Raw genomic sequence first — 144,179 nt, forward strand, 5'->3', positions numbered from 1 at the left:
ATCTATTGCTTAGAAAACCATTACTACGTTTATACTATTCACCATATCCTGACATCAAAAATTCAATCCTCCAGTAACAGGCTGATAGTTAATGCCTCTGCATTGTGAAACTGTAGTACTAAGCTTCAGTAGCTCATAAATGGCAATGGGAAATGAACTCAAATTCTTCATTATCTATCAAGTAAAACCAATCCATTAAAAGAATTTACAAGTAATGTGTGCGTGAAATTAGTTGTAGTATGCTCTTAAAATGTCTCATGATTTTTATCTTGCCTTTTTCTTCCAAAAGGTTGACCAATAAAGTGCACAATTGATAGTATTTGCAATCGGAATGAATGGAGCACCAAGATTATCACCTTTGCAGCTATTCTTTTTGAAATTGTGCTCAAAAATATTTGTTATAAAAGAGAAAGGTCCATTTTTTTTGGATCAATTAACCCTGGATTCTGTCCACCATCTGAATTCACTGCCGTTGTGCCTGTCCAGTTGCACTGCCCACTTGATGGTGGAAGGTGTGGCTGGGCCAAGATGACCCAATGTACCTGTGAGGAGCAGTCAGCTGTCAGTTGTGACCAAGACCCAGGTTGCACATTCGGGGACAGGCTTTTGATAGTTTCTTGCTGTAATAGGCATTGGAGCAATTTAAATAGAAGAGGTATTAAAACAAAGCTATTTAATAGACTTTAAAATATTGTACTAAAATAATTTTGAAAAACAAAATTGGTTAAAATACCTTAAAGTACAAGAGATTAAAATTCAATGTTTTAAAGACAGAGTTAAATAGGTTATTGCATAGTAGGGGAATTAAGGGCTGTGGAGAAAAGGCAGGGAGGCGGAGTTGAGTCCACAGTCAGATCAGCCATGATCTATTGAATGGCAGAGCAGGTTCGACAGGCCAAATGGCCATCTCTTGCTCCTATTTATTAAATTCCTCTAGAGAAGAGTGGAAGAATAAGCAGAGGATAATCAGAATCAGGTTTATTGTCATGAATGTGTTACAAAATTTGTTGTTTTGCAGTAGTAGTATTGTGTATTACAGATGCAAAAATGGCTATAAATTACAATTCCATAAATACAGTATTTAAAATAAATAAATTAGTGCTAAAGAAGAGAAAAAAAAACAGGTTGTGTCTCTGGTTCATCGTCCATTCAGGAATCTGATGGTGGAGGGGAAGAAGCTGTTTTTGTTGTGTTGGGTGTTGTCTTCAAGCTCCTGTACCTCCTTCATGATGGTGGCATTGAGAAGAGGGCTTGTCTGCTGTGGAAGTATTGGTAAATACAATTACAATTCAAACCATTCCCGGGAAGTTGGTGTTGCTGGAAGGGCCAACATTTATTGCCTATCCTTAATTGTGCTTAGAAGATCGATGTCCATTGACGTTCAGTTTTAAAAGAGATCCTCGATGTTACACTCAGTGGAATGCTGCATGATGTGAACAACAGTAACTCTTGTCTCGCATCTGGAATTCAATTGTTTGGACCAAAGCTGCTTTAAGCCTGGAAATAAATCGTCCAGGTAAAATCAAAATTGGTCTTCAGTGAGCAGGTTATTTGTTAGTAAGTATCACTTGATAGCACTGTAAATGACAATGCTTCCGATTGAGTGGTGACTGACTGTACATCTCTGGTGGGCTGCCTTTCTGAGGAAACAGGGGGGATGCAGGGATTGACATAAAGGAGCCTTTTGTATTGACACTAATGCAGATCCTTTGATGAGAGATATGCCAGGAGTTGGTTACCTGGGCTTTGGGACAGCTGTCCTAATTTACACAACAGTCTCAAAATATTTACAGAGAGGAAATTTTCAAAATCGACTGGGATGGGAGTGATTTTACCCAGTGTGGATTTGCTACCTCAGTTAAATCTGGTTTTTCAGTCTAGTTGTATTCTTTCTGATTTATTGCAGCAGTTAAGATATGGTTGAGAGGCTTTCAGATGGTATTCAAGTTAGGGAAATATAGAGGGTAAGGATAATATCCCTTCCCATCTCAGACCCTCCCCCATCACCTCATCTATTTTTTCTTCTACCCTCTCACCTGTATCCATCCATCACATTTACCTGTTAGCTGTGCTCCTTCCCCAGGCCCTTCCTCCCTCTTCTCCTCCTCTCCTCTCCCCCTTACTGCCACCTTTTTATTCAGGCCCAAAACATTAGTTACCTTTTACTTCCACATGATGCTGCATAACCTGTTGATTTTCTCCAGCACGTTTGTCTAAGGTATCGTGAGCAGCCCTTTTGCACTTTTCCCCAGAGTGAAGGGAGCTGAAATGTTTAGAGCCTGCTGGCTCTAAACACCTCCCTCTGTAATTGGATTCTTGACTTCCTGTCGGGGAGACATCAGACAGTCTGGATCAGTAATAGCATTTCCAAGACCATCACAGTGAGCACAGGGGATACCCAGGGCTGTATGCTGAATCCACTGCTGTTCACTCTGCTAACCCATGACTGTGCAGCTAAACACTGCTTGAACCACATCATCTAGTTCACTGACAACATGACCGTGGTGAGCCTGATCAGTAAGAATGATAAGCCAATAAAGAGATGAAGTGCAGTCTGGTGCACATCCAACAACCTGTATCTGAATGCCAAAAAAACAAAACAATTTAGATGGTTGTTGACTTCAGGAAGTCCTGGGGGGAACATGCTCCACTGACGATTGAGTTCTCAGAGTATCAAGTGCACTTGGCGGAAAACTTCACATGGTCCCTTAACACCAGCTCCATAGCCAAGAAAGGCTATCAGTGCCTCAACTTCGTGTGAAAGCTGAGGAACGTTCATCTCCCACCCTCCATCCTCACTACATTGTACAAAGGATGTATCAAGAGCATTCTATGCAACTGCATCACCACCTGGTTTGGAAGCTGTACCACCTCTGACCGCAAGACCTTGCAGAGGATAGTGGTCATTGGTGGCGCTCTTCCTACCATGAAGAACATCTACAACACTACAAAAACAGCTTCTTCCCCTCCACCATCAGATTCCTGAATGGACGATGAACCAGAGACACAACCTATTTTTTTTTCTCTTCTTTAGCACTAATTTATTTATTTTAAATACTGTATTTATGGAATTGTAATTTATAGCCATTTTTGCATCTGTAATACACAATACTACTACTGCAAAACAACAAATTTTGTAACACATTCATGACAATAAACCTGATTCTGATTATCCTCTGCTTATTCTTCCACTCTTCCCTAGAAGAATTTAATAAATAGGAGCAAGAGATGGCCATTTGGCCTGACGAACCTGCTCTGCCATTCAATAGATCATGGCTGATCTGACTGTGGACTCAACTCCGCCTCCCTGCCTTTTCTCCACAGCCCTTAATTCCCCTACTATGCAATAACATATTTAACTCTGTCTTTAAAACATTGAATTTTAAATGCAGGCGAAAGGCATTAAAAAATGTGAAGGACTCCACACACCCCTCATGTAAACTGTTCTCCCTTCTGCCATCTGGTAGGAGGCACTGCAGCACTCGGCCCTTATGTCCAGATTGGACAACAGTATTTTTCCCCCAAGCCATCAGACTCCTGACCTCCCAGAACATTTAGGGATTGGGTATTGTGGATTGTTAACGTATAAGTCTTAATATTTTAAATGGAGAAAGGCTATTTTGTCTTGAATGATAAATAAAGGTGACTTGACTTGATGATTTGACTTGAAAGGTAATATGATCGAGAATTAAAAGATAATAAGATGCACAGGCAGGGTAGGTAGTCAGAAACTTTCCCATGGTAGTGCCATCAAAAACATGCATATAAGATGAAAGGAAAAAGTTTTAAAGGTGATTTGATGAGTATTTTTTTGAGAGTGGTTGGAACAGAGGAGGTGGTGGAATCAAATTCATTCACAATGTTGATGAATCATTTAGGCAGACACTTGAATGAAGTTCAAAATTAAAAGTTCAAATTGATTGTCAGAGTATATACATGACATCACAAACAACCCTGAGATTTTATTTACTGATTAGCAATAACTGTAAAAAAGAACTCTAAACAAACCGACTGTGCAAATACAGATGTGGCTGTCCGAGTGGCCGCTCAGCTGGACAGGCAGAATCACCGCATTGAGCAGTCGGCACAGAATGGTGAGGGCTCCCCTTCTTTGCCCAGGAGAAGCCAGCATTTGTAGACCCGTGTGGGCTGACAAAGTGTGTTCCTTTCCTGCTGGCATGTTGCCAGAGAGACAATGACTCCAGCACCCTAACTTCACTCCCCTTTATGAGGTGCACTGACATCACTCCACTTTATGAGGTGCACGATTGTTTAAAATATAAAACAGTTGGTAGTTGACTCTTCTCTGATAAGTTGTGTTTCTTGAGCTCTGCAGTTAGTCCCACTAGATTGGTGACCCTGACTCAACGTCTTTTGAGCCCTAACAGTGAAACATAATAAGAAAACCTGCAGAATGGATGCCTCTACTGTACTGCAGTTGGTGGCTGTGAAACTGTTCACTTCTGGCCTCACAGACCACGTTCTTGGTTCCACATTAGGAACAGAACAAATGAAGCCACCAAATTCTGACATGTAGTCACCTCATTAGATGAAGATTCTGCTGCCAAGGTAGCTGATTTTTATCAACAACCTGCCCGAGGATGATCAATATAGTGTTTTTAAAGCACACCTCCTCGCGACCTTCGGCATGTCTGACTGGGATTTCGGCCTTTCTATGAACCTTGCGAAGTGTGCATTTAGCAAACACACAATTGACTTTTTGGGACACAGGATTTTGAACGCAGGCGCAACCCCACTTTAGACAAAGTATCAGCCATTCAGGCCTTCCCCAAGCCCACTACAGTCAAAGGGCTACACAAATTACTGGGAATGAATAGGATCATGAAGCCCTTGTTCCATGTCCTCACCGACAAACCTAAAAAACTGCTCTGGACTGTGGTGATATGTAATTACACCACTAGATCACCAGGGGTCACCCCGGTGACCTTGCATATAAAGCAGTCCAGAGCTACAGTCTAGCCTTCCAGGTTCGTCTTACAGAGTGTACATATTAGTTTATTAAAACAGTCTTATACTTGCACCACTGGTGTAGTTATTGTCAGTACAATTTAATAAACTGATATGATAGCTACTAGGATGGAAGCTGCTTCTGCTCCAACACGCATTCCCGACCACCTGGAGACTCTTCCTGAGGAATGGAATCCGGGGATGACTAGCACGCACGTGCATCCGAGGACAGAGACGGCGAGGGACCGCAGTACTGGAATCGTGGTGGAATGCGGGGAAGACCACAGAAGTACGATAGGGCAGGTAAGAAATGGCCAAGAGCCCTGCCTGCCCATGGGTTCATTGGTACAGGCGCCGCCAACCCTAAACTCCGGTCCGATCAGAAAGGGGCCACTACAAACGTGGGTGGAAGGATCTCCACAAGTCTTGCTAATGATCGCCAAAGCCAGGGAAAGCACACACTGCTACCGTCACTCCCCCAGCAGCAGTTTTCCCAGTACCATGGAGACCTGACGCTACTGCTGGGATTCCCCCTAAGCCCGCTGCAAATGTCCCAAAGCCAGACACTCAGACAACAGCCCCAAGCACCCAGGTTACTCCTCCAGCAGACACAAGACCCACAGAGAGTCTACCAGCAGCTCCCAGTACCCCAGGATCCACCCTTGCTACACCTAAGGGACCAGAGACTGCGGCTTAGCCATATGCTGTGACCAGACAGGCTGGAGCTCGACCCCAGAAATCCTGGAGTTGGCACACACTTCGGCCACTGACAGAGATGCTTTCTGAATTACGTGGAGGGTGCTGAGGCATTGGATAAAGAGCTATTAATGCTGCTGTTAGCACAGCTGGGAGACCACCCTTACTCCCTTATACAGGATGCCAGGTCCTACCAAGAGGCAATGAGCATTTTACAGAGGCATTACAGTAAGGGGGATAGTGAACTCCACTCCTGGTACAGACTCATGACCAGGTCACAACAAGTAGGGGAGTCTGCCAGAGACTTTATACTCTCTCTGAAAGACCTGGCGAGAGGCTGCAACTTTAAAGCAGAATCAGCTCAGGAGTGTGCGGAAGACCTTATTAGGGACCGAATTGTTGCGGACATACTGAGATGAGACATCGATTGCTGGAGAAAGGAATGGTGGAGCTAGATGAGGGAGAAGCTTTAGAAAGCACCAGGAAAGAATTGGAGGAGTACTCACAGGACCCTGGGGCCGGGACAAATGTCACACTGCTTGACTCTCTAGCCCCACAGAAAGAAAAGTACGCTGCCTCACAGGAATCCACAGCAGCAGCAGCACCTTGAGGGTCCCAAGTGCTTTTTCTGTGAACAAAGAAAGCACCCCAGAGCCCTCTGCCCTGCCAGAGAAAATGTCTGTTCCAACTGTGGAAAACGTGGGCCATTATGCAAAAGTATGCAGAAGTCCCAAGACCACAGCCAAGGCACATTCTCATGCTAATGAGAGGCGGGAAAACTCTTCTTTCTCCACAGACAAACAGAAGAAGAAGAATGCCATGTGCAGCCGGCCATCTTGGACAAATGCTACAAAGCAGAGGTCACAGTCTTCAGGAGATGAATATGATGCCGAGTACTATCGGACACGCTAGACTTGCTTCCCTATGCATGAATCAGGCGAGTCCACACAATTTATCTGATGCCACTGTGTGCATCAAAATTAATGATGTGAGGGTAAATTGCTTAATAGATAGTGGAAGCAATGAAAGTTTTATTGACCAGGGATTAGTCAACCGCCTTGCCCTCCCCACATGCCCAAATGAGCACTAGATCCTGTTAGCAGCCAGCAGCATTGCAACTGAGGTAAAACAGTTTTGCAGGGTTACTCTAGAAATCCAGGGCATAAAATACAAAGGGTTCAAATTACTAGTACTCCCTCACCTCTGTGCCCCGGTACTATTGGGATTAGATTTTCAGTGCCAGTTAGAAAGCATTACAATAGTGCACAACGGGCCTCACCCCCCACTACGCCTTACGAAGAAACAAAACTGCAGCCTTTCTGTCTTGAACATAGAACCCCTTCCACTGTTCACACACTTGACCCCAGAATGCACACCAATAGCCACAAAGAGCAGGAGGTACAGCCCGAGGGACAGAGACTTCATTAGGACAGAGATCCGCAGGCTACTACAGGAGGGCACCATAGGGCAGAGAACCAGCCCCTGGAGAGCCCAGGTGGTTGTAGTAAAGTCAGGAGAAAAACTGCGCATGGTAGTGGATTACAACTAGACAATCAACAAATTTACACAACTAGTTGCCTACCCCCTGCCACGCATAGCAGACATGGTCAACAACATTGCGCAGCATAAGGTGTTCACCACCATAGACCTGAAGGCAGCATACCACCAACTGCCCATTAGAAACAGCGATCGCATTTACACAGCATTTGAGGCAGATGGCAGGCTGTATCAATTTCCGCGACTCTCCTTCGGTGTCACCAATGGAGTGTCCCTGTTTCAGAGAGAAATGGATGGATAGTAGATGAGTTCCAACTGAAAGTGGTGTTCCCCTACTTAGACAACGTGACAATCTGTGGCCACACTCAGGAGGATCATGACACAAATTTAAAATGCTTCTTCCAGGCAGCTGAGGAAAGGAACCTAATATACAACAGGGACAAATGTGTCTTTAGCACCAGGAAGTTGCCATTCCTGGGTTACATAATGCAGAACGGGGAAATCAGCCCAGACCCAGGCCGTATGCGCCCTCTCCTAGACCTCCCAGTGCCACACACGCTGAAAGCCCTAAAAAAGGTGTTTGGGACTGTTCGCTTACTACACCTAATGGGTCCCCAACTATGCTGACAGTGCCCGCCCACTTATAAAAGCCTCAGTTTTCCCACTGTGCCCAGCAGCCACCAGAGCATTCAGGGACATTAGGGACCATATTGCTAAAGCTACCATGAGGTCCATAGATGAGTCGAACCCGTTTCAAGTAGAAACAGATTCATCCGATGTGGCTCTGGCAGCCACCCTAAACTAAGACGGATGACTCGCGAACCCTACAGGGGTCAAAGGTAAGACACTCAGCAGTAGAGAAGGAGGCCCTAGCCATTGTGGAAACTGTAAGGCACTGGTAACATTATCTGGCGTGCAAACACTTCACCCTCGTCACGGACCAACGGTCTGTGGCTTTTATGTTTGATAACCAGAACAGGGGGAGAATTAAGAATGACAAAATCCTGCGGTGGCAGATAGAATTGCTTACATTTAACTACGACATTCTATACTGCCCCGGGAGACTCAACGAGCCCCCGGACGCGCTGTTCAGAGACACTTGTGCCATCCTTAACCACACGTTCCAGTTGCAGAGCTTGCACAATGAGCTGGGCCACCCAGGGGTCGCTAGATTGCTTCACTTCATTAAAACCCAAAACCTCCCATTTTCAGTAGAAGAAGTGAGGTTAGTGAACAAGAGCTGCCCAATGGCCAGACAAAGCCACCCTGACAAAACTACCAAACCTTTTCAGCGCCTCAGCCTCGATTTTAAAGACTTGCTCCCATCCAATAATAGAAATGTCTATTTCCTAAATGTAATACGTGAATATTCCCATTTCCCCTTCGCAATCCCGTGTTCTGATGTATCAGCAGCCACTGTTATAAAATGCCTCCAACCCACCTTCAGCATATTTGGGTACCCGAACTACATACATACAGACAGGGGAGCTGCATTCATGAGTGCAGAAGTACAGCAGTACCTGCACGAGAGAGGGATTGCTACCAGCCGCACTACAAGTTACAATCCCGGGGGAATGGACAAGTCGAAAGGGAAAATGCCACTATCTGGAAAACGGTCCTCTTGACTTTAAAAGCAAAAGACCTGCCTGTTACTAGATGGCAAGGAGTGTTGCCAGTAGTCCTACACTCTATATGTTCTTTGTTGTGTACTACCACTAACATGACCCCACATGACCATATATTTTCTTTCACAAGGAAAGCCACGACGGGCACAGTGCTGCCTAAACGGATGATGACACCGGGACCTGTTCTCCTCCGGAAGTACTGCAGACCCCACAAAGTGGACCCGCTGGTGGATCAAGTGGAGTTGAGGCATGCAAACCCTCAGTACGCCTTCGTCACATTCCCAGATGGAAGAGAAGACTCGGTGGCCACCAGGGATCTCATGCCGGCCTGATGTGTGAACAATGCAGAGGAAATACAGATGTCTATGGATCAACAAGGAGTGCAGCAACAGTCACTAGAACAGTTGTCCATTGAGTCACCCCAGAGGACTGTACCACCCACCCGGGAAATCAGGACCCTGGGTATGCCTGCCCCACAAAATAACACCACGATAAACTTGATGGCAGGACCTAATCCCATACAAGAGGATCTCCAGCCCCCATGGCAACATGGCCATCTAATATTTGCCACTCCCACATCTCCACCAAGAAAGTCCAAAAGGCAGACTGCACTCCCCACCACTATACCACTACCGAGGAGGTCCAGAAGGCAACGGAAGTTATGAAAAATTTTGGACTTATGAACTTACAAACAAGGGAAGGAAGACTGGTGGGGGGGGGGGGGGGCGGGGGGAATATCAATTTTTTAAAGGGAGGGTGGATGTGGTGATATGTAATTACACCACTAGGTCACCAGGGGTCATCTCGGTGCCCTTGTATATAAAGCAGTCCAGAGCTACAGTCCAGCCTTCCAGGTTTGTCTTGCAGAGAGACAAGACCTCTTAGTGTACATATTAGTTTATTAAAGCTGGCTTATACTCGCACTGTGTAGTACACTTTGAAAGAACTAAAGACTTGTTGATCCAAACTAAGGCTTTTGTTAACTAAAAGACTGGAGCATATCACAAGTAGGTCGATCAGTCCAGAATGACCAGGTCTGGCTAGGAGCAATCCTTTAAGACCTGCCAGTAGGTGTGGCTACACTCTCAGCCAATCACAGTAATCCTACACTACCATCTGTACATATGTACATATATACATTGGTGATAGAATCTGTACTATCACACACTACTGGTGTGGTTATTGTCAGTACATGGACTATAAAGACAACAGAAGCACCTGACAAAGCAAAAGAGGTGCCTTTCTGAAGTGCCAGTTGATGAAGTAGACAAAGACGATGTGGTCAAACAATAATCAGGGTTTTTATTAGCAGAAATTCATGGTACAATAATGAAAGACAATAGATGCATATACAGTTATATCCAAGGGGAATGTCCTTAACAGTAGAGATAATGCACAGCCAATGTTAGTAGAGCAAGGCTCCCCCAGAGGGGAGATAGGCAGCTTAGCAGACATTCACCACACTTCCAAAGGTAACAATGTTGGCCCACCCCCATACCCCTGCCCTGCTTGTGCTCATGCCAGATGCATCGGATATCACTGTGTGGGGGGTCCTAGAACAGAAAATCAATGGTCACTGGCAATCCCTGTCATTTTTCATCCGCCACCTACACCCACCTGAATTAAAGTACAACATTTTTGACCGGGACCTGTTAGTTCTTTATCTGGCCATTAAACATTTCAGATATTTTCTCAAGGGCAGGCATTTTACTGCATTTACTGACCATAAGCCTCTAACATTTGCCCTTTCGAAGATTACAGATCCTTGGTAGGTGCATCAGCAGAGGAATCGCGCCTATATTTCTGAATTTACCTCTCATATGTAGCATTTGTCCAGTAAAGACAATGTTGTAGCTGATGCCTTGTCCAGGACAGAGGTCAATGCGATTACAGGAGGGCTGGATCTCCAGGCTCTTGCAGTAGCCCAACAAGAGGACCAGGAGGTACAAGCTTTCCGTACAGCTATTATGGACCTGCTTTTATCAGATGTTCCATTGGGCCCCGACTAGGTGAACATACTTTGTGATACTTCAACTGGCCACCCACAACCCATCGTCCCAGTATCTTGGCAGAAGAAACTTTTCAACCACATTCACAGCCTGTCCCATCCGTCTGTCCACACAACTGTCAAGCTTGTGTTTTCAAAATATGTCTGGCATGACTTAAGGAAGCAGGTCACTCACTGGGCACGAATATGCCTCTCCTGCCTAGTACTAAGGTCCAACCACACACCCAAATACCGCTTCAACAGTTTCCAACTCAAAGGTTTCAGCATGTACACATGGACATTGTGGGCCCTCTGCCTGTGTCCAGAGGTCGATGGTATATTCTAACAATGGTTTTACCCACTGGTCAGAAACTATACCAATGATGGTCTTCATAGCTGAAACGTATGCTTGGACTTTTCTCTCGACCGGGGTTGCTCAATTTAGAATACCAGTCCATCTCAGTTTACTCCAACCTTGTGGCGAAATCTGGAGAGAATTTGCGGTACATTATTACACCATACTACGATGTACCACCTGCAGGCTAATGGACTAGTGGAACATTTCCACCGGCATCCGAAACAAGCTTTGTGGGCAAAACCTAATGGGCCTCAATGGGCAGACGATTTACCGTGGGTGCTGTTAGGTATTAGAATGGTAGCCAAGGATGACCTGGAGACCTCTTCAGTAGAATTAGTTTACAGTGCTCCACTCCTAGTACCAGAAGACATCACTCCTTCTCCAGCCAAAGACAGAACCTCGGTTACAGAGGAATTACAAAAACTAAGAAACAAGATGGGTTCCCTGGCTCTGGTTCGAGCAACTCGTCATGGTTCACGTTCCTGATGCTCTCGACTCTACTTCTTACATCTTTGTTCAATGTCCATTATGAGGGGCCTTATAAAGTGCTGCAGCACAATGGATCAACGGTGCTATTGGACAATGGTGGTCAACCAAAACCTTTTACACGAGACAGACGTAAGCCTGCACACATGAATATTGCTGAACCTGTGCATGTCCCACCTCCCGAGTGCCAGGGACGCCTTCCTAAAATACCCAAAGTTGTGACATTGCAGCCATCCAACGATTCTGGAGGGGGGAGGGATGTGGCGGATTGAGCGGCCGCACAGCTGGAGAGGCAGAATTGCTACACCGAGTGGTTGGCACAGAATGGTTAGGGCTCCCTTTCTTTGCCCAGGAGAAGCCCACATTTGCAGACCCGTATAGGTTGATGAGGCGCATTGCTTCTCTGCTGGCATATTGCCAGAGAGACAATGACTGCAACGCATTAACTTAATTCCCTTTTGTGAGGCACACTGCTGTCATTACTCTTTATAAAGCGCACAATTGTTTAAAATAACAGTTGGTAGTTGACTCTTCTCTGGTAGCTGTGTTTCTTGAGCTCTGCAGTTAGTATTACTAAACAGAAGAATAAATATTCAGTAATATATATTGTGCAAAGTACAAGCCCTCCAATGAATCTCTGAATGTGTCTTCTGTCCAGGAATCTATTGAGGGGTAGCAACTATTTCTGAACGTGAAGGTACAAGTTCTGTGGCACTTGTATGTCTTTCCTGATGGCAGCAGTGAGAACATGGAGTGTTCTGGATAGTGTGAATCATTGACAATTGTTGTTGCTATGTCATGGCAACATTCCATATAGATGCTATTGATGGGGGAGGGGGAGGGAGGGAATGGGGAGAGTTTTGCCTTTGATGTACTGGGCTGTGTCTACTACCTTTTGTAGGAATTTTTGCTTAGAGGTGTTGGTACCCCAGTCAGTCATCACACTTTCCATTACTTCCACTAGAAGTTTCCCAAGGTTTCCAATGACATACTGAGCCTCTGCAAAAACACTGTCTTCACGATGACATTAATATGATGGAGTGAAACACAAATGTCTGCAGCTGCTGTGATTGTTGTAAAAACACACAGTAAATGCTGGATGAACTTAACTGGTCTTGCAGCATCCATAGGAGGTAAAGATATTATTGACATTTTGGGCATGAGCCCTTCTTCAAGGAATAACCAAGGGACAGGAAGGAATCAAAATAAATAAAGACTGGTGGGGAGAGGAGTCCAGACCAACAAAAGGTGCTCATTGGATATGATACGAGGAAAGGTGAGAACTGATTTTGACCCTGTGAAAGGAGACAGAGGGAAGAGGGAGGAGAGAGAGGGGGGGGGGGGAGAGAGAGAGGGGAGGGGAGAGAGAGCACTAGTGTGTTGGTGGAAAAGCGATGGAACAGATGAAGATGGGGGGTGTGATGTTTTTCTTATTGTAATAAAGAAATGGCTAAAGTTCACAAGACTATGTAGAGGCATCCAACTGAAGCTGCCACAAGCAAATCTCCAATTTCCTCTTGTGGTCATGACACACATGACACACTAATACAGTATTAATTTCAAAGTTCAACAGAAACATAAACACAACATCAGCAGCACAAACGTTTTATGTGTGCAATTCTTTTTATTTTAGAGAATCAGCCTGTCAGGTGTTTTGACGTCTTTACATCGGTTCTTGTGCTGGCCGGTCCACTACTGTCGAGCCCTGGTGGTGTTGCCTCTGTTGCTGTACAGGTTAGATCTTCTGCATTTGTCAATCCCTGTGGTAACTATTATATTTTCAGCAGGCTCTTTCGATTCCTTCTCAATAAAGGTAAAGGTTCCATTATTGTCATGTAATTCTACATTTAGAATGTAACATACATGAAATTCTTTAACTCTGTCTACCATAAGGAAAGCAGAGTCATCATTTTGTCCAACATCCCTAATAGAAATAAGGCCCCAGTGAGGTACAAACTTGTAACCTCTGGTTTTCCAGTGTTTTAACCACAGAACTATTGGATTCTCTGACAATTGACCCTTCTCTTTTCTGACCGTGTAGGATCTTGGATTTACTTCCTCCAGAACAGGAGCCTTTTTGTCTCAAGTGTTGGAATCTCGGAGTTTATTTGTGTCATGTTGTGCCAGTGGCTTTAAACTTCTTGCTGATTTGTTATAGTTTGCTTTTCGTCTCAATTGCAGATGCTTTTTCTTCTGTTCAACATCTTTGTTTTTGTTTGAGTCTGCAGAGTAGGGAAGTGTGGTGCATAGTCTACGTCCCATCAGAAGCTGAGTGGGTGACACGCCATGTTCAAGTGGCGAAGCTCTGTAACTCAATAGAGCTACTGTCTTGTGCTTTCTTGAGCAACTGTTTAACTATGTGAATGCTTTTCTCTCTTTACCATCTGACTGTGGATGTAGAGGACTTGAAGTCACATGTTGAAAATCATACACCTGCAAAATTCTGGAATTCTCTACAACTGTGGTATGGTCCATTGTCAGTGTGAACAATTTGAGGAATTCTATGTTTTGCAAAGATTGATTTTGTGGCGGCGCACATCCTCATGGCAAACCACTTGTATCACCACATGGTGGGGCAACCATGGGGAAATGGCATCGACAGAGGTTTCTCTCTGACTCCAGCATCCCTTCTAGCGTGCCCTGGGAAGTGATTATGATGTGAAAATGCACCAGGTGATGAGCTCATGTTGAATTTGAATTAAAAACATTCATTAATGACCCTCAATGTGGTGGCTGTGTTTCTTCCACTGCTCACTCTGCCACAGTGGTGACCCCAATGAGCCCAGTCATTTTTCTGGATTCAAAACATCATGGATTCAGCAGAGGTTAACGCTGTCTCCATCAAGCTTCCCCCCCCCCCCCCCTTTTGGACTCACCGACTGAGAACATGGTTCGGGCAGGCAGAAACACAATTTCAACTCCGCCACATCTCCTCAGATGCCACAATGTTCTATCATGTCGTGAGCATTCTGGACCAAGATACGGCAGCGAGGGTGGACGACATCATCCACTACCCCCCCAGTTCCGGGCAAGTACACCACCCTCAAAGACCTGCTGCTTGGAACTTTTGGGCTAATTCCCCAGCAATGGGCTTCCAGGCTCCTTCACCATGATGGGCCTGGGGACTGTAGTCTGTTGGCATTGAAGGATGAAATGATGGCTCTGGTGGAATATCTCAACCCTTGTTTTCTCTTCCGCCAGATATTCCTGGAACAGATGCTGGAGGACATCCAGTTGCTCCTCACGGATGAAGACTGACTTCTCGAACTCGAGGAGAGCAGCAGCCCGTGCGGATGCCTTCTTGCGCACGAAGCGGAAGAACGAGGCAGCCTTCAACCAGGTGGTACAACCAGGAGCCAGCTGACCACAAGCCGCTCCCAAGACTAAACCAGAGGAGGGCCAGTCGACCTGGTGTTTGCACTGATCCACGTTGATGTCATTGGGCCCCTGCCGGTATCCAAGGAGGCTTGTTATCTCCTCACAGTGGTGGACCGGGCCATAAGGTGGCTGGAGGCCATTCTGATTAAGGAGGCCTTCGCAGAGACATGCACCAGGATTCTGGTCAGCCAATGGATCACCCGTTTCGGAGTCCCGGCACACATCACTAGTGACAGAGGGGCACAGTTCACATCTGCCCTGTGGACTCAGATGGCGAAGCTCCTGGTTGGTCAAGCTCCACCACACCACAGCATACCACCAACGGGTTGGTGGAGAGGTTCCACAGGCACCTGAAGGCATCGCTTATGGCCAGGCTCTCCAGACCAGACTGTGCAGACAAACTACCCTAGATTCTCCTCGGGATTAGGACGGAACCCAAGGAGGACCTGCAGGCCTCAGCAACGGAGATGGTCTATGGCGCACCACTTTCCCTGCCGGGTGAGATTTTTGGCTCAGACCCTGACACCACGGCCATCGACAAAAACCTACTGGCAAACCTACACAGGCGACTGGCCTCCTTAGCTCCCCCACCCCCGGCATGCCAGAGCAACCGGCCATTTCATCTCCCCAAAGAGCTCAACTTGGCCCAGTTGTCCCCTCATGCAGAGGGGACCACAAGATGCACCTCTACAGTGACCGTGCGAGGGGCCATACAAAGTCTTGCACCGATCTGGCAGAACCTTAACTCTGGATGTTGGGGGGAGAGAGGAACTTTATACGGTGGACCGCCTGAAGGTGGCCCATCTGGTCTTATCACAGCCGGTGCAGACAGCCACGCCCAAGTGCCGGGGCCAGCTGCAAAAGCAACAGGACGTGTAGCCGGTTCTGGGAGGGGTTGTGTGGTGGCACACATCCTCATGGCAAAACAGACCCGCTTGTATCATCATGTGGCGGGGCAGCCGTGGGGAAATGGCATCATCAGAGGTTTCTCTCTGACTCCAGCATCCCTTCCAGTGCGCACCCTGGGCAGCGATTATGATGTCACAATGCACGAGGTGACTGAGCTCATGCTGCCCTTAAAGGGGCTTGCTGAATTTGAATAAAAATAGTCGTTAACGACCCTCAACGTGGTGGCTGTGTTTCTTTCACAGCTCACACCACCACAATTTCATATATTTGATCACACAAGCAATAGACAAATTAAGAAGCAGCACAATCTCTGGATAGTTCGATAGATAATCAATAACCAGCAGGTAATTCTTTCCACCCATGTGGAATAGATCAGTCCTTACTTTCTGCCATGGTTCCGCTGGTACGACAGTTATGGGTTCCCTTGCCTGCTTTGCATGATGGTTCAAACAGGTCTCACAGCTGGAAACCATCCTGTCAATGTCAGCCTTAATTCCTGGCCAATAAACAGCAGTTCTAGCCCTCCTCCATTTTTCAATTGCAAGGTGCCCTCATGCACCCCTTTCAGCATCTCTTGTTGCAGTGATTGAGGAATGATAATTCTGCTCTGTCTGAGTAGAAGCCCATTGACAACACTCAGCTCAGCTCTGATGTCGTAGTATGGCTGACATTCACCTCTAGGCTGTCCTTCATTCAGATTCTTGATGACCTTCTGTAGAACTGTGTCCTTTTTTGTTTCAGCTATGATCTGCTTGGATTTCATGTCAGATACAGGAAGAGATTCAATGATCAGATTCATGTGGAGATTCATATCTGTCTTTGTAGAACTCTCATTGTGTCGTTGCCCTGGATAACACATCTGCTAACACAATAGGTTTCCCTAGTGTGAATACCCTCTTGACTAGGCTTTAAGTTCGTACATGCTTTTTCACCATGTCGTGATTCATGTTCATATGGGAATACTGCAAACCTGAGGTGGTGCTCTTTATCTTTAACTTTCCCCTTAAGTTTATATCTACCTGTTGTGTCAATGCTCTTCCCACTGTAGGTTTTGAGCTTGCATGGCTTTATCTTCATCGCCCTGATGTTGCACTCATATCAAATTGACTTTTGTCCCTGTGTCCTGCTTGAAAGGAATACTTGCTCCATTTGTATGGAATGACACAGTCCACTTAACCTGCTTGACTCTGTTCATGCTTGGCTGTTCAGTGTCTGCTGGTTTATAATCTTTCTGCACGAGCATGGCCACAAAACGTGTATCACTGAAGGCAGTTTCTTCTATGGTGTGTATAGTGTGCACACTTTCACTTCTGTTTTGTTTCCCTTTGGAAAAACATTGCTTTACATAATGATTCTGGCTTTGGACTTATTACAGACTTTTCCATAGGTGGGGCATTGTTTTGGTCCAGGTTGAGTGCCACATCATTTGCAATTGAATGTCTCTCCATCTTTCTGCTGTTTCCAATATTTCATTTTTTGTTTGAGTGTGTGTCCAGACACTATGGCTACAACTATGCCTTCATTTTCACTGGCTTTTTCACTATCACTGAATGTTTTCACATGCTGCAGAGTTAATTCACTGGCATGGCATATCTTGACAGCTCCAGCTAAGGTAAGCTCTGTCTCTCACAGCCACCTCTCTCTCACTTTCTTATCAATAATAATAAACTTAATTTGATCACAGATCATTGAATCTTGCAGCAATCCAAAATTGCATGTTCTTGTTTTTAATTTCAAGTCTGTTAAAAAAAAGTATCAAAGCTCTCTGCCTGCACCTGCAGGCATGAATGAAACACATACCTCTCGAACATTTCATTTTACTTTGGTGAACAGCGTTTATCAAACATCTCGATAACCTCGTCAAACATGCCCTCATCTTCTGCGTCGGCAAAACCAAATGTGTTGAAACTGCTAGTGCTTGAGGTAAGTAGCAGTGCAATCTTCTGTGCATCTGGTTTGCTATTGAGTCCAATGGCTTGCAGTTACAACATGTACCTTTGTTTGAATAGCCTCCACTCATGGACGACATGTCCAACTTACAGCATCACAAGCCTTTACCCTCTCCATATCTCTGCTGACAATAACTGATACATACTCTGCACACTCCTGATGTTTCTTCCAGTCGTGTGCATACTGCATACTGGTACCATGTGATGTTTCTTTTATTGCAATAAAGAAACTTGGGTTCTTTTAAAACAACTATACATTATTAGCTAAAGTACACAAGACCGTGTAGAGGCATCCATCTTGAATCAAGCTTCACTGCCATAAACTAGTCTCTGACTCCCTCTAGTGGTCAGAAGGATCACTAGCACTCTATCACTACATTGGGGTGGGGTTTAATGGAAACCTGAGACGTCAATGTTAATGCCATCTGGTTGGAGGGTTTCCAGAAGGATGGTGAGGTGTTGTTCCTCCAGTTTGTGTGTGCTGTCAGTCTGGCAGTGCATGAGGCCATGTCAGACATGTCAGCAAGGGAATGGGATGGGAAATTGAAATGAGTGGCCACTGGGAGATCCACGCTATTCTAGCAGATCTTTACCTCCTATAGATGCTGCAAGAGCAGCTGAGTTTCTCCACCTTTTTTTGTGTGTTTTCACATTAATATGGTGGGTCCAGGACAGGTCCTCTGAGATAGTGGCACCCAGAAATTTAAATGTATAAATTTAATAGGCATGGTATAAAATGATACAGAATGTGGTGGGCTGAAGTTCTGTGCTCTGGAAGTCCAATACTGTTCATTAAATGCCAAATGTAAGTGCCAGTCTGCAAAATAACAAATGAACATAATGGGTTGAGCGCGGCTCTCATTCCGAAGGTTCTTCAGCACAGACTGTCCTCTCGAATGAGGTGAATTCATTTATTGAGTGACATAGAGAAGAGGAGGGATGATGAGAATAACCAGAATGTCTGTGATACGTTGGAGACCACGATGGTCCAAGATATTGTAGATGTCGTCCAAGAGAGGGTGATGATTACTCTTTAATCTACTGCTGCATTGTTAACAGAGTGGCTGAATTAGAACAGGAAGAGAGGGGAATAAAAAACCATGCTGTAAGTGTAAGATACAAAGTACAGCAGTTACTGGAACTTTGAAATAAAAGAGAATGCTGGAAATACTCAGAGATCAGGTGGCATCTGTGGAGAGAGTAAAACATCATTCAAGTGGATCACCTAATATTAGGACTGGCCAGTTCTGAAACAAGAAGGAAAGGCAGGCTCTCTGAACTTGTTGAATTCAATAGGAATCCAGAGGGATGCAGTAGGATTACATGGTAGATGACCTGCTGTTACTTGAGCTGATGTTGCTCTTCAATGGAATACCCCAGGAAGCCAAAGACAATGTGGACAGAATAGAAGAGGAATGAAGGATTAAACTGATGGCCAGTTGAAAGTTCAGGCTCAGTCTGGGGAGTGAACAAAAATTTTCTTCACAACAGTGACCTAATCTTTAGAGTATTTAGTGTGCTCAGTGGAGAGGACATCATTGCATGAGTAACAAATACAATACTTTAAAGAGAAGGCACAAGCAACTCCAAATGTTGAGACATGAAGCAACAAACAAACCACTGGAGGAACTCAGCAGTCAGGCAAAATTCAATGGAGTGAAATAGATGGGTGACATTTTGGGTTGAAACTGTGCTTCAGGTCCGAGATTAGAGAGGGAAGACAGGTAGTAGAGAGGAGAGGAAAGGGGGGGGGGGTTTATAGGCGATAGGTTAACCAAGGAAGGGTGAAAAATGACAGACAAATGGATCCAGGTGGGGAGCAGGAGACGTGGAGCTGAATGGGAAACTCTAAATTGGAAGAAGGGTTAGGGTTAGATTGTTAGTTTAGATAAAAGATTTTAGGTTTATATCGGTTGGCATAATGTCATAGGCTGAAGGGCCTGTACTGTGCTGTGATGTTCTATGTTCTAAGGATATTCAGTTGCTATACCAACAACCTACTAATCACTTGGTTTCATCCCGATTAATCGATCTCTCTCATATATTAAATTACAATTCTTAGATTACTTTTTAAGTGGTGAGAAATAGTCAGTAAAAATTATAAACTCCTCTGCTGATTTCTTCTCAATCAACCATTTAGAAATGGTTTAACTCAGGATGATTTTCTCCAGCAGACTTATTTAGAAGGCTTGATTTCATAACTTGCATGGTGGCCAAATGCTAAAACCAAACTGTGATCAATGTAGGGAAAAAAAAATGCTACATTCATTTGAGCAATTTGATGCTAATTAAAATAGGTTATAATAATTATGTAGAAATAAATAGGCGAGAAATGAATCAAATCAAAACAAAATTAATTGTATGGTGTCTAATTTCCCTCTGAGAAGCACCACTTATTTAGCAGCTCCTCCTTGTCTATTTTTGAATTATCCTTAGCGGGAAGTTAATACCAATACATAGTTTTTCTGCAGCTGGCTTTAACTGACTACTTCCTGGATCGTTTGTGAATTTATTTAATATGTTTTGGTCTTGGGAGTTAACTTTAACATCAATTTAAACTTGCTGGATTTGTTTATGGTTTATCACTTCGAAAACCTCAATCAAAGACAGTTCTAGTATATTTTGCACTTACCTGACTAAATTATGCAATATATTGACCCTTCCTGAAGTCATACACTGATAAAAGCTGAACGCTGAGTTTCCTTAATTCTTTAAAGTTGTTGGTGAGAATACAGAATTAATATCTCTACTGCTTAGTTTGTAGTTATGGCGTTCCTAAATTGGATACAGTGAATTTAATTAGAATGTGTCAGCGAAGTGCTAGATGTGAGAATACATCCAGGGCAAGTAAGAGCCTAGTGGAAAATAATTGAATTTACATTCTTTATGCTAAAAACCCATGATGTATTTGTTCTTGCTGCTATGCTATTTGAATATCACAAATATAACTGTTTGTTTGAAATGTAATTAATTGCCCAATACATAAATAATAAGTCATTACTTATCATTTTTTGCTGGCTAGTTTGTCTCTGAATAAATGCTGATATGTTGATGTGCTAAGAGGTATGATAGTCAAGGTTTTTAAACAAACTGAAACATTTCAAAGTACTTATTTAAGTCCTTGTTTCTTAATTACAGCCAATACAATAAGGAAGAACATGTTCACTCAAAATGTCATTATGAACATTATGAAGCTTGATTCCATCCTTCAGCATGCTATCTATCATAATCTCACTGATTTGGTGGCCCAGCAAGAGGTTGTAAAAGCTGTCCAATAGTTGGGGAACTAGCCCCTCTGGAGCAGAAAAAAAAAATCCTTGCTTAAGTCCTAAAATTTTGCATGAATTCATGATCTTGTCTCTCTAATCTGGGAAGAGAAGAGTACGACAGGGAATCTCAACAGGTAATTATGGGTGGGTGGGAGGCAGAGCAGGGCACAGGTCACCTTGTTATCTGCCACAGGAAAAATTATTGCAAGCATCCTGTTCAACTACCTCCTTGCAATTGAAGAATTGCATCTAAAGGTTCAATTGAATTCTGTCCATCTGGGGATATAATGGATAAAGTTAATGGAAGCATGACCTATCCAGGAAAGTGCAGCTTTAGAGTAGCTTTGACTTAGACATCTGAGAACAATTGCAGAGAATCCTTTCTAAATTTGGTTCTCAGAAAATTATTTTCATTCTACTGCTTTCTGATGGCACACAAGCCACAACACGAACAGATCTATCAGCGAGCTATTGTTGGTCAAGTTAAGATGAGACATCACTTCATTTTGTTTCTTTACTGCAATACTTCTGCTTATTGCTAGAATGTAGTTGATCAACAATGAGTATGAATTATAAAATGCTAAACCTGCCCCACCACTCCAGAATCAAAAACAGACATGAATCTGTAATATACAGGCGATGCTTTTGTATGTGCACATTTTGAATATACTCCAAATTATAATTAATCCTCTCACTAAGCGCACAAAATCATGGGCCTCATACTAAGCATATGGATGACGAATCATCCACCAATCAACCCCTGTCGTATAACACTAGTTTTTAATGTTCAAGACCCGGGATAATATCCCACAAAAATATCCCCTTCCACTATCCATTAGCAAAGACAGGCGTCAAACATAAAACTCACCACTAAGCCTGTTGTGCAATAATTGGCCACCTTGAAGGGAATTTTCTAAGAATCTAATGAAAAAGACAATTTAAATGGAAAGTTCCATGCTGGAAGAAAAATTAGGTCTAATAGCTGGTAAATCTCTACAACCTGATAATTTACATTCTAAAAGATAAAGAGCAGTAACTATTGAAATAATAGTGGATAAATGGTTGTTATCTTTCAAAATTATTTTGATTAATTTTTTTTCTGCCGATTGAAGGGTAGCAAATGATTTAAAAAGGGAGAGAGAAAATAAATAGGTAATTAGAGATCAGTTAACCAAACATCAGTAGTCAGGACAAGGATGAGATTACAGGACACAGAAAGTGGCAACAGGATTGAACGACATTGATAAATACACAGAAGAAGCAGGATAACAAAGATAAATCTGAAATTATCCACTTTGAAAGAAAATCAGAAAGGCACAGTAATATTTAGATGATATGAAACTTTGATGTACACAGGGATCTGGGTGTGCCATCAAAAACAATTCCACAGGTTCAGTAAGCAGCTAAGCTGGCAAGTATATGTTGCAAAGACAGCTAAGCTGGCAAGTATATGTTGCAAAGATTAGATACATGCAAAAAATGTTTTACTTCAATTATTCAATAACTTGGAATATAATATGCAGTTTCATTCCTTTTTGAAGGTAAAAATATACATAGTTGCCAGAAGAGAATGCAGCAAAGGTTAATCAGTCTGATTTTTGGGAATGGCAATGATATGATGAGATATTGTGTGGACTAGGCCTGTAAGTTTGCATGTACTAGAGTTTAGAAGAATGATGATCTTCATTGAACTATACAGACATTGAAACAGCATTTTGAGTATTTTATGCTGAATGTTTGTTACCCAGCTACAGCAAAGATATTAGTTAAAACACAAAAATCTGTAGGGTGCAGAAAAAGATTCCTGAGAATGTTTGCAGAACTTGTATGAATAAATTTTAAGAAGAGGATGGGTAGGCTAGGACTTATCTCCCTGGATTGTAGGAGGCTGGGGGTGGTGAGGAGGGTGACGTATAGAAAACATGAGGGGCATAGATAGACAAAGTCTTTTTCCTCGTGTAAATGAATCTAAATCTAGAGGGTAGAGATTTAAGGTGAAAGGGTTAAAATAAATCTGAGAGACCCCTTCTTCACACAGACGTTGGATATTTAGAATAAGCTACCACAGGAAGTAGTAGAAGTGGGGACAAGTGTTACATTCAATAGACATTTAGACAGGTAGATAGATTCGAGCAGCCATTCTCAATGTGGGCCATTTAAGTAAAAGCCTTGTTTTCTTCTCACCTCGTGTAACATCAATATTTTTAATGTTTTTATTAATCTGGTTGGTAGGAGAGAAGTACAGAAGAAATCAAATCTTGACTGCTTCACAGCAAAAGGGACTCATAAACTATGAGAAGAGTCCTAAAGGTGCCATAGCGAAAGAAAAAAAAATTGAGAATGGCTGGATTAGAGGAACATGCACTGAACAGAGGCAAATGGGACTAGCTTGGTTGGCATGGACAAGTTGGGCTGAAGGATGTTTCCTTGGTGTACAAATCTATTCTGACAGGGTGTAGATAAAATTTTACAAAAGGCATTATGCAATTTCTCCTTGATTTGTGTGAAAAGTATATGGTAATTGTAGGATTGCTGGTGAAGAAGGCTGTGGTGAACTGTGCTCCGCCCCGTCCTGTGACTGTACCCATGGCTTCTCCATCCTGACCCTGTATAAAGGCTCCAACACCACAACACCTCCTCAGAAAGCCTGGGTCACAGCGCAGGATGACCTTCACGTTTATTATAAATAAGTCTATTGTTCCGTAACTCCATTGTTCCAATGATGGAACAACTCTTGAAGCCTGGAGATCGACCCACAATCACCAGAAGCTTCAGACTACTTTGAACTCTAGCTATGTTGCTTTGAGGTCTTTCTACAGAACTTCACTGGCATCGGGGCCACGGGGCAAACAAGCTGCACCTACTCTTCTCCCGGTTCGGACATCAAGTGTTCCCGATGATCAGGGATGCCTCAACGTACATTGAGACAATGAAATACTCAAAGACCTGTACAGGGAGAAATTCAATAAGGAATACACTAGGCACATGCTGGCTACCCACAAACAATGACTGGGTGAATCGAGCAATGAGTTCCTCCAGGCTCTGTGTGGATCACACAAGTGTGCAACTTCCAGTCGGTGTCAGCCACCAAGACATAGAGGACATGATCCGCGATGTCTGTGTTGCAGGCATCAGGTCACACTATGTGCACCAGAGGCTACTCAAGCAGAGTAAGTTAGACTTAAAAGGGGAGATTGACCTCATGAAATTGCTGGAGATCGCCCTCTGTAACAAGGAATGGTGTAGCGTCCACACAGGGGCTGCCATCTTGGGACTCAGCTCCACAGGCCAGCAGCCCACTACTGGGTTCAATGAGTGAACCCACCACAGCCACAGTTTCCATGAGAACCCAAAGTGCTACTTTTTCAGACAGCCCAAGCATCCTCAAAAGTGCTGTCCGGTGAAATACGCTACGTGCATGAAGTGCAGAAAGAGGTGGCACAATGCGAAGGTATGTCGATTGCAGCTGCCTTCCAGTCCCAGTGTCACCACATGCGCAATATGGATTTGCCATCTTAGCCACTGTCAGCTTCCAGGGATGACCACGCCATGACTTGGGGCTGCCATCTTGGATACCTCCAGCTTCTGGAGATAACCACACCACCACTTGGGCCCTGCAATTATGCTCGCAGACTATGAGTCAACATGCACCAGACTACGAACCAACACTTGCCTCTGTGGATCTGGACCAAAATAGGCAACATCAACTCTCCTGGTCTAGGATGGACATCTCAATCAATGATCAGGTGACAAGATGCCTTTTCGGTAGTGGGAACACTGAGTGTTTCATTTCCACCCCCCCAATACGGTGCACCCCCTTAAAGAAAAGCCAGTAAACTATAAGGTCACTTTGGCCTCAAAGTCCCTCGCAACCAAGATCCGCAGCTACATCACTGGTGATGCTGACTGTTCAGGAACTTTAAACTCTGCTGGGGTTGGACTTTCAGTGCCACCTCAAGAGAGTCACAATACAGTGCGAAGGTCCCCTCGCCCCCCCCCCCTACAATGGTCGGTAATCCATCGTTCATCAGCACACTGCCCCCCACCACCCCCCCGCCAGCCCAACCAACACGCGGTCTCTCTACTCTCTGTATCGATCTTCCACCACTATTTTTTATCCTCACCCCCAACTGTAAGTCAGTCGCAATAAAAAGCAGACGATACAGTGAAAGGGGCAGGGCATTGATTAAAGCGGAGGTCCAGCGACACCTGAATGAGGGGATAATCGAACCCAGTACCAGCCTGAGGAGAGCCCAAGTGGTGGTGGTCAAGGATGGTGATTGATTATAGCCAGACTATTAACCTCTATGCACAGCTGGATACATATCCCCTCCCTTGTATTGTGGACATGGGCAATCAAATTACCCAATATCAATTATTTTCCATGATCGACCTGAAATCTGCCTACCACCAGGTCCCCATCCATCTGGAGAACCCCCAATACACTGTCTTTGAGACAGATACCTGCCTCTAGTATTTCCTCAGGGAACCCTTCGGTATTACCAATAGCATCTCCATTTTCCAACAGGAGATGGACTGGATGGTGGACCAAAATGATCTACGTGCCACCTTCCCCTATCTGGATAATGTCACGATCGATGGCCATGACCTCCAAGATTATGATGCCAACCTCCAGAAATTCCTCACAACAGCAAATGCCTAAACCTCACTTAAAACAGGGATAAATGTGTTTTCCGCACTATCTGCTTGGTGATCCTTGGCTGTGTTGTGGAGAATGGAGTTATTGGCCCTGACCCTGACTGCATCCATCCACTGCTAGAGCTCTTCCTCAACCATAGCCTCAAGGTCCTGAAACAGTGCCTGGGGTCCTTTTCCTACTATGCTCAGTGGGTGTCTAATTATGCAGACAAAGCCTGCCCCCTTATCCCCACATACTTCCCTGTGACAAGAGAAGACCGTGCAGCCTTCAGTCAGATAAAAGAGGACATCACCAAAGCTGCAATGTTTGTGGTGGATGAATTTGCCCTGTTTTAGACTGAGAGCGATGTGTCTGACTTTGCCCTGGCTCCCACCCTGAACCAGGTGGGTCGGCCCATGGCCTTCTTCTCCCGTACCCTCCAGGGCCCTGAAATCTGACACTTCTCCATCGAGAAGGAGGCTCAGGCAATAGTTGAGGCAGTGCAGCACAGGAGGCTCTACTTGGCCGGCAAACATTTTACCCTGTTCACAGACAAATGGGCCGTGGCATTCACGTTTAACAATAAACAGCGAAGTAAGATAAAGAATGATAAAAGTTTAAGGTGGAGGATTGAACTCTCCACCTATAACTAAGATATTCTGTATCAGGCAGGGTAGCTCAACCAGCCCCCCCCCCCCCCCACCGATGCCCTATCCCTAGGGACATATACCAGTGCCCAGATAGACCACCTCCAGACCCTCCACAATGATCTCTGCCACCCCGGTGTCATGAGATTTTTCCACTTCATCAAGTCTTGTAATCTGCTGTACTTCATCAGGGCCTGCCGGGTCTGCATGGAGTGCAAACTGCACTTCCACCAACCAGAAAGGGTGCACCTGGTGAAAAACACATGGTTTTTCGAATGCTTGAATATGGATTTCAAGGGCCCCCTCCCCTCCACTAATCACAACGTGTATTTTTTCACTATCATTAATGAGTATTCACGTTACCCCTTTGCCATTTATTGCCCAGACATGACCACCACCACAGTTATCAGGGCACTGCACAACTTATTCACCCTATTCGGGTACCCACATTTTGTCCACAGCGACCGAGGGTCCTCATTCATAAGCAATAAGCTGCACCAATACCTGCTGGCCAGAGGTATTGCCATGAGCAGGACTACTAGTACAATCCCCAAGGGAATGGCCAGGTAGAGAGGGTGAATGCCACAGTGTGGAAGGCCATCCTCCCTGCCCCAATGTCCAAGAGGCTGCCTGCCTCTCACTGGCAGAAGGTCTTTCCTGAGCTGTTCCATGTAATTAGGTCACTGCTATGTACTGCCACCAATGCAACCCCTCATGATCGAATTTTATCCTTCCCCATGAAGTCCATGTCAGGGACTACCCTTCCATCCAGGTTGACATCCGCAGGGCCAGTCCTGCTACGGAAGCACATCAGGGGCCATAACACCAATCCATGGTTCAAAAGGGTCCAGCTCCTCCATGCAAACCCCTAATACATGTACGTGGCCTACCTGGATGGGCTTGAGGAAACTGTCTCCATCCAGGCCCTTGCGTGTGCTGAGGCACTGAGGAGTATACCCATCAAACTGTACCCTCCCCTCCTATGAATGCACAACTACATATCATGGCACATTAGCCCCACCCCCCGCCACAATCACTCCAGTTGAGTCGCCACACCCACAGCAGGTCGACACAGCTCTGGAGGTCAAGGATGAAACAACGGCCCCAGCTGCAGCAGAGCAACCGACTCTCCGCCGGTCACAACAGAAGACCAGGCTGCTGGATAAACTTAATCTCTAAGATTTTTGTAAGAGTTTGTGCCGCATGTCACCCCGCTGGAGAAAAATACAAGGGGTGAATGTGGTGAACTGCTGGGAACTCATTAATCTGGCTCCGCCCCATCCTGTGACTCTACCCGTGGATCCTCTCTCTTGACCCTGTATAAAGGCTCCAACACCTTAACCCCTTCCCAGAAAGCCTGGATCACAGCACAGGATGACCTTTATTATAAATAAAAGCCTATAGTTCTGTGACTCTAGTCTTTTGAGTTATTGATAGCACTCAAAGGTCTTTTTGCAGACTTGTCTAGACCAAGGGTCATATGAGATAAGACTAAGAAATTGGCATAGCAGGAGGTGTAATAGTGGATTGGGATAAGAATTAGGTTTGGTTTTTGAAGGATATAAAATGTAAAATTGAAATGTGCAATCCTTCCCAATTGTGTGACATACAACATAATGTCATATAATTAAAGTAGATAATTCAAAGAAACAAGACATCTGAAGAAATGAGAAGATAGGAAGAATGAGCATACAACAGGTCATGTGAAATAATTATAAGAAAGATTCAACTATTTAAGATGAGGCCCCAATTATTTAAAATTGACACCAGAAGTTCAAAGGTTCCATTTATTATCATGTAATAAGACATCAATTGATGAGAAAGGTAGTAATTCAGAGATTGTTTGATCTAAAAGGGTATAACAAAAGGCTAATCCTGTATTCTGGGACATGATCTTACATTTGGAATCATAGAGCAAGGGGAGAGGGAGGGAGGGAGGGGGAGAGAGAGAGAGAGAGAGAGAGAGAGAGAGAGAGAGAGAGAGAGAGAGAGAGAGAGAGAGAGAGAGAAAAAACCAGAGGTTCGACAACATTGATAAGTATTTTCTTTCTAAACTTTATGGAGCATTTGATGAGTAGTTTTAGATAATCTTTGTGCTATCACAATAAAGTACCCTAGTTTTTAGTCTTGGGGATGGGGTCTCCTTTGCAAATATCTCTTGCGCTGGATCAGTACAGAAAAAGGAACAAATTTTAAAATATTTTCATGACCCAGGGCTCAACAGACAAGATGCAGACAGCATGTTAACTGGCTGAGGAGAGCCTTGAGCTGGGACTATGGTCTCAGGCTGCCTCATTAGATGAACTTAAGGCACAGTGAGACAGATTATAGATATGCTTTTGGGAGATAAATTGGGGCAGGCTTTTTTTTTTAAGTGTAGGTCACATACAAACACTTTAAAACAGAACGTATTTAAAATACTGGAACTCTGCTCATGCTAAACAGGCTGGCTCCAAGAGCCTTTGCAAACGCTTTGCAGAGTGCCAAAGAGACTTCACTAATGGATTGTTGTTTACAAAAGGAAACAGATGAAAGAACTCGCCGGAGCCGCAGGCTGTCTGGAGTGGAACTTGTTATTCTAAGAGGGTCAAGCAGAGAGAGTAAAATGAGCTTTCTCTCTGAGAGAGAGAGAGAGAATTCAGTTCTGCAGTTTTACAGTCAGCAGCAGCAACTGGGACTGGAACAGGACAAGCTGGCAAGCTTGTGGAAAACCCCATTTGGAAGATGGGTTGTGACTGCTTAGTTCAGCCTGGTCAAAACCCTTGTGGTTCATGAAAGAGGAGGGGACTGGCTGCTTAATATTTCACTTGAAATAAGAGAAACAAAAAGGAACTCTGTGGTGACCTGAAAGAAAGAGGTTATCATCTGGAGAATCCTGATGGGGAAAGTTTCTTTGGCAAGACACTGAAGTGGCTGGTTACAAGGAAACAGGTGTGGGTGTCCAGTGAACAACAAATCTCTCTTTCTAAAACTGAAAAGAACCTGCCTGAGCAGTAAATTTACCTTTCAAGCACCATAGTCTTCTGAACTTCATAAATGTTAAATTCTATGCACAGTATAAGAATTGCCTGCAACCAGTAAACTTGGAGGAATGAGAAGTGAGATTGGACTGTGAATCAAATAACTTTTTAAAACTTACACATACACATGAGCTTAGAATTAGAAGGGAGTTAAGTTAAAGTGTGATTCTGTTTTTATGTTTAAAGATAATTAAAATCAACTTTTGTTTCAGTAACCATTTGTCTTGGTTAAAATCTATTGCTGCTGAGTTTTGAGGTCCTCTGGGCTCGTAACAACAGAAAGAAAGATAGAATTTTGCATACTAGGGGAATTAAGGATTATTGGGTGCAGGGTGGTAAGTGGAGCTTGATCAACAATCAGATTAACCATGATCTTATTAAATATTCTAGTCTGACAAGGCAAGCATATTGTATGTTTTCTTCCTTACCACATCTCCTTATGTTTCCACTTTCAGGGAACTCTAGTTTTTCACTCCAAGACTTCTCAGTATATCAATGGTGTGAAAAGTCTTCTGGCACCAGACTGCTGAAACAATCACTGTAGCTCAAGTTCTATCACGGTAAGAGACTTCTAAGGGAAAAGACTGCAAAGACAATCTCAAAATTTCCTTAAAAGTGACTCACGGGCTTGGCCCATTACAGTTCCAAATGGAGCATTCAGGAAAGCACCATAAATGGAACTCTCAGTAGCCAAGTGCAGAAAGTGTTAAGAGTACATGTCTATTTTGGCAATTTTAGATTCTTTTTACCCTTTTCCTTTTCTAAATTGACAGACAATCTGATAAAGTGACATAGGTTGAGAATATGGGCACATTTAGGAATTTTTTTGGGTATCTTAGTATTTTTCCCTGCCAGACATTATAGATAATCATCTTTTTCAACCTGCTTTGTTAGACACAGGTTTTAGGGGATGGTATAGATTAGGTATTAAAAGTTTTAAAGATCCTTTTATTCGACAATATTTTGCTTCGTTTGAACAATTAACAGCAAAATTTTAACTTCCTAATAAACATTTTTTTTAGATATTTACAAGTTAGGGATTTTGTACAGTCCAGACTTTCTGGTTTTCTTCAAATCCCTGAATCAAATATTGTTAATTTACTTTTTCAGAAATATTCCCATGGTGGATTAATATCAATTATTTACAACAATTTAATAGATTTAAGGACAGCCCCAATGGCTGGAATAATGAATGATTGGGAATATGATTTAAATATAGACAACGATTGGGACACCACTCTTAATTTGATTAATGACTCCCATTTTGTGCACAATATTTTTTTTTACTAAATTTAAGGTGATGCATGTCCAAAGTCAAATTATATCATTTCTATTCTGATGTCGATCCACTATGTGATAAGTGTAAAATCTTTGAAACTTCATATGTTTTGGGAGTGTCCTAATTTAGAAAGATTTTGGAAAAATATTTTCCAAACTTTATCAGTGATCCTTAAGATTAAATGAGAACCAAGCCCTTTACTTGCCTTATTGGTTTTTTTTTTCTTTAGAAGAGGACATATCCTTGACTTCAATCCAAAAGAGAATTTTAGCTTTTACCTTGCTGTTACCTAGATGAGCAATTCTAATGAAATGGAAGAATAACTCTTCACCTACTCATATTCAATGGTCTTATTTAAGTTTGGGAAAAAAAAATTAGATATAACATTAAAGATAGAAAATTTGAATTTGATTAAATGTGGGGCCTGTTCATGGATTATTATCACAATTTGAAGATTTAGGGGTATGGATGCTCCAGAGATTTCTTGTCTGCTTTCCGAAGGTCATTACTAGATTCAGATCGTTATAATTTATATTTCGATTAACTAGGGAATTTTTCTTTTTTTTAGTGGAAACCATTTGATAAAGTTGGGTTTAAATATGGATTATGCTGGATCATATATCACAGAATAAGACCAAAATACCTATATATATATTTAAAGGACTAAATTTTAAGTATGTTATACATATGATTTATGTCATTCAGTAGATTAATATATGTATAAGTTTAAAAAAAAATTAAACTCAATAAAATATTTTGAAAAGAAAGGAGTACATGGAATTCCAATAAAACAACCCAATCTGTCTCTGCATCCACCTCAAAATGGCTGGATATGGAGCAGAAGCAAGTTATCTTTAACTTTAAGTGGTTGTCTAGAGTTCTAACATGCAAAATTTATCTGCTTGCTTTACTGTGGAATGTATAAATGAATGAAATAAGTAAACATGTTTTCCAAAAATTAAAACATTTTCAAACAAACCAAATCATGGTTGATTTATTGCTGACTGGCTTTGTCATACCAAGTGATGTACTATATTGATAATCTGCAACGTCACACTATTAGGGATTGAAGCAAGGATTTTAGGCAAACTGGAAGAATTTTGAACTCATTCTATAAATTGTTATGTCTGGATCAAAATCATAAAGGAGTATTTTCACAGAAAATGTAAGAGCTGAATACTCACTGTGGACACCAGTTGGCATACAGTTGCTTCAACGAGCAAAAAATTATTACAGTGCCAGCGATCTGGGTTGGAATATGGCACTGTCTGTAAGGAGTTTGTACATTCACCCCTTAACTGTGTGGAGTTTCTCAGGGTGCCTTGGTTTCCTCCAACTTTCCAAAGACATACAGGATTACTAGGTTAACTGGTCACACATAGATGTATTTGGGCAGCATCCAGCTCATTGGGATTTTTACCGCCTTGCATCAAAAAACCCACCTAAATAGAAAAGAGAACAGATCCTCAAGCCAAGTTAAATGCTCTATGCATTCACTTAAATAACACATTTCAATTCCACTGACATTAATTCTGTGCAATGTAAATAAAAAAAGAATAGAGTTCTAAATTGGGCGGCACAGACTCTTGGGCCGAAATGGCCTGTTACTTTGCTGCATGTCTAAATATAACATTTAAAAATGACAGGAAGAGTCAAAACTTTATATTACAGTCAATGCATGCTTGTTTTGAAGTTCTTTTGTATCAATCCTAACATCAAACACATGCTGACATGCTTTCCTGGACATCATGAATGTGAATTCATGGATTTCACAGGAACCAAAGGTCATCTGCCTTTCGAGTCAATGTCTAATCTCAAAGTGGCAAGTTTTTCAATTCAAAAGCAAATTCTAATTTTCAGAGGAAATATTCATCAATGCAGCCTTTCAAAAAGATGCTTCATTCATCTCCAGGGCAGGTTAGAATCAGAATCAGGTTAAATGTCACAAAATTTGTTGTTTTGCAGCAGTATTATTGTGCTTGACAGTTGCCAGAATTGCTATAAAATACATTCCCCAAAATACACTATTTAAAAATAATTAGTGCAAAAATAGAGAAAAAAGTGAGGTTGCGTCTATGGTTCGTTGTCCATTCAGAAATCTGATGGCAGAGGGGAAGAAGTTGTTTTTGCAATGCTGAGAGTGCACCTCCTTGCTGATAGTAGCAGTGATAAGAGGGCATGGCCTGGGTGGTGGGGCCTAGATGATAGAGGCTGCTTTCTAGAGACACTGCCCCTTAAAGATAACCTCAATGCAGTGAAGACTGATGCCCATGATGGTGCTGGCCTTGTTTAAAACCCTTTGTAGCCTTTTCCTGTCCTGTGCATTGGCACATCCATTCCAGGCAGTGATGCAACCAGTCAGAAATTTCCAAGTGTATTTGGTGACATACCAAATCACCTCAAACTTCTAATGAAATATAGCCATTGGGGAGCATTTTTCATGATTGCATTGATATGTTGACCCCAGGTATGATCTTCAGAGAAGTTGACACCCAAGAATTTGAAGTTCTTTGCCCTTTCCACTGCTGACCCTTTGATGAGGACTAGCTTGTGTTCTCCTAGTTTCCCCTCACTGGACCACAATCACTTCTAGTTTTATTAATGTAGAGTGCAATGTTTTTGTTACACCACTCAATTACCTGACCTATCTCAGTCATTTCCATCTGAGATTCTGCTGACAACTGTGGTGACATTGACAAATTTGTAGATGGCATTTGAATATGCCTAATCACACAGTCATGGGTGTAGAGTGAGTTGGGTAGAGAGAACACCTGTGTTGATTGTCAGAGAGGAAGAGATGTTATCAATCTGCCCTGAATGTGGTCTTCTGATAAGGTCATCAAGGATACATTTGCAGAGGCCCAGGTTTTGAAGCTTGCTGACTAGTAGTGAGAAGGTTAAGGTGTTGAAAGCCAAGCTGTAATTGATTAAAAATAGCCTTATGTACATGTTGCTGCTATCCAGGTAACGCAGGGCTCAGTGGAGAGCCAGGGAGATTGCATCTGCTGCGGAATAATTGTGGTGGTAGTCTTAGAGATGGATAATAAACATTTTTTTTTTCCAATGCCCCTAATATGAAAAATAATTTAGTAGCCAACAACATTGTTATCATTATCAAAACTGTTTAGAAAATACTTATCACATTTTCTCCATTATAAATGACTCAAAATATGTGGATGCAGATTTCCACAGAAGACTTCCACTGCCCATTTACTATAGGCACTGATAATCAATGATTATCAAGCCTCTGGCAGGGAGTGAATGACTCCATGATGCAGGTGATAGATATTGATGCAGTTCCTCATTCCGACAATAATATAATTTGGCAGATGACAATGGTTTAACCATGGTGCCATGACACCTTATGCCGATCTCTCTGCTGAAATAGAGTTTATTATGATGAGGCTATGCTCTAAGAAGCCCATTGTCAAGATGAGTACCCAACTGGAGTTAGTCTTGTCTACTCCTTGCTTATTAATTATTTCTTGCTAGAGGGTTGTATTCCAACCCAACCTGGTATTAAATCTCAGTGGGAACCCAAGTGGGTGGGGGAAAGAAAGAGGGCTTTGAGAATATAAAACAGTGGGGAGATAGACATGGAATGAACGAGGGAGATAAAAATGGGCTGGGTCTTGGTCATGGTGGGAAAGGGAAGAAAAATGGGAGGTGGGGAAGAACAGAAAGGGAGCAAGATAGGCTTGTTGACTATCCTTGATTAGTCCCTGTCTATTCAAGTACTTACACATGCAGTCTCTAATGACACCTTCCAATAACAACCAATATTGATATTAGGCTCCCCAGCCTAATTCATCAAGCTTTTTCCTAGTCTTTAACAATCGAACAACTTTAGCTCTCATTGAATCCTCCAGTACCTCATTCATGGCTAAGAACATTCTAAGTATTTTTGTCAGGGCCCCTGCAATTTCTGTACTAGACTCCCCATGGGAAAATCTTGTCAGGCCCTGAGGATTTACCCACCTTTATTTTCTTCAAGGCAGCAAGTACCTCCTCCTCTAATCTGTAATCAATTTATTAAACCTGATGCTAGTATACATCAGTTACATTTTCTAGTCATACTTATTTATATCAGTTAAGTCAGAAATATACAGGTGAGACCATTTTGCTTTAACTTGATTCTGTTGTTCGTGCCGGAGTCACTGTCCTAAAAGTTTTTCAATTGGACTGAGAGGATGTTTGCTACCATACTTAACTTCATTACACCTGTAATGCACAACAATGCTACCACAAAACAACAAATTTCGTGACACGTGTTCACGACTATAAATTCTGATTCTACCAATTTCCAACACACACGATCCTCAATTTGCCCGAATTGGTCAAGGTGGTATTGAGATTTGAGAATGTTCAAGCAGCTGGTTGATGAACCTCATGTTTTATTTAATAGATTTTGCTTGATTTTGTGGTGCTGCCCTGAAAAGCATATTTTGGAGAAAGAATCATTGATTCATCAGGGAATATTTCTGGTGAGGTGGCTGTGCATGCAACCTAGAACCTAACCATTAATATATAATGTACAACACATGAAAGTATGCACATTCCTCTTGTGGATTTCTATTGGACATGTTCAATTTAATCTACAAGTGCAAGTAAATGATGAAAAGAGCTTTGTTCTGGTTCAGAATCTGGCTTCATAACAATGAGAAATAGTAGTGGTTAGAAATGAAAATAAAACTTAAGGTGTTTACACTTTAAGACAATTTGTTCCATTACATTTTTCCATCTCATTTATACTGCAGTCCATCTGTGCATTGAAATACTTCTCAAAACAAGATAGAAAATAGAATTCCATATTTTACTTTATTATAAAAAGTGTTGCACATGAAAATTCAAGAGTTTGTATAAAAAGTTTAAAAAAAATTCTTGCAAGTGTTATACATATTTACTTAGCAATCTTTATACAGAACCCAAAACCTAGATTGCACCTGTGACTTTATACATAAAACATTCCTAAATGGAACAAAAATATTCAGAAACAAAGTTTCATCTAATTACATGCATTCACAGAAAAAAAACATTGTTTTTCACTATGAATAATCATATGTACATAGCTATAAGCAAAAGACATTAATCTGTTCTGCCAATCCAGAGACTTGGGAAACTCACCACAATACAATACCCACACACATTATTTACATTGCTATTTTTGTACAAATTTAGACTTGCATATCCAACTGCTTAATGTAGCTGAATCATCATGGCATAAACTCATAGCTTTAGACAATGTGGTCTGAAGGGAAAGGGGAAAAAAACCTGAATTTTGTGGTCCGATATATCCTGATTTTTTTTTCCGATCCAAGTTCCAGATTTTTTATGATTGTACCACACATCAGGATGCATGGAATACAGTGTATGGAATTTGTTAGTGTGGTGTAAACAGAAAGACCACTTGGAATGGCAGCTTAAAGGAAAATAATTTATGGTGTGTTTTAAGAAGAGTTCTTGTACTGGGCTCACTCACAATACCTTCACCACATCCTGCAGTGGATGAATGTGGCAATCTTCCTATTTCTAACCAGCATTTTATTGACAGAATCCAAAATGGAGTTGATCAATTTGCAAAATAATTACTAATTTAATGACAAACAGATGGAAATAGATGGAAGATGGTGAAGGATGTGGTTAGAGAACAAAAATATAAAAGCACTGTATTAAGCTTTGAGAGCAGCTCACAGTTAATTAAATATTTCCTTCTCTACCACTGCCGTTCCCCAAATTTTTCCTCTGAAAATATTCCTTTTCTTTAAGGACAGTAGTTTATAATGAAATATTATTTTATCCTTCTCATATTTGCCTAATTATAAATCCAAATTTATGCTTCTTTAGCAGTCACTGTATACAGATATACCACAGGTAAGGAACATTAATGTCAAAATCTCCCCAATTGTGAAATGACTAAACTCAGCCTCAAAATATCTGAAACTATCTCACCACCTTCAAAAATCCTTCAGGGCAGAGTTTGGCAGCATAATGTTTTTAAGACGAATAAAGTGAAATGCTAACAGGGCCATGATATGGAGAACTGCTATTACAAATATTCAAAATCAGTATTTTCTGTGACAAATTTTCAAGAATGCAGTATTCTAATTATTTATTTTTTAAAAAATCAATGATTGTTAAAAAAAGTAAAACTTTTACTTTGCAAAATTGTAATTCCCTTTAGCAATGATTGTCCATTAATCTTTTCCTGGGCTGGTGACTCACGGCATTTTTGAACACAATGTAGGAGCACAGAGTTATTAAAAAAACCAGCTACTCTTAAATACCTGTTGCCTGTCCTAATGATACACACTTTGTTTTATTGGTGTCATTGGATGGCTTTCAATGGCAAAATCTGTACCTAATTTTTACCCCCTTTTAGCAGAGAAATGTTATTGATCCAAATGATGTCTTGATCCAAACCTTTGATTCTGATGAAAGTGGAATTACTAGAATGGGAACTATAAATAAGGGGTAAAAGAAGAAAACTATATTTATTAGTTATTATTCAACAAATGTAACATTTCTGGTGATTTAATTTTTTTTTACATCGTATAAACTGATGTGCAGAGTATTTCTGAGCTCGTAAATTTTGTCCATTGCAGCCATAATATTGATTCTTTACAACACCAGGGTACGAGCCCAGAACATGAAATTACTGAACAACTCTTTGTAAAGAGCCAGGATCTGCCTTCAGAGTGAAAAGACTCCAATTAGATGGATGTTTTGCATCATTTTCAGATAAGGTGCATAAACAGTACAAACTGGTGGGGGGGGGGGGGGGTAAAAATGAAAATGCAGCAGAGTATTCTGCTGTAACCCAAAGTACCCAAGTAGAATTGGCAATTTTGTATAGCACTGGTTGCTGTTCTGCCAGAGGTTTATAAATGATGCATTTTGGGGTCATAATAAACATTAAGCTAGGAAATGACTCAGATTATTAGAAGAACTTCAGATGGTGAGTGTCCAATATAAAAGTGGGGAATGGTAGAAATATAAACTAGCTTCTTCAGCATTTGAGAAACATCTTTTCATGGATAAGCATTTGCACATTTCTTCCAGGATTCAGATGATCACTGAGGTTTACTTTGGAATTCTGGCTTTCAGTGCTATGCAATTAAACAAACAATGTAGTGTCTGGCTAAATTTCTCTAAAAGTTTAAATCTTAGTACTTCACAGATTATTTCAATATTTATCTTTAAAAGCAAAATTGTTCAATAATGTAAAAACATTTTAAAATTTTAACAGAAAAAATATTGATTAATTAGATTGGAAATTTATGCCGAAATGATTCAGGCATATCAGTGAATGGATTAACACTTACTTTATATCTCTGCATTAAGTTTTTAGGTGATGCTTTGAAAGTGGATCTCAGTACTTAACCATCTTCAAAGTTGTCAACACCAGTAATTCAACAGTAATTCAAGTTACCACTTTTATATAGGGAAAAATTAGTCGACTTTCATCCATTTTTCCATTTCAGCAGTTTACTGGATGCAATTTTTATGCGATCTATTTTTCAAAGTTTAATCTTTCGCACAAAGTGTTCAGTTCCATTAGACAGTTCTTTGCCACAGTTGGAATTGGTTCAGTGACTGACGCATTCCATTTCTGAAGGGCCTCCAGTGCTCCCTTTGGGTTACTAGGAGCTAAGTCGTAAACTGCATAAGCAGCTGATAATTGTACTGGCCATGGTACACCTGTAAAAGTTGCAGATCAGAAATTATGATTGCAGACGCTAAAACAAAGTCAGCACGACACAAGATAAACATTTTGTTCCATTTGCAATTAACAGTAGTGACTTTTAACACTTTCCACTGTAGTGCTGTGAGCCAACAGAAATTTATTAAGGAATATCCAGCATACACAAGCCAAAGGTATCCATTTTATTTTCTCTTTAAACCAAGAGTTGGCTCCTATCCTGTTCAGCCTCACATAGATTTAATCAAGGGAAAGGATAAATATGAATGCGAGAGTTAGCAGGTAGTTAAACCCCTGTTATCCAGAATTAAAATAACCGGCAGCTTCAAGCAAACACCAAAAAAAAGTAGAAAATAAATAGGTAAAAAATAAGGAAGTTTAAAATTGGTGCACTTTTCTATCATAAAATAATGGAAAATGGAGGAAATAAAAATATTCTGAGGAATTAATTTTGTGGAATTATTTTTAATCAGGAGTTTGCAAACATGGTAGCAGCACTCACAAACTGACTGAAAGAAAAGCAGGGCCTTCAAAGGATTGCAAAGATTCCAGTCCTGTGTTTTGCAAAAGAGATGGGTTATCCATCAAATAATCTTTTGTCATGATTCATATTTTCATTCACCACCACGATGTAGGACACCAACGGAACAACAAACTGAATAACCATAATGAAGACCAAGTTTTCTATTAAATTACAAACCAGTTTAAGATCGAGATTGTTTAATAATATATTGTGCCAACTCTGCCTGGATAGTCAGTAAAAGGTTGGAATCTTGAAGACGGTGGTGCTGATGGAGCTGGCTGCGGTAGCAGTAGCGTTGCCGCTGGTGCAGACCCATGGGGAGCTGAGATGCAGCACTCCCGCGGGGTCCAGCTGCCTAGTTGACTGCCGTCAGCTCCTAACGGGCTTAGAATGGACCTTTGAGGGAGTCGACGGGGGTTTTTATTTGAAATCCCGAGACCACGGGTCTGTGCCCAAGATGACAGCGCCTATTAATTGGTAGCAGGCACGGGAGGCTATAGACTCCGGGGAAGTGGTGGACTGGAGCATGGCACTAGAGGATGGGAAGATCACTACCTGTCTGAGAGGCAGAAGAGGAGGAGACAACTTAGAGGGATGGTGACCACTACAGTGGACCAATGAGGGGATTCTATGGCTAAGGACCAACGCACTGAACGGGCTGGTGACTGGCTCGAGCTGGCTGGAGGGGTGCCAGGTATGGGAACCCGGATGCGAGGAGATGCCGAGGGTGTTGAAGGGTTCCTGAATGCGTCGGAGGTTCAGCTCTGGAGCCAATGGTTTGCACTGGATTCTGTGTGGCTGCGGGGGCAGTGTAAGTGCTGGAGGCGAATTTACGATGTATGTAGAGTCACTTGGCGACTCTGGGTTGGGACTCTCTTTTGCTTCTCTCTCTCTGACTGACTGCAAGAGGTGCTTGGGCAATTCCTGCCAGTGGCGAACCTGTCTGCCGTAGCAGGCAAAAAGAAATTTCATGTAATATGACACTGTTTTATTACTATGACAATAAATTGAATCTTGAAAATTGAGACAATGGGTGTAGCGGATGGCTGGTGAATTAAACAGAGTGAAAAGTCTGCAGACGTTGTGATTGTAGTAAAAACACAGAAATGCTGGAGGAGCTCAGCCAGTCTCGCAGCATCCATAAGAGGTAAAGATACAAGACAAACATTTTAGCCCTGAGTCCTTCTTCAGTCAGTATATCCATGTATTGAATATACTGGCTGAAACAAGTGAATTACACCTCTGTTGACTAGAAGAATCTAACCAAAATAACTAAAACAAAGCTCCATGTATGTTCCTGCATCTTGCTTGCAACATTTGGCAAATTTAAGCATCAACATGGATTTTGAGCCCATAACTGCAATGATTGTACAGGATAAATCTAGTGCACCATTTTCTGTTCTCAAACTAATCCTGAAGATTCGATTGATGATGTTTGCTTTCTCGATGGTATCTATCCATTTGGAATATTTAACTTTCATTGGTGGTCTTTTGCCATCTTTGTCAGGAGACACAAAACAATCTTACTGATTCAGGAATTAATCCAAATTATGTTTTTTTTTGCCAGAGACATTTTACAAAGACAAAATTTCCATTGTTTTTCCTTCTTCAACCTACCTGCTCAGATGGCACAAGACCTTTTCCATCCCCCCCATGAAAGGTATTAGTCTTTCTTTACTCTTTATTATGTAGCATGCAACACTGTTTTCTGAAATCTAAAATTGTAATTTCTCCCTTTGAGTCTTCAACAGGTTTTGCATGCCTAATTCCTCCAGGAGATTTATCACTTTGCATAGAACTTGTTCAAGCTATCATTCACCACCTTTATTCAGCTTTCCCTTTTCGATCCAAGATGGGAGGGGGAGGGCTCAATTATCTTCAAATTTTTAATTCTGACAAAATCCCCACTGGATATTAACATGTCCTTTTTATAAAAATACTGATACTAACACATTCCACTAAAATCTACTTTAATTCATACTTTGTCAGGCTGGGAACGCTTTTCACAAGGAAGCAAACATCTTGCAGTTTTCTCTGAACTAGATATTCAATACTCTCATTGAAAACTCAGTTTTATAAAGAATTAAATGACTGGCAAAATTAATTTAGGCAATGATGTTGCTACCTACTTCTGATAGGTCTGAGCTAAATTCTACAAGATATTTACAGCAAAACCCAGGGCATCTGGAATTCAAGCAACCAAAAGTCACAAGAAACAAGCAATAAGAAATAAAGGAAAATAAATTAAAAATTAAAATAAATAAGAACAAACTAAAAGGTAAAAATTATGCAAGTTTAAAATTGTACAAGTTGATGTTCTCCCATCTTTGGTGAAGATGGGAGCAAATATTCAGCCAGCAAAGTGCTTTGGTCATGTTTTGCTCAATAAAGTTTTGTGAAACAGCAATGGTGTGTGTGCCCTGGTTGAAGAGGGGTGACTCTCTTAAAGTGTCTCCTTTTCCCTGCTTAGTAAGTTGCCCTGGTCAGAGGCTTCATCTGTAAATTGGGGAAGGGGATGTAATTAATCATGATGTTATTGTTCATCTTTCATCAGCTCCGTGGAGGGGGAGGAACCTGAGATGCAGCAACGGTTAAATGTTTTCAAAGAATGTTACTGAAAATAAAGTAAAATGTTTTCATGCAAGTGAAGCTTGTTCACTGTAAGTATAGTATTGTATTTTTGTCTTTTAAACACTTTTTTCTTCATTCATGTGTATTAGTTAGGCATTGTAAGTCTCAAGCATCCAGAAAATATTCTATCCGCATCTACTAATCCCCATAACTAACGGATATGAAGGTTTTTCTGTTCCTTGAGGAATCTTCAATTATAGACTAACACTGATCATACATGGTTAGCATACTCTGTTAAATGCAAGATTATGTGCACTTTGGTCCTTAGCTAGAGAATGACTAGGTTCTTTTTGTTGAATAAAATGCAAAGTGTTATCTGGTAAGGGTAAACCCTGGAATACCGCAGAAACAGCATTGGAAAACATGACCGAATGAGTGGTAGTAGTTAAAATGTCTTGCTAACCCTGGTTAAAATTTTGCTTCCAACAGTAAAATTGTTGCCAGTTTATTTTGTTGATAATTTAATAAGAATGGTTTTGGTACAAAATGTACGCATTTTATTAAGTTTCTCTGTTTAGAGGACATGAAAATTTAAGCATGCAATTAGTTTTTAGAAGACATGGTGATTATGTACAGTGAAACTTACCTTCTTGGAAAGCCTGTTGGAGGAACGTATTGATTACTGTTGCAATATTTTGTACAGCTGTTGCAGAACTTTTTTTCAGTCCTTGCTGACCCAGACGCCCTGGCAATTAAATAAAGACCAATTAAACACATGTTCTACTAGGCAATTCTAACTAGCACTAGATTTTGAAAAAGACCAAAAATATTTGATTAAAAAAGTAAAATAAAATGGCTGCAGATGCTGAAAATATGAAACAAAAATCACAAACTGCTGGAAACACTCAGGTGTGGGAAGAGAAAAAGAGTCAGTTTCAGAACTAACATTGAGTCCTTTACCCGAGACACAAGGTTGGTTTCTTTTTTCACAAGTACTGTGTGACTGGCTGAATATTTGCACCATTTTCTGTTTTTGAAACAATGAATTATTTTAATGCACTGATCAGGACTTTAATTGCAGTTTATCACTTTCTTCATCCAAAGAAAATCTTGAAAATGGTTCCTAATACTTGTCTGATAAAAATCAGACATGCACGAGCAGTTTGCATTTTAACTCAGCAAAGAGAATACAATTATCTGAACTCAGAATCAAAAGGCACATGGCAATGACAGATCCACATTCAATGCGATTAAGGCAAATGAAACCTGCCAAATTCCCATATGAAATCATCATTTACTATAATAACCAGCCAAGGCAATTTTCAAGCAAGCTGTAAATGTACAGTACCTATTTTATAGTCTAATGCATTTAGTAATAAATGCCACCACAAAAACAATTACAATCAAAAATAATTGCTCTCATTCACACGGTTGGAAAGGAAATGTTAACAATGGAAACTAAATTGATATTTATCAATGTACAGTTACATTGGGGGAAAATATCTATAAAACACACCATATAAAATGCATTTCAAACAAACCAATTCTTCAAGTAACTAAATAGACTTGATTGTTAATGTCAAGACAAAAGATAAATTGTGTGGATCGATACTGAAAACCTTGAGATAGAAGCAGCTACAAGACGTCAACAAGACGTGCACCATCAAGATCAATGGGAGAGAACGTGACAAGACAATGATTTTGTCAGTAATGGAAGGCACACAGGTTTATAAGTAGAAAATTTGAAAAGGAAGAAGTGCTAGGAGAGAATAAAAAGCAAGGCATGCAATGGGGTATATCACAGCGATCAAATAACCAAAAGGACACCTGATGTAGGAAGAAATATGATTGCACTGGGAAAATAAAGAAACAAAAAAACATAAACATCAGGATAACCAAAAACACTTGTTTTCTGCGAAAATGGTGATAGTGGCCGAGGCCTAGTTGATGAAATTAGGAGTTTGAAATTTCATTACTTTCCCAAACTTGCTGCTCTGGCACTGATAATTTGCTTTTGAACAATATGGAGTAAAGAATAGGTGATGGCAAGTGTACCAGCGACAACACTCCTGCTCCTCTTTAAATTCAAGGTATTTAATCTTTTAGATTAAGCCAACCTTAGATAATGCCTCACCTGGAAAGTGGAATGTTAAAAAAAAATGTCAATTACAGGATTACAATTTTGCTGACATTCCCATCCCAGAAGATGGGATTAATGTATTTCCCCTGAAACTTTGCAGTCCTTTTCACTCTTACACTAGTGTTGGGTAGGGGATTCCAGGATTTAGACCCAGCAGCAACTCTATACTTAACATATTAGAGGATATGCAATTAAGGTGGGGGGTGGGGTGGGCATGGTTGCAATATAAAGGAAGAATGCGGGACATTTTTTTATTCATTCAGGGAGTGGTAGATTCCTTAAACAGAGTGTCAAGGTAACTTGGAAGTTGATACAAAGATAGCATTTGGGAGCTTCTAGATCAGGGGTGGGCAACCTTTTTTAAAACTCACATATCACTATAAGTATTTCCTATGCCATAAGTGCTCTGTGATTGGTAAGGAATTGCTTAAGGTGGTATGTGAGTGGGAAGGGAGGTTAAGAACCACTGCAATAGACCCAAATGTTACAGAAATATTTTGCTTGAGAAATTGTCATTGGCCTATTTCCTTTAGAGTTATGAAACCGTGCACATAATGAGTCAATTAGGTCGATTAAAACAATGGTTTTAAACCTTTTTCTTTCCCCTCACATACCACCTTAAGCAATCCCCTACTAATCACAGAGCACTTATGACATAGGGAATACTTAAGGTGGAATGTGAGTGAAAAGAAAAAAAGGTTGCCCACCCCTGTTCTAGATAGACACAGTGGGGTGCAGATAATGGAGGTATATGTATCAGTTTGATGAGGAAATCATGTTCGGCACAAACTGGCCCGACGGTGAAGTATGAAGTTTGCAGATGATGGAAAACTGGAACAATACATCAAAGTGCTGGAGAAACTCAGCAGGAGATGTAGCATCCATGGAAAGCATGGCAGTCGACATTACAGGCCTGAGTCCTTCATCAGGAATGCGCAAAATCAGGCAAAAGCCTACATAATATCCCGTAAGTGCAATGTGGTGTGCGAGTGGGGAAAAAAGGGTTGTAGTAAAGATGTACCAGAGGAGGAGGATAATGAGTGTTAAGGGTAGGCATAACTCATCTGGGATAAATGTTAAAGCAGGACTTATTCAGGCAAGTGAATGCATTCTATCACAAGCTTAACTTGGCTTATGAAAGATGTAAAAGCCTTGAGGTAACAGGGAGGGAGCAAATCATGGCATGAAAATCCCGATACTGATGTGTTGTTAGCAATTGTTGAAGCGTCAGGGCTAGTTAGGTTTTGGTCAATTGAAACTCCCATCCCAAAGGCCCCCAAGGGATGTTGATAGTAGTTGACTGGGTGATGGTGACAGTGCACCATTGAAGTACCATCTTAGCTTTTTGTACACGAGTCCTGGTATGGAACTCACAACCTGACTCAGAAGCAGAAGTATTTGCACTCAATTATAGTTGTCATTAATAGAACAAGTTAAATAGTAGAACTGCTCATACGTATGTGAAAAATCAAATAAAAATTGAAAATGTTCAAAATCAGATATAAAAGCAGAAAAGCTGTAAACGTAGCAGGTCAGGCAGCATTTGTGGAAAGAGAAACTGCAAACATTTTAGGTCTGGGACTCATCTTCAAAACTTGGAAGAAGAGAAAACTAGTAACTTTTAAAGGAGCAGAGAAGGTTGGGGAGGGAGATGGGCAGAATAAAAAGGTACACCTCTGAAAGAATGAAAGCAAATGACCTAATAGGGTAGTTAAGATCAAACTAAGCTTCTGTCTATGCAATGTGTTGTTAATGGCAAGGCTGTAGGTCATGCCCAGCAGATCAGGCTATACCACAGAAAATGGAACCAAAATGGTGTTGGGCATAAATCATGAATTCTGACACAAACAAAAAGAGTGAGTTACCCAAAATTGAAAAAAAAAAAAATCATCGAGTCCTACAGACTGCAATGTGGTCAGATGGAAGATGACGTGTTCTTCAAGCTGGCATTGGGTTGTTTTGTAAATGCAGAAGCGGCAGAGTTTAAAAGGCAAAAGCTATATGCGTCAAGATAAACTAGAGACCAAATATTGTTGCTCCAAATTTTGCTACATTTCATTTTAGCATAAATTCCATTTGTCATATTTACAGCTATTTAATATGAATCTATTGGCTAGCCTTAAAATAATAGATTTAGGTACCAAAATGCTGTTGATCAGTGGTTTTCTCCATCATTGCAACTACATTTTCCCTACAGTTGATTACAGAAAGTTTTAACTTGACATTAATGGCCTGAACTATTGCAAAATACATTGGTATCATTTTGCAAAAAAAGATGCTCAATCTATTTTGATATATTTTTTGAGTAATTTTATGCAATTAAATGACATGCTTATAAAGACCAATATCTCAATACTTGCTGCGGATGAAATTCAAAATGTTTTTAAAATGCTTTTTAAAAGTGTGAAATTTGTTTTCATTTAAATGTTGCAAAATTTATAATTAACTGCATGGAATTTAATTGAAACATTTTATTGTAAACATCTTCAACTGAGCCAATAGTTACCAGCAGAGTGAAACATGAAAATCTGCAGAAGCAGAGATTGCAGCAAAAACCCACCAAAATAAGGGAGGAACTTAGTTGGTCTTTTCAGTGACAAAAATATATTACTGACGTTTCAGGCCTGAGGCATTCTTCAAGGAATAAGCCAAAAGCAGGAAATCTCAGAATTCAAACAATGCTGGCTGGGGGAGGAATCCAGACCAATAGAAGGTGTTAACTGGATATGATAAGGTAAGAATATGGTAAGAATTTATCATATTTGTGTAAAAGGAGATGGAATGGAGAGATGGAGGGGGGTGGGGGCTAAGCAAAAGCCAGAGAAGTTGATATTAATGCCATTCAGTTGGAGGGTGCTCAGTTGGAAGATGAGGTATTGTCCTTCAATTTACGGGTGGTCTCAGTCTGGCAGTACACGAAACCATGGACAGACACGTCAGCAAGGAAATGGGATGCAGATGAAGATGCTCCATTTGCACCCACACCTACTCCCTCACTACCATGTGGGCCCCCAAACAGTCCTTCCAAGTGAAGCAATATTTCACTTGCGAATCTGCAGGGGTTATCTACTGCATCCAGAGGTCCCGTTGTGGTCTCCTCTACATCAGAGAGATGGGACGCAGACTGGGAGATTGCTTTGTTGAGCACCTCAGCTCTGTCCGTCACGATAGTTTGAATCTCCAAGTGGCCACCCTTTTCAATTCCTTTGGTGACATGTCTGTCCAAGCCAGTCTGAGACCACCCGTAAATTGGAGGAACATTTCATCTTCTGACTGGGCACCCTCCAACCGGATGGTATTAATATCGACTTCTCTGGCTTTCATTAAACCCCAGCCCTATCTGTTTCTCCATTTTGTCTCCTTTTGCACAATAATGAACAATTCTTACCTTATTCCTTATCATATCCAATTAACATCTTTCGTTGTTCTGGATTCCTCCCCCAGTCAGCATTGATTGAATTCTGAGACTTTCTGAGATTTCCTGCTTCTAACTTATTCTGCTTATTCCTTGAAGAAGGGCTCAGGTCCAAAACGTTGGCATTATCTTTGCCTCGTACAGATGCTGAGTTCCTCCAGCATTTTGGAGTGGTTTTTTTTCCCCACAATAGTTACCAGCAATCAAATTAATTACCAATAAGTCTCATAACGCCTGCAACTGTGACATCCTGAATGTGCAGAACATTTCTATGTCCTTTTCTGCGTTTCATCCATTTATCCATCACAGGCCATACTTCTTTCCTGAGGAAAATAAAACCAGAGCACAGAAATTATCTACCAATGATAAGGTAAAATATACACTATAAATTTTCTAGCCAAAAGGGGAACAGGGCATTTTATCATTTTAGGGAAATTCTATCAAAGTGAAGTGCCTGCTTTAACATTTAGCTAAACTCTAAAGGGAAGATCGCATTATATCCTGCAAAGGAAACCTTTACAGAATGCTGCTCAACCTCGTTATTAATTACCTAGTGGTTTTTTAAAATGCTCATTGTCACCCATATGCCTGAACTGATGCAAAACATTCAAATGATATCCATTAAATATTACTAAAGTTTGCTTCAGAAGGACACTACAGAACAATGAACTAAACAGCAAGGCTCTTTTCATAAATGATGGCTCTCCATACTTCCAACTTGTATTGAAATCCTTATCAAACTGGTCCATGTTTAGTTACCACTACAGACCTTCATGACCCTTGATGTTCACTCAGGTGACCATCATCAAATGCACATCCAGGATGAGTATTTGGGAAACAATCATGAACGTGAATCCTGAAGGTTTTTATCTGGAGTTCTAAGGCAGTTCCTTAACAAGGCTCACGTGGATTTTAGTTATTGAACGAGAGAGCAAGATGCTCTGTGTAAGCTTTGCTTTATCTTCAGTGGATGGAAGATGAAATATCTAGTTGAGTTAGAATTAATTAAATAATTCTACTGATCAAAAAAAAACATTTTGTTAACTTTCCATGTCTTAATGCTCTTTAGTCCAACCACACTGAATACCTGATGAAGCAGTCATGTGTCCATGCCCATTGCTGCTGGGAGCACAGCAGGTCAATGGCATATATCAATTCCCACATATCACTATTGAAGTCCATTCCACGTTCGTGACTTGCTTGGAATCTTACTTTTGGACTCTGCTGCATTGCTACAAGGAAACTTGAAACCAAACAACTTACATCCAGAGGTGGATTCTAGAAATGAAATGCATAAATATTAAATATATCATTTCTTGTAGTTTGCAATTGCAACTTCATTAATGACATTTACTGGACAATGCCATGGACTTGCTCAACATTCTTTCACCATTGCAACTTGGGAATGGACTCCAATAAATAAAATATTTGAGGAAGTATAAGCGTAAACTAGAATCATGTACAAAAACAGATAGTAAAATGTTACAGGAATGCAAACAAATATCAATAACATAAAGGATGAGACTAGGGAATTAATAAAGGGAAATAGAAAACTAGTAGAGATTCTAAATAATAATTTTGAATTGATCTTCATGGTAAAAGATAATAATATATAAAGGGGCCATTGAGAAGAGACACTTAAAACTATCACTCGAAAAATGTAACCGGTAAACTATTAAGTATAGCTTCATATATTGGTGAACAAAAAATTAAAAAACCAAATTATTATTTAATTGAACGAAAGTTACAAAATGAGATCTGAGCTCTCTGTAATTAGCATTCAGGCAAATGAAATTTAGGACTTTCTCACAAGAGGAGTAGAATATAAAAACAAGGAAATATGAAATTTAAAAAAAAAGCAGTATTTCAGTGTTTCCATCAATTTCTTATTCTAAAAGACACGCTAGTTGTATGCAGAAACAAGAGATTGGAGATGCTAGAATTGGATGCTACCTAACCAGCGGAGCTTCTCTTTTAGTCTGTTTCTTTTGCTCTAGTCTTGATGAAACTCTACAGAACACTGGTGAAACTGCACATGGAACACCACTATAGATTTGATCCCCACATTTAAGGAATTATAAACTTGTCGTTCAAGAAGGCTCATGACGTTGATTCCAGGGATAAAAAAAATCCATGAAATAATCCATGATAAGCATACTCATTGCAAGATGTGAGAATATGAAAGGAAATTGACAGGGATGATGTTTCTCTTAGTGAAGATATTGGAAACCAGGAACAAGAGTGCATAGTTATAATAAATTTATTGTCATATGCACCAGTACAATGTATACCTGTATATGCAACAAAAATTTCATTTGTTACAGTTAAAAAAGTACTTTGTAAAGGAAATACATCTCTAAAAGTGTACATTAAATTACCAAATGGAAATAATAAGATAACCATTTAAGATGGAGATGAGGGGGAATATCTTTCTCTCAGAACATTAAAATGCTATGGAAATTTCTATCTGGGAGCTGCAGTGCTGGGATTAAGGCTAATACTGGAACAAAGTACACAAAGGAACACTCCTGGAACAATAACTTACTAACAAAGAATGGTGGTAAAACTGTACTTTCGTAACAATTAGCAGCAAGAGATTACAACATTTAGGTTCCATACATCAAAACAATAAATGTAATCGATATATTTACTTAGGCGCCAAGTTAAATGACAACCATTTTTAACATGTTATTGATACAGAAGGTGCAGTGAATTGCTGAGGGTCTCGTGACCTCTCTGCCTGGAATTCGGTGGGAGTGTGGATTGTGGAGGGTCATATGACATCTCCATCTGGAACCTAGTTACAAGTCGCATTACCTGCCAATCAAGGTTGGAATCTGGCCACCTCAACATTGCACATCTCAACATTGGCCCCTTTAATCACCAAATGATTATCTGAGCTGGACCATCCAGTTTACTGTACTACAAAGTCCACCATATGCAGTAGCTCTTCCTCTTTTATTTTTTGGTCTTGAGATGAACCCTGCTCCACTCCAGGTCATGAACTGTGGACAATGCTGCAAGAGTTGTTGGTGAGGTGTGCCCCCCCACAGGGATCAGGCCTGTAAGATAATATTGGAGCTGTGCCCACGTTAGACAAGGAACAGCAGATAGAGTATTGTAATCCTTGGTTGTTACAAGTCTGTACACAGTTGTTAGCATCAGTCGTGTTAAGTCCGATGTGACTGGGTTGTACTGTCTTTGTACGAGTGTAAGAAGTTGCTTGCATCAGTACTTTCAAGTCCAATGTGATTGATTACATTGTTTTCTAATTGAGAGTACTAAAGTGTGTTGTTCCTGTTGCAATCTCCCTTAAGTATGTTTTGATAAAGATCCTTCCTGTGTTCAGACTTGTTGCTCTTTGAGCCAAGTGAACTTTTCCCTTCCCACACAACAGAGGGAATGTTATTGTAAATGTAAACAAAAGAGACATTACCTTCTCCCAGTTGAGGTACGCACTTAAACAATTCATAACATCTCCTTTGGCACGTTGCTTGGCAACAGCTTGCATAGCTTTATTAATTGGTCCTTGCATAGAAAATATGTTCTGCCAAACACTCAAGATGAACAACAGCAGTTTGCTGGAGTCTGGAAAGTCTGAAAAGCAAGCGTTACTAAATTACAAGGCAGTATACAAATATGACCAGAGTACTTCAGGTATGGGGAAAACTGCATTATAAAATAGATGAGATAGAACAGAAAGAACCAAATTTCAACATTATGAAATACTCGTAGAAAGAGAATTTTAGATACTCTCATCATAGCTTACAGAAGAAAAGTAATTCCAATTGAAGAATGAAGCTGTTCCTCGTAAGTTGTATGAAATACGCTGGTATAACAATATTTCAAAGGGTGAGGTTATGATAAAACTTCAAAATATCAAATCTTTTCTCACTAAAGTCACTAATTTGCATCTGTTAATTTCTTGCTTTTATCGTGGTTAAAGACATTTTGTTAACACTATGTCATAGAAGCATTGTATTTTGCCATTAGTGCTGTTCTGCCAGCATCTTGCTCTCTATCCACAAACATCAGTTAGCATTTCTGTGCAGCATGCAGTGTGGCAAACTCCATTCTCTGAATCTATGGGGAGATTGGATAGGCTGGGTCTGTTTTCACTGGAGCAAAGGAAGCTGGAGGTGTATACAAGGCATAGATAGGGCTTATGGTCATGGTATACATCGCCTTCCCAAGATCGTGTTATATGGCGAGCTCTCCACTGGCCACCGTGACAGAGGTGCACCAAAGAAAAGGTACAAGGACTGCCTAAAGAAATCTCTTGGTGCCTGCCACATTGACCACCGCCAGTGGGCTGATATCGCCTCAAACCGTGCATCTTGGCGCCTCACAGTTCGGCGGGCAGCAACCTCCTTTGAAGAAGACCGCAGAGCCCACCTCACTGACAAAAGGCAAAGGAGGAAAAACCCAACACCCAACCCCAACCAACCAATTTTCCCCTGCAACCGCTGCAACCGTGTCTGCCTTTCCCGCATCGGACTTGTCAGCCACAAACGAGCCTGCAGCTGACGTGGACATTTACCCCCTCCATAAATCTTCGTCCACGAAGCCAAGCCAAAGAAGATATAAAAAAACCCAAAAATGAACTATTTTAAAGTGAGAGGAAGGAGTTTTAAAGAGGATTTGAGGGAAAAGTGGTTGATATCAGGAAGCACATACAATCACCACATTAAGGAGACATTTAGGCAGGCAAGACATAGAAGAAAAATGGTTGATGTGATTGTGATAGGCCACCCTTCCATAGAACATTACAGCACAGAAACAGGCCCCTTCTAGTTTGTGCCAAAGTCATTTCCTGCCTCATCCCACTGACCTGCACCCAGTCCAAAGCCCTCCATGTCCCTTTTGTTCATGTACCTGTCCAAATACTTCTTAAATATTATAATTGAGCCCACATTCACCACTTCACCTGGCAGCTCATTCCACAATTACAGTACGCTCTGTAGGAGATTTCATGTCAAGCCTCCGCCTGGAGGCCGGATACAAGAGCGGATCTAAAATTTAAAACTTACCGTTCAGAGAGCAGCCCTAAAAGGCTGCTCCTGCGTTGGATTCATATTGAGCAGCACCTTGTAGCGCCCTCCAGAGCTGATGGAGGCAGTGCGATGGATGCCGAAGCGCCACCCATCATAAATACGCAGGAGGGCAACGGCCGTAAAGGATTCTCTATCCATAATCCCAAGCCACTGGAACCACTCTGTGGTTCCAAGAACAGTTCCAGCAGCATGGGGGATTATGGGTAGGGAAGACAACCATTGCTCTGAGCTGCAGAGAGCAGCCCCAAAGGCTTCAATGGCTTCCACTGCCCTGCTGGCCCCCGCTGCCTCGCCAACGGCCGCCAGTGACGGCCCCCGCTGATGGCTCCTGCCCACTGCCCCTGTTTTGAGGGGATCATAGAGGGAGATGGGTGAGTGGGGAAATGGGTCTCAGGCTGATGGCATCATCAGCCCATGCCTAACCAGCCGCTTGTGGCAGCTGTACATTTATGTCAGGCGGCGGAGCGCTGCGCTCTGCCGATTATCCTTCTCCGAGAAGGGTTGGAATTGGTGCCTCAGAGCCAGCCACGGACGAAGATCCTGAACCTTTATAGATGGGTCTTTTCCCTGCTTGAAAGTGCCTTGTGTGAAGAAGTTCCCCCTTATGTTCTCCCTAAACTTTTCTCCTATCACCCGCAACCCATGTCCCTCTAGTTTGTTTCTCAGTGGAACAAAAAGTGTTTCTACATTTACTCTGTTTATCCCCCTCATAATTTTAAATATTGCTTTCAAATCTCTCCTCATTCTTTATGCTCCAGAGAATAAAGTCTTAATCTATTTAACCTTTCCCTGTAAACTCAGTTCCTGAAGACTGGGCAACATCGACTGTGTGGCCAGGCACAATTCCACTGCCATCTACAAGTCTGCCGATGACACCAGAGTTGTCGGCAGAATCACCAACAGCAAAGAGAAATATTACAGAAGGGAGACAGATCAGCTCGTTGACTGGTAACCACAACAACCTTACGCTCAACGTCAGCAAAACCAAGGAGATGATTGTGGTCTTCAGGAGGAAGTCAGGGGAACACAACCGAGTCCTCATTGAGGGCTCAGTAGTGGAGAGGGTCAAGAACTTCAAATTCCTGGGTATCAACATCTCAGAAGATCTGTCCTGGAGCCTCCATGTTGATGCAATCACAAAGAAGGTTCGCCAATGGCGAAACTTTGAGCTGTCTGAGGAGATTCAATATGCCATCGAAAACTCTCAAACTTCTACAGGTGTACCATGGAGAGGATTCTGGCTGGTGGCATCACTGCCTGGTATGGAGGTGCAAACTCTCAGGACAAGAATAAACTCCAGAAGGTTGTTAATGGCCACAGGGATGCCTATTCCCTTTCCTTCTCCTGACTGTCAATGGACTACACTCTTCTGGGTCGTTGGCGTGATAGCCTCCCTGTCACTCCTGTCCATCGCCCCCTTAGCCTCCAGAATGATCCAGAGTTCATCTAATTCCAGCTACAATTCCTTAACTCAGCTTGTCAGGAATGCAGCTAGATGTATTCCTTGTAGATGAAGTCATCAGGGACAAACTGCTGGCATCCTTGACTACTCACTTTCTGCAAGAGGAGCATTCCCCTGCCCTGGCTGCCAATCCCATTGTCTATGACTGGAAGGAAAAAAAATACAAGATAAACAAAACCTGCCTTCACCTATGCCTTCCTGCTGTATCCTTTTTTGTTCTTCAAATTGGGTGGCTTTTACTGTCCTGCACTACCACCTCAGCCCCTACTCGTTGACTAGTCTGACGATGCCCTTGATGGCTGATCCACTACACAGTCCCTCACTTTTATTATGATGCCTGGGTCATCCATCCTCAATTTCCCAATCAGCGCCTTCCTGCTGAGTCTGAACTTTTAAAATCTGCCTCCAACTGCCTGAGGTCCCTTTCACACCTCATTCACCTCATTCCCCCTTATCTCTTTACACTTATTTCTGATGCAGGGCCTTGACCTGAAATTTTAATCATCCATTTACTTTGACATTTGCTGTTCAACCCCTTTGAGTGCCTCCATCAGCTAATTTTTTTTGGGTGACTTGTAAAACAAGTTGCTGTTAAGGAAGTGGCATGTGACTTCACGGGTTGAGAAGTGCACCACCACTGTGGTGACCTACTGTCAAACTACTTACTTGATGTCGGACAATTATCTGAAGCTCAAGTCCACTGGTCCAATCAAAGTGAACTGCTTTAAAAGGAGAAAAGGAGTGGTCCATTCTACCTTGGGGAGAGATGTGAGCATACAAGGAAGAGTTGTGTTGAAGCTACACCTAAATATTAAAGTAGGTAGCAAAGAAGCAGAAATCCAGGGGTCCATGATAGGCTTGGTCTGATCATTTGGGTGAGAGTCTTGATCCATTCAGACCCAATCACTACAAATAGGTATAAAATGGTGATTACAGGTCTGCCATTACACCAAGTTACAGTGATGCTGAGTAAAGAACTTCTCAGATGGAAAGAAGATCAATGATTTGGTGACTGGATCATTCTGATGGCAGTGGATGATACAGTGAAGTGAGCAGTGGATGATCTGTGAAGAATCAGTGTCTGGATTTGCAAGAACTATGGCACTAGTGTCTTTAAAGAATATTTAAAATATCACTATCTGATTATGTCCAGTTAAAACAAAAAAATGTTCATTAAGAGTGGATTGGGAAGTGCCTCTGTTCGAAAAAGTTGTGCACCTGTATTGTAAATTAAGACAATGAAAGTTATCAAACTTTAGCTTTATTAAGGAAACAAGCAGTTTGACAATTGTCTACTATATATACTTATGTAATAGTTGAGATTTTGGACTAAATTCTCAGGTCAAATTTGTGAGGGTCAACTTTTACATGGGTCATACTTTGGACCATGGTACCAACATCTTTCAAGGTGTCGGGAGCTCAGATGGCCCGGACCGGGTGGTAAGTCCGCATTTTGTGTGTTTGGAGCTCAGATGGGTGGGCAGCTGAGGCAAAGATCCACAGTGAGGGCATCAGGAGCTTGGATGGGTGGGTGGCCGAGACAAGAATCCATGGTTGGTTCATCAGGAGCTCCGTTGAGCGAGCAGGGCAAGCATTCATGGTCGGGGTGTCAGGTGGGTGGGTGGCTGGGGCAAGGATCCATGACTGGAGCATTGTGAATTATGCTGGGTGGGCAGCCAGGATGACTGTCACGGTGTCGGGCACTCTAGTGAATGGGCAGGGGGAGGATCTGCAGTCGAGACACCAGGAGCTCGGATGGGCGGGCAGCTGAGATGAGGATCCGTGGTGGGGATCAGGAGCTCGGATGGGTAAGCAATCAAGGCCAAAAATAGGGGGGGCTGTTGAATTTTTCACAGGTCACATGGAAAACACACAATTTTTGGACTAAAAACAGTTGGGGGGGGGGGGGAAGTTGACCATTACAAAGCATCAACTATTAGATGAGTATATAGAGTATTTCTGAAGTTCAATCAAACATCCAGAAGTTCTGCATGCATCCACTTTCTAAAATATGGATTGAACTTAAAGCACTTCCAAGTCTCATTTCGACATTTTTAAAATCTTTTTTTTGTGTGATGACTGCAAGAAGAGAAACAAAAAATAGCTATTTTTTGGTAGAGGAACATAAAGAACAAAAACTTTTCAGGCCTTTGATCTTTGCAAATTGATTTCAGCCTTCAGCTCTTTCCTTGATTAATTATAAAATTTAAGGTTAGAATAAAAAAGAAGAAACTCCAGTATTCCTCCCTTTGACATGGGAAAACCTGGCTAGGAATATTGTACAAACTGCAATACAATTTAAACTCCATTTAATTGGCAATAATAATTGTTACTAGGAAGAGTATTATTGATTCAAAGGTTCAGTTTAATAAGTTTTACTTTTTGAGAGACATCTGATTAATTCTCATGGAAATTTTTACAGGATATCCAAAACAACAGGCTCTGTTTGAAAGTTATGCAATTTGTATCACTTTTTCTCACCTTCCTTTAGAATACTGTACGAAAGAAGACGAGCTCTTTCAAGATCTCCCTGGTGTCGGCAGATTGCAACATAAACTCGACAAAGTGCTTGAAGACAGTTACAATCCAGGGTAGTCTGATCAACCTTCAACTTCTGAATGATAGCCAAGAGCAAAGCATCCATCAAGTCCTGCCATAAAGAAACAAATGAACTGATTTCATTCATTAATTACCAATAAACTATAACACCTCTGATTTTTACATTGTGAAGGAATTGGCCACTTAGCTCAACTGACTGGCGTTACTATTTACATTTCATAAAGAGCCTTCTGTTGGAGAATGTCTCCTGGGGCCAGCAAATTGATGCATCTGTGAAGAAGGCATACAAACAACTCTACTTTTTAAGTAGTGTTAGGAGATACTCGATGCATTGTGGAAGGTACACTGGTTGCATTACAGTCTAGCTTGGTAATTCAAGGGCACAGGAATGCAGAAGCTGCAGAAAGTAACAGACACAGCCAGGTCGATCATGGGCTCTGACTCCCATCCACTGAAGTGATGTGTTGACTCAAGGTAGCAACAAAGATCATAAAGGACTCCCATCACCCATATCATAACCTTTTCTCACTGCCACCTTTGAGAAGAATGCACAGAAGCCTGAAGCCCTGCATTTGTAGGTTCAAGAGCAGCTTTTTTTCCCCTCAAACAGCCATCAGGCTATTGAACCTCCCCTGACACCCTAATCATAAAAACAACTGTACATTGAAAGAGGACTTTTTTCTTGCATGTTTGTAACTATTATTGTTTATATTTATTATCTCTTCCTCTATGGTAATTAATTGAAAAGTATTGAAGTCTTTTTTTATAACCAAAAGGATTTAACTCTAGGACACTGCCAAGTAGAATGCAAAAATGTACTATTTTCCTGTCCATGTCTAAAACATAAATCTGAAAAGGTCTGGTTCAATTTAAAAAAAAACTTTTATGGTGTCAAATATAACTGATGAATAAAATTATATTGTACCAACCTATATCTCACATTTATTGTACTTTTCATATTTTCTCTACATAACTCAATCCAATCCCATTCATTTATTTGTTTATTCAAATCTACTTACTATCTTTATCTAGATCTAGATATTTTTCGGGCTTTCTTTTGTAGTAACCTATACATCACTGAAATAAATTTCTTTATATCTCCATTACACAACAATGATTTTAATTTCATCCCTACTGGCAATGACACTCTTGACCAAAGTTTTCACATAACAATTCCATAATCTGGTGATAACTAAATCTAGTATTCTCAGGTACTTTGAACTGCTCCTTCTTTTCTATTAAAAGTAATAACTCTCTCTGCTTCAAAAACATCCTCCATCTTCCTAATATTATGACACTGCCAAATCTTTAAAAAATTACTTCCCATGGAAAATGGAATCAATTTATTCTAAAATAATGTTTTTTTTTCAATTGACAAAAAGCTTCCTCCCCCAATCTCTTTATCAACCTTATTCCAAAACTCAATTAAATGTTTCAATATGAGAATTTCTCTATTTGCTGTTAACAATCTTTTTTATTAAACTTTATTTAAAGATTTTATCACAGGAATAAAAAGAAAAATTACATTTAAAGAAAAAATATAAAATAAAATAATATAATTACAATACAACATTAATAACCTAACTTAATTCAACCTAACCCCCCCTACATATACAAGAACTAAAAAAAAATCTATATATAAAAAACACCCACCCTTCCCCTCCCCCAAAATAAAGAGTGAAGAACTAGTAAAATTAATAATATTATGTATTTTAAAAAAACACACACAAAGAAAAATAAAAATATGACAAATAAAAATAATTTAAAAAAATGATTGATCAGATCTAAAATATCACATCTAGGAACATACTTAAATCAAACTTAATTGCATATACTTAACAAATGGAGTCCACTTCAACTTATAAAAAGACATCTTATCTTGAATTGAAAAAGATATCCTTTCCATAATTAAACAAGACTTCATCTCTAAATACCACCTATCCAAATTTAGTATATTTCTATCTTTCCAAGTAGACGCTATACATTTCTTGGCCACTGCTAAGTGATAACAATCTTTAATTCCATTTATAAATAAAATCTTGTGGGTTTAGTTCCCCTACATACACTCAAGCTGGAATTTTATTTAAATTATGTTAACAAATTGCAACTGGCTGCTTTATAATAATTCATAAGATTAGGGAGCTGCAAACCTCCAAGTTAATTTATCCGTAAAAATTTCCTAACACAAGCATTTGATTCTTTTTTAAAAATTTGAGGAATTGCTATAGGAATCAATTGAAAATATATTGTATTCTTGGAAAAAAACATTAATCTTAACACAATTTATTCTACCTATTCAACCTACACCAAATATCTATTACATTTAAAACTCAATTAAATCTTATCCATTTTAGTTTTTGCTACTAAATTAGTTGATATCTCCAATATAGGATCAAGACAACAGTTAAAATTACCTCCTATTGATATTTTTTCATCCAATTCTTACAAAATCTTCATCTTTATCTACATTTAGTGCATAAATACTTATAAGTGTCTGTATTTCATATTAAAATTGATAATGAACCAAGACATATCTTCTCACAGGATCTGTTATAACATCTTGAATTTTCACCACTAGTGTTTTTTTATTAATATCACTACACTTCTTGCTTTAGAATTAAAAGATGAAGCTACCAATTGACCCAGCCATTCCATTTTTTAATTTCATATGTTATTTCTCTGTCAAATGAGTTTATTGTAAAATGCAATATCCATTTACATCTTTTTCATATAAGCACTTATTTTTCTTTAATTGTACTATTAAACCCATTAACATTAAAACTAAGAAAATTTAGTATTATTTCCATCCATTATTTTGAATCTAATTCTCTTTCAGTCCTACCCTCCTAGGTCTCCACCATCAAGCACAAAACAATCCTTGTGAACATCTCTGTCCCAAAAAATACTGAAAAAGTAAAGAATAAAAGTAAACTGATTATATAAATCCCTCCACAAATGCTGAATTAAAAAAAAAACAGCTCTCAACCCTCCACAATATGGGTTGTGGCTCCCACCATAATATGGCACATGACAGATAAAGCAAGTAAGGAAAAAAACACCAACTCCCCCAGGGGAAATAAAATCAATTACAAATTTAATTCAGTCTATCATGGCTGCTTCCAGGTCAGTGATTACTTGATCTTCATCAATTATGACTGTTTGTCTCTGCTCCTCTGGGCCTATCTGCAAATCCTGTTGATAGATTAAAACCTGCAAAGGTATGGCTCTTTTGGGTGTAAGCTATATTTGCACCACCTCCCTTTGGATTTATCATTGAGGGCTTGAACCTTCCACTCCCATTTGATGATCTTCTTTAAATGAAGAGATTCTGCAAAAGCTCTTGCTTCTCCTGCTGCCATGAAGAACCTGGATTGATTGTTGTCTAAAAACACATTTAATGTCTGAACGTAAACTTGTAACCTTTCTTCCAAAAATTTGCCTTTACTGGATTAAACTCTTCTTCTATCCACCACTGCCTGACTTAAATCAACATAAAAGAAAATGTTATTTCCATTAATAATCATAGGTCCCATATTTTGTCATCTGTTGGACTGCTACTTTTAATTTTTTTCTTTATCTTGATAGCTTAAGCATTTAACTAATCCAGCCCTGGGCGGTTAAGTTGGTAATGGCCTCTTCCTTTAGGCTTTATGAGCTCACTCCAAATTCAATTCAGTTGGGAAAATTTTCTTCACCCAGAACTTTAGGAATCCATTTTTGAAAAAAATCCACAGGATTTTCACTTCCTTCAGATTCTTCTGTAAGACCAACAATCTTAAAATTGTTACGCCTACTATGGTTTTCCAATATGTCAATTTTTTCTAATTCATTCCTCTGTTTTTGCCCAAAACAATTTCAGAACATTCAACCTTTTCAATTCTATCCATACAAATATCCACAACATTTTTAACTATCTGCACATCCAATTCTATTCTCCGAACTTTTTATTTAACTTTATTAAGTTCTGCATATCTTCTCTTACACTCTGAAATTGACCCATCATTAATGAGGAAAGATCCTTTCGAGCATTTTTGGGGGTAAACCTTTGCACATGCGAACCACATTTTGATATTCCTCCAGAGAGATCCGGATGGCTCCAGCGACATCTTCTCCGGTTCCTCAGAGGGGTAGCATTTTTGCTGGCTTCAGGAAAGCCATCATCACTCATGTTGTCCATGGAGGTCTAAGAAATGACCCCCAGAGTCCAATGTTAAGGTAGGCCGCACATTCTCCATTTTCTTTATTTCTTTACTCGCAGGTAACTCGGTTTTTGCTGCCTTCTTTCATCTACCAGCCATGCCCAGCATGTTACAGGTAGGTTCTGGGGGGGTTTAAAATAAATGTCGATTGTTTTAAAAATTATTATTTTCTGGATTTAATTTTAATTCCGCAGGAGAGTCTTCGTTGCACCTCCATCCCTCACATCATCACCCTGCTTTCTCCCTCCCCCCGCACCCCACCACCAACCTGTGCTCTTCCACACTTCCTGTCCTTTTATTTGGGATTAGCTCATTTCTTGTTATTTATGATGAAGGGTTAAACATAGACAATCTTTTGCCTTCCTGCTGAGTTGCTCCAGCACTTAGTCTGTTGCTCCAGTATTTTCAGTCTTTTGTTAACCTATGACTTGCATGTTTCCAGTTTGTCATTTACTTAAAGAAAATAGCTATTAGAGGTATTTTTAAATACTTGAAGTACTAAGTTTTTATCTATGGAAACTGTTGAGAATTGAAATTCCATGTTATTTGGGATAGTTTTCTATTGCCTTCAAGAAGGTAAAATTCATGAAATTGTAGCATTTGCGCTATGTGGGAGTGGAAAAGAACAACATACACTCCAAAGCCTTGAAGTTGTGGCTGGTTTATCGCACTGGCCGTCGTGTTTATGTTGGCCCCAGATCCTGACGACAGGGCCTCACGTCATCAGGGCAGCGGCCTGGGATGAGCTGGTGTTCCTGCCACAGTTCCCCATCTTCCTGCTGTCCAGGAGGTCACCTGGGATGATGGCCAGTGTTATCCCCAGATCCGCGCAGTTGCCGCATTCGTCAGCCATTTTGTGGGTGGGTCCGCATCTCCGTACCCCTCCCCCCAGAACCGGCAATCGGGCAGTTGTCTGCTGACTTGGGCTGCCTACCCTTGCGTTGTGGGGGAGGAGTGGAGACCAGTTGGTCGCGTCCAGTTATGACGATTTCAGGCAGTCGACGATAAAAGTCTCCTCCTTGCCATCGCTGTTGAGGACAAAAGTGGAGCTGTTGCCCCTGATGACCATGTAGGGTCCTTGTAGGGGCAGCTGGTGTGCGCCACTTCGCACAAACACATACTGACAAGTCTTTAAGTCCACAGGGATGTCATGTTTGGGCTGGCCGGGTGGTGGGAGTTGTTGCAGGACCAGGGACCCCAGTTTTCGCTGCAAGTTCTCAAGGGTGGTTGCAGGATCTTCTGGGTGTTTTTCAAGGGCTAGGAACTCCCCCAGAATGATTAAGGGTGTTCCACAGACTATGTCCACCCCAGAGGGGCAAAGTCTTCCTTTGGCGCAGTGCAAATCCCCTGCTGCACCGAAGGCAGTTCGTGCACCCAGTTGGGAGCCTTGAGCCGGGTCATCAAGGCTGCCTTCAGATGCATGTGAAATTGCTCACCCAACCCATTGACCTGAGGGTGATATACCATGGTGTGTGGAGCTGTGTCTCCGTTAAGTTAGCCAGCGCTGTCCAGAGCCCAGATATAAATTGTGCCCTGTCAGACATTAGGTGCTCTGGGTCCTGAAATCTGGATACCCATGTGTTGATGAGTGCTCTGGCGCAGGTTTCTGTGGTAATATCAGCTACTAGGTCTGACTCAGGCCACCTCATTGTACGTCAACCATGGTCAAGAGGTATCTCACCACATGGGAAACTAGTAGTGGCCCCCAATGTCAATATGTACATGGCTGGACCTGCGCCGCACTGGTTCAAAGGTCTGTGTGGGCACCCTTGTGTGAGTCTGCACTTTTGAGTACTGGCAGTTCGTGCAGGTTTTGGCCCACTGGCTGACCTGCTTATGGAGACCATGCCAGACAAACATGCTAGCCACAATCTTGACTGTGGCCAGGATTGCAGGATGCACCAGATTGTGGATGGCGTCAAAAACCTGGTGCCTCCTTGAAGCTGGGACGATGGGGCAAGGGCTGCTGGTGGAGATGTTGCATAGCAGTATTAGGTTACCTGGGCCGACGGAGACATCTTCCACCCTGAGACCGGTGACAGCTGTCCTAAACGCTTCAATGAGGGCCACATAGTTGATTCACTGGGACAGTGCGTGTACTGACTCGATCGCGGGGCGTGATAGAGTATCAGCTACCACATTGCTTTTCCCTGCAATGTGCCATACGTCTGTGGTAAATTTGGACACGTGGGACAAATGTCTCTGTTGTTGGGCCGACCACTGGTCCTATACCTTATGGAAGGCTAAATTCAGTGGCTTGTGATTGGTGAAGACCTTGAATTGCCGGCCTTCCAAAAAGTAACGGAAACCAGTGCCAATAGCTCTTGGTTGAAAGCACTGTACTTGAGCTCTGGGTCGGTGGGGGGGGTGGGGATGCCTGCTGAAAAAGGACAGTTTGCCATTCACCTTCAATTAAGTCTTCCATAATGCCTCCTACCACTGTGTTGGAGGCGTTGACGGTCAGAGCAGTGGGTGCCTTGGTTGGGTATGTATGAGGAGGGTGGCCCTGGCCAGTGTATCTTTGGCATTCTGTAATACTCTCAAACACTCATCGTCACAGGTAATGTCTTTTGACTTGCCCACCATCAGCGCAAAGAGGAGGCACACAATGTGAGCTGCTGCCGGTATGAATATGTAGTAAGTTTATCATACCGATTAATTCTTGTAGCCCTTTAATTCTACATGGCTTGGTGAAGTGCCAGACCACCTCGTCCTTTTTGGGGAGGGGTGATGCCCCATGCCTGTTTATTCTGTGCCCCAGGAAGTCAATAGTGTCCAGGCTGAATTAGCACTTCGCAGGGTTAATTGTCAGAGCAAACTCACTCAACCAGGTGCACAGTTGTTTCAGGTGGGCGACGTGGTCCCGGGCCACTGCGCCCATCAGTTGCTGGAAATTTTTTGCTACGCTTTTTTTTTTAAAAAGAAGGGCATGTGGAGAAATTCAAAGAAACCAAAGGGGGTTATGATCGCGGTCTTGGGGATGTCCTCAGGGTGAACTGGGATTTGATGGTACCCCTGGATGAAGTCCACCTTGAAAAACACCTGCGTCCCACGCAGGTTGGTGATGAAGTCTTGGATGAGGGGTAAAGGATATCTATCGGGTGTGGTGGTCTTGTTAAGGCGGTGATAGTCACGCATGGCTTCCACCACCATTGCTTTTGACACCATGAGAAGGAGGGAGGCCCAGAGACTGTCAGAGTGCCGCTCAATCCTTAGCTCCACCATTTTCTTAAATTCCTCCTGTGCTAGGCAGAGATTTTTGGGAGGGAGTCAGCATGCCCAGGCATGGAGTGAGGAGCCCTCAGTCAGAATGTGGTGCCTTACCCCATGCTTTGGCTCAGCCGTGGAGAACTGTGGCACCACTATTAAGGGGAATCCACCAGGATGTGGGCGAATTTGTTTGAAAGCGTTAGAGAGTCAAGGTGGGGGGTTGGTAGCTTGGCTTCCCCCATAGGTAGAGTCTGAATGATTCTGGCGTGCAGGTTCACCCCTTGAGGTCCACAAGCAGGCTGTGGGCATGAAGGAAGTCAGCCCCCAAGAATGGTTGTGCCACTGCTGTGAGAGTGAAGGTCCATGTAAATCAGCTGCTTTGAACCAAAGAGGGATGGTGTGGGTACCAAAGGTTCGGATGGAGGAACTGTTGGCTCCCCTCAGTGCTGGGCCCTGCTTGCCGTTGCATTTGTCGAGGCCTATGGTGGGGGGGGGGGGGGGGGAAGAGGGTAGGACACTTATCTTGGTGCCAGTGTTACTTATCTTGGTGCCAGTGTTGACCAGGAAAACAAAGGAGTCTCAAACGTAGAGGATGCTTTCACATGGACCAATCTCCACAGCCATCTACAATGGTCAGCCAGGGTGTTTCCTGAAAACCCATAGGGTGCCAGCATCGACAGGCCTCCGCACCCATTGCTGATGAATAATAGCAGAATTGTCCTGGGTATTAACTTGCCTCTCCGCTGGTCTTGGTCTCGCAGGTGGCTGTTTGTGGGACTTACTGATGTGGTCTACGACAGTGCTGCTGTCCTTCCTTCACTCTCCAGACCACGTATGCCCGGGCCACAACCCTGAGGTTCACTGAAGTCCTCGACCGTGAGCAAGAGTGGGATATCTTTGGGCAGCTGGTCCAGAAAGATCTGCTCAAAGAGATTTGCTTGTGAATCTTGGTCAAAGTGAGCTTCTCACTCATTAGGGTGGATAGGGCCCTGTCCCCCTATCTGTTCATATGCAATAATCGGGAGAGCCTGAAAGTGCAGGTTAACAGCTGTTTGACAGCTGCATATTTGTCTCACTCTGGAAGCTGCCGTAGGAGTCTACGACCCTTGCTGCGGTTTCTTGATCAAGAGCATTCATGATGTAGAAGTAGCGTGTGTCGTCAGCAGCGAGACTTTGAAGCTGGAACTGAGGCTTGGCCTGCTTGAAGCACACGTGGCTGTGAAACCCAAAGCATTGGGAGCCTGAATGAGACTGTGGCTCTGCCTGGTCTGTCATCTTCCAGTCTAACTGCTGGCTGGACCTGTCAGGGTCACCAATGTAGCGTTCGTGCTACGTGGGCTTGGAGAAGAACGACATGCACACCAAAGCCTTGAAGTCAAGACTGGTTTATTGCACTGGCCTTCACATTTATATGGGCCCCAGGTGCTGACGTCCAAGCCCCGCGTCATTGGAGTGCCGGCCTGAGATTGGCTGGCGTTACCACCACAGTTCCCCATCTTCCCACCCTGCGAAGGTCACCTGGGACAACGGCCAGTGTCACCACCACCCCCCACCCCCCCCACCACCGTGCGGTTGCTGTGTAAGTTGGCCATTTTGTGTGCCGGTCTGCGTCTCCATACATGGGCTACTACAAAATTACAATTATCTGACATAATGTACAAAGAAGGACAGTTGCAATTGCAATAAACAATACGCTTTTCAATAGCATTCAGGTTTAAATTATGAAAGTACAACACATAAAAATCAGATTATGCTTTGCATTCATTGACTAAATTTTTTGAGAAATTATGAGTGAGCTTAATTTTTATAAACAGAAAGAATGTGAGATTATATTTGTATTTGATTAACAACACTCTCTCGTGACCAATCTAAGCACTTCACAGCCAATTTATTTTGAAATGACTGTGGCATTGCTTGCTTTTTACACAGCAGTAAATGAATATTACATGGTGCTTTCCACTTCACCCCAACTGTAAGGCGGTAAGGGTTAACACGCTATTACAGTACCAGTGACTCATGCTTGAATCTAGCACTGTCTGTAAGGAGTTTGTATGCTCTCCACGTATCTGCGTTGGTTTCCTCTGGGTGCTTCAGTTTCCCCCACCCTAACAGGATTGGCCAATTGGAATACAATATTTGGGCATCACAGGCTCAAGGGGTGAAAGGGCCTGTTACCGTGCTACGTTTAAATTTAAAATATTTAAGTTACAAAACTGGGTGGCAGTGTGGGCTATGAAAGGGTTGAGGAAGCAGGAGCAGAAAGATGGACTGTGTGAATAGGCAAGGATATAACATATGGAATGTAATGTTGGAAAATTGTAAGACCATTCACATTACGAGAAAAGGTACAAAAGTGCAGTTGTTTTGTTAAATGGCAGAGAATGAAAGGAATAAAAATTAAGAGGGACACAAATCCACAAGAAATTAAGAAGCAGGTTGACCTTCATTGCAAGATTATTTGAATATGAAAGTAAAAACATCTCATTGTACATGAACAGGACCTTATGGAGCACCACCTGCCATACTGTGTACAAATCTGATCTTTTCCACACAAGAAAGTACATGTGATAAAGAGATTAACAAAGGTTCACCAGAAAAGACAGCGTGGGTACAAATAGAAATGAGTAAAATAGGGGAAAATAATTCTGAAAACATTTTGTATAAATGGCATTAAGAATTGTTCAAAGGGAAAATAGATACACCAATTTTGAAACATATACTTAAAGTATGGAATGGAATCCATGCAGAAAGAGGAATGAAAAATTTTCGATTAGCTAGCATGTTATTAAAGCAAAATCCTTTAATTCCCTTTACAGTTAATAAATAATTTTTTTGATATTTGATATAACTGTGGAATAAAAAGGAAATAAAAAGAATAAAGGATTGTTTTTTGGGTTCTGTTTTTTAAAAAAAACTTTTGACCAATTGAAAGATAAGTATAATATACCAAATAATACTATTTTTTCTTATTATCAACTTAAATCATATTTAAAAGGAAAGTTAGGACTTAATTTTAGATTACTGGATCAAAGTTAATTTGAATATTTAATAACTGATATGTCTATCAAAAGATTTATTACTAATACTAAAATTGCAAGAGACTATGCAGAAAAAAAGATCTAGTTAAATCTAAATTGAGATGGGAAAGTGATTTAAATATATAAATCCAAGAAGTATGGTCCAAATTATGTTATGAAAGTATAACCAACACAATTAATATTAGATATCAAATGGTACAATTTAATTTTCTCAGCAATATTATACTCCACATAAATTACAAGGACTTCATTCAAATTGCTCTGATCAGTATTTAAGATGTAATAAAGAGGTAGGAACCTTTTTACATGCAGTATGGAAGTGTGAAAAGACAAGTTATGAAGATGCAAGTTTTGAAAGACCCCAAAATATTTTTGCTCGGGGATATTTATGATTTGAAATTATATATTTATCAGAGGAAGTTTTTAAGTGTAGCAATAGCTGTAGCAAAGAAATGTATAGCCGTTACGTGGAAACTAGATAATAATGTGGGGTTGAATGGAAGGCAAAAGAACTACAAAATTGTAAATTTGGCTTGGCTTCGCGGATGAAGATTTATGGAGGGGTAAATGTCCACGTCAGCTGCAGGCTCGTTTGTGGCTGACAAGTCCGATGCGGGAAAGGCAGACACGGTTGCAGGAGTTGCAGGGGGAAATTGGTTGGTTGGGGTTGGGTGTTGGTTCTTTCCTCCTTTGTCTTTTGTCAGTGAGGTGGGCTCTGCGGTCTTCTTCAAAGGAGGTTGCTGCCCGCCAAACTGTGAGGCGCCAAGATGCACGGTTTGAGGCGATATCAGCCCACTGGCAGTGGTCAATGTGGCAGGCACCAAGAGATTTCTTTAGGCAGTCCTTGCACCTCTTCTTTGGTGCACCTCATTCTCGGTGGCCAGTGGAGAGCCCGCCATATAACACAATCTTGGGAAGGCGATGGTCCTCCATTCTGGAGACGTGACCTACCCAGCGCAGTTGGATCTTCAACAGTGTGGATTTGATGCTGTCGGCCTCTGCCATCTCGAGTACTTTGATGTTAGGGATGAAGTCGCTCCAATGAATGTTGAGGATGGAGCGGAGACAACGCTGATGGAAGCGTTCGAGGAGCCGTAGGTGATGCCGGTAGAGGACCCATGATTCGGAGCCGAACAGGAGTGTGGGTATGACAACGGCTCTGTATACGCTTATCTTTGTGAGGTTTTTCAGTTGGTTGTTTTTCCAGACTCTTTCGTGTAGTCTTCCAAAGGCGCTATTTGCCTTGGTGAGTCTGTTGTCTATCTCGTTGTTGATCCTTGCATCTGATGAAATGGTGCAGCCGAGATAGGTAAACTGGTTGACCATTTTGAGTTCTGTGTGCCCGATGGAGATGTGGGGGGGGCTGGTAGTCATGGTGGGGAGCTGGCTGATGGAGGACCTCAGTTTTCTTCAGGCTGACTTCCAGGCCAAACATTTTGGCAGTTTCTTCTGCATAACAGGACGTCAAGCGCTGAAGAGCTGGCTCTGAATGGGCAACTAAAGCGGCATCGTCTGCAAAGAGTAGTTCACGAACAAGTTGCTCTTGTGTCTTGGTGTGAGCTTGCAGGCGCCTCAGATTGAAGAGACTGCCATCCGTGCGATACCGGATGTAAACAGCGTCTTCATTGTTGAGGTCTTTCATGGCTTGGTTCAGCATCAAGCTGAAGAAGATTGAAAAGAGGGTTGATGCGAGAACGCAGCCTTGATTCACGCCATTGTTAATGGAGAAGGGTTCAGAGAGCACATTGCTGTATCTGTCCCGACCTTGTTGGTTTTCGTGCAGTTGGATAACCATGTTGAGGAACTTTGGGGGGCATCCGAGGCGCTCTAGTATTTGCCAAAGCCCTTTCCTGCTCACGGTGTTAGAGAATATAACATATAATGTACGGAATCAACCAGAAAGATTTTATAAGATTTGGAAACCTTATGTGGATTTTATTGGTAAGAGTTCATCTACTGCATCCGCTACTCCTGCTCCAATTCACCCTAGTTAATTTAAGGCTTAAGATTATATTTGTAAATTTGAAATTTATATGATAAATTCAAGCAAGCTTTCTGTATTTTTAAAATAACTTTTTTGGGTAGGGAAGGGGGATAAAATATAAAATAACATTTAGATATTATTAATTATTTATTAAAAAAAGGTTCAGCAGAATGATTCTTGGAAATGGAAAGATTGTACACCCTAAGCAAACTGGACCCACAATTACTGGTTTACACCATATAACCATTTACGGAGTGGAAACAGGCCATGTCAGCCTTTCAAATCCGTACCGGTTCACTAGGACAAGTCCATTAGCTCAAACCTCCCATTCACTGCTAATAACTCTCCAAACCCCTCACCTCCATGTACACATCTTCTTTACCTTCCCTTATTGATTTTCCTCCCTAACCCTCCCTCTCAAATTGCATGCCACTGTCTCCCAACTGCAAGCGGTAAGAAGAATCACTTGTCCTGGTGCATTGAGAGAAGATTCAAACATCCAAGATTCTTACTAAGTTTGACAGGGTCATAATTTCACATTAAGAGGTTGACCTTCAAGTCTGAAGTGAGAAGATTTTTCTTCACAGAGTTTCTAGAATTCTCTCCTAGGAGTCTCAGTTGTTGATTATATTCAGATGGATTATTTTTTAAATAATTGTGCTGAGATTAAATAAAATAGCCATAATATTTTATCACAGTATAATTGCAGAGAGACTTTTATATCCTTACCTACATTTACCATCTGGAATAACGAAGAACTGTTTACTATTTACGTTACATATTAATTACTGCGATTTAACTAATTTGACAAAAAAACAGGTGAATGTTGACAGTAATGCCCACTTTAGTACTGTAATAGAATGCCTTCATGCTTACCTCATTGCCACTTAATTCACAAATCACTTCTTTCTCTTCATCACGCAGTACTGGGACCTGAGGAATATTCCCAACAAACACATGGCTCCGAATAACAGGGAGGAGATCAAAGCAGGATTCAGTAATTTTCATTAAGGCACTGGCTACAGCATCTTCAATATCGGGCTCACAAGGCTGGGAGAGAAGTTTGGTTTTATTTGTTGTTTTGGGCTCCATTACCCTACTACAAAGTGGTTTGGTTTGATCAACATCATCTACAGTAGGGGACTCTTTTGGAGTGATTACATCAGCAATATTACCCTCATACTGACAAACATTTTCAAGTTTCAATTTTTTAGCTATGCTTCCTCCATCATCTTCTGCACATCTTTTGATAGCCCTTTGGTCTTGTTTAGATACATCCATGGCATTGAATGTGCTATCGTCAATTATTTTCTGCTGTTCCAAATCTTTAGCAGATCCTTCAGACCTGGTATTGCTCCCTGTTTTGACAAATGCAGTTGGAGTTGAATTAATTGCTTTGAACCCCATGATTTGGTTCACTGGCCCAGCTTGTTGCTCACCATCTGCAGGACCACGCATGCTGAGCTGCACATTACCACGGAGAATGTTTAAAGTTCGTGCACGGGCAGAGAGATTGGGATACATAGCATCCAAAATTTTTACAGAATTCTCCTGAGGTAAGGTTGAACCTGTTGACGCTGATGCAGACTGAGGTAGTCTCCCAGGCACAGGAACAGCATGCTTTGGGGTTGTAGTGCAAAACTGTAATGGAGACGACTGGATTCTTTCATTTCTTGCAAAATCTAAAGGGGATGGGGACTGCATTGGAGGAGACTTTTGTTGCAAATGATCCAGCAGAGGTGAAACTGAAGCTTCCTTTGAGGTTTCTTTTGAAGGAAAAGCCAAATCATCAACAGGGGAACACAGAGAAGGCATACTGGATGTTGTAACAGGAGATTGTACTTTTGTTGATCTAATGGTTCTTGGAGGTGTGGCGACAAGTGGTGGCAACAAAGGTGGCAGAGGCTGTCCCATTTCTAACATCACTTGATGGATTTCTTGCATGCACAATAGTGGAGTGGAAGCATTAGTATTCACAAGCACAGGCATATGGTTTGGATTTGAAGTTTTGCTCTTTCTTCTTAAAGCTACACGCCTTTTGTAGGTAGACTGCATTTTTGACTTTTGTGAACTGCCATCTTGTACATCCCCATCAACTGAAGCATTTGGTAAAAGTCTACTCATAAATGCTTTCTTGTCACTTGTAGTCTTGAAGGATTGATCATCCACTGAAGTTCCAAATGTCTTCAATTTCACTGAATTATGAATTATACTTTCTTGCAATTCCTCCTCCTCATGTGCAGACACTGATATAATTGCCTCCTGATGGTCTGAGGCAGCAACAGGAAAAAAAGAAACACAATTTGCCTTTGGTATTCCATCTTTATCTTCTCTTGTAATGTTCCTTTGAGTTGGCCAATTACTCCTAGTGAAAAGAACAACTTGTGAACCATTACATATTAACTCTGTTTGTGTTGAATTGTCTACTTTTTGTACCGAAGGCATGTAATTGGAGGATCCTGCTAATATGTTTGTAAAACTATTAACCTTTTTCACACTCATCTTGCAAATGGACATTTGCTCTGTATTTCCAATTCTATTGCAGCTCATTTGGATGCCAAAATGCTCTTCTGTACAAATATTATCATTCTGATTGTAACTTTCTGATTTTTCCATATCATCTTGATTATTATTGTTACCAGCCAGCTGTTTATTTTTTAGTGCACAGTCAAACAAATCATTGTTGGGACTTGATTCTGAGCAAGTCTCATTGTCACAAACTTCTTGTGCAGGGTTTTCCAAATCTGAAGCTTCAAATTCTACCAACATATCATTACCACTATTTTCTGAAGCTTCATCATTTTTATTTGTATTGCCATGCACAATAAGCATTGGAGTTTGACAAGGGTCTTGTGAATTCCCTTTATCCAAAGTGAACTCTTCAGTTTTACTTTCAATGCAGTCAGAAAAGACAATTGTTGACTCTTCCACAGAAGGTGATATACTTTTATTATTGCCAAAAGTGTCATTAGAAGTTGATACATTATCAAAATCAGAGGGGCAGTGCTGAGCAATTTCATTTTTGCATTTTGAAGCCTGAACTTCTAGCTCGCTCGGTAAATTTAATAGTGTGACAACTTCAGTTGCCAGGTCCGATTCATCTAATTTATGATGAACAGTTTTTTGCATTTCTTCAATGGGTCCTTGACTCTTTCTATGACCACGCTTTGCTTTCTTGATTTTCCCAATCAGCGTTGAGACTGCTACCTCATGGGTCTGAGGGGCTTCATTCACCTGACAAATTTGAGTTGGAGAACATGATTTTGGGACTGGTTGTTGGATTCCATTACCGAGCAGCGGTTTTTCCAAAGGTTCATCCTTGTTTTTCTCTGTGTATGAATATTCCTCAGGTATCAGTGAGGTATTATTTGAAGCAGCATCTGTGTTGTTCTGCCCAATAGGAGTAAAATGTTGCTCTTCAAGATTCTGTGACATATTTGATCTTAAAAATTCATCTGAGAAGGCATCAAAATGTGAGGAAGTCTGATCAGAAGACAAATAATCCCCTGATGGCTTTACAGTATTATTGTGTATCCCTTCCATTTCACTTCTCTCCCTCTTGTTATTTTCCATCAACTGGTAATCTTTTGATTTATCAACTGGGTTTTCACATTCAGTAACTTCAGCAGATTTGGACTGTATGCAATGGGCATCCTCATATTTTTCAGTCAAATTATACTCTGTAGAATTGTCCTGAACAAGTTTCGTTATCTTAGAAGAGTCAGTTACAAGAAATGAAGATGTTTCTTCTGCCTTTGTAATAATATCCTCTTCTTTTATTACAGAGCTTGTTTCTGATACTTCAGTGCTGGAGTGAATTGAAATCAATGTAAATTGAGGGGTAGATATTTTGGATACAACTTTACCCATCTCCTCAGTGGAACTGCAGTCCTTTTTTTGGTCTAAAATAACATTTTGTGACATTGAACTATCAGGCTTAACAAGCGGAGATCTTTTTTCTGCTTTGCATAGAAAATCTTCACTCATTGTTGCAGATTTTACTTCAGACAGCTGAGAACTGAATGACATTGAAGTGGATATGCATTCATCTTTTGGACTGTCAGATCTAGAATCATTGGAATCAATTTCCATACCAGCAATGGGAACATCATGCTTTGAGGTGTCAAAACCATCAAACTCCAGAAAAGCCATCTCTTCTGCTCTGTTTAGTCCATCTTTCTCCTTTATTGTTAAGTCTGATTGATTCTCTTGAATAAACTTTTGGTTTGAAGATTCTACAAGTCCATTATTAGAATAAATGGAATCTGATACATCTCCAGCACAAGCAGAGTCTTTGGATCCACCTTCCATACCATCAGCAATAATAGAACTCTCAGATGTAACAAGTATAGTGGCTCCTTCCACTCTATCAAGCTCACTTTGTTCCTTTACCACAAAGTCTTCAGTGGTATTAAAAAGGGCAGAAGCTATTACTGATATATCCTTTTGATGATCAGATATTAAGCTAACAGAATTAATCTTCTCTGTCCCCTTATCCTCAATCGAAACATACTTCTTTGACTTGAACTGAGAGAGATCTTTTTCTATAGAACATTCCAAATCTCCTGGTGGTGCTATGTCTGGCATTTTTTCAAGTTTGCTTTGCTTGATTTCTCCAAATTCAATAAAAGTTTCCTTAATATTGGAGGCTAGCGTGGAATTCAGTGGCAATTTACTTTCTTCATTATGAGATATTGAATCGATAGAATTATTATTCTCCATCGCTAAATCTGTAGAAGTGAGAGTCTTGAAACTGCCTTGAGACACACCAGTTTCCACACAACAGTTATCTTCAGCTTGTGGCGGTGTTTTCATCATTTCAGGATTTTGTACCTTCTGTGGTGACTCTAATTGAGGAAGCTCCACATTAATTGGGTGTAGTGAAATCTGAGTACATTCAACCTGCTGTTTATCAGATGCATGGCTATTACAATTAATTTCTTCCACATCCATGCCCTTTATCGGACTACATTGGTACTGAGCAACTCCATTTACCACAGTACTGTTAAGCTGTGAAAGCGGAATTTCTTCTTCCACCATGTTAATGTCTGTTTGCTCCTTTGCTACATCAACTGATAGATGGTCTCTATCAGAATCCACAGAAGCTACTGCACATTCATTATTACGACTGTAATATGTAGAAATATCATGGTGAATTTCTTCAACCTCCATTTCTTCAGAAGTTGTACCTAGTTGTCCAGAAGAACTGGCTTCCTGTGAAACAAGATCTTGCATGTCTTCTTCCTTAACATTTGTGTCTATTCTATCTTCACTTTTGTGGGTTGGCTCTGAGCTTTCAAGTTCAGGGTCCACTGTTTTAAGATGAGTTGCAGCTGAAACTACAGTGTCTTTTAAGGTATCGCTCCCCTGCATACCTTCAGGATAATTGTGCTTGGGAGATATCAGATTTTCTCCATAAGAACTATTAGGTGGGAGAAGATTAGCCACACTCTGCTCCCGCAGGGTAGTGGTCATGTCAGAGTCTCTTCCTATTTCCTTAAGTAATGTCTGCGCTTCAGCATTGTTCTCATGTCTACACTGAACATTCGCAGCAATCAAACAAGGATATGATGCTTCATCCCCTGTTTCAGTTCCAGTCAAACATGGCGTGTTCATGTTTTCGGTCTCTGTCTTTGCGCAATTCATTTTCTCAAGTGTGCTTTCAGAAATCCCTGCTTCTGTCAAGGGTGACTGACCTGTTGTCACTGCCTCGGTGCAAACAGAACTGTCAGGTTGATCGGTCTCTGAGAAACTTTCATTGACTCTTCTTCTTGGAGGATTACCACCTTCTTCATCACTTGTATCCATAAAGTTTCCAAATACACTTTGCTGCAAAAGAGGAGAAAAAACAAAAAACAATGAACATGTATTTGACATTTATTTTTATTTAAAAGTTTAACATCATTGCCCTCTTAACATTTATCCAGATTTATTACATCATGGGATTAAAAAAATGCGAGAAATGCTCAGTAAATCAGACAGCAAATGCAAAAAGAGAAATTTGAGTTTGCAATTCAGGTTGAGATCATCAAAATTGGGAAGGCATTTTGGTATGGAATGTTAACTTAATTTCTTTTTCCATGGATGCTCCCTGATCTGATGAATGTTTCCAGCATTTTGTTATTTCAGATTTTCTGCATTTGTAGTTATTTAAAAAAATGTTTAATTTGGTTCAATCAGTGTATTGGCTCAATTGACATCTAGTGGAACCTCAAAGGAAGATCAACCATCAGGCTATACTCATTTTCTAGCCTATTTTCTAACACCAAGGGGTTGCTAAAATTCACATCATATCTCAGAGTTGTGGAAAGCAGAAAGAAGGTGCCAGGGTTCAGAATGCCATGAATGTGAAAGAATAGATTTAGTGACAGAGAAGTCATTGTGGCTGATGAATGTGCGATTGAATAGACTGTGAGCATTTGCACACAAATGATTACTGGGCCTTGAGTTTGAGGTGCTCACTCACCATAAACAATATTTCAGTAGCGGGAGTAATAGAAGTGGGTATAAATATGACATTTAAAGGGCATTTGGATAGATAGGGAAGGCACAGGTAAATGGGACCAACTCAGAAAGGCAGCTTGGTCTGCATGAATGCATTGAGCTGACGTGCTTGTTTCCATGCTGCATCAGCTCTATGTCTCAGAGGGTTAACTAGTTTCAAATCAGGATAGATAATGGGTAGAAATGGCAGGCAAATCACATTTATCCCAGAGATTGAATGGTTTCTGGTTACCATATTTTAAAGATGATTTAAAAAACTGATGATAAATTTGTATTTGTAGCCACCTAAAAACACAATACAAGAAAACTACTCCCTTCCAAATACATTTTGATTCCTCTTAGGTCTCAGTTTCCACTTTAAATGCTCTTTGGCAAAAGTTACCTGTGTGCATCAATTTTCCTTTATCTCTCAACATCTCCACACATCAAATCAGCCAAACATTAAATGCCGTTCATTCATGCAGAAAAAAAAAACCCCATAGGAAATAGAATGCCTCTTGAGAAGCTTGGAGACCTTCTAAGCATGGAAAGGCATACAGCGTGATTTTTACAAAATCAGAATCAGAATTTATTGTCATGAACATGTCACAAAATGTGTTGTTTTGCGGCAGCATTACAGTGCAAATATTGCTAAAAATTACATTTTAAATAAATTAGTGCAAACTAAGAAAAAAGTGAGGTAGTGTTTGTCCATCAGAAATCTGATGGCGGAGGGTAAGATGACACTGGTCCATCATGAAAAATATTACCTCAAAATATAATGCGCTCTACAATTACAAAATTCTGACCATCAGATCCCCTAGTTATCCCAGAATGAGTAAATTCAGAGTTTGTACTTGTGAAAGTGACACTGTCACTTAAAATAACCACATAATTACTGTCCCCCTCAATAGCATGCATATGCTTTTTTAAAAAAAAAGGTAATCTGAATAAGACTAATACCCCATGTACTTACACAATGCATGGCCAAATTTAGAGATAATCTAGTGCAAGAGAACAGAAACATGGGGATGATACATTTCAATGCCCTGCTTGTGGAATAATATGATTTGCAGCATAACTGTGCGGCTCTGGACATTAACACTCATTTCTTTAAGTACTGTATGTAACAAAATGATTGAATATATCACTGCAGATCAATAACAAACAGTTGTAAAACATGTCAGATAAGCAGTTGTACATTTTGGAGTGCAAGCTATGTTTTACATCTGTAACAAGATGTTGTATTTGCCTTCATCTTTCTCTAACCAACTCCCCAACATCTTATTTGAATATTGAGACTCCACCATGTAGAGGAAGTTTGAAAAATTCAACCCCCAAAACTGGGACTATTAAGTCAATTAACTTATCCTACACTGATTTATAGATATTGTGAGGTTTATTTTGTTTTTAATTGTATAATGGCAAAAAGCTTGAGCATTTTGAAAGATGACTCTTGTTCTGATGCAATCTCATTTAATTTGCCTCCCACTGTCTGTCTCTCTCCCTCTCTCTAACTCCCCTATTAAATCATTCAGGATGTTGAGTTTCCAAATGGTAGAGGATGAATTTTTTTTGTAAAACTAACATTATTATTCTGTATGTTATTTTCTGTTTATTAAACTGTTGAAACAGATGCACAATAAAACTATTCTGATTCAACTTTATCATCACTATTTACAATCCAAACACAAATCCAGATGACTGCTATAATTACAAGATGGATCCCAATTTGTGGACATATCCCTGTCAAAATCTGAAGAAAGGAATCTTCCACCCTGACCAAGTACAGTTCTCAAAGTGGTTGGACAAGGTAACACACAGAAACCACATGCTGCCTCAAAACACTTTTACATTTTCTTATTACCATTACAAATAACAAACTGGATTTCAGTTAGCTATAGCACCTCAAAGTTCCGTTCAAATGACCCGATGATCAATAATATCAACAGCATTGCAATATTTAGTATATTAATATAATACTGGAGAACCCCTATAGGTAATAGCTTTTGGAATTGTTTGCCAAAATATATAAAATTGTTTTTAATAACATCAACTCTTTGATTACACCTGCCTTTCCAGATGAAGACAAATATGGTAGTGGAGACAGTTGAGGTGGAAGAGGTTGAGTCCAGTAAAGTATTTCTTGTAACTGTTGGCTTAAAGCATCCTGCTCTTCATCATCTCCATTATCAGTACTTGAATCACTTGGACTGTCAACAGGATCTTGATGTCTGGTCACTTCTACAGTTCTCTCACCAGAGAAAGCATTGTCACCATTGTTTTTCAGTCCTTCAATCAGACACTCATGCAGCTCACACTGATCATTTTTTTCTTGTTCACACTCCAGCTGATGCAATGATAAGGACTGTGGTACGTCTTTCTTCAGTGGACTGCTGTGACTTCGGTTCATTAAACTGCTCTTATGGATCTCGCATTTCTTCTGTGAATTTGCTCTTTTGCCTATAATTGTATAGAATAAAATGTTACCGTTTTTACTTATTTTAAAAAATAAACTTTCCACTCTCCACCAATCACAATAATTGTTTAAAATCCAATGATGAATAAGAGGAATGCTTATTTGTCTCTTTATAGTAAGCAAAAGGATTAAACAATATTAAATAGTTGTGGCACACCTGGGCTGCACTTGCTTCCCTTCCAAGGGTTCTCTTGTACACTGGAATTTTCAATGCACATCCATATTTCGTCAAGTAACAGCTTCACTTTATCTGTCAATACAATAAATAGTTAATACGTCTCTCTGCTGTCTTAGCTTTTCTACTGGAGGTTTACAGATGGTAGTCATCATCAGACAACCTGTTGCAAATATTTGGAGTAATTTTCCAGTGCCATTTTCCCAATGTGGATCATAGGTTCACATGTATAAACCACGGTCTTTCATCTCGTAAAATGATCAGAAAATCACTGTGGTCCACCTGACTTTAGTCAAGACGTCACCTTTATTTATTGTTCGTACCATGCTCGTACAGTAAAGATGAGGTAGTGTTTCTCCAGGGATCACAGAGCATATTTACACAAATACAAGTTAGAAGTTAAACACTTTTAAATATTAAAATATTAAGAGGTATACAATAAAAGTCCGTGGTATACTTTAAATATGCTCCTGAAGAATGATGGTCTTGGGCAGAGAGAGAGAAAAAGAAATCTCAGGAAATTAGCATGACACTCAATTCTTCTTCAATCTTAGTGAAGATTCTGCATAATCAAGAACTTCCGTACTTGATCTACACTGAGTCTTTATAACCATTCTCTCATGCATTGTTTTCCTTCAGGTCAGTTTTAAATCTTATCTGGTTATAAACTTCAAATTTGAAATGTAAATTACATATTTTTGCATATTATTGAAATATTTCAACATTTATATAACAGCCAGTACTTACAATCAGCATGAACATATTTTAAGATTCAAATATGAAACTGGTAAATGTACTTTTTGCTCTTTACAGCCAAATGAAAGGACATTCTTATTAAATCGCATGAAGCAAAGATGAGAACCTTTTCCTTAATGACTGGTACTTACATGTTGGTGACTGTAATTAGACTCAATTTAAAATTAAACCTTATACAAAATATTGAGGCATACCAAAGAAAAGCTGTTTGAATGTTAAATTACTTACTTTTGTCTATTCTTGAAATCTCATGCATAGAATTCTGCGTCTCTGCATCTTTCAAAACTGAAAAACATGTTAGTCACACTTTTAAAAACCACTCTGTACTTAATTGGTAAAAAGGTATTTCAGAATATACATTGATTTTTTTTTTTTTACCTTTTACATCACTCTTCTGCTGAACCAGAAAGTTTTCCTGTTGATTTAAAAAAAAACAATATTACAATAAAGAAATTCAAATCCTTGTGAATGTTGAACTGAGAATGAGGAATTATGAGATAATGCCATCAATTCAAAATAGGCTTAGTCCTTTTACAATGAATAATAAGACTTTTTAGTAATTGGCCTAGTAAAGGAATTAGGAGAATAGTGGATTGCTTTGAAGGGAGAAGCTTAATGACATTTGATCAATTGAAATATAAATATGGAATACAAAATATTACAATATTTAGTTATTATCAAATAAATTGGGTCTGAAAGGAGTAAAATAGAATATTTGATTTGTAATAAATCTATGAAGAAATTTATTTCAGATATAAATCATGATCATTTGGGCCAGAAAACGCTTTGCAAACGAGACTCTTGGAGTTTGCCAAGGTGGAATAACGGAAGAATTTAGCCACTGAAGTTGCAATTCAAGGGCCAAACCCATCGGGACCATTGCCTGAAGAGGGCGCACAAAATCAGTGACCCGGTGCGGACTCAAAAGGCCAACATGGCTTGTTTCCGCTCCGTAAATGGTTATATGGTTATATGTTTTAATTATTGCAAAAGTGAATATGAGAAACAAGGAATCCATAGGTCTAAACAGAGATGGGAAACTGATTTAAATATTAGTATTGGGGAAACAAATTGGTTGGAACTGTGTCATGATAGTGCAACAAATACAATGTTAGATATACATTGGTTCAATACAACTTTCTATATCAATCTTACCCCACAGTAATTAAATAGGCTGAAATCAGATTTATCAGATAAATCTTTTGGGTGTAATCACGAGATAGGTACTTTTTTTTTTATATAAACACACTTCACTTGGTCATGTCAAAAATTGAGACCATTTTGGACGGAACTAAGAGCATTTTTAGAACGGGTTAAATTTCCTCAAGATCCAATGCTTTTCTTATTAAGTAATATATCTGGGATTAGGCAAAAATTAAAATTTAATGTTTCAAAAGGAATTTGAGAAAATTGCACTGGCAGTTGAAAGAAAATGCATAGCAGTGTCTTGGAAATCAGATTCAAATTTGGGAATGGATAGATGGTATGCTGAAATAGGTCATTACATACCTCTTGAAAAAAATGTATAATTTAAAAAATAAATATGATAGTTTCTTAAAAATCTGGTGTCCATACTTACATACTGTGGGTATTTCATTATGAAATTATCCCTTAAACCTCAAAAACCTTATCAACTCTTTGGTGCTTATATGTTCAATATTGTAGAGGCAAATTTTGATTAAATTTAATGTAACTTTAGTAACCAGATGTATTTTTCTTTCTTTTTACTTTTCCATTTTGTATTATTTTCTTTCTTTTTCTATATTTTCTCTCTTTTTAAGTTTTGGGGTTATTATTTGGGGGGAGGGTGTGGGAGGGGTTGGGGGTATAAAATGCATGTATTACTGTTTAAATATGAATGAAGGACAATTCTGTATTTAGATATTATACATGTATGAAATTTAAATAAAATATTTTTAAAAAATCAAATCCTTTAAAGGAATACAGGTTGTACCTCTCTTATCTAGCACTCTGTTATCCAGCAACTCCCATGATCAGGCACGTTTGAATCTGCTGCCATTACTACAAATTCCTTACAGACAGTGCAGGACTCAAACTCCGGCCCCGATCACTGGGGCTGTGAAGGGGTTGTGCTAACTGTGATGCTAACTGTGCCATCCCACAGTATTATTTCCTGTTCTACATTTGATATGTTTATATGAGGGGTTCTCTTGGGGGTCAGTTTCTGTTTCCCGACATTTTCTGTGGTCCGGTAATGGCCCGGTCCAAATGTCTCCGGATTAAAGAGGTACAACCTGTACTTCTGAAACTTACTTAAAAGGTGCAAAAATCTTGATGTATTGCTATGGAATTTCATCATCTTCATGCATCATTCTCTAATCGTCACTAGAGAAATATAATCACGTTCCACAGCTTCATACTGGTACCTTTTGTTTTCTGTCAAATCCATAACCAACATCCACTGCCTAAGTTTGGAGCATGCTGAATTAATGGATTTTGTCTTCAACTCCTCAAGTGCTCAGATATCTTCATCTACTTATTCCAAGTTGCCATGATGGCTGGGACATCTTAGATAATGCTATAGCCTTTCTTTTGATTGACGACCCCACTGACCATGGGTTGTTTTGCTTAGGCCGTTCTTTGGTCAAGTTCATCAGATTTCCCTCCTCTCCAAGCTGGAATGGCCATTGGCTTACAGACTTTTGCAGGTCATTCAGCATTTGGCAGATCTTATTTAAAAAAAAATCTTTCTGAACATTAATAAACCTTCCTCATCATCCAGGGCAGTCCAGGTGAGGCAGTGGTCCAGGTACCACTGTGGACTATGTAGGGGATCATGGGCCTCAACCAAGAGGCTCATCTTGCTGCATGAGCTGTCTTGAAATGTACTTCATGGTCATTTATTGTGGACCACATTTACTTATGTAGGCAAATCCACAACTTTATTTAAAAAAAAAAGAGCTATAACATTGTAACAGGCTCTTCTGCCCTACAAGCCAACACTGCCCAAATAGATCCATGTGACAATTAACTATGAAGCTCATATGTTTTTGGAATGTGGGAAGAAACTGCAATACCCAGAGGAAACCCATACGGTCATGGGAGAATATACATATTCCTTACAGCAGTGGATTCAAATCCAGATCAGTGGTGTTGTAATATTTCTACAGGATAGTTTCCGATACATGATCATGCAGCAGAATGTAGATAAGTTGGGTAAATATGAAAAAAACTTGGAAAATTATGTTGAATGAGAACATTCGACCTTGGTAAGAGGGACTGAATATAAATCATCTTATTGCACAAATCACAAAATGTTAGCAGTCAAGTGTAACAAGTAGTTTGGGCAGCAAATGGCCCACTGGCCATTAATGTAAATTTAGAAATAGGGAAGTATTGTTACAATCATACAGGGTGGGACTATGCCTTGTTGGGTTATGCCTTAAGTACAGCATACTTTTTTTTAATCCCCTTATTTAAGAAACAAAATAGTGGCATTGGAGACAGTTCAAAAAAGATGCACCTGAGGTGTGATATTTTAGAAACATACAAGTTTCCTAATGGGGTGCAAAAGGATAGAAACTGAAATGTTTCTATTAATGGGAAAATCTTGAACAAAGGGACACAGATACAAGATATGGGGTTGGGGGGGGGGGTGATTGTTTAAAATATTGGATAAATATTTTGTGCAGAGGGTGGTGAACTTCTGGATTAACATCAAAGAGTTGTAGAGGGTATATCATTTAAGTTATTTTAAATAGACTTAGATAAATTTTTGAAAGAGCAGGGAATATAGCAGAGTAAAGGAATTGAGGCCTGGGACAAATCACATGCAATTGCACTGAATGACAAGACAAACCTGAGAAGCCTTCGCATGCTGTTATATTCTTGTGTTAAGAAGCCACATCAAGAAAAGAAACAATCTTCTGTGAGTTCATTGAATGATCTGCTATTGGAAAGCTGGGGTGGTGGGGCAGAGGGTTAAGATCCAACCTCAGCATGCAAAAACTGTTTTTCAACCATTCTCCAAAAGAAAAAGATTTCTTAAAATAATCTTTCTCTATCTGCCTTTCATTTTAATTATTTGCTTTTCCAAATCTTAATTCCCAAGTCATTATTAATTAGATTACTAAATTCATTGTTCCCAAGTAGCTTTTTATTTAACCCACATAGGATTCTACATACAAAGACCAATTTTATAAATTATGCTTCTGACTGAGTTTGAGCATATATAAACAAAGTATGGCTATCACATTCATTTTACCTGAGTTTTCTTTAAGTTTCTTTCCAACATTTTCTTCTCTTTTTTCAACTGCTTTATTTCTCCAATTTGTTTTGTTGTTGTTTCTTTATAAGAATAAAAATCAAGAAATCGTTATAATGAGTTCATCAGGGAGTCAAATAAAGACAATCAAAACTTTATTCATAATTATGAAAGATGCATGAATACTGTTGTTGATAAACGATTGGTCTATTCGATTAAATGAAAATGCAATGATTTTCCATCAAGGAAAAGGAATTACCTACTTATTGATTAGCTTGAAACCATGAATTCCTCCTTGAAATATTTTATGCTTGCATTATTAATATTTCTCAAATTAACAATGATCTTCATTTGCCATAAGTTAAAGGGGTGTGTTACGAACCCAGGGGACCCCAAAACCCAGCAGCAATAGATATTCACCAAGACAAATGGTTACTTAAACAAAAGTTGCTTTTAATTATCCTTAAACATGAAAATAGAAAGTTTTTTGGATCACAGTCTAATCTCACTCCAAGTTCACTGGTTGCAGGCAATTCTTATACTGTGCACAGAATTTAATATTTATAAAGTTCACCAGGCTTTGGTGCTTGAAAAGTAAATGGTTACTGCTCAAGAAGGTTCTTGTCGGTTTTCAGAAAAAGATTTGTTTTATGATGACATCCACAACTGATGTACTTCCATCAGTCATCTCAGTGTCTTGCTGACGAAACTTGTCCCATCTGGGTTCTCCAATGATAACCTCTTTTTTTCAGGTCACCACAGAGTTCATTTTTGTTTCTCTTATTCCAAGTGAAACATTAGATAGCCAGTCCTCTCCTCTTTCATGAACCACAAGACCTTTGACCAGGCCGTCTTCCAAATGGGCTGTCCAACAGTTTGTCAGCTTGTTCTGTTCCTGTCCCAGTTACTTCTGCTGGCTGAACAAATGATCTGTGTGTGTGTGTGTGTCTCTCTCTCTCTCTCTCTCTCTCTGAGAAAGCCTGTTTGACTCTCTGCTTGCAAAACCACATGATCCTCTTACAACAGCAAGCTCTCTTCCAGACAGCAGTGGCTCCGACATTCTCTTTCATCTGCTGCCTTTTGTAAACAACAATCCATTAGTGAAGTCTCTAGAGCACTCTTCAAAGTTCTTGCAAAAGCTGTGGAGCCTATATGTCTAGCATTGGGCAGAGCTCCAGTATTTCAAATAAGATCTGTTTTAAAGTGTTTGTATGTAACCTACTCTAATGAACCTTTTGCAATTTATCTCCCAAAAACATATCTATATACTCTATAAACTCTGTCACAGGTGGATGAAAAGGATAGGTCATACTGTTGGATCTGCTTTAATTTGATAAATGCAATGGAATCCAATGTTACATATTGGAAACCACTGTACATATTATTGGTTTTTAAAGAAGATTGGATGGACAGATGTCAGTCTAACAATTCTGAGTGACACAGGTTTCATTAACAAACTGGTTTCTCAAGCAAAGTAGTAAAAGATTAGTGTCGAACATTTCTCAGAGTCTAATTACCTTCCAGTTTTTTTATCCGTATTTCCAATTTCTTTGTCCTGAAATTCAAAGTAAAAGGTGAAAACACAGGCTAAGAGAACCAAAATGTATAAAAAAAATTCATGGAGGCTCAAATAATAAAAGCAATAAAGATAAAACTTTACACTTACAAAGCATCATTTTTTATCCGGTCTTGCTCCAATTTACTGAATTCCAAATGAGTTTGCTGGTACATTTTGATGGAACTCTATCATAAAATGAAAAAAAAAAGCCAGGAAATATATCAGGTATTTAGACATTGGGAGGGATGAACAGAGTGTGGATGTTTCTTTTTATTAATGCTTTTAAAATGTGATTTTATATTGAGATGTCCTTTACTTGTTAGCTGGATTACATGGATTTTACCATTATTTTGGTTGGAGTAAAATTTTACATCAATGTCTCATTGTCTTAGATTTAAGCAGATTAAATAATCAATTCAAACCAAAAATAACACCTCATATGCCCAATTTGATGCCAATACACTGTTTAATCCAAAACCATATTACCCTCTTTTCTTCCAGTTCTACCCTCATTGCATCCATTTCTTCCTTGCATTTTTCCAGAGAAACAAATTTTTGCAATGATTCATCCAGTTGATCTCGAAGTGTTTGACGATCTCTAAAGAGAAAAAGAAAGTGAAACAAGTCTTATAAAATGGGATGGGGACAAACTTCAAATAAGAAGAAAAACAAATTAAGAATATTACCAGGACTAAGTCATAACCATTTGCTTAAAAATTAAAATAGAAAGTAAAGATTATGTTGATCTTGTGGGTATTGTCGACCTTTCCACAAAAAAAAACTCCCTGGTTTATGTTTTCTTTTTAAAAGTAATCCCTTCTACTTATTTAACTCACAATGGGAGGGGGAAAGCAAGAAATTGTCAGCCATGATCTTGTTTGATTACTATCTTGTCCACGACTGTATTTGAGTGGATATTATGCAAGTACAGGAGTAGACTTGAACCATCTCTCATTAATGTAATATACCTCCAAATTTAACATTCACTTTTTCTAGGCACTTTGGATCTTTCAATCGTTTTCCATCAACCTTCTCACCAGCAGTAGATACAAGCTGAGGTTGTAAAAACTTTCCCCTTCAGACAACCTGCCTGGAGTGTGTTTGAATCAGATGAAATGAAAAGGAACTCACAAGAATATTTATGGCAATAATAACAGAATTGAAAAACCAGTTCTAAAAGTACTCAGTTCTGAAATAATTGTACAAACTGAACCTCAAAATAATGGAAAAATAGTATGAAAATGTGTAATTGTATGCTGGGTTTCCTCACCTCCAGACCCCAAACAATGTGGATTGGTAAGAACGCCTTCTTCACAGTCTTCATCACCACTGCGTACAGGGCTGCATATTTAGCCGCCAGCTCTATTCACTTTAGACCTATGATTTCATGGCTCAGTTCGACAACACCATTTACAAATTTGCTGATGACACCACAGTAGTGGTTTGTATAAAAAAGGATGATGAGTCAGCTTACAGAAGAAAGATTGAAAACCTGGCAGGATGGCGTACCATTGTGGACTTTAAAGATGTACGATCCAGTGGTCATTTGGGGATTAGAGGCAGAGAGAGTGATCATTTTTCCTAGAGAAGAAAGCACGTCAGCACCTCTACTTCCTCAAGAGTTTGCGGAGGTTTGGTATGACATTGGAAACCTTGGCAAACTTCGACAGATGTGTAGTGAAATGTACCACAGTCTGGTATGGGGTCACCAATATTCCCAAGCTTAAAGCCCTACAAAATTAGTAGACAGTCCAGTTCATCACAGGCAAAACTCTCCCCTCCATTGAGCAAATCTACATGGGGAACACTGCTGTCGGTCAGCAGCAGCAATCAGCAAGGATCCACACCACCAGGGCATTGTCGCTGTTGCCATCGGGAAAGTAATATAGGTGCCACAAGACACATACCACCAGATTCAGGAACTGTTAATACCCCCTCACCAGCAGACTTCTAAACAACAAACTCAATCATTTCAAGCCTCTTACTTTGCACATTATTTATTATGTTTAATTTTTTTCTGCATTGTAGTTTGTTTACATTCTTCTTTACAGTAATCGATAAGTAGAAGTTCTGGCCTAGCCCGCAAGAAAAAGAATCTCAGAGCTGTTTCTGATGTCATGTATGTACTCTGACAATAAATTTGACTTTAAAAGTGCCTTACCTTTCAGTTTTCTGGAGCTGTAATGACCTGTTAAGAAAATCTCACATCTTTTACGTACATGACAACTTATTCTATGCACAGGAAAGTGAGGAGCAAAATCAGTAAACATCAAAGTTTATTTAGAATGGATTCACATACACTTTCTTCTAACAGATTTGAATTACAAGATTAATAAAGTAGATTTACTTTGCATCAAATTTAATATTTTATTTTTATACTGCGTACACTGAAGAGTTTACACACAATACAAAATGAATAACCTATTTTAATCCTCCTCCCCTACAAATCATTCATTCTTTAGACTGTAACTGTGAATAAGACTATTAGTATTAAAAAAAACATTAAATTTTAAAAGATGCCAAACCATTAACATTGCATGGAATTTTTGACAATAATTAAAAAATTCTAGGCTCATCTTTTGAAGTACAAGGTAGAGCCACTTCATAGAATGCAGCAACATAAGATATTATTGTAATACAACAGTTGTGTGAGAAATGGTATGGATAAAACATTAAAGTTTATTAGTCTTAATATTAATGGGATAAACGGGAAGATGAAGAGAAAAAGGGTCTGGTATACTTAAAGAAATTAAAAGTGGATATAATCTTTTTTAAAGGAAACACCTTACTAAATTGGAACATGATAAATTAAAAAGAGGATGGATGGGAGAAATAATATCATCTTCCTTTGGTTAAAAGGCAAGAGGGGTAGCGATTCTAATTAATAAAAATACTCCAGTATTAATAGAAGATACTTCGACTGATCAAGCCAGAAGGCACATTGTAAAATCTATGGAGTAGCATGGACATTTATGAATACTTATGCTCCAAATTATAATGATGAAGCCTTTATGAAGCATATCTTCTTAAAAACAGCAGAGGGAAGACAAAATATATTGGTTGGAGGAGATTTTAATTCTTGTGTGGATCCAATACTAGATAGAACTGCAAGAACAATAACAAGGGCGAAAGTAGCAAAATCCAAAATTTCTGAAATAAAGGATCTAAATCATATCTAGATATGGAGGCAATTAAATCCCACAGAAAGAGACTACTCCTTTTACTCAAGGATGCATGACCCACATAAAAGGATTGACTTATTTTTAATGCCTGCCCAGTTAAATAATAGAGTGATAAAAAAAACAGAATACCTCGTGAGGCTTCTATCAGACCATTCACCACTATTAACTTATTGAAATGGAAAAGCAAGAGAATGTATACAAATGGTGTCTTAATGTTACAGTGCTTAAAAGAACAGACTTCTGTGAATTTATAAAGAGATAAATAGAAATATTTTGTGCAACAAATCTGCCATCTACTAATAATTTCTTGATATGGGATATGCTCAAAGCATATTTAAGGGGATACATTATATCTTATACAAAGAATCTTAAAAAGGAATATATGGCAGAAATAAATAGTTTGGAGAAAGATATTAAAGAATTAGAAGAAAAAAATCAAAGAACACGACTACAAGAAGAATACAGATTACTGGAGAATAAAAAGCTAAGATATAAAACAAGAAAAAGCTACATTAAAAACTAAACAATACTGAGTTAGGTGAATGGGCATACAAAGTTTTATCTTGAGAGATTAAGGCAGAGGAGTCGTCAAGAATGATAAATGTTATAAAAACAGACCTACTCTAGTATATAAACAAAAGGAAATCAATGACATTTTTAGAGAATACTACACAAGACTATACAAATCAGAATTACTAGGAGACGTGAATGAAATAGAAGAATTTTTGCCAAATGTTGAACTTTCAAAACTAAAAGAGAAAGGAGAGAAATAGACATTACCTTTACAAGGGAAGAAATTGAAAAGGCACTGGGGGGAAGATGAATTTCCACCCGAGTTTTATAGACAATTCAAAGAATTATTAATGCCCTGTCAATGGATGTTCTGGACCAAGCTGTGGAAACACAGACCCTCCCAGAATCATTCTCAACTGTGATTATTACAATGTTACCAAAAAAAATATATATAGGGACCCATTAAAAACTTGGTCATATAGACAAATATCCCTGTTAAATACTGATTACAAGATATTAGCAAAAGTGCTAGCTAATAGGTTAGGATAATATTTGTCAAAATTGATACATACAGATCAAGCAGGACTTGTTAAAGGAAAACATTCCTCAAATAATCTAGGAAGATTACACATGGCAAAATTTGAACAAAGTCCAAGTATTAAGTCTTCCTAGATGCAGAAAGAAAAACATTCAACGATTTGGAATGGCTCATTTTATTTAAAACATTGGAAAAAAATTGGTATAGGCAGAACATTTATAAACTGAATAAAAACTTTGTACCATAAACCGGAAACTAAAATTTTAACCAATAATCAGATGTCAGCAGTGTTCCCCTTGAGTAGATTGAGTAGACGGGGATGGCCCCTGTCCCTAGTGCTTTTAGCGATTGAACCATTGGCAGAGATAATAAGGGATCTGGATATAAAGAGCTTCAAAGTTGGACAAGAAGAACAGAAAATTAGTCTATTTGCCAATAATGTGCTACTAAACCTATCAGACCTGGCTAATTCTTTGTAAAGAATTACACAGAACGCTAGAAAAATATGGAAGAATATCAGGTTACAAAATAAAAATGGATAAAAGTGAGATAATACCTTAACAAATTTTGAATATGAAAGATACCAAAAAAGGAAGTAAATTTAAAATGCAAGACGGATGGAACACAATATCTTGGAATAGCAACGGACAATAATTTGCAAAATTTATACAAACTAAATTATGTTCCTCTTCTTGGGAAGATAGAAAATGAAAGTGTTGCCAAGACTGCAGAATCTTTTTCAATCGCTGCCTATTCTGTTATCTAAAAACTTCTTTAAATTAGTAAACAATCATATTAGAAGTTCTCATGAAATAATGAGGTACTAAGAATCACACTGGAAAAACTGACATGGGACTATGGGCTGGGAGGACTTAGACTTGCAGATTTTAAAAAATATTACCTAGCTGTACAGGCTAGTTTCTTTGCAGCCTTCTTCATTGAAGACATCCCCTTGTCTTGGACTCAAATGTGGATGTACTCAATGGAGGAGGGGGAAGTAAAGGATTTTAACTATAAACGGAGTGTCAAATCATTTAAAAAAATGGATAATCCCATTCTAATACATATGATCAGAACGTGGCAAGAAATTAATGAATGTATAGGGAAAAAAAAGTAGGGATATCAGTGGAAACACCACTGAATAAAAATGTATTATTGCCCAAGAACATAGGCAATAGAATATTAAAAATGTGGTAAGAAAAAGGCAAAAAATTATATTAAGGACTACTACACAGAAGGAACTCATGTCACTTGAACAATCAAAACACAAATACGAAGTGGCCAAAAGGTGCACCATCTGTTTTCTCCAGCTTAGATCATTCTTTAGAGAAAGATGGAGACCCACATTGACCCCATCTGAAATTAGTGAAACTGAACAAACTATCTGGATGGGAATACACCCAAATTTATAACAAAAATGTTCTATGCTCTCCAGAGTGGAAGTGCAAAACCAGCGTTACAGAGGTCAAGGGAAAGATGGGAGTCAGACTTGGGAATGACAATTTTAAAAACAAGCTGGTGTAAGGACAGCATGATAGTTTGTTGTTGTTTGTAAGAAAAAGTTTAATATATTGTATATTATATACCTCCAGGAGGGATATTTCTAAGATTGAAATATTTACAAGTTTGCTGCCAGGACCTGAGGATCAGGAATTGAGCAGAAGGTTGAATGTTAGGACTTTATTCGAGTGTCAGAGATTGACGGGAGATTTGATAGAGATAAACAAGATTATGAGGGGTATAAATAGGCTAAATATAAACATCTTTTCCACCAACGTTGGAATGAAGGATAAAAGGTGAAATGTTTAAGGGGAACATTAAAGAGAACTTCTTTCCCCCATTGACTGTCTTTGGTTGGTCATATTAATACTGTTAAGATGATAATATTACCTAAATTTTTATACCTATTTCAAGCTGTCCCAATTTTTATTCCAAAATCTTATTTTTATAATATTGATTCCAAGATTTTACCTTATATTTGGAATGGTAATGAGCCAGAATGAATAAACTTCACTTACAGAAACTAAAAAGGATGGTGGTAATGCCTTACTGAATTTGAGATTTTACTACTGGGCAATCAATATAACTTGTTACCAAATATAATTTACCATACAGACATTTTTTTAAAGATATCTACAGATTAGAAATTTCTTGAATACGGTAATGTCTAATTATCTAACATTACAACAACCAGATTTACTTGACACTTTGTTCTAGTTAAACCCCTTTCAAAAGGGTTTAATTTGTACTATTTACACTTCTATATTAAATTTGAGATCAGTCCCCATGGATAAGATTTGACAAACATGGGAATTGGAACTTCAACTGACATTATCTCCTGAAACATGGGGTAGAATTGCTAGACTAGTTAATACTTCTTCACTTTGTGCACGCCATTCTTTGATACAGTTTAAAATAGTTCATAGAACTTGTATATTTAAAGATAAACAAGCTCACATCTTTCCTAATACTAGCTCTACTTGTGATAGATGGAATTCTGAGGTGGCTTCATTGACTCATATGTTTTGGTCATGTCTATGTTAGAAAAAATTTGAAAAGCTATTCTTAAAGCTCTACCAATGATACTGGTTATTCAATTACAACCTAACCCATAATATTGCCTCCTTGCACCTCCACATCTTGTGCTCTGCTCACCCTCATTCCCCTCTATCACAGACCTTGAAAACAGTATAGAACAATCAAACTATAGTCAATAAAGCATTTACTTTTAGTAACTGGAAAATACAGAAGGAAACAAAGAAGCTTTTACATTTGTATAACTAAACAGCTTCACTGACTACATCATTTCTGCATAAACAAAGGATATCATCACATTTTTTCTGATATTCCGTAAGAACATGGCTGGAAAGAGAAAATAAATATTTAATGTTAGACAAAATATTTTCATAAGTTTTTGTTCACCTCAACAATTTGAATTTGAGAGACAGCGATGTTGAGCAAATATCTAACAGCATTTAACAGAACCATTTGCCAAATTTGACACAAAATGATGCATTCAAAGGAGACTCTTAAATAAGAAGTAAGTTCCAGAGTTAGACAACTTGCATGGGAAATTTTTGAGCTTAGGACAATTGGTGTTGAATGCTCATGCAATGATAAGCTGTTTTAAATTGGTATCATACCAGTTCAGAATTAACAAATGTCAGTCCAGAGAAGCTCACAAGTGAGGAGCAGACTTTTTTTAAAAAACAAGGATGAGAATTTAAAAACTGCTGAGGTAATGTGTGACTTTTGGTACAGATAACATAGTTTTAGAAGAGTCTTAATTTATGTAGATTGGAAGATAAAGGTGACCAGTGGCCATCAAAATATCTCAAATTCAGAGAATAGAAATGGAAGAAAGTGAGTTTACCAAAAGGTAGTCAAGCAATGCTATGAAGGAAAAAAAAGCACACAGATTCAGTGATGCAGCAAACATGATTTAAAATACATCTATATTACAAATATAATTGAGCGAACAGCTACTAGTTAGGGGATAGAAGATGTTAGTTTTAGTTTCCCCAGTTGAAGTAGAAATAATTGAGGTTTTCTTTTAATTAAAAGTACGTACTTCTTTGTATACAAGAAATGAAAAAAAATGACAGCCATAAGCTGCAAGTTAGCATACTTACTCAGTATCAATTATTTTTTGTTTCAGTGAAATAAATGCAGTTACATATTCATTTAAATTCTGAAAGAGAAACAAAAGCAAGATTTCAAATGTAAAAAATGACAGAGGCATTTTGTCATTATGAATATGCTTTTGGAAGAATCACATTAAATTGGTCAAACGAGTTAAAGTCTAATTTTCTGAAAAATATCCTTGACACCATTAATATTTTGTAAACTATAATCCATTCACAATGACATGAGCAATGCTTTTACAGATTAATCAAAAATAAATTCTAATTTAAAAAAAATACTGTTACATTTTAGTTTATATTATGATCCAGGAAACTATTCAATGAAATGAGTTTACGCTGGCTTTCAGAATATTCCCATCACTTCCATTCATCTACTTATTTTAAGTTTAATATCTGTAGTTGGGAAAATGCTGAAGCTATCATTAAAGAAGAAATAGCAAGGCACCTGGAGCTAAATGGATCCATCAGGCAGATGCAGCGTGAATTCAGCAAAGACAGGTCCTGTTTGACAAATTTACTGGAGTTCTTTGAGCGTGGTAGATAGAGGGGTGCAGATGGACATTGTTAACCTGATTTTCAGAAGGCGTTTGATGAGGTGCCACATAAAAGAAATACAGAAGATAAGGATGCATGGATTTATGGATGATGCATCAACATGGATAGAGCATTGGTTAACCAATGGAAAGCAGAGAGTTGGGGGGCAGGGTGTTTTGCTGCTTGGCAATAGGTTGTGAGTGGGGTACCTCAAGGGGTCCTGCAACTGTTCATGAAATACAGTACATAAATAATCTGGAAGAAGGGAAATGGAATGTTGGCCTTCATTGCTAGAGGGATTGAATTTAAGAGCAGGGCAGTTATGCTGCAACTGCATCTAGAGTACTGCATGCAGTTCTGGTCTCCTTACTTGATGAAGTACCTACCTGCTTTGGAGATGGTGCAGAACAAGTTGATTCCAGGGATAAAGTAGTTGGCATATGAGGAAAGACTGAGACGTCTGGGACTGTACTTGCTGGAATTTAGAAGAATGAGAGGCGATCTTATGGAAACGTAAAATTATGCAAGGCATAGAGAAGATTGAGGTAGGTAAGTTGTTTCCATTGATAGAGGAGACCAGAACTTGGGGCGACCAGAACTAGGGGCCATAGCCTCAAGATTCAAGGTGGTAAATTTAGGACAGACATGAGGAGGAACTGCTTTTCCCAGAGGCTGGCAAATCTGTGGAATTTGCTGCCCATTGAAGCAGTGGAGATGACCTCAGTAAATATACTTAAGACAAGCTTGGATAGATTTCTACATAGTAAGGGAATTAAGGGATATGAGCCTATCATCAGATCAGCCATGATCACACTGAATGGCAGAGCAGGCTCCATGGGCCAGATGGCTCCTGCTTCTATTTCTTATTTCCCTATAATCTACTTGCTCTCACATAAATGCTTTAATTTTTTTTTTTAATTTAATTTTTTATTTTTCACACCATAAATCACGTTAGCCATGGTATACACTTTTTCTTTTTCCCACATATACAGTGTCTTTTTCTCCACCCCCCCCTCCCTCCTCCCAAGCCACCCCCCCACCCCCCCTCTCATCCATTTTAGGTATACAATCTAGGTTGCATTAAGCCAGTCAGACAATGTTGTCATTCAACAAAAATACACCAGAAATTCTACTGAGTCCATTCTTTTCTTTTCTTCTTTAATGGTGATCTGTTACTTCTTAAACTGCTCCTACTCGTATTGCTTACATCATTATTCAATTGTGAACATCAGAATAACTGAAAGCTCAATACTAAACTTCTATTTACCCTTCCTGAAAATCCAGCAAGCCCTCCCCCCCCCTCCCCCCCCCAGTTCATAAATGTCACCCAATTAGCTCTGTTGGTAGGAATATAGCTCTCAGTGGAATTTATCCCTCCATTTACTAACATTCAACATCCAGATAAAGAAAAGAAAAATGGTGATCTAGAAGATTTGAGGAACAAAATATTGCAGATACTTAAAATAAAACAAACATGTTTAGATTCCAGAAATATTAAAGCTTTGGTCCAGCAAGCTAGAAGAGAAATGGGCAGCATGGTTAGGGCAATGGTTAGCATAACACCATTACAGTACATGCGACCTGATTTAAAATCTGCCGCTGTTTGTAAGGAGTTTGGATGATTTCCTCCCACCCACCAAAAACATAAGGGATTTGTAGGTTGGTTGGTGTGTTTGAGCTGCATGGGCTCAAAGATGGAGGGGCCAGTTACTGTGCTATATCTCTAGATTTAAAATACATTGAAAAAAAAATTTATAAATAAGGAAAAAATATTTTTTGATACACTTTGTCATAACTTTGGCTTTTATGCTGAAGATTTAAGTTCACAGATTCATGCAGCCATGAAACAGCCCCCCTTAACGCAAGTCATCCAAGCTAACCAAAATATCCATTAAAGCTAATCAGTTTTACTTGTGTTCATTTCATTTCCCTCTAAACCTTTCCTAATCATGAATCAGACCAAAAGCTTTTTAAACAGTGTAATCATACCTACATCTAACACTTCATCTGGCAGCTCACTCCACATACCCACCATCCTCAGTGTAGAAAAACTTGCCCCTCAAATCCTCTTTAAATCTTTCACCCTCACCACAAGCCTATTTCCTCTAGTTTTAGACTCACCTACCCTGGGAATGCCCCTCAATTTTGTAAACCTCTGGAAAGGTCGCCCTTCAGCCTATCCAACCTTCCTTTATAATTCAAGCCTTCAACTCTTGTTAATCTTTCCTGCACCTTTCCTAGCTTAATCAAATCTTTCCCACATGCTTATTCCACGTGCAGTCTAACCAGCTTCGACTCAATGGCCAAACTGAAGAAGGCAAGCATGACAAATGCCTTCTTCACTACACTGTTGGCCTGCATTCCTATTTTCAGGGAATTATGTACTTGTACCCTTGGGTCTCTCTTTTCAACAACACTCCCTGGGGACATGCCATTCCATGACCTGGTTTATCGAATTAGATCACTTTGTATTTGCTTAAGATCAATCCTCTGACAGCGGCACAACAGCATTTAAAATACAAATTTACACCAACGTTTTCTTCTGCCCTTTGAAGACAATTCTCACTTTAAAATGCCTAATTTTACAAAATGAAATACTGGTTGCCAAGGTAGGGCTGTAGCTGCAATGATATTACAACCCAAATGTTAGGAGCAAATGCTGACAATGCTGTTATGGTGTAAATCTGGAATAAGAATCTGCCTCTATTCTGGAACTGGTAGCATGACAGTTATTAGAAGTAGGGCCTTCGGTCTTAGCAAGACTGATTGAATTTAAAATGTGAGGTTACTGACTTTTTTGTAAGTTAAAACAATCCAAGGTCAAAAAATATGACAATATTATAAGTTGCTCTTTGGAAACTAAACCTTACAAAACACTTGACATTAGGTTTACTGGCATTAAAAAATGTTAAATTGTATTTCCCTTCTTCAACCTTTCTCTATTGAATTTTACTGCTATTTTGTTCATTATTTACTGCAATAATATGTTTTCTATTCGCTGCCTTGAAGTTAAACATTCTCTGTTCAAGCTCAGATTTATACTGTACTCCAGAAGGTCAACAAGAAAGTTTGCATATGCTGGGGTTGAGTGCAATACACAAATGTGATGGAGAAACTCAGCAAGTCACACAGGTCATGCATGAGTTAGTTTCTCCAGCACACTTGTGTATTGTAATCAGTCCTCAAGGGACTTCATTGCTATAAACTTCACTAATCCCATAAAGACTTACATAAAGCTACAAAATAACAGCCAGATCTAGTGCCTTCGTGGTTGATGCCTGTCCTGCCAAGTTCCTCCAGCACTTTGTGCATTGGTTCAGTTTTCCAACACCTGCAGTCTTTCTTCCTTACCTCAGATCAAAGGCAATATCCACTAATTATACCCATTGACCAAAGTAACACCAGCAAATAGAGCAGTACACGTACAACAAGAAAGAAAAATATGCACCATCATGCCATGCCTTTCACTACCTCAGGATGTCCCAAAGTATTGTAAAGCCAAAGAAACATCTTTGGACTGAAGTTGGTGCAGAAATGAAGTACCAATTTATATCCAAAATATACAGCATTTCATATTGTGATTATGTTGCTGACAATACCGAGGGAACTTAGTAAAAGTAGGAATAAAGATAGGACAAATGGATTAGTTTAATATTGCACCCAAAACTTGACATCCCCAAGGGTCCAAGGTGTAACACTTTATTATAACTCTGTATTAACCCAGTCAACTGTTATAACTAGCACTCACCCCTCTGTTCTCTCCTACAACCCAGCATTGACCCACTACTACAATGCCAAACACTAACCCTCTCTGTAATCATTTGGATGACGACAATCCAGTTTTCAACACCATACTTCCAATCGAACACGCATCCAAATTTCTGGATTTCAGTCTCAAAAACCTCCCGACGCAATTGGATCAACGTCCTGAGCAGTCCTCAAACAGTGAGGATTGGCGACAATATCTCTTCCATGATAATTCTCAACATTGGTGCCTTGCAAGGCCCTTGATGTACTCCTTATGAACTAATATCTGTGTGACCAAATTTACAAGATTCCAGATCATTCGCTGGTCTCAAACAATGACAAGACAGAGTACAAGAAAGAGATTGGCAGCCTGGTGTCAGAACAACCTATAACAAAAAAAAACTTGCAAGTTGGAAGAATGACACCTCATCTCTGCGCATCTTCCTACCGGATATCACTAGCATCAACATCTGTTCCTGCTGAATGCTCCTCCCTTCTTCCCTCTGCTGCCTTTCCCCTAGCTCTCTCTCTCTCCCCTTTTCCCTTTGTCTCCTTTCACAGAGCTAAAATTAAATTCTCACTTCTCCTCTTATCATATCCAAATAAACTTTCTGGACTCCTCCCCCTGCCAGTCTTCAGTCTTTATTCTGATGCCTTCCTGTTTTTGGCTTATAGTTTGAAGTGCTCAGGCCTGAAACATCAGTAATATATCTTTACCTCCTATGGATGATGCGAGACTGGCTGAGTTGCTCCAGCAATTGTGTGTTTTTACTACAATCACAGCATCTGCAGACTTTTGTGTTTCACTCCTCATCTCACTATATATAACCATGCTGGTCTGTTTTGCCCAAGACAGCTTGAAAATGCACATTGTGAATGCAGCTCAGCCATCACTCAAAGCCACTTCCCCTCGAGTGACTCGGTCCTCACTGTCTGCTGCCTCAGGAGAGCAGTTAAAAGACCTATCCCATTTCAAATGTTGCCTTCTTTCTCCCATCGAGCAGAATATATACATTTGAAAGTAAATACCACTAGATTCAGACTGTTTCTTCCCCATTGTTATCAGATTCTTGAACAGACCACTCATGAGTAAAAGGTTTTCTTTTGATTTCACAATCCCTACCTCATTATAGCCTTGCACTGTCTTAAATGAACTCTTCTCTCTACATAATATACTCTGCAAATTTGTTTGATTTTTGCACTAGAACATAAAACATTACAGCATAAGGACAGGCCCTTCAGCGCACACCTGCACTGAATATGATGCTCAATTTAAATTAAAACTTTTAATCTATAGTATCTGCTTCCACTACTACTTCCTGCAGCCCAATCCAGACACCCACCCTCTGTGTAAAAAATCTTGCCCAACAATTTCCATTATGCTAGAATTCCAAGATGGTGAATCATGAGCAACAGATCCTCTGATATCTGAGGTTGAAAAGTGATTGACAGACACAGACCAGGTCAGCTACGGTTGAGCTAAAGGAATGCTGCTGCCATTTCAGACTCTGTCAGTCCCACTGGAGTGCAGGCAGCTGAATTCACTGGAGCAAAGGTGGTCCTTATATTGAATTGGTATTTTGACTTTGAACCACTGGATGATAATCTCAAGACTGAACTATCTTGAGGCCTCCATGTTGGTACAATAATGAAGAAGACTCGCCAGTGGCTATACTTGGTGAGGAGTTTGAGATTCGGTATGTCACCAAAGACTTGAAAATTTCTACAGGTGTACAATGGAGAACATTCTGTTTGGTTGTATCACTGTCTAGTATGGAGGTGGCAATGCGCAAGACAGGAAAAAAAACTCCAGAGGATTGTTAACTCGGCCTCACGGGGACCACTCTTTATTCATTTGAGGACATCTACAAGAGCCTCTATCCTCAAAGACCTTCACCACCCAGGTCATGTCCTCTTCATACTGCTACTATTGTGAAAAAGTTACAGGAGCCAGAGTTGAGCACCCGGTGACACAATGACAGCTTCTTCCCCTTTGCCATTAGATTTCTCAATGGACAGTGAGCCACAGACACTACCTCATTTTCTCCTATTTTCTTGCACTATCCATTCATTTTTGAAATGTAATTTATAGCAATATTTGCACTGTAATTCTGCCACAAAACAACAGTTTGTGACGTTTGTGACAATAAAAACAAACAAAAATGTTTTTTGTTTCCTCCTGAAGTTTAGTCCTTAAGACAAGTCTTAATTTTGTGAAACTTATGTGGGTGGGAAATAAATTAACTTGTAAAGGAAGGTTAAGGCAGTGGAGGATAATGATAATAATGACTTTGGAATAACCCAACAGTGATAGAATTGGGAAGCACCAGTTGAAATATACCTGAGGATGTACTTATGGTACATGATCCACCTGTTTGTTATCATTTGGCAATTATTGAGAAATAATGACAGAATAAAATGTAAAAGCTAATTTACAACATGTCTCAACAAGAATAAGAGTCACCCTTTAAAAATGACCAGTGGCAAGTAAATTCATGATATCAGTTATTGGGGTAGAGCCCTGGTCAGCAGTACCTTCAAGATGAGCACTTATCTTCCAATAAACCAAAATCCATCCAGTGTGCCCTAAGATTCGACAAAGTATTTGTTTAAAATAAATATACTACAACATGAAATGGCTAAAGTTCTTTTAATACACAAATAATGATTTTTTTTCTCCAAGGACAATTTACATTATCTTTTTCTCCATAGTTTGTCCAGAAATTCAGTTGAGTATGAATGGTTCATGGAACATTATAGCACAATACAGGCCTTTTGGCCCATGATGTACTGATCGACAAGAACCACTCAATAATCTAAACCTTCCCAATGTCACACTCATAATTTTTTTTGCATCCATATGCCTGTCTAAGAGTCTTTTAAAGGACACTATTGTTCCAACCTCCACAACCACTTCTGGTAATGCATATCAGGCACCCAACACTCTCTGTGTAAAAAAAAACAACTCTGACAATATCCTGAATCTTTCCTCCCCTCACTTTAAACAGATGTTCTCTGGTATTTGTTACTGTTACCCTGGGAAGAAGGTGCTAACTGTCCACCCTATCTATGCTTCTCATTATCTTGTAGACCTCCTTCAGTGCTCCAAAGAGAAAAACTCTAGCTCTGTTAACCTTGCCTTAAGAGATATTCTCCACTCGAGTCAACATCCTGGTAAATCTCCTCTGCACTGTCTCCAAAGCTTCCACACATCCTTACTGTAATAAGGTGACCAGAGTGAACACAATGTACAAAGTATGGCCGAACCAGAGTTTTATCGAGCTGCAACGTTACCTTGTGGTTCTTGAGCTCAGTTCCCTGACTAAAGGCCAGCATTCCACAAAGCCTTCTTATATACCCTATCAACCAGCACATCAACCCTGAGATCTATGGATTGCAACCACAATCTGTTTTTCTACACTGCCATTAACCATGTAGCCTACTTTTGAATTCAACCTTCCAAATGTATTTATCTCACATTTATTTGGATTGCCCAACTCCGCATCCTGTCCATATCCTGTGGTAACCTATGTCAACCTTCCAAACCATCCACAGCATATCTAATCTTTGTGACATCTGATCATCAAATCCAAAGGTTTTCCTCTTCAAGAGACCAGTTCAATATCAGATTTGGGCGGGGGGGGGGGGGGGGGGGGGGGGGTGGTAATGGCATAGTGACCAAGGAAAGGGTTATGTGTGTTATCTTTTATATTACAAAATTGAAAGTTCAAAGGCAATCTGAGAAATTTGAAATGGTTAGCTGCGCAGCTTGGAGTTGGTTTCAGAAAAGGATAATATCCCATAAAATGTAAAACTACAAAGAGATGGTAGACTAAACTGCCTCTGAGCATTTATTTATGTACACACACACATAGAGTTGCAGACTTGAGGATGTGACCTAACAAAACACCCACCAGTTTGGTGCCTTCGAACCCGCTGGTCTTACAGTTTAATGATGTCAGCAAAAGAGTTCATCCATACCTGATTAGTAGTGTGGTTAGGGAAAGGTCTAGAAGTTAGATGCAGATTTTAAATGTAACATCGATAGGTATGAAAATGACATCCTCGGTATATTCAATGAGGACGGAGACCTGTGAACGGGCCCTTGTTCCATTTGCAAGCGTGAGGTCAATAGCAATCAGCGTTCTTTGCTTGAAGGGCATTGCGTGCGATCCTTTCCATCACAACAAACCTGGCTCGAATCGCTTCCTTATTAAAATCCGAGGCTAAATGTGTCCATTTCTAATCCTTGTAACCGGTGCCACGCCCCGTTATCCCCTCCCCTCCCTCCTCCCGTCTCCACGACCCCTCCGTCATCACAGAGCCACCCATGGCCGCTCGGTCCCATTACCTGCTGCAAGCTGTGACAGTTCTCACAGGGACCGAGGCCCGTCCCGGAACTCGACACCCCGGACCCATGCCCGGTGTCCGCTACCTGTGAGCGCGATTCTCCGGGCATCATGTTGCCGGGCAGCAGAACGCCGTTCCCTCCCCTCACTCCACCAGCCGAAGCCTTCGCTGCACCATGCCCGTGGCGGCGCACACTGACGTCATCCCGGCGACCAGCGATTCAGGTCCTCAAGGTGCCGCAACAGGAAATAAACCACGGAAACTCTCCGCTGATAAAGGTGATCAAAAATATATTGAACAATAGCGGGTGCTGAGCATAGGGTTTTTTTTTAAATGGCGAAAATTACAGGCATTGGTTCGGCCAGCTGGTCAATGAGGACCCGAAGCTCCCTGAGGAGCTTCTCTGGCAGCCGGTGGTTTTCTCGGGTCCCAGCGCCACCAGCTTGTGTTTCCCCTCCAATGACAGATGATGCCTTGATGGGCGACAAATGCGTCAAGGAGAACACAGCGCACCAGGAACAGAACCTTCTCTCCTGGGTCCGGGGGGGTGGGGGGCGGGGAGAAAGACGTTGGGAGGGAACGAGGGTGGGGGAAGCGGAACAGTGACACCAGGCGGCAGAGAATGGCACGGGCTGGAGATGGGGGGAGTGACAGTGAAGATTCATTTAAGGACTCTTACTTTGTACATTATGCACACTTTTTTTAAAATTTACATTTCTCTCCTATGTTTGCCCATCTTTTTTGAGCACAGTTTAGTTACAGATAAGTAGAAATTTTGCATCGCCCACAGCAAAAAAAGAATCTTGTATATGAGTGTACTCTGACAATAAATTTGATCAACTTTTAATGTTAAGTTAGAGTTCAATGACACAAGTTTAAAGATACAACACGAGCTATCTAGTCAAGAAATGCATTATTTTTTAATGAAACGAGAAAGTCGGAAGATGCCGTGATTGTAGTAAATCTACAAAAGTGCTGGAGAAAGGTATACCTTGACGAAGGGCTCAGTCCTGAAACGTTGTTTGCACGTCTCTACGGATGCTGTGGGACCTGCTGAGTTTCTCCAGCATTTTTTAGTATTTACACCAATTGTAATTCCAGAATCAGGGATATTGCAACAACCAGATCAATCATGAAAGATCAGAGTGATACTCTTCCCAAGTTTGGTGTTACACCCTGATTGATACAAGTTTGGTACTGTGATTGATCCTGGCATCACATTCAGTGTCACATGATAACTGATCCTGATGTTGCACTGTGACTGATTCTAGTTTTGCACACTTATATTCTGGCATTAAGTTCAATGATGCTGCTCAAGTGTTATGCTATCACTGATCCTGATGTTATACTTAATGGTTCTCATGTTATACCATTTCTGACCCTGGCACTATATTATCCTGGTATTATACCAACTAAGATTTGGTACAAGGCTTTGATCCAGTTGCTAAACATTCACAGAACTTCCTGTTATACTTTTATCCAGATATTACACTTCCATTGTTACTTTTATACTTTCTCACTCTCTGAAGTTACACTTGCTTGTATTCTGGTGGTCCATCTTTTCTAATGGCATAGTTAAACATGCTACTGACCATGGATTTCCACTCTCATTACACTCAGGTTGATTCTGATGTACTCATACAGTAACTGGTGTAACATTTTGTCTGATTCTTATATTAAACTCACCAGATTCTGTTTTACACTTGCAGTAATCCTGGTGTCACACTTTCTCTCCCTGACATTATATTATATCCCTGGTGTTAGCCTGGGCAAGATGGTCGTCTTTAGCCAACAAACCCACAACACTCCATCAATTACCATCAATGGGTCAGTGCTCGCCAACGTAGAGAAATTCTGCTACTTGGGCTCCACCATGACAATAACGAACTCACTCGACGCAGAACTGGACATACACCTGGAGAAAGCATCCACTACCTTTGGACACCTCAATGCTCGTGTGTGGGATAACTACCACCTCTCCACCAAGTTGAAGATCCGAGTCTACAAGGCCTGCATGCTGAGTACTCTTCTCTACAGCTGTGAATCCTGGGTCACATACAGAAAGCAAGAACACCACCTTAATGCATTCCATTTCCACTGCCTCAGATCCATCCTAGGCTATTCATGGCGTGACAGAGTCACAAACGTCCAAATCCTGGAGAAGATGGGAAGTACGGACCTCTATTCAATCATCCGTGCTCGCCGCCTGCGGTGGGCTAGCCTCATTGTCCATATGGAGGACTGCCAATTGCCCAGAAATGCCCTCTGCGGTGGGCTATCAGATGCTCCCCGCCCTGTTGGCCGCCTACGTCTTTGCCACAAAAATGTAATCAAGTACGATCTCCATTCCATGTCAACCATGCTAACTGGGAGGCTCTCGCAAAAAAATCACACTGAATGGCGTTCTGCGATTTGCAGTGGCACATCAACTACAAAAAGTTCTGTGAGGGCAGAAGAGCTAAAGGCACCATGTTCATCTTCACTCACGAAGGGATGGGCCTTGATAATGATGGTGTAACTCACTGTGACTCTGGTGTTAGACTCAATTCCATTGAGTTAAATACATTGCTAGGGCTGGTGGGGGAGGGTGGTATAATTGGGACATTTTAAAGGCTCTTTAGGCACATGGATGAAAGAAAAATAGAGAGTTATGGGTAGGAGGTAGGGAAGGTTAAATTGTTGAGTTAGGTTATATTTAGGTTATATATTAGGTTTATATTGGTCAGCACAGGGCCCTGTACTGTAATATTCTCTGTTCCCCTGGTATTACACTATGTCTGACCTTAATATGACTCTCCCACAGACCATTAAACAGTCGCACTTTCTGGTGTTACACTATTTAACTTTGGCATTACACTCTCACTCTAGGGGTTCTCTGCCAGATGTCATTCACTGTCTGTTTCTGGAATTACTCCATTGACCCTCAAGTCATATTCTCTCTGGCCCCAGAGTTACTCCAGTGACAATGGTGTCACATTATAATTGACTTTTGTTTCATTCCTCTGACTGCTTCTGACCCTGGAGCTACTGTAGACAAGACCCGGAAGTTACAGCACTGCCCCTGATATTGGTCTCTAAGGATGCTGTGGTTTGGTCATCCCTGGAGTTACTCCCTGACCCTCGTGTCACTCTACCTCTGACCCTGGAGTGACTCCCTGACCCTGAAGTTATTCCATCAACCGTGGTATTATTCTCCTGACCATGAAGTTAGCCCACCGACTGTGGTGTCTCTCTACCTCTGACCTGAGTTAATCCATAGACCCTGGCAACACCCTACCTCTGACCCAAGAATTACTCCACTGACCTTGGCATCACTCTCCCCCTGACTTGTATATATGAATACTTGTCCTGCATGTATATTGCTTGTCTGTATGTGTGGTTGTCTGCATGTTTTGCACCGAGGACTGGAGAACAGAGTTTTATCAGGTTGTATTTGTGCATCAGATGACAATAAGCTTGACTTATTTTGGCTGTGATGTTCTGGGATCTGTTCACAATCTTTCACAGAGCCTTTTGCTCAGAGGTATTGGGTCCTTTACCGGCATCACCTACGGCTCCTAGAACGCTTCCACCAGTGTTGTCTCCGCTCCATCCTCCACATTCATTGGAGCAACTTCATCTCCAACATTAAAGTACTCGAGATGGCAGAGGCCGACAGCATCGAATCCACGCTGCTGAAGATCAAACTGCGCTGGGTAGGTCACGTCTCCAGAATGGAGGACCATCGCCTTCCCAAGATCGTGTTATATGGCAAGCTCGCCACTGGCCACCGAGGCAGAGGTGCACCATAGAAGAGTTACAAGGACTGCCTAAAGAAAGCTCTTGGTGCCTGCCCCATTGACCATCGCCAGTGGGCTGATATCGCCTCAAACCGTGCATCTTGGCACCTCACAGTTCAGCGGGCAGCAACCTCCTTTGAAGAAGACCGCAGAGCCCACCTCACCGACAAAAGACAAAGGAGGAAAAACCCAACACCCAACCCCAACCAACCAATTTTCCCTTGCAACCGCTGCAACTGTGTCTGCCTGTCCCGCATCGGACTTGTCAGCCACAAAAGAGCTGCAGCTGACGTGGACATTACCCCTCCATAAATCTTCGTCCGCAAAGCCAAGCCAAAGAAAGAAGATTGGTTCACCCACACTAGGTCAGCACACTTTCCATGACATCTATGGAAATTTGCCAAGGTTTTCGATGTTATACGAAACCTCCACAACTTCCTGAGGAAGTTGAGGTGTTAACATGCTTTCTTCACGATGGCATTGGTAGTATGATGGGTTCAGAAAAGATACTCTGAGATAGTGGCTCCCAGGAATTTAAATTTGCTCACCCTCTCCACCTCTGATACCCCCCCCTCCCCCCCACTAATGATCACTGGTTCATACCTCTCTGGTTTTCCTTTCCTAAAATCTACAATTTGCTCCTTGGTTTGGTGACAATTGAGTGAAAGGTTGGTGCTAGCTGATTGACATTAATATTCCCTTATTCACCCAAACACTAATTTCAAAACTTGCCATTATTTTTTCAGCAAAGTTACTCATCCTGAATTCCAAATTTCCGGAGAACACTGCTATTATTTTGCAGGGGGTGGAGGGGGGGGGTGGTGGCAGGGGGTGGGAGAGAAGAAATGAGGGTTGCTAAAAATTCCAAACATATGTATCAATATATGATAAAAGATAATTTATTAGAGTAAAAGGAACATGTGTGAAGAAGTCTCTGGTGAAGCTAGGTCACATCTCTTTCAAGAACTCTTGAAAAAGCTGCTCCAAAAAAAACCTTATCAGCTCATCACTAAGAGGCACTGTTAATCCATTGTATTCAACTTCTCATTTGGATGATTTCAAAATGATAATAAATAAACATTTGACAATATCAGGAAAAGTGGGGTAGCTGTAAACTAAGGACCTGAATGAGATATAGCTCATATTACCACCACTTCTCCCACCACACTGCACAGCATGGATCCTTGATTCTATTCTTGAAGCATTCAGTTACATTTAATCTACTACATTAAAAAAAACAGTAAAGTGAAAACAGGCAAATACCCAGGATCAACCTCTGCATTGTATTCACACACAGCAACAACATTTCAATCCATTCAATCTTGAAAAGTCCTCTTCAACTGGTGACTAGTATCTAAATCAGGGACAAATCACAAACTATTCAAAATAGCCTAACCCACAGAATCATATTGTAATTTGTTTATTAGACTTTTCATCCTTGGATAGGTCTACCAGAGGTAACAGGGCAGTAGAGACCAACCTTGGAAGCTATCTGCATGAATTCCAGATCCTATTAAGTCTCATAGCATCAATTTAAATGCAACCAAGGAAATTTTCTTGTGAGTACTGTGTTCCCTTAAGTACTGAATGCATATACCTGAATAACACTTGGAAGTATAGCAATGAGAGGACTAAGGGTATAGAATGCTAACTCAATGTATATTTAACAAGACTGGCTTTATCCACACATCAAATGGCTGAGACATTGGATTGAACCAACAGCAGGCAGTGAGTATGCTAAAATGAGGAATAAACTTACATATCAACCAATCTAATTATGTAACATTTAATCCTGCAATCAGTTTCAATGATAAAATTTATAACGTGAAAAAACATAAAAGCTTATTTGTATTTATTCAGGAATCACCCAACATTTTTTTTTTCATTTAGTTGATGGTATTAAAAAAAAATGAGATTCAATACGATATTATAGACCCTTTCTAATATTGTGGAATACAAAGAGAAAGGTTAAAACCTCCACTTCAATTTCAATGGTTTTCTCGATTGCTATGGTTCTGTAAGAATTTGGTATATTGTCAGTTTCTTTGTACCTGCTGAAGCCTACAAACAGTTAAGACACAAGTGATGAAGTATTTTATCCGAGCCTCAAGGTTTTACTCAAACCGGTTGCTCCCAGATGAGAATGTATTTGTCAGCACTTCCCTTCAAGGACAGCATGACTGGGAGAATAAGCAGAGAACATGGACTACAGGATGAATCCCTAAGTCAGTGGTTCTCAACCTTATTCTTTCCACTCACATACCACTTTAAGTATTCCCTATGTCATTGGTTCTTTGTGATTAGTAAAGGACTGTTTAAGGTGGTATGTGAGTGGGAAGGGAAGGTTGAGAATCACTGTTCTTGATGCAATATTCTGCATGAGAAAAAAATGTAATTGGCTCATAATGAGTCAATTAGCTACACTGTGATAGTGCAGACCTATCACCAATGTATATAGTTACAGTATCTAGAGTGTAATGACTGTGCTTACAGTGATTGGCTGAGAGCTTAGCCACGCCTACTGTCTGGGCCTTAAAGGGTTGTGTCCCTAGCCAGGTCGGATCATTCCGGACTGGTCGGCCACCTGTGAAGAGCTCCTGTCTTTTGCTAATAAAAGCTTTGGTTTGGATCAACAAGTCTTTGGTTCTTTCGATGAGCTCTACATACACTTAAAACAGTGGTTTTCAAACTTTTTCTTTCCACCCACACACCACCTTAAGCAATCCATTGCTAATTACAGAGCATCTATTGGCATAGGAAAGTGGTATGTGAGTGAAAAGAAAAAGGTTGTGAACTACTGTTCTAAGAGGAGGAAGAGAAAGGCTCTAAGCAAGTGTAATATCCATATCCATTGGTGGTATTCATGGAACTCGAGATGGCAGAGGCCGACAGCATTGAATCCACGCTGCTGAAGATCAAACTGCGCTGGGTAGGTCACGTCTCCAGAATGGAGGACCATCGCCTTCCCAAGATTGTGTTATATGGCGAGCTCTCCACTGGCCACCGAGACAGAGGTGCACCAAAGAAGAGGTACAAGGACTGCCTAAAGAAAGCTCTTGGTGCCTGCCACATTGACCATCGCCAGTGGGCTGATATCGTCTCAAACCGTGCATCTTGGCGCCTCACAGTTCGGCGGGCAGCAACCTCCTTTGAAGAAGACCGCAGAGCCCACCTCACTGACAAAAGACAAAGGAGGAAAAACCCAAACACCCAACCCCCACCCACCAATTTTCCCTTGCAACCGCTGCAACCGTGTCTGCCTGTCCCGCATCGGACTTGTCAGCCAAAAACGAGCCTGCAGCTGACGTGTACACTACCCCTCCATAAATCTTTGTCCGTGAAGCCAAGCCAAAGAAGAAGATTCATGGAACAATTCCTCTGAAGCTCAGCAAGAAGAAAATTGAGATTTTGTGGTCTCTGAAAGACCATCCCCACCAAATTTTACCATCTGCTATAGCTCCAATTTCATCCTCGGACCAGAGAGTGGATTTCTTTGAAAATATCTGTTAAAGATATCAGACTGAGATTTTATCTAAGTTAAAACCAGGTATATTTGAAAATTCCCCATAATTTTCTGTAAAATGGTAGAAACTAATGCTGCCTCTTACAAGAGATTGAACCACATTTAAAGTAATGTTTTAAAAAATTTATTCACAGCACAGTAGAAGCTGATTCTGGCCATTGAAACCCATGCTGACCAATTACATCCATATTCAATTCTCCATTGCCAGAGAGCACTACATGCAAATTGCAGACTTGCTTAAGTGACACTTTATGGGGATTGTTCATCAAAGCTGTATTGTTGTGTAAAGAGATTCCTGTCCTCCTTTAGTCATGGGTGTTATAGATAGAGAATTTAGGTTAAAAAGGGCTTAAGTTAAAATGTGATGATTAATCATAAAAGGGGAAGCCAGAATAGACAGGGAGCTTACCATAAAAGTTCAGCTGGACAATGTTATAACAAACAGAGATCTTTCATGGTCACAAAGAGACATGTAGGAGCCAAAGATTGATAAAAGAGTGAAAAACAGAATTTAGTGTGTGCAGAGTTCGTAGTGTACTTGACTAACATGATAATTACAAATGCAAGTGTACTTAGAATGATTTTGCAAAAACTAACCAATTAAAACAGTGTTAAAGAGGAGGGGAAGGAAAAGCAAAAAAGGTATAAAAATCAATGCACTGTATGTATCGGGGCTTGACTTGGCGAGAAGCCAGTTGAGTCCAACTCTGCAGACTTGTAAATAAAGCTTGTCGTGTCACCAACTTTAAAGAGACTCATGTGTGAGAATTTGTACTTCTGACAATGGGTGTATGACAATTCATCTCACAGATTAATGTTGGTTAGTTTAAAAATAGTAATTCTTCAGTAATCTACTTTGCAATCTGGTACAAGAAATAATATCATCATCTCTCATCAAGTCCGTCACTGGTTATAGCAAAGGTGGACTTAATCATGAAAAGCACTATTGATGAAGGATGGAGAACTCTTCTGTGCTTCAATAATCTGCCATCTGACTGTTCAGAAATCTTGATGGTTGGGCATCTGGCTCACCAGGTTGCTGTTCCGACACCACTCACCAGTGCTCTGTGTCCTTGGAGTCCCATCTTTTGTGTTCCCTGAGCACTCGCTAGGCGCTTGGTTTCCACGTTCCCTTGAAACTCACTGAGACCTTGTATTCCATTTTCCCCTTACACATATTGGATTCACAAGAACATTTATAACTTATTTTGAGATGTTACATCAGAATAAATTCAAAGTTTGTTGGAGCATGTATGTGATAATATTCAAATGTCCAGACAATCTGTTAATCCAGCATCAGAGACCTCAACATGCCAAAGCAAGAGTTTTAGTTTGATCTCTGAATATGTATCTTGTCTACAAGAGAGAAGGGAAGTATTTGTAACACACAAAAAGAGCTGGAGAAACTCAGCAAGTCACACAGCATGGATAGGGAGCAAAGGTATTTAGCCAACATTTTGGGGCTGAGCCCATCGACAAGTATGAGCAAAAATAAGGCAGCCAGGCACCTGAATAATAGGGGGGGGGGGGGGAAGGAGGGAAGAAGGGGCACAAGCAAACAGGCAAAGTTCCCATTTGGAGTGCCACCCCCTTCCCTATCACTTTTCTCCCAACCCCTTCTTCCCTCCTTCTCCCACCTTTTTATTCATGTACCTTCTTGCTTTATGCTCATACCTTGATGAAGGGCTCAGGCAAAAAATGTTGGTTACATACCTTTGATTTCTATGGATGCTGTGTGACCTGCTGAGTTTCTTTAGGACTTTTTTGTATTGCATTACAATAGTAGCGTCTGCAGACTTTCCTGTTTAACTCTAAAATGTTTGTTAATGTGTACTGTATGTGATATGAGATACCTTGAAAAGCTGAAAATATGAGTAAATTGTGAAATTTGGTTGTGAATTGATGATTGTTAAGGATGACTCCTAATTAATAGAGATTGGTCAACAAGAAATAAGGATGAGAAAAAGATCCAAAATTGATTCTCTTCAGAGACAGAGTGATTGTGGATCCCACCATTTCCTTTGATGCTGCCACCTCCTGTTCTCCTGGCCTCCTGACTGTTTCAGTGCATCCAAGTCACTCTCCTTAGTCTTTGTTCAGTGAAATGGAGCACAGACAAAGACAGTCTGATAATTACTAGTGTCCATTTAACCATTGTTTACCAATGTCTAACAATATATTAGCAACTTATAATAACATTAACAATATTTAATAGCTTTTAATAAATTTGGCTTCTGGTTCCAAACCTTTGATGTGATTGTTGTCATTAACCAAGGCCCTTCAGGAGTCCTGCTCATCACTGGCAACCTCATGAGTTCCAATGTCAATACTTGGTTCCTTCGAGCCAGTCTCCAGCAGTCCACAGCCTGGTGCAAATCCTTTGGCCACCAACCCCCATGCCAGTCCTCAGCTGTTGCCTTCTCCCCTATAGAGTCTTCTCCCTGGTGTTCTCCCTCTCTGGTGCCTTGTGCTAGTCCACTGATCCCCTGGAGCCCACAACCCTTGTGATCTGAGCTATCAAGCATGGGTGCCTCCATCTTGGGTACTGACATTTGTGGGTCTTTGATGTCACTGGACCTGTTCTAAAGGCAGTTAAAACCTAGACAGGACAGTGGGTGCTAGGACCATGCGGAGGATTTCTTTTGGATGGAACTCTTTTCCCCTTGGATTTGTACTAGTGACAGTGCTACCATTAAAGCAACTGCAGCAAGTGCCACCATCTGGAATAATCTTGGTAACATAAAAATTCTTCATCTTATAACAGTCCATCATTTTTAGTTCATAGCCAGAATATTTGGTCCAAGGCCCTGGAAACCTTATCCTTGTTCTGCGTGGTAGGAGAAGAGTTAAGTAAGAACTAAGTTTGTAAGAGAATCAACATGTCTGAGAGCCTTGCCAACTAAGATGCAGGGAAAATTACTGTGAAGGAAAGTGGGTGAATTCAGGAAACATTGTGGTGTCTTTAGAACAGATGTAAAAACTGGGAAACTAGAATGGAATACTGACAGGAAACAGGTTGGAAAGAAAGTTGTAGGTGTCTGTGGGCTTTTGTGGATGCTATACACCATTAATTATCTAAATGAGGAGAGAAGTTGAAATATGTAAAGGAAGGATCAAAGGTGAAATGAGAGCAGGTTGCAAATTGGCAGGAAAGGTAAAAAAAAACCTTTGAACTCTTCCTGAGAGCAGGAAGCAGCTGCAACACAATTGCCAATATACTAGAAAAAAAAGTAAGAAAGAGAGAGGAGCTGAGTAAGTCTGAAACAAAGCTTGTTCCATATTTTCCATTAAGAAACATATTAAGCTTAACCTCATCTGTTTTTGCTGGCAGTGTGAAGCAGACTTTGCACCATGAGTTGTTGAAAAGGAGCTGGCCTGGATCTACCTCCATCTGACAAGCTGTTGTAAGTATTCCAAAAACAGAGGTCAAAACCTGCCAGTCTGTTCCTGCCCGTAGTTCTAATGCCATTTTCATTTGGGAAATCTCACTTACCATTATGTGATTAATCCTGATTAATCCACTGTGAACACCTGCCATAAGCTATTGTTCCATTCCCAGAGATGATTTAAGTGCCATTCCTGTGCATTTCTGCATTTATGTACATGCTCACAGAAGAATTCCTTTCATGAATGTGTATTGTTTTTCCAATGCAAAAAGGCATTCTCATATATTGCCACATGTAGTACAACTTTATTAGGCTGAATCCATTTCAATTAAAATATAATTATCAGTGCAGAATTGCCCAGTTCCAGTCCCTTACCAATCTCCCAGCCAAACCATTTCTCTGCCAACCTCCTCCTCTGATCCTTCTGCCAGACTCCTGCTTCAAACCCTCTGCCAAGCTCCTATTCCAACTTCCCTGCCAACTATGCAGTCTAAAATATAGTTTTTTTAAAAAGAAAAAGCTAAATTCTGTTGGAATTTGAAATTAATATTATGACTCCCCAGATTACAAAGATCTGACTTTATGCAAATGTTCCCATACATTTTAAAGCATTTTCAAAATAATTTTTCATTATGTTTTATAATATTCATTAATGACTGGAGAGAATATATATTTTTACATTAGTTTCAGGAAATTTAAGATGATTATTCATTGAAATGAAAGAATTATAGCAAACATACAGAGTGTATTGGTCGCTGTAGAAAGCAGTTTTGTACACAGAAAACAGCTCCTGGACAATTCTCAGAAATGCAACTATTATATAACTAAGGAACAGCATAAACAGAGAAGAACAAAATACTCAGCAGGTCAGTTGTCATCTGATGAGAGAAGAAGGGGAATTATTTCAGATAAATTATCTGTTATCAGAACTAACCACAGGTTGTTTATGTCCCTCCCTCCTCCTTTGCTGTCACTTGAAAGACAGAGACTTTGTTCTTTGACTCGTTCAAACAAATTTGTATTAAAGTTAAGCTGAGATTTCCAAGGTTTATTAAACAATATCAAACATTGCTAATGCTATTATAAGTTGCTACAACATTGTTAAACAATGGTTAAATGATGGTTAAAAGGTCAATAGTAATTATCCGACCGTCTCTGTCTATAATCCATTTAATTGAACAAAGACTAAAAACTAGACTGCTTAACTCTCTCGAGCAAGCATTCTATGACATTTATAGAATGTTGAGAGGAGACAGTATGAAATATATTAAACAAAGCTACATACAGACAAATGCAAGCATAAAACACATTTTAACTCCTACAATACCAACCCCTAATTATTATGGTTAAAAATAATAATTACCATCAAACTTAGTATATATCGATAAAAAATTTCAAAAGATAATGAAAGTAAATTATTAAAGTTTTCTGCCTCTTTTGGTCATCAGTCATAGCCTCAATTTGAAACTGACGTACAAGTCCCCCTTTGACCTGGACGGTATTAACAATCTTTCTCATTGACCGGGAATTTCGAGATTTCATCAACAAACTTCTTTGACAAATGTTGCATTTTAGCATCAGCCAGTTCTTTAACTGATAGACCTCCTTTTTCTTGAGTCTCAAGATTTCCTGTCTTTGTGGTAGATTTCTTTGATGGATGTTATCTGATTGAAATTGAGCAGGCACATGGCTTGTTTGTTTGTTTGTTTTGTCTGCTACAATTCAGAAACCAAATTTTAAATCTGAGCATCCATGCTGTTGCCTTTTTCAAATGATTCCGGATGAGAAGTAATGGATTAAGCGGGTAACTGTTTCCATTCATTCAGACACTTTGTAGATACTTGCCCAGGCTATTCCAAAAGCACTTCCCAAATCAGCAAACATTGCCATCATGAAAGACAAGGACACTCAAAACATAAGAACACCATTGCCTGCAGGTTTTTCTAAGTTGGATACATCCTGATTTGGAAATACATCAGTGGTCCTTCATTATCATTGGGTCTAAATTCTGGAACTCCCCACCTGATAGATCTGAAAAAGTCCTTTTACCAGGATCGGTGTGATGATTCACCAACACCTTCTCAAATATGATTTTTACATAGACTTCACTGGATTTTACCTTTATGAAGAGTCTCTGACATCCTGGCACACAGGAACGACCAAAACTGCAAATTTACATTTTTGCCTGCGATTTTAGACAGTGTGGTATGTAAAGAGGCGGGACGTGCATTGCTACTGTCAACTGCAATGTGTAACATACGTGGAACATACAACGCAATGTCGACTGTGACATGCATCATATGTGTCCGAAATATACTCCAAACGGAGTAAAATGGCTGTAGATCCTGAGGTGCTTTTAATGCTGGCAGCAACCATGTGTCGACTTTTGTCCACTTCTAAAGTGGTGATCGGACTGAGGGGAATCAGGCTGGGTTTAAAAATTCAGCTCCACTCTCCTGTTTTTAGGATGCCAGAAGCCCTGAAATGATCGCTACATTTAAATGATTCTCCCAGTATTTGTTCACCGTGGTGCATGGTTCTAGTGTTTGGGGAAGAGAATTGTCAAATATGAATAAAAAAATTAGCAGCCTAATAGAATCGCATCAGTAACTTAAAAACTTTAAGTCGTATTGCTGTCAATGCAACTTGCTGGTTTAAAGTAATCACTAAGGGCCACTTTCTCTGGCCCTGTGAAGACATCAAACAAAATGAATTGTTCCAGAAAAGCATTCCTTGCTGGCTTCCTGGTCACACACTTGCCAATGTTGGTTAATGTATATTCCTGCATTCCATCCTTTGAAACTTCAGTTCTCAGCCCTAATTCACACTGATCAAATTTCTCCTGTTGATGGAGGTTTAGTGGACAGAGCATAGAAAAACATAGAGCAAATGACAAGAGATTGAAAAAGTGTTAAATAGATTAAACCAAATTTAAAGACTTTGATTCATTTTGTCACAGCGACTTTACGTCTTTGTGGCAGGCTGCAGTGCGAACAAACAAGCATAAACAACAAGAAGATTGTACTACAGGGTTTAATCAGCTTAAACTTGCACACCAGGTCTCTGTAGCCCCTGACTCCATGTGCCCAACTGCTCCCAAAGGGGCTGGCTTGAGTCTTTATACTGGCCGGTATTTGACAGCAGGCAGGTGGCACCAGCCTCCCAGGTTTCCTACCTGCAGGTACAGTGGTTGCCCCCTGCAGTAGGCCGGTAGTAGTGCAGCCAGTGGAGTGGTTGTATCACCAGTCTTCTTGCTCAGCTCACTTTTACCAGGTTTATCTGGAACTGAATTAATCTACTGCTTGGGATCTAGGTGGTTCTGGAACTCTTCACTTGATCAAAATTGAAGCCACTCAGAACATAATCATTTCTGCATTTCTGTCCATATTAAATAAATGTCGTAGTTATAAATGAAAATACACAATTAACAATTTTTTAACATTGTTGTAGAAATTATTTAATCTTGGGACTAGATAGGGCTGGCAGTCTTAATCTGAAATCGACCCCAATTATGTGACCAAGAACCTTTTGTAATTCCATTGATCCTGGTGAGGATGTGAATTGTTATACAATTGATGGAATAATTATACAGGTACTTCACAAATCGGAGTCAGGGACCTGTTCATTGGGTGACATTATCAAGGAATTTAATTGCTGTTGATGTTTAATAACTCCTGATGTTTGCTCTTTCATATGATGCACCCAGAGAAATATCAGTACTAAATGAGTTAAACACGGGCTTGTTGAGTTGGGAACAATGGGGCCACGGATCAAGTTCAGAAATTTAGGCTGAGGTTCAGAAGCTCTTTTTCAATGATGGCCCAAAAGTCATTGTCTGGAGCCCTAACAATTTTAACCAATTCTGTTTCTTCAAAAAAATTTCAGGAGTTCCATTTCACTTATTTCAAATTAAACCCATCCGTCCTTTCATCTAACAAAAAAATGAATTATAATTTAAAAATCAATTCCACAATTATGTTTAACATTAATTTTTGTGAATTTAACAGATCCTATTTGAAATCTAATTAACCTTGCCTTGATTATTATAGTTCTGGTACTGGAAGTGGTTGAGCTCAATAAAGGAAATAAACTCATTTTACAGACAAGCTTTGGAAAAACAAGCCATTCCAATATTTGCACATTTTATTTTTAACATCGAGTTATTGGTGGTGCTGTCAATTTTTTTTAATGTATGATTAAGTATTGGAGCTTAAATTTAGTAATTGTGGTGCTTTTAATTCAGAGAGAAGCACTGCCCGATAAATGGGACCGACTGAATCGCATCACCATAAAGGTATGTTCAAAAAAGTAAAGAGGGCTGTGCACTCATCGGTGCTATGTGAATGAATAAACAGGAACGAGATGGACAAAAGGTTAAAGATCGCTTCGACTATTGAATTCCCAGCAGTAATTAGGGGACTAAGTGTGCAACAATAATCAGAAGCCGAACTCACCTTTGCTAATGTACAGTATAGTTTATTCGGATACATCACCTTAAATTATACACAATCACAATATTTGGATGTAGACTTAAACACCTGTAAATTGCAGCTGAACTTTTAAAATCACTCCAACATCTCCACTGCATTTCTATATTATGAATTATTTGATGGCATCAAACTGCTTAATCTATTTAGTGTATTTTTATTGGACAGCTGTTGATATTAGACATATGAACAAGGCAAGCTCCAAACCTGTGTTTCAAACCCCAGATCCTTTGCACCCTTGGGTGATTTTGTTTCTGTAACTACTAAAGTTGGTGGAAATACTGATAATGACTGCTTGCTGCACATTTGAAAATCACATCTCATCACTATGTCATATTCATTAGCCAATTGGTCCTAGAATACCTACAGTGCAGTTTACACTGCAGGCATTCTGGGAAAATGACAAGGGGTCTAGGAGGAAAAAAAAGTCAGAATTGGAATGGCATCCCATTCCGGTTCGGAGCTTTTTCACAGCATGCATTTCAGGAAAATGGGAATAATTTCTCTGAATGCAGAGGCTGTGTGTAAAAAAAAAAAAAAGACAAATAGGACTGGGCCTTAAATACTGAGCTTTGCCAACAGTCCTAATCCTTAGAAATAGATACATTTAAAAACTGTAATCACTGGAGAGACCTTATAATCAATACTTATGGCAGCTGATGAAGGAGGACTGAATGTGTGGGTGAGGAGAGGTAGAGAAATCTTCCTTATATCCCCAGGAATAAAAGAAGGATTTAGCCTTAATCAACATTGTACTTTGGCCAATTCTCAGTAAAGTGGAATTGTTGGATACAATGTGCTACTGAGACCCTTACACTGAGGTCAGAATGTCTTCTGTAACTTGACATGTCCTAGGTTCCTTCACAAGGTTTAACCTTCTTTCACACCTTTTGCTCCCCCTCCCCAAATTAATGCTGGGGTCTATAAAACAAAATTCACAAACTGAAACATGGAGTTAATTCCCTGCTAATATTCCTAGAGACAAGATTCTTGCAAATAGTGGTTATACAGTAAAAGTCCAAAAATCCACATGCCAGAAATCTGGACTACCAAGAATCTGGACCTCAAAAACTCTCAAACCTTTTAAATTTGCAGGCTTTTCTGTGCATGCGTAAATGGGATGCACAGAAGTAACAGAAATTAATGAATTTTTTTTTGCATTTAGGATTTTATATGAAAAAATGTTTTGTTAATAAACTATCATAATGTACCTGTTCACCTCTTCTTTATTCTCCTTAAATTTCAATTTTAAAAGTACTGCCTAAGAATCTTAAAATCTGGACTAATCCAATCCCCAAACAGTCCAGATTTTAAGACTTTTGTTGTATTTAATGCTAATTGAGTTTTAAATGTGCAAATTTCTAGATTATTTCATAAACAAGAAGATCTGTAGATGCTGAAGTCTAGTGCAGTACACATAAGTGCTGGAGAAACTCAGCATCCATAATAAGTAAAAGACACGCAATGTTTCAGGCTTGAGCCTTTTGGTAGGTGCATGGAATATCAGGCAGATGCCTGAATAAAAAGATTGGTGGGGGGGGGGGTAAGAGAGGAAGGAGGAAGGGGAAGGAGCGCAGGCTAATAGGCTAGTAATAGGTGGGAGGGTAGGAGAAAGAAGCTAAGTGATAGGTGGAGTGGGCAGAGGGCTAATAAGGAGATAGGAGAAGGAAAGGAATGGGATAGGGAGCTGGTGGAAGGGAGACAGAGAAGAAGGGAAAGGGAGAGATGAGGGGAGGATGAGTTAATGGAAATTGGAGGTCCATAGCTGAGACGGAATATAAGGTGGTTTGTCCAATTTGCACGTAGCCTCACTATGGTTATACATGAGGCTGTAAACATGTGAAATTGAAGTGGTTGGCCATGTTGCAGTGGACAGAGTGAAGGTCCTCAACAACACAGTCTGCAATGTGTTTATCTGATGTAGAGGAAGCTGCAATGAGAGCTCTGCATGCAGAAGATGACACCTGCAGATCCACAACTGAAGTGTTGCTTCACTTAGAAAAACTGTTTAGGGCCCCAAATAGTGGAGATGTAAGGGCAAGTGTAGTACTTGCTGTGCTCACAGAGATAGGTTCCAAGGGTGCAATTGCTCGTAGGCATTGAGTGGGTGAAGTGGACACAGAGGGAGCAATCCCTATGGAAAGTGATGAGGGGAGGGAGTGATGTTGGATTCCATTGTAGATTATGGAAATTGTGGAGAATAATATGTTGTATACGGCAGCTGATGGGGTGGTTGACGAGCACAAGGGGATTCCTGTCCTTGTTGCATTTCAGTGGAGGGAAGGGACCAGGGAAAATGTGCAGGAAATAAAAGAAATACAGAGGAGGGATGTGTTACTCGTAGTGGAGGGGAAGACTTTTTTGTAGAATGAGGGCATTATAGATACAGGAGGCAGCATGAATGTAGTTGTCAATGTAATGAAGATCTGAGAATCCTTGCCTATATAGGCTTGCTGCAGGCATTGAAGCATATATCCATTAGAAAGATAAACATAGCTGAGACCCAATTGAGACCCACTTAGACCCATGGCTATACTTTTGACTTGGAGAAAATGGGAAGAGCCAAAGGAAACCTTGTTTATGGGGGATGGAAGTGTTTAGAGACTGGCCATCCATGGTGAAAATGAAGCAGTCTAGCCTACGGAACTGAAAATGATGGAAAGCATGTGAGGTATCCCGGATATAGATGGGAAGGAAATGGACCAAGGGGGACTAAATGGAGTTGAAGTATAATGATACCAATTCGGTGAGGCAGGGGCATATGAAGACAATGTGCCTTCTGAGCAAATTTTGTTTATGGATCTTTGGTAGGAGTTGGAATGAGACAGTGCAAGGTTGGGAAACAATGAGGTACAGAAAGCTGATAGACGTGACTATTTCTAGTTTCGAGCAGTTGAAAATTCAGCTTTATAACTATCTGGTGGAGGGAGAATGATTAAATGACATATCTTTGAAACAACTCAAGAATAATTAGAAAAATTTTGGGATGATCTCAATCAGATATTAAATAAAATAACAGAAAACAATATGCCAAAGAATCCAGAGATCTTTCTCCTAAGTAACATAACAAACAAAGAATTTGGAATTGATTTGGAGGATGCACAAAAAAAATTTGTTAAGATAGCCCTAGCCGTAGCAAAAAAATGTATTATGTCAACCTGGAAATTGGAAGATAATTTGAAAATACAACTATGGTATATAGAAATGAATAAATGTATTCCATTAGAAAAAATAACATATAGTTTAAGAAATAATATTGAAATATTCGAACAAGTATGGGAGCCTTACATTAAATACAATAGCGAAAACCTACCGGGGACAAACATTACCTAAGTTGATGGAAGGAGAAGGAAAGAAAAGAATGGACTCAGTAGAATTTCTGGTGTATTTTTGTTGAATGACAACATTGTCTGACTGGCTTAATGCAACCTAGATTGTATACCTAAAATGGATGAGAGGGGGTGGGGTGGGGGGGGGTGGCTTGGGAGGAGGGGGGGGGGAGAAAAAGTCACTGTATATGTGTGAAAAAGAAAAAGTGTATATCATGGCTATTGTGATTTATGGTGTGAAAAATAAAAAATTTAAAAAAAAATTCAAAATTTGATTAAATTAATACATGAACATAATTGATAATAAATTCCCTGTTTCTTAAGATGGACAAAAATGAAGGTTTTCTGCCAAGATCTGTTGGAGTGAACCCCAGATCACTTCCTCTTATCATGCTGGGGTATTTTCTCAACAGACTGCCAGTCACACTTGTCTGAAAACATTCACTGTTAATTTACTGGGAGCAGCAAAATTAACAGAATACCTTGTTATCCTTGTGGCACTTCATAACTTTTCATCATATTTTTTTCCACAAAGAAAAGTCATTTAATGGTTTCCCCAATCTTTGTCACCTCTCCGCTCTAAATTTCTTTAAAATAAGATGGTGCTGATCCGGTCATGGAATCAGCTCCACTTCCCCACTCATTCCCCACAACCCTTAATTCCCCATTATTCAAAAGTTCATCTCTCTATACTGCAAACTTGTATGATTTGGTTAAAAACATGAGAGATGGAATGATTAAAGTTGTGTTGGAGCTGGGTAAAAGAGAATTTTAAAGATTGGTGCATATGATATCTATGTCTGAGAAGGTCTCAATAGCAAAAAAAATCAATAAGACCTAAAATAACCAGAACAAACCTGTGCACCAGGAAGTAAAATTGTGAATGTTGGAATGATGCGCGACGTGGTTAACATAGTGGTTAGCACCGTGACAGAGGTGCACCAAAGAAAAGGTACAAGGACTGCCTAAAGAAATCTCTTGGTGCCTGCCACATTGACCACCGCCAGTGGGCTGATATCACCTCAAACCGTGCATCTTGGCGCCTCACAGTTTGGCGGGCAGCAACCTCCTTTGAAGAAGACCGCAGAGCCCACCTCACTGACAAAAGGCAAAGGAGGAAAAACCCAACACCCAACCCCAACCAACCAATTTTCCTCTGCAGCCGCTGCAACCGTGTCTGCCTGTCCCGCATCGGACTTGTCAGCCACAAACGAGCCTGCAGCTGACGTGGACTTTTACCCCCTCCTTAAATCTTCATCCGCGAAGCCAAGCCAAAGAAGCACAATACTCCAGACACCTTGTTTCGAATCTGGTATTGTCTGTAAGGCATTTGTACATACTCCCTGTGACTTAAGTAGATTTTCCCCCAGGTGCTCTGGTTTCCTCCCACCCTCCAAAAAAAGTGTAGGGTTGACAGGTTAATTTGGTGTAATTGGTCAGCACAGGTTTTAATGGCTGGAATTAGCTTTTACCATGATGTAAATGCATTTGTTTTTAATTTATATGTTAAATACAAGACTGGAACATCTGATAATATGAGATGGTTAAATTCAGCATCATCCAAAACGCTGCAATATGATCATTGAGAAGATTTGAAGCTTCATTGGAACAGTTCTGTCAAAGACAGACCAGAATGGGAATGAAAGACTTGTATTTGACTAAACTGAGTCAGTTGGATTCTTTTCTCATTGCCTGTTGGACCAAATTTTGTCTTCCAGTGACTTGCATGCAATGTCACCATGGTCCTTTTGAACATCAACGTGTCTTAGTCTCTCATGACTGAAAAAATTTTTTTTCTATTTGGCAAATATACTTCACATTTTTACACATTATATTATTTCTCCTGCTATGTTCTTATCCACTCTTTCATCTTGCATGTATCCCAATGAAAGATCTACATCCTCCACCCTGCATACAACCCCACATGGTTCTGCAACATTAACAAACCTGAAAATATATTTAGTTCCTGGGCCCTTCGTTATACCAGGCATAAAATATTGGTTTGTGGTGGCGCATATCCTCGTGGCGAACCGGCCCCACTTGTACCACCGTGGGGGGCAGCCGCGAGAAGATGGCGCCATTGGGGGAACCTCTGTGCCGTGTAGGTTAGAGCAAGCCGCACGCCTCGGGCGAGCGTGGTGACGTCACCACTGATACGGGTCAGAGCTCACGCCGCCCTTAAAGGGATGCGCGTGAAGTTTGAATAAATCAGTTTGTTGAAACCTCCAACGTGGTTGTGGTGTGTTTCAATCTGTGTAGCAGCCGCTACAGGTTACCCTTTACTTCCTATGGATGCGGTGTGACCTGCTGATTTTCTGCAGTACTTTTGTGTATTGCATTTAACATAAATATCTTTGATGGAACAAATAAAGGACAACTGTTTCCAGTAGAGAAAGGGTCAGTGGCTAGAAATCACCAGTTTAAGGTGATTGGCAAAGGAAGCAGAGAAAACAGGAGGAAATATTACTTATAAAGCCAGTTTTTGCCATTGAGAATGTTCTGTCTTAAAAGGACACATTCATGAATTAAAATAAATTCTTGAAGTAGAAATACAACTTTCAAATGTAAGTACAGAAGAGTGGGACTAGTCAGATAGTTCTACTAAAGAGATGGCACAACTGAGAAATGAGGTGAATGGCTTCTTTGTGCTGATTCTATAATCTAATCTAAACATACTTGCATTTTAGGGTTAAGATTTATTCACCCGTGAAGCAACAATAATAACCACAGATTGTCATATTTAAATAGAAATAGAGCTCAAATATTAAAAAATTACTTCTCCCAGCAGATTTAATTTCAGAATGAAATGTCATCAATCTAAAATATTAACTATATTTTTCTCTCCAGAGATTTTGCCTGATTTAATAACTATTTCCAGCATTTTATTTCATTTACTTTCTTGACACACACACAGTGACTGACCCTTCAGAATAAAGAATTCCAATGATTCATGAAGATTGAATGAAAATGTTTCTCATCTCTGTCCTAAGTGCTTGGTGCTTCATTTTGTGACGATGATACCCATTTCTAGACTTCACTGCAGGGGAAATGGCTGGTCAACGTATCTTTCTTTCAAAATCAAGATCCAGAAGAATATTATGTGTTCAAGTGAGATCATAAATGTCAATCTATTTCACTTGGCCTCTCACTGGATAATCCTCTCATTCCTCTAATTAATCTGCATAACATTCACTACATAACTCCAAAGGCAAGTATATTCTTTATCCCTTCAGTCAAGCAACCAAAGTGTACCTGCTGCTCCAATACCATTGAAATAATTTGGCTATGAACTAGAATGACGCAATGCAATCAGTCATTGCATCACAGAAAATTCCAAAGCCTGTGACGAGAAATACAGGTCGAGTACCCTTATCTGAAAACCCGAAATGCTCCACAATCCAAAACCTTTTCAGTATAAATGCATCTGTGGTTCCATAAAGTTAAACGTAATTGAGTTCAGAAATCCCAATTGGAGAACAGGACTTAAGCGGATGTAAGTAATGCATTATTCAATGTAGCTTTTTCAATATATGTTGTAATGGAAGATTTAAACTGTGTTTTTTACTTCTGCAGCTACAAGGCTGAGAACCTGCTTGTTATTTAGAATCAGCAGACATTATCTAATTTACACTATGGGGCCCAGGGATACATATGAATCAGTAGACATTATCCAAGTTCCACCATGAGGCCCAGAGATGCAGTTTTCTTTTGTTGGTCCCAGAGTGTCAGGAGATCTTGAAGATAATTAAATCATTTGTTCAAAGAGATAAGATCTGAAGTAAACAACTTTTGGGTAATATAAGCCATGGACCCACTGTTGAAGTTTGAGACTCTCCAAGAGGTGGCAACATCTCTCAGCAAGAAGAAGAACTTCAAGAGTCCAGCTAACGTCCCGGTCGAGGGAGGTAGAGAAGTTGCTACCGGCGCCCCGGCAACCTATAAAAGTGTGCAGTCGTTGCCTCGCTTCGGCAGTTGGGACCAGTCCAGGCGTTGATAAGTATAATTGGGAAGGTTTTGAATATGTAATGTGAATTCAGCTTTAGATTTAGTAATAAAGCCTTGAATAAACTGAACTGCTCTTGGTGTGTGTGTCTATTTTCTTTCGGTAGCTCAAACACTGTGACCAATCTAAAATGAAAAAAATGAGAGGCATAAGTTTACCCAAGACAATTGGTGCAACGAGCAAGGTTGGTCTCAAAATGTTTCGCCGAAAGAAAGAGGTGAGCCCTGAGCAGTTCTTGGTCCCGGGATGGACTTCCGAAGACGATGGGTTTTGGCATGTTGGCCAATACCCTGTCTTTGTTGGGACCACCCCTTAGTTGGGATGAGAGGTTAGATCCATCAAGTGCGCCTCTGGGAGAGTGGGTTGCCACTCTCCTTCGAGAAAGTAAATTTCCTGTTAAAAAGGGGACACTGACAGATGGTTTTTGGCTGCTGGCCACAGCCTTACGCCATTCCGTTCAGCGTGAAGCAGAATCAGTTCGGCGAGAAGTAGAATCTCAGCATAAGAGAAAGCAACTAGAGGAGGAGCTAGAAGCCCTGCGACAACGCTGTTCCATGATGAGCGAGATTGTTCGCACCAGTCAGGACCGAGCCAAAGAATGGGAGGATAAGCATGTCCAAACGATCTGCTGTAATATTGAACTCCGGCAGCAGCTCTGTGCATATAAAGAAAGGCATGGAGTAGAACCCGATCCACATCGTATTTGTGCCATGATAAGGAATGGCGATGATCCTGATGTAATTGATGAATGGGATGAGAATATCAGGAATGATGACCATGGTAATAATGCAGATACTCCTCAGCATGTGCCTAACATACTGCCCTCTCCACCTGCTGTTCACGCCCACCCCATAAGGCAGCAGACTTCCCAAATAGATGGAAGGGAGGATGATGTAAGGGTAGAGATCGAAGGGATAGATCTCCCCGATCTCCCAAGCTGACCCAGGAGAAAATACCCGAACCCTTGCTTATGCTCTATGGCCCACCCCTTCTACGGGAAGGCCTAGGCCTCGTCCCGTCCACTGGGCAAAGGACCCTGTGGGCCAAAGTGGGAGCAGAGGTCAAGAGCAGTCAATGATCCGTGACTTCTCTATAAAAGAGTTGGCTGCCATTGGAGATCGATTTAGGCAAAAGGCGGGAGAAACTCTGGCAGCCTGGCTCCTGCGTGTTTGGGAGCAAGGAGGGGGTAATGTATTTTTAACCCCTGAGGAATTGTTGGGATTAGGAACATTGACTACTGATATCCGGGTCACTGCTGAGCAGTGGGGTAGAGGGAGAGAGATGGATTACTTACTTACTAGGGGGATGCCCTGCTACTAGTATACCCATCATGTTGGAATCTAGGGGTTAAAACAGTATGAAATAAATGATTAATTAATAAGTGTATAGTTACTGCATGGTTCAGGGAAAAAGGAATGTGATTAAGTAGCAATCACAGCATGGAGCAAAGTTGGCTGAACAAAATTGTCTCTCCAAAATACAGGGAGAGGAAATGCACAAAACGATTTAGGAGGAATGCTCAAACTAAATGAGGTGGTGAGTAGCACAGGAGACACAGGCCAGATCAGAACAAAGAATGGCCTGTAAGAAACAAAGGGAATGGAAAACAAGTCTAGGGGGAAGATTAAGGCAGGAGGAGGTGTTAAAGAGAACAGCAGAAATTGGCCGGACAAGAACAGAATGGTGATTAGAGATATCTGGGGATGAATTAATTTCTGATCAACACAACGGGATAGTCTGGCCTGGAGGATTAAGATGGGAGTGCTACACCCCAGATATCTGCAAAACAGGAGATGACTTGTGATAACCCTTATGCAAAAAGATCTAGCAAAGGAAGACAACTTTTGTTCTGTATGATAATGAAATCTAGCAAAGGAAGCCAACTTTTGTTCTGTATGATAAGGTTGACCTATATAAACTGAACCAACTGGACAATAGGGGTCAGTCTTGGGGAGTAGCTCACTGTGCAAGTGACCTATGAACTAATGAGTGACCCAGAGCTCTGTTAAGTTTTATTCTTGTGCTGTGTAATAAATTGACTGTTGAACCGAATACCTTCTCCTATCACTTCATTCAAAGAACACGCTGGACTCAGACTACACATAGACTAAATTAAGAGTAAGTTAAAGCCAGAGTCCGACAATTACCAGTAGATTGGGATTTACATTTACAGAACAATTGGAGAACCCCAGAGGAGGGGATAGCAGTAATTTGTCAGCAGGCCCTGGCCTCTGCCTTGTATGCAGGGCGTTTGAGGCTATGGGTACATGGGGGGAGCCCTGATGAAGAGATATTCATGGCCGGAATGCATACCAGATTGGTTCGTTCCGCCCAACCCACTGTATGGGGACTGGTTCTGTCCACTAATTGGGCACTCTGTGTCTGAGGCGGTTCATGCCTTATCTGGGCTTCGAGAATTAGAGTTGGGAAGTAAAATCCACTCACGTACAACCCAGGTTAAATCAGACAAGCAGGATGAAAGGAGAGGGCCTGCTGCTAATAACGGCCCGACAAGAAAGGACCTTTTTCTAACCTTGTTAAAGTTAGGCGTACCTAAAAGTGATATTGATGGGAAGCCTACTGCGGTCCTTTATGCCCTTTATTAGAGGAAGGCAGGGGAACATCATCCCCAACTGTTGAGTCCTCCTGGCCCAGCTGTGCCTTCTGCTCCCACTGCTCCTATCGAACCAGCTTCTTTTGTTCCAGTTATCCGTGATGAGATACAACAAATGGTAAAAAAGGCTCTATGGATAATAGGGGCATGTGGGCCTTAAAGCCCTTGAATCCTACTAAAGCATGATGGTTTGACCAGGGCCCCCGTATCTACTCTATTGAGACACGGCGGATACATGGGAACCCGCAGCCCTACATACCGTTAACAATCCATTGGGGTGGGGGTAATGACCGCCAGTATTTGGCCTTGGTCGATACCGGTGCAGTGCACTCTGTGATTTCGGGTAACCCTGACCTCTGGATTGGACCGACATTTCAAATAGAGGGGATGGGAGGAACGAATACCCTGGCAAAGGAAATAAAAGTCCACGCCATGGTGGGTGATGGCCCTTCCCCTATGTGGTTACATGCCCTCGTGGCTGCCACTGATGAGTGTATCCTGGGTATTAATATGTTGGCCGGTACGGCCCTTAATACTAGCCAAGGGGGATTTGCATTTGGAATTCAGACTATTACTAAAAGAATAGTGGTGGGTCGGGCTAAGTGGGATCCTGTGATGGTGCCTCCCACCCCCAAAACCAGTGTGCATTCCACAATATCGCTTCCCTAGAGGGCAGGAAGAGATTACTGCCACCATCGATGCTTTGCAAGAAGAAGGGGTAGTGAGGCCTGTAACGTTGCCTTTTAATAGCCCTGTTTGGCCAGTCCAGAAGCCGGATGGCTCCTAGAGAATGACAGTTGATTATCGTTTCTTGAACAAACAAGCCCCACCACTTGCTTCGGCAGTTCCGGACATTGTCACCCTTATTGAAAACATTGCTACTGGGAACTCAGGAACATGGTATGCTGTCATTGATCTCGCTAATGCCTTCTTCAGTATTCTTATAGACAAGGTATCACAGGATCAGTTGGCCTTTACCTGGAAGGTGCGCCAGTATACCTTCACCCGCCTCCCTCAGGGCTATGTACACTCTCCCACTATTTGCCACAGCCTAATTGCCCGTGATTTGGAGATGGTGACAGTATCACCTTCCCTCTCGATTCACCATTATATTGATGATGTGATAATCCAAGGGGCCACAGAAGGGATGGTACAGAAAGCAGAACAAGAGGACGTCTGATTTACTGATAGTAGCAGTCAGTGGGTGCAAGGAAAGCAGAAGTGGAAGGCGGTAGTTTACCATCCCAGGTCAGGAACTCACTTATTGGAGGAGGGGGATGGTGGCTCCAGTCAGTATGCTGAGTTGAAGGCGGTCATTTTACCACTAGACCCCCGTGATCACCCTCTTCGCTTGTTTACTGATTCCTGGGGTGTGGCTAATAGACTAGTGATATGGATCCCTGATTAGCAAAGGAATGACTGGCTGATACATGACCGCCCAGTATGGGGAAAACAGTTGTGGCAGCTGTTGTGGGATACTTCCCATCATCATGAGATAACCGTATATCACGTTGACGCCCATACCAATGCGACGACGAACATGGCACAACATAATGCAGTAGCAGATCAGCTTGCCACTATCAGCCCCCCCTATACTATCCCCCTGGCTCGATGGGCACATGAACATAGTGGCCACTTGGGGAAGAAGGGATCAGCTATGTGGGCCCGTACACATGCCTTACCCATCCATCAGGACGATGTCCGCATGGTTGTGCAGACATGCCCAACATGCCAGCTTGTGAAGTCCCGCACTGTTCCTCCTGGTCCACACGGCCGAATAAGATGGGGAGCTCGCTATGCCAGACTGTATGGGTAAATGTTACGTCCTAGTAATAGTTGACACTTTTTCAGGCCTGGTTTTTGCTTTTCCCACCAAGACAGCTGACCAAGCTAGCACTATCCAAGGACTAAACCATTTAATTTCTTGTTATGATGTACCAGAGGAAATTCAGTCTGATAATGGCTCGCACTTCTCCAAGAAGGGAATCTGTGATTGGGCAGCTGACAACAGTATTTTATGGGTCCACCATATTCCTTATTACCCACAGGCTGCTGGGTTAGGTGAACGAATGAATGGCTTACTGAAGGAACAAATTCGTTTGTTAACACCACTGGGGACCCTGAAGGGATGGTGCCATGTGCTGCAGCAGGCAGTCGACAATTTGAATCATCGCCCTTTGAAGGGAGGCACACCTTTCCACCAACTTCACACTTCTGAACTACAACCTATTCCAGAGGAAAAACAGTCATTGCCCCCCATTCCCGAGTTAGAGAATGTCAGACAAAAGGTATGGGTGGCACTAACGGATAGTGGCCCTCCTGTAAAAGGGGAAATAGTGACACCTGCCCAGGGTAACACTCGGTGGATAGCTATTGAAGGACAGGATGGTTTAGTTTGTTTAAATACTGAATGCTTACGGCATTGTGAGTGACATATATCAGGCTTCTTTGTTCCAGGTCCTCCATCTTGTGCTCTTGCTGATCTGGCTTAACCGCTGCTTTGATGCCAGCAATTGGATTTGTAATGCCGAGGACGTTCCGAGGGAGTTGCCCGTGGGGGACACGGCCCGATGTATCCACTAATATATCTGATATTGTTAAGCATGTTTCAAAATCTGTTCGTGAGCTTCAGTGTCTGGGTATTGTGGCCACAAGGATAGTTGGAATCCTTTTTCATGGTTAAATGGTACATTTGGGGGATTGGGCCACAATATTCTCCGCTGGATGCTCACATTATTGTTTATTTTTGTGCTTATTATAGTTTTAGTTTCTCTTTTTCACTCCTTCTCTACTCTTATGCTTGTTAAGTCGTGTCTGACAGCCTGTGACCAAGGGGTGGAATGTAATGGAAGATTTAAACTGTGTTTTTTACTTCTGCAGCAACAAGGCTGAGAACCTGCTTGTTATTTAGAATCACCAGACATTATCTAATTTACACTATGGGGCCCAGGGATGCATATGAATCAGTAGACATTATTCAACTTCCGGTTGAGGATGGAGATCTTGTCGCTGAGGAGGACTTTGCCGTCTGAGCTGCGCAGCGGGCTTTGGACTTGGGGTGAGGGGCCATACACAGCCTTTAGAGCCTCGTAGAAACCCCTGAAGTCGCCAATGTCCGCGCTGAGCTGGGTTCGTTTGGCGAGGCTAGTCCACCACTCATTTTGGATCTCCCGGAGTTTGCGCTGAAGATGGCTGCAAGCGCGACGGAAGGCTTGTTTCTTCTCTGGACAGGACGGCTTTGTAAGGTGAGCCTGGTGGGCAGCTCGCTTCTTTGCCAGCAGCTCCTGGATTTCCTGGCTGTTTTCGTCAAACCAGTCCTTGTTTTTCCTGGAGGAGAAGCCCAGTACCTCTTCAGTGGATTGCAGTATGGTAGTCTTCAACTGATCCCAGAGGGTTTCAGGGGATGGGTCCGTGAGGCGGGTTGCATCGTCGAGCTTTGCTTTGAGGTTTGCCTGGAAGTTTCCTCTCACTTCGTCTGACTGCAGGTTTCCAACATTGAACCTCTTTCTGGGGGCTTTATTGTTCCTGGGCTTTGGCTTGAAGTGAAGGTTGAGCTTGCAGCGAACCAGCCGGTGGTCAGTGTGGCATTCCGCGCTAGGCATGACCCTGGTGTGGAGCACATCTCGCTTGTCACTTTCTCGCACCAGGATGTAGTCCAGGAGGTGCCAGTGTTTGGATCGGGGATGCATCCAGGTGGTCTTAAGGCTGTCCCTCTGCTGAAAAAGGGTGTTTGTAATGACAAGCCGCTGTTCTGCGCAGACCGATGGTCAGAACACTTCCAATCTCTTTTCAGTGCCAACCGCTCAGTCCAAGATTCCGCCCTGCTCCAGCTCCCTCAACAGCCCCTAAGGCTAGAGCTGGATGAGGTTCCCACCCTGGATGAGACATATAAGGCAATCGAACAACTGAAAAGTGGCAAAGCAGCAGGTATGGATGGAATCCCCCCAGAAGTCTGGAAGGCTGGCGGCAAAACTCTACATGCCAAACTGCATGAGTTTTTCAAGCTTTGTTGGGACCAAGGTAAACTGCCACAGGATCTTCGTGATGCCACCATCATCACCCTGTACAAAAACAAAGGCGAGAAATCAGACTGCTCAAACTACAGGGGAATCACGTTGCTCTCCATTGCAGGCAAAATCTTCGCTAGGATTCTACTAAATAGAATAATACCTAGTGTCGCCGAGAATATTCTCCCAGAATCACAGTGCGGCTTTCGCGCAAACAGAGGAACTACTGACATGGTCTTTGCCCTCAGACAGCTCCAAGAAAAGTGCAGAGAACAAAACAAAGGACACTACATCACCTTTGTTGACCTCACCAAAGCCTTCGACACCGTGAGCAGGAAAGGGCTTTGGCAAATACTAGAGCGCATCGGATATCCCCCAAAGTTCCTCAACATGATTATCCAACTGCACGAAAACCAACAAGGTCGGGTCAGATACAGCAATGAGCTCTCTGAACCCTTCTCCATTAACAATGGCGTGAAGCAAGGCTGTGTTCTCGCACCAACCCTCTTTTCAATCTTCTTCAGCATGATGCTGAACCAAGCCATGAAAGACCCCAACAATGAAGACGCTGTTTACATCCGGTACCGCACGGATGGCCGTCTCTTCAATCTGAGGCGCCTGCAAGCTCACACCAAGACACAAGAGAAAGTTGTTCGTGAACTACTCTTTGCAGACGATGCCGCTTTAGTTGCCCATTCAGAGCCAGCTCTTCAGCGCTTGACGTCCTGCTTTGCGGAAACTGCCAAAATGTTTGGCCTGGAAGTCAGCCTGAAGAAAACTGAGGTCCTCCATCAGCCAGCTCCCCACCATGATTACCAGCCCCCCCACATCTCCATCGGGCACACAAAACTCAAAACGGTCAACCAGTTTACCTATCTCAGCTGCACCATTTCATCAGATGCAAGGATCGACAATGAGATAGACAACAGACTCGCCAAGGCAAATAGCGCCTTTGGAAGACTACACAAAAGAGTCTGGAAAAACAACCAACTGAAAAACCTCACAAAGATAAGCGTATACAGAGCCGTTGTCATACCCACACTCCTGTTCGGCTCCGAATCATGGGTCCTCTACCGGCACCACCTACGGCTCCTAGAACGCTTCCACCAGCGTTGTCTCCGCTCCATCCTCAACATCCATTGGAGCGCTTACATCCCTAACGTCGAAGTACTCGAGATGGCAGAGGTCGACAGCATCGAGTCCACGCTGCTGAAGATCCAGCTGCGCTGGATGGGTCACGTCTCCAGAATGGAGGACCATCGCCTTCCCAAGATCGTGTTATATGGCGAGCTCTCCACTGGCCACCGTGACAGAGGTGCACCAAAGAAAAGGTACAAGGACTGCCTAAAGAAATCTCTTGGTGCCTGCCACATTGACCACCGCCACTGGGCTGATAACGCCTCAAACCGTGCATCTTGGCGCCTCACAGTTTGGCGGGCAGCAACCTCCTTTGAAGAAGACCGCAGAGCCCACCTCACTGACAAAAGGCAAAGGAGGAAAAACCCAACACCCAACCCCAACCAACCAATTTTCCCCTGCAACCGCTGCAATCGTGTCTGCCTGTCCCGCATCGGACTTGTCAGCCACAAACCAGCCTGCAGCTGACGTGGACTTTTTACCCCCTCCATAAATCTTCGTCCGCGAAGCCAAGCCAAAGAAGAATCCAACTTCCACCATGAGGCTCAGAGATGCAGTTTTCTTTTGTTGGTCCCAGAGTGTCAGGAGATCTTGAAGATAATTAAATCATTTGTTCAAAGAGATAAGATCTGAAGTAAACAACTTTTGGGTAATATAAGCCATGGTCCCACTGTTGAAGTTTGAGACTCTCCAAGAGGTGGCAAAATCTCTCAGCAAGAAGAAGAACTTCAAGAGCCCAGCTAACGTCCCGGTCGAGGGAGGTAGAGAAGCTGCTACCGGCGCCTCGGCAACCTATAAAAGTGTGCAGTCGTTGCCTCGCTTCGGCAGTTGGGACCAGTCCAGGCATTGAAAAGTATAATTGGGAAGGTCTTGCATATGTAGTGTGAATTCAGCTTTAGATTTAGTAATAAAGCCTGGTATAAACTGAACTGCTCTTGGTGTGTGTGTCTATTTTCTTTCGGTAGCTCAAACACTGTGACCAATCTAAAATGAACAAATGAGAGGTATAAGTTTACCCAAGACATATGTCTACTTCAATTAATTTGTGGATATGTACACATTTGGATTGTAATGAATGCATGTATCTTTAAGTCTGAGTGAATGAGTGCATTTTTTAAATGGTGTTTGCACAACATCCAAATTGTAATGTCAGATTTCACAGAACATATTGTGGATATCTGTATTGCAAAATCCCAAAAAATCCAAAATCTGAAACACTTCTGGCCCCAGACATTTTGGATAAGGGGTACTCAACCTGTAGTTCAAGTTCAACTTTATCATTCCATTGTACAAGTACAACCCCACAAAACAGTGTTCTCAGGTCCTCGGTGCAACCCACAGCAAACATACACACAGCCAAACAATACTATATACACAGCCGTTGTATTCAAATATTAAAACAAATAAATATTATTGTTAAATTAATAGTTGAGTCACAGAGGGTTTGTATGAGCAGTTCATCATTACATTCAGCCCGTCTCACTGCTTGTGGGAAGCAGCTGCTTCTCAGCCTTGGGCTTCTGGCTCTGATATTCCTGTATCTCTTTCCCATAGCTGAAAAGTGAGCTGCGTGAGGGATTATGGTTAACGAGTACGACCATTCATCCCACATTGTGCTGCCATCACGACGTGCCGAAGTGGCCTGCTGTCATCAGGTGGCAAGTATATTTTAATTGTAATTGCCTACATGATGCCGCACGCAAGCGCTGATGTCATGAGGCTTCCTTGCTTGGTCATTTGGCTCTTCACACCGGGCTGACCTTTTCACGCTGCAGGTTCACGGGAGGGTTCCTGGGAAAATTTCCGGTGAATCTCCATTTTACAATGCGGTGTGAAAAGGCTTAATGGTAATGTGAACCTTTCAAAAGCAGATGTGGGTAATGCAAAGTAAGTAACTGGCTTGTTAAAAATTACTTTGTGTCAAAGCTTGTAGCAGAGGAAGGAGACAATATACCTGACAATCCAAGGAAATTAACAATGAATCAAATACTGGAACTCTAAAAATTTAATGGAGGCAAAATACGAGTATTTTAAGGGAAAGATAATCCCTAGTACTTGATCATTTCCACTTGTGGATTTTATAGGATACAGGTGAGGAAATTGCAGATGTTTTTTCTCTCATCTTCCAAACCTCTTAAATCATAAATTATTATTTTAGATTAAAAAATTCCAAATGCCACACTTTAAAGTTAATAAAAACAGGAGAGACAAACCAGGACATTATAAACCCAGTAGTGCAACATGCTTACAGAGGAGTTATTGGGATTTGTAATCAAAGGCATGCTGATAAAGAAAAAATTGAACTATTGAGAAAGCCAACATAGATATTTCAAAAGGATAGATCATGTTCACCCATGTATTTTAGAGGTGGGGAACATCAATAGTTGTAGCCAATATATACATCCAGAAGGTATTTAATAAGATTTCATAGTAAAGGATACTTACATTTAATGCTTATGAAGTCAGGTTTTTCTGTTGATGTTACAGCTGAATACAGAGTTATGATAATGAGTATGCAATTGGATTGGAAAGTAGTCACAAATTAGGTCTCAAAAATCAGTGCAGGTTGATCAAAAGAGCCACCTTTATTGGTGTGACAACCAGTAGAAACCAATTAGCAACGAACATGCATGTAACTGATAATCCTTTAAATGAGAGATTTGGAAAGGGGTGGGGTGGGGTCGTCTTCAAGGAAAAGGTCCTATTTACTGCTGTAGGGGATGCAGAGAGGCAGTGTGAGGATGTTCAATTTTTCAGCGCTGATGTGATAATCAGTGGTGGATGTGGATTGATGTAACTGCTGTTATCAGGTAGTAAGTATATTTTAATTGTAATTGCCTACGTGATGCCGCACGCAAGCGCTGATGTCACGAGGCTTCCCTGCTTGGTCATTTGGCTCTTCACACCGGGCCGACTTTTTCACGCCGCAGGTTCACGGGTATGCATTAGCACCATATATGCTAAGCTCTCAATAAAGTAACAGTGAATGTCAAGCATTTCACAATTGTATGTGTGGAACACTTGGTGATTGGAATTCTTCTGGCATCTGTGATCCTGTTGGGGTGGTTATATTTGAGGTCTGTGTGACCCAAGACTCTTCAGTTCTTGGCACTTGCCTTCTTGTCTCAAGCCGAGAAATTGTTCTTTTTAAAAGTTTTATTCTGACTTGTTTGTCACTTTAACTGCTTTTGCGATAGTTACATAAAGAATAAGAACTACAATTACAAAGAACAGTATTTTTAGCTTTTCTAGTATGACATGATATTGAAATTAATGTTATTGATCTCAGTACAGTATTCCCTTTTGTGGGTTGTACATTCTTAGCATGCAGTTTAGCAGGTGCTATCTTTGCAGCCAGCTCTTAAAGGGACATACCACCATGCAAACAACAATCCAAAAAAATGTAGGAATATTACTCATGAATGAAAGTTGTAATGAATGGTGGTGGGTGGGGAAATGGATGGGATGGGGGTTGTTGGGATGGGAGAGTATTCCCACAGGGCACAAGATAAATACCTGCAGAAGGCATGTTCCTTCCTCCAGCATGGATGTTGCCTGTTCTGCTCCTTTGGGCTCAGCAAAAGTAGATGACGTCTCCCTGAAAATTGAAAACAAAATGTGCTGACAATGGCCATCCAAAATTAAAAATGGAGAATACTGGAAATACTCAACATGCCTTGCAATATCAGTGGAAAGTTAAACATTCTTCTTTGGCTTGGCTTCGCGGACGAAGATTTATGGAGGGGGTAAAAAGTCCACGTCAGCTGCAGGCTCGTTTGTTGCTGACAAGTCCGATGCGGGACAGGCAGACACGATTGCAGCGGTTGCAAGGGAAAATTGGTTGGTTGGGGTTGGGTGTTGGGTTTTTCCTCCTTTGCCTTTTGTCAGTGAGGTGGGCTCTGCGGTCTTCTTCAAAGGAGGTTGCTGCCCGCCAAACTGTATGTTAACATTAAGATGTTAACATACAACATTTTTAAAAAAAAGTTCTCTTGAGTGTTTCCAGCACTTGAGTATCGAGCATGGGTGATCTGTTGAATGTAACAATGAGAAGCTGATGATGGAAATGTCACTAATAACAACAACAGCCTGAAATTATCCTTGTGCAGTGAATGACTATAGCCTGGACACCCATGGCTAAAGCAGTCCAGTAAATGCATAAAGTTGTTTCAGGTCACAAAAATCTAGCTTGGGCTTTGACAATTTCCATAATATTGCTTAAAGGGAACTCTGGTTTTTTTAATGCAGTTAAATTTTGTGTGCAGTGGAATTGTTATTTGAGAGAGTTTAAACATGTAAAAAGGTGTGCCTAAGAGAACAACAGTCCTGCTGAAGAACAGGAAAAGGCAATCCAATTTCAACTGACATCTGTAAGAAAAGAAAAAAAAACTTATAGGTTAGATCAAGTGACAAGAAGCTTGAGGATCTCATTGGGTCAGGCATCATCTATGAGTAGAAATGATCATTCAATGTTTTGGGTTGGGATCCTTTATCAAGATTAAATCTGGAAAGGGGTGAAATTAAGGGGAGAAGAAGAAGATGGGGGAAAGGCTCAGATTCTGGCAAAAGGAGAAGGATAGTGTGTGTCTTCTGGTTAATACCAGCTGGTGTGTGGACATTGGGGGGGGTCATGTCGTTCTCCTGCTCCATTGCCTTAGAGCAAATTTTGATTAAATGCAGACTCTTCCATCTATCTAGAGTGATCTCATCGATGATTCTCACCGGTTCATATACCTCTCCTTTATCAATTACAAACAGGCACCTGTGGTCAGTAAACAAGAGTCGGGCCACCTTGATGTGCTACAAATCATATTTGACTATTTCTATTTCTCAGGATGATTGGATGAATATATGTGAAGATAGTATAACTAAATTAGTGAATGTAAGATATAGATTGGTTCATTATAATTTTATACTGTGACAGAGGATATAGATACATTTTTGGGAGATAAATTGGGAAAGGTTTGTTAGAGTAGGTTGCATACAAACACTTCAAAACAGATCTCATTTGAAATACTGGAGCTCTGCTAATGCTAAACATATCAGCTCCACAGCTTTTGAAAGAGCTTTGAAGAGTGCTCAACAGACTTCACTAATGGATTGTTGTTTACAAAAGGCAACAGATGAAAGAGCATGTTGGAGCCTCTTCTGTCTGGAAGAGAGCTTGCTGTTCTAAGAGGGTCATAGAGTTTTGCAAGCAGAGAGAGTCAAACAGGCTTTCTCTCAGAGAGACAGAGAGAGAGAGAGAGAGAGAGAGAGAGGCCAGCAGAAGCAGCTGGAACTGGAACAGGACAAGCTGGCAAGCTTGTGGACAACCCGTTTGGAAAACCCTTGTGGTTCATGCAAGAGGAGAGAACTGGCTCTCTAATGTTTCACTTGGAATAATGGAAACAAAAAGGAACTTTGTGGTGACCTGAAAGAAAGAGGCTATCATCTGGAGAACCCCGCAGGAGCAAGTTTCATCAGCAAGACACTGAAGTGGCTGATGGAAGTAAATGTACAACAAATCTCTCCCTGAAAACTGACAAGAACATTCCTGAGTGATATGTATTTACCTTTCAAGCACCAAAGTCTGATGAACTTTATAAATGTTAAATTCTGTGCACAGTATAAGAATTGCCTGCAACCAGTGAACTTGGAGGAACAAGAAGTGAGATTGGACTGTGATCCAAAGAACTTTTCTGAACTTACACACACATTACATACACATGCGCTTAGAATTACAAGGGGGTTAAGTTAGGTTAAGTAAGTCAATAATGAAAAGTTAAAGTTTGATTCTATTTTCATGTTTAAAGATCATTAAAAGCAACTTTTTTTAAAGTAACCATTTGTCTTGGTGAATATCTATTTCTGCTGGGTTTTGGGGTCCTCTGGGCTGTAACAATACATCAGCTCTATTTAACTCCTGAGAAGTTAAAGAAATGTAAGTTTATGTTTTAGGTGCCACAAACAAGTTGGTTATTTCTTTCTGCATTCTATTAGGTCATGTGAGACAGTGAAACGTTTTTGGAAGAGAATTATTTAAGTTCAAAATTTTGTTTGACCCTATGATATTTTTATTGGGCTATATAAAAAAAAAAGAATTTGGAATTAAAATTAGGTAAGTTTCAAATTGCGTTTTTGAGACTGGCGTTAGCTGTGGCAAGAAACTCTTTGGCTATTGTAAAAATGAGTCTGATTTAAGTATTCAATGGTGGCAGATGGAAGTGAGGTCTTGTATTCTGCTGGAAAAGATCACGTATAATTATCCATTTTTTGTTAAGGTGTAGAGCCTGTATGTTGGAGATGAAGTCGCTCCAATGAGTGTTGAGGATGGAGCGGAGACAACGCTGGTGGAAGCGTTCCCACAGTTCGGCGGGCAGCAACCTCCTTTGAACAAGACCGCAGAGCCCACCTCACTGACAAAAGACAAAGGAGGAAAGACCCAACATCCAACCCCAACCAACCAATTTTCCCTTGCAACCGCTGCAACCGTGTCTGCCTGTCCCGCATCGGACTTGTCAGCCACAAATGACATTACCTCTCCATAAATCTTCGTCTGCAATGCCAAGCCAAAGAAGAGCCTGTATATGAAATATATGGGTTTAAATTTGTAGTAGTTTTTTTTCTTCTCCTGCTGTTGTGGTTGCACCAAAAATGGCAATATTGGACAATTGTTATGTGAGTTTATCTCCTCTTGTCTTTTTTGTTTTTCTATTTTCTTTTTTTTTAGGGTAGTTTAGAGGGGGTTGGGGAGGGGTGGGGGGTTAGGATTGTGGGGGGGGGGTCATAGGGAAAAGTACTATGTATATTTGTACTCTGCTTTTGATTATATGCTTTATCTTGAGTAATAAATAACATATACAAACAGAAAACAAAATACAACACCTTATAGTTGCCTGCATAAAATTTTATCTTCCATTTTTCAGCCCATTTTTTTCAGCTGGCCTTGATCCCTCTGCAAGCTTTAAAAACCTACTTTGCTGCCCACAACACTTTCAATCTTAGTGTCATCTGCAAACTTGCTGATCCATTTTACCACATTATCATCCAGATCATTGATATTGATGTAAAACAATAATAATCCCAGCACTGATTCCTGAGGCACCTCACTAGTCACAGGTCTTCAGTCTGAGAAGCAATTATCCACCAATACTCGCTGGCTTCTCCCAACCAGCCAATGTCAAGTGCAGTTCACTGTTTCATCATGAATACCTGGCATCTGAACCTTCCTGACTAATCTCCCATGTGGGATCTTGTCAAAGGACTTTATTAACTTTCTTGGTAATCTCCTCAAAAAACTCTATAAGATTGGTTGAACACAACCTGCTACACACAAAGCCATATTGACTATCCTTAATCAGTTTTCGGCCATCCAAATGATTGTATATCTGATCTTTTAGAACATCCTCCAATAATTTACCAACTACTGATGTCAGGCTCACCAGCCTATAATTTCCAGGGTTACTTTTGGAACCTTTTTTAAACAACGGAACAACATGAGCTACCCACCAATCCTCCGACACCACACCTGTGGCAAAGGAAATGTTAAATATTTCTGCAAGAACCCCTGCAATTTCTATACTAGCTTTCCTCAAGTTCTGAGGGAATATCTTGACAGGCCCTAGGGATTTATCCACCTTTATTTGCTTTAAGACAGCAAGCACTTAATCTGTATAGGTTTCACAACTTCACTGCTTGTTTTCCTTACTTCCCTTGATTCTGTGCCTGTTTCCTGAATAAAAACTGATGAAAGAAAAATTGTTCTCCCCATCTCTTTTGGCTCCATTCAAAGGGAACCAATCTTGTCCCTTACTATCCTTTTGATCTTTATATACCTGTAGAAACTCTTAGGATTTACTTTCACATTGTCTGTCAAAGCAATCTCACGTTTTCTTTTAGGCCAGTGGTTCTCAACCTTTTTTTCCACCTACATATCACTTTAAGTAATCCTTATGCCATCAGTGCTCTGTGATGAGTAAGGGGTTGCTTAAGGTGGTATGTGGGTGGGAAGGGAAATTGAGGAGCATTGCTCTAGACCCAATTTTTACTGAAATATTTTGCTTGAGAAAAATTGTCATTGGCCCATTTCCTTAAGAGTTATGAAACCGTGCACATAACGAGTCAATTAGGAACGGTTAAAACAGTGGTTTTCAAACTGTTTCTTTCCACTCACATACCACCTTAAGCAATCCCTTACTCATCACAGAGCACCTATGGCATTGGGATTGCTTAAAGTGGTATATAAATGGAAAGAGAAAGGTTGAGAACCACTGCTTTAGCCTTTCTGATTTCTTTCTTGAGGTCTTTCTTGCGATTTGTCACGGTCACATCAATATACAGGCAATGAATCTGAGATTCATGAGAAGGATAGTGAGAGTGTCAGGAGCACCTGTGTGGCACTGAGCTAATGAGAAGGCCAGAGGAATTTAGCATCTTGTGTGTAGCATATGTGTAAGTTATAAAGACAACATATGGATGAAGGAAAAGGTACTTTAAAGTTGTCGTAAACAGCACCATGAGGCATCCATGAGGCTGCAAGCCTCCACTACAGATCTTTCATATTGGGGTCTCTTGTTCTGTGTGTCAGCTCCCTGCTGGCAGCCACGTCAAATCAAATAGTAAGCCATTGATAGTTGCATTGGAACCATGATCACTATTATTACAGGTGGTGTTTGGCAAGTTGAAGAATGTAATGTTGTGTCTTGTAAAAAGTAAAAAGATTCAACTTCATGATGTGCTGAAAGAAAGGAGTGAGTGTATTCTTTATTTGCTTGTTTGTAAGCTTTGGTAAATCAGTGTAATTACAATTTATTGTACTCCACAAGTACTTAATTTGCTCCATGTCATCTATACCTGGTATACTCTTCTTTCTTCCGAGCATTTGTATGTTCTTCCCATGTTTTTGGTGGGTCCAGTTTCCTCTCACTATTCAAAACATTTCCGGGGTGTAGGTTAATAGGGGGTAAATTGGTTGGCATGGATTCATGAGCTGAAATGGCCTGTTATGTGCTGTATGTCTAAATTTGAAAATCCTTTGAAAACCAAGATTCCCTATGCCTGTAAACTTTGGTTTTAATCCTGATATGAACTTACAAACTCTGTACTCTCAAAATTTCACCTTTTAAGGTCCTCTACTTACCTCGCATATCCTTGCACAAAAACAAATTATCCCAATCCACACATACAAGATCCTTTCTCATTTCCTCATAATTGGCCTTTCTTAAATTTAGTATCTCAACCAAAGGCCCAGACCTATCCTTCTCCATAATTAACTTAAAACTAATGGTATTATGATCACTGGACCCAAAATGTTTTCCCTACACATACTTCTGTCATATGTCCTATCTCAATTCGTAAAAGGAAATCCAGTATTGCACTCTCTCTAGTGGTACCTCTATATATTGATTTAGAAAACTTTCCAGAATACATTTGACAAACTCCAAGCCCTTTTTTAGCATAGGAGTCCCAGTCAACATGTGGAAAATTAAAACCTCCTACTATCACAACCTTATGTTTTCTGCAGCTGTCTGCTATCTTTCTACAGATTTACTCCTCCAATTTTCATTGACTATTGGACTATAATAAAACCCCACAAGTGTGGTCATACCTTTCCTGTTCCTTAGCTCCACCCATATAGCCTCAGTAGACGTGCCTCTAGCCTGTTCTGCCTGAGCACAGCTGTGATATTTTCCCTGATGAGCAATGCCACTCCTCTCCCTTACATCATTATTTTCTATCGTGTCTAAAGCAACTGAAGCCTCCTGAACCAAGTTTCACTAGTGGCCACATGCCAATCCATGCTCTAAGCTCGTCTGCCTTTCCTACAATACTCCGTGCATTGAAATAGATGCACCTGAGAACATTTCCACATACAACTTGTAGACTTCTAACTATGCATGCAATTTTCACATCATCTTTTCCTCTACTACTCTGGCCCTCTGTTTCTTAACCACCTGCAAATCTAGTTTAAACCCATAGAGCAGACACTAGCAAACCTTCCTGCAAGGATATTTGTCCTCCTCCAGTTCAGATACAAACTGTCTTGTTTAACAAGTCCTACCTTCACTTAAAGAGAGCACAATGATCTAGAAACCTGAAGCCCTCCCTCCTGCACCATGACTTTAACCACAGGTTAAGCTGCATTATCCTCCTAGTTCTAACCTCACTTGCACGTGGCATGGGTAGGAATCCTGAGATCACAACTCTGGAGGTCCTGTCCTTCAACCTAGCGCCAACTCCCTGAACTCTCCTTGAGGACCTCTTCACCTTTCCTACCCATATCATTGGTCCCTGTATGGACCACTACATCTGGCTGTTCACCCTCCTTCATGAGAATGCTGTGAACTTGATCTGCGATATCTCAGACCCTTGCAGGAGGGCATTTTTTTTTCTGTATTGCAGTTTATTAATTTTTTTAATGTTTACACTTCTCTCTTCTCTAAACTGCATCTTTTCTTGAGTATAGTTTACATTACTGATAAGTAGAAATTCTACCTGGCCCACAGGAAAAAGTATCTCAGGATTGTATGTGATCTCATGGGACAAAGACACATTTTTCCTTTTTTTTGCTCCTGTGCTCCACAGTTTAAAAAGTGTAATCAAATAATTCACACGTGAATAAAATGCAGATTCCAGACCAGATTTTAGCTTTGTTGCTTTCGCAGTATGTTTACAATCATTGTCTCTCTGTAGGATAAAGTGCTCTCCAATGTATTGAAGGGCTTTGCTTGAACCGTAGCAGATAAGATGTTTCTATACATCTCAGAATTCATTTTGCTACTGCCATCAGCAGTTATATCATCTATGAAGATAAGTGTACCGGTACTTTTTTCAGCCCAGTCCATATCACCCCACCACCATGTTTCACAGATAAAATGGTATGCTTTGGATCTTGGGCAGTTCCTTTACTACACTTTGCTCTTTCCATTGCTCTAATACAGGTTAATCTTGGTCTCATTTGTCCACAAGACCTTTCTTTAGAATTCTGCAAGCTTCTTGGCAAACTGTAGTCTGGCCATCCTGTTTTGGCTAACTATTGGGTTGCATCTTGCAGTGTAACCTCTGTATTTCAGTTCATGAAGTTCTCTGTTGAGAGTAGTCATTGAGACATCCACATCTGCATCCTGAAGAGTGTTTCTGATCGGTCAGACAGTAGTTTGGTAAGAACTCTTCTGTCATCAGCAGTGGAGGCCTTCCTAAGCCTACTGGTCCCTTTACAATATCTGAGCTCACCAGTCTACTCTTTCTTCTCAATGATGTTCCAAACTGTTGATTTTAATAATCCAAAAGTATGGGCAATGTCTCTTACTGTTTTATTCTTGTTACTTTTAGCCTCATAATGGTTTATTTGACTTTCATTCGCACGTCTGGCTATCATTTTGAAAAATGGTAACTACAGACTCCAAAGATGATCAAAGAAGGATGCCTGGCTCTCTTATACATATACCAATGAAGCAATTAAACATACCTGAGCAACCACATACACCTGTGAAGCCAAAACTTAATTTCCAGAAGAGCACGATCAGATTATTGGGTAATCTGACCTGTTTTATTGGGTAATTCTGAAATGCCATCCACATTGTGAATGCAGTGGGAAAAAAATATCAAATTTCTTCTACATTTTAGAAGCTATTGATGTTGCTCCTTTATAGAACACTGATTGTACTTTATTCTGAGTACTTCAAACCAACTAAGTGTCTCAGCTGCCAGAGTATCCATTTGATACAGTTGTTATATGTTCAGCACAAAATATTCAATATTTCAGGGCTCCGTTTGCTCACCAGTAATTGATGGGGGAAAGAACAATTAAAGTTTTTTTTTGCTTTATTTCATCTTATAATCAGGTGTGAAACATTTATTTACAAATACAGTATGGGAACAGATCAAATGTTCCTGTTTCTATTCATCTTACCATTGTAAACTTTTGAAGGTTCTGTACTCTAAAGTTTGAGAAGGTATGTTTCACATGAAGAGACCATCATATGAATTCAATGGCTTCTTTGGAGAGGCCAATAACTTGGTCAGTACCTACATAAAAACACCAAGTAAGAAATATTTTTAGACAAGTTAAAGATTTGTAATTTAACTTTGCTTGTTAAAAATTCTACCTTTATAGTTTATACTAAATCCTTATTTTAATACTTTATTACTTATTTTAAGATGTGATCTAAACTGGCTATTTTGTTTATGAAATGTATATTCCTGATAAAGTTATATCTGTACAGCATGGAAATTGGTCTTTCTGACTAAATGAGGCCATGCTGACCTTCAAGTATCCAATTAAGTCAATCTAATTGTTTAAAATTCTCCTACATTACCAATAACCCCTCCCAAGCTTTGCTTTGTTGCACATTTGGAACAATTTTCACTGGCCAATTAATCTCCCAACTGGCATGTCTTTGCAAATATGGGTGGAAATCAGAAATTTGCAGTCAGAAATTCCACACAATACTGAAGGTCAGCCTTAAATCTGGATCACTGGATGCTACTAGTTGTGTCCCTGTTCTATTCATTGTTTTTGTAGAATGATTATTTGGATAACATGTAGCAAAAAATAAAAACCAGAGCATTCTGAAATGTTCAGCAGATCAGGCTGCATCTGTGGGAAGAAAAATAGAGTTAACATTCTGACAAAGGATCTTCAACCTGAGGGGTAATTCTTTCAGTTTCCATAGATGCAGTCTGACCTACTGAACATTTCTAATATTTTCTCTTTTTATCATTGGTGCAAGTTGATGGGCTTCCATCAGAACCCATAGCTCTTCAGTGCCATTCTGTGAAAAAAGATGGGGGAGAAAGGAGCAGGAGATGCCCTGTCATTACAATCAAAGTGCACATATTCAAGAACTGTGTGCTGAATGGCAACATCCAAATACTATTCCAAATACTCAGACTTATTGCAGATAAACTGTGGGAAACCTTTGGGCTAATGACTCATGACAATAACTCATTTTGGGGGGGGGCCTTTCTAAAATCACATGGAAATGGGAACCACGCAGGAGGGGAGTAGAAGCAATATCCAGCTTCTTTATTTTGCTGACTTTGAAGGAGTTTGCTATCCTGACACCACCACTTGACTCTCTACCTCCTTCCTGTACTCCCCCTTGAGGTTGTTTACATTATGTGCAGAAAAGCTATGACATAACAGCAGCAATGTCTTTTAAAAATCATACAGTATTTTCACTCTCACA

General features: G+C 40.5%; 1 protein-coding gene and 4 long non-coding RNA genes across 7 annotated transcripts in view; 2 read left to right on the forward strand and 3 right to left on the reverse strand.

Moving 5' to 3' along the window:
* Nucleotides 1-612, reverse strand: part of LOC138751644 (uncharacterized) — a 967-nt gene extending 355 nt beyond the window's left edge. Inside the window, exon 1 of the long non-coding RNA XR_011350099.1 lies at nucleotides 543-612. This is a non-coding gene — a long non-coding RNA (uncharacterized lncRNA). The remainder of the gene's footprint in view (nucleotides 1-542) is intronic.
* Nucleotides 613-963: 351 nt separating this feature from the next.
* Nucleotides 964-4,211, reverse strand: LOC138751643 (uncharacterized). Its single transcript, XR_011350098.1, has 3 exons — nucleotides 4,009-4,211; nucleotides 2,160-2,324; nucleotides 964-1,258 (listed from the first exon to the last, which is right to left on the reverse strand). It is a non-coding gene; the product is annotated as an uncharacterized lncRNA (long non-coding RNA).
* An 11,904-nt stretch (nucleotides 4,212-16,115) lies between these two features.
* On the forward strand, nucleotides 16,116-57,016 carry LOC138751647 (uncharacterized). Of its 2 annotated transcripts, XR_011350100.1 has the most exons (5): nucleotides 16,116-16,248; nucleotides 20,992-21,256; nucleotides 29,884-29,988; nucleotides 41,484-41,589; nucleotides 56,063-57,016. It is a non-coding gene; the product is annotated as an uncharacterized lncRNA (long non-coding RNA). The 2 variants fall into 2 exon arrangements; XR_011350101.1 differs by lacking the exon at nucleotides 20,992-21,256.
* On the reverse strand, nucleotides 35,507-101,014 carry ice1 (KIAA0947-like (H. sapiens)). 2 transcript variants are annotated; one of them, XM_069914204.1, is made up of 19 exons: nucleotides 100,831-101,014; nucleotides 92,103-92,161; nucleotides 91,297-91,332; nucleotides 86,399-86,416; nucleotides 84,724-84,835; nucleotides 84,346-84,422; nucleotides 84,197-84,234; nucleotides 82,680-82,762; nucleotides 78,833-78,869; nucleotides 78,683-78,739; nucleotides 77,681-77,773; nucleotides 77,119-77,507; nucleotides 69,438-74,390; nucleotides 56,053-56,221; nucleotides 50,492-50,652; nucleotides 48,143-48,333; nucleotides 47,272-47,378; nucleotides 42,147-42,245; nucleotides 35,507-38,405 (listed from the first exon to the last, which is right to left on the reverse strand). In XM_069914204.1, exons 1-19 carry the CDS (start codon nucleotides 100,855-100,857, stop codon nucleotides 38,218-38,220), a joined length of 6,894 nt encoding a protein of 2,297 aa, XP_069770305.1. In that variant the 5' UTR covers nucleotides 100,858-101,014; the 3' UTR covers nucleotides 35,507-38,217. The 2 variants fall into 2 exon arrangements, with proteins under 2 accessions (XP_069770305.1, XP_069770304.1); XM_069914203.1 differs by having other exon boundaries at nucleotides 100,747-101,009.
* Nucleotides 100,962-115,752, forward strand: LOC138751648 (uncharacterized). The gene is made up of 3 exons (XR_011350102.1): nucleotides 100,962-101,023; nucleotides 111,379-111,451; nucleotides 115,677-115,752. It is a non-coding gene; the product is annotated as an uncharacterized lncRNA (long non-coding RNA).
* The last annotated feature ends 28,427 nt before the right edge of the window (nucleotides 115,753-144,179 follow it).

This window comes from Narcine bancroftii, chromosome 1, assembly GCF_036971445.1.
Source record: "Narcine bancroftii isolate sNarBan1 chromosome 1, sNarBan1.hap1, whole genome shotgun sequence".
NCBI classification, from domain to species: Eukaryota; Metazoa; Chordata; class Chondrichthyes; order Torpediniformes; family Narcinidae; genus Narcine; species Narcine bancroftii.

Coding starts and splice junctions, on each gene's coding strand:
- ice1 (XM_069914203.1), bottom strand. CDS start 100,857: ATGATGCCCGGAGAATCGCGCTCACAGGTAGCGGACACCGGGCATGGG. Junction 74,391..77,118: donor ATTTGTCTTCATCTGGAAAG/GCAGGTGTAATC, acceptor CCTCTTTTGCAG/CAAAGTGTATTTGGAAACTT. Junction 42,246..47,271: donor AGGCGTTATGAGACTTATTG/GTAATTAATTTG, acceptor TTTAATTGCCAG/GGCGTCTGGGTCAGCAAGGA.